We start from the raw sequence: 144,179 nt of genomic DNA, 5'->3' as shown, positions 1-144,179 counted from the left end.
ACCATCTTTGGAGAGCAGTATTCAGATGCAGATTGCCCTAAATCCCATCAACCCATTCAGGCATCTGTAGGAAAGTGTGTCTGCGGGCGTGTGTTTAGATGCATTTGTACACACACACAATTCTCACCATGCGCACACACACACACACCTTCCCTCCATCCTCTCATTCAGAGAGAAAGAGCTAAAATCGTCAAAGAATAAAAAAATGCCAATTTTTCCTGGCTACTTTGTCAGATGCTCATGTGTGCATCTTATAAATATTTCATACCAAATATTTAACATTATTCCTTCCCCAATCGGATCAGCTTTGAAATGCTCCTCAAAGTGAATTCTCCCCTAACAATGGCTTGACGCAAAAGCCTTTTTTCTCTCTTAAGAAGAGGAGGCTGCACATGGTCTGCTACCATAGCAGCATGAATAGTTCTTATTTAATGGAAAATAAAAGATACTTTACATTAATTCAGTGGGGGATGGAAAGCTGGGCACATGCGTACCTTGTGCTTCCAACATGGAGGAGCATCCTACCTTGACCTCCCCTCTCCTGGTCCCATGATTATTACCCAGCTTGCATTAGAACCATAATGGGAAGTGACAAGTTTATGTAAATGATCCACACAAGGATTTTGCTCTTGTAAAACAGAGCAGTTACTCTGGGCTTTCTAATTATTTCATGCCTTGTGGTTCTGAGATAGGGCAGAGATGACTATTACTTGAAAAGTATATTGTGATTGACAAGCCACTGTCCCCCTGGAACTCATTAAGGCCTGTGCTTTGCAAGAGGGGGTAGAAAACCCTACCAGGCACACCACACACACATACATACATCCTCACCCCAGTGCCAGTTGCTCTTTCAGATCGTTTGTTGGGATTTTCGCACTGGTAGAGAACAGAAACATCTGCATGTATCCCAAACAAGTACCACCTCCCAGCTACAAATGGACCACTTAACCTCTGCTTTCCCATTTTTGTTTTAAAATCTGTAACATCAGCAGCAACACACCTATCAAACACACAGTGGTCTTAAGATTTTAGAGCACTGGCTGGAAAAGTCACCTGTTTCACAGTACACTGTTCCACAGAACAGGGACCAGAGAGGGGCTGGGACAGGGCATTAGGGCCATCATAGAAGATGCCACTGGTACATTTCTGCTGCTACATGGTTTGTGCCAAGTACTTTCCACCACATACAGAAGGCCTTTTTGCTGCCACAGCATGACCTATTTGCCTGCCTTTCTTAATTGATTTTTTTTGGCCTTCAAAGTTGCAACCAAAATGACAATTTGTTTGGCCAAAGTAGAGCTCCTGTCTTTTGAAACATGCATCGCACTCCAACCACAGAGAGGGGAACAAAATTCTATTTAGGCAGCTGCATTAATGTTTCCCATTGTAGAAATGGTTTTGAATTCTGCTGCTGGTTTGGAATGTAACAGAGTTTAGCATAAAATCAATTCATTGTTAACTCCATTGTGGTTGGATCTTATGGGCATGCAGCATTTCTTACTTTTAGTTACATTTGATTTGTGATGGAAGTAAATCCTCTGGAGATGTTTATGAAAGGCACATGGCCCATTTCAATTCTTCCATTGAGAACATCAGCACTTTGGTTACTCCAAGCTGCCTCAAACTTTGCAAACAATTAAAAAACAACCCCAAACAACAATCTTTTGTTTTGGTTTTTTGTTTGTTTTTCAGTTTCAATTTGACTAGTAACTGGAAACTTAATTCACAACCTTTCCAGCAACCTATTTGACTATGTCTGCACAATTCAGAGCAGAGAGTTTGGTCCATTCCTGCTGACCTTGCTCATTGCCATCTCTTGGATTGCTCATTGGCCTGCGTAGACCAATGTCTGTCATACAGGTTTATTCAAAATACTAGCATGCCTTAATATTAATTTCTTTTTTTTAGCTGTGTAGATGATTTATGTACTATGGTGCTGAGGAACATGGTTTAGCACCAGTTAGTAGAGTTAGATAATGGTTGGACTTCATGATCTTAAAGCTCTTTCTCAACCAAAACAATTCTGTGATTTTATTATTATGTTCTGTAACAGCATTGCACTGAAATAACAGCAGCTCATCATCTCCAATACTTTTGTTGTGTCTAATTTATCAGTAGATTTCCCCCTGCCAAAAAAACCCAAATATCTAGGTCATGAATATCCAGTAAACAAATCAAATCCTCAATATCTGATTTGTCAAGTTTAGGTCAATTATATCACTAATAATTAGTCAGTATAAAGACAGAAATATAGGGAGAAGAATGATAAAAACAGTAAAAAGAAATGGAGGAAGACCTAGAAGCATCTGTGTCAGCTACATTTTGGAGCAGTGTAAAAGTGAATGCACCAGGGACTACGGGTGATTTTCAAGCCCACTAAGCATTGGCTGCATTTGTCTCTATTGAGGTGGCTCCTACGTTTTGAGTCTCATAAGCACAGACACAGGTTAAGGCAAGGATTGTCAAGCTCTGCCTTTTGAGTATGTGCAGTTTGAAAGCACCTCAAGTGTACTCTCAGGCTGAGGAAGAATCATATTACCAGGAACAAAGCTCAGCAACTCCTGTGCCAGTCCAAAATTGGAGCAACAGTGGGAAGTGAGCAGGTGGCACAGAGGCTGCTATTGCTAGGTCTCTGTCATGTGTCTCTATGTCCTCCATTCCTGCTTTAGGAGTGAGAGGCCACAATCACCTGCTGGTGAACTGCACCTGCTGCTTCCTCTCCTTGGCTCTCCAAGATACCAGACTGATGGCCCTCAGCCACTTGAGAAATCCAGCAGGTGGTTCATTTAGCATGTACCCTTATTCAAAGTGCTCACCTGGTGCCTGTGTCCATTGAGTCAGTCCTCTTGGGAGTGACAGGAGAAACCATATTTGACTTCTCATTTGATTTGGAGGCCAGTAGCTAGAAAATACATAGCTTGATGTGAAAGCTGAGCAAGTACAAACTCAGGGACTCATTTTGTGTAAAGCAGAACTGCCCACTAATCACTGTACTTTTCTACTGAGAAAATTTTATCTTACCTCTTCTCAACCCATTCAAGTCAACACTCCAGCAATAGTTCACTTTCTCCTTGAGTGTCCTTCAGAGGCAGCAATGAAGAGCTACCAGGGCTTTATCAGAACATTTGTACAGCAGCTGAGAATCTATTGCTTATGCATCTTCAACAGCAGAAAATACTTGGGCTGCAGGTAAGCCTTCTACTTTGATTCCCATCCACAATTGGATTACATGGCAGTTCTTAAATACCTGTTCTGAGACCCAAACTGAAAACAGAGAACTCCTAGAAACTGAACCTTTCGGGAGCTTGGACTCTCCTGGCTCCAGGAGGTAAAAAGGAACTTTTTCAATTTTATTAGCAACCTTTGGTCACTGCTGTCACCATTAACCTCTGACCAAGATGTAGAAAGAGTGGTAGGTACTTCCAATAGAAAATACTTAAACAGATGAGAATATCATAGTAACTTCTACAGAGAATGGTGAAAATTTAACTGATAGAAAAAACTTAATCTGAAGCAAGCTCAGCTGAATTCATCATGCAACTTAGAAGAACAGGCCATTTGCACTGGAAGGGCATTGAAACAGACCAGCTAAAAAAATCTATCAATTATGGTCATATTCAGCATGCCTTTACCAGCCCAACTGCTCTAACAAGCCTTCTTTTGAGGAGTACAAACTGAGATCACATACACAAAGACTGAGCTCTGGGAACTCTTGACCATGAACACATAGCACAAGCCCCAGCCAGTAAACTAGGTGAAAAATGGAACAGAGAAGAAACTAGCAGTTTATTCTAGGGCATCTTGCAGAGTTTGGTGGTAAAGAAAGATCCAAAGAGAGTGAAGAACCTTCTGAAAAAAAAAGGTTGTAGTAGGTGGGGGCTGGTCTCTTCTCCCTAGTGTCAAGTGACAGAATAAGACAAAATTGCACCAGGGAGGTTTAGACTGGATGTTAGGGAAATTTCTTTACTGAAAGGGTGGTCAGGCATTGGAAGAGGCTGCTCGGGGAAATGGTAGAGTTACTGTCCCTGGAGGTGTTCAAAGAACATGTAGACATGGCGCTTCAGGACACAGTTTAACAGACATGGTGGTGTTGGGTAGACAGTTGAACTTTGTGATCTCAGGGTCTTTTCCAAACCATTTTCTTCAGCGTTGGTGGTAATGGGCCCTATTATGTTACACAGGAGATGTGTTGTCAGTGAAAGTGCCTACAGCCTATTTCTCACTGACTCTGTACAATAATCTATAGGAATAGCCTAAGATGGCTCAGTTCATATAAGTACACTAATAAAATTATTTGTATAAACTGTGCCTTTAAAGTCATCTCAGTTAAAATTCAAGCTAGCATACTTCTGGCATGTTTATCTAGTGGCAGTGAAAAAGTCTGACTTCTATGTCACTTCATGTGGATAGTACAAACTGCTGTTAATGATACATTTTAAGTTAAATCCTGTTTATTCTGGAATGGGGCAAGTCATATTGTAGAACTCACATATTATAGTTCTCAGATTGGTCAAGCTCAAAAGCCTGCCTTTTACTAGAAAAAATAGTGCACTGTTTTTTTTAAGTGTATCTCTGTGTGCTTATGTAAATGTGTGTAGAGGTTTATATGATATAGCAATTTTGTATATTAACCTATACATTTCTAACTATACAGGTGTTTAAGGTCTTTAGACCTGGTTACTTCCAGTTATGCAACTCTGATGACCTTCCACAGATTGTAGAGCTGGGGGTTTGACTTCCTTTCTTGATAATTAAAGCAGACCAAAAGACTCATTACACAGGGAAAAACTCATTTTCCACACACACACGGGAAAGGGGGCAGAGTTGAGAGCCTCCTCAAAGCATTTCTACTTGTATTTTTTTTCCTCATGTACTTCTGGTTTCTGAATTCCAGAAACACCACAAAGTTTGATCTGCTCCCTTTAGATTTCAGCTCAGGAGGGCTGCCCACTCCAAAAAACGGAGAACATGGCAGAGCTGAGAGGTTGAGGTGATCAAAGCCTCTGCCCCTTGGAAGGAAAAGTTAAACTGCTTCAGAGAGCTCAAAGCATCCACACAGCAGCACCAGGGTACACAGCCAGAGGAAGTGTTGTCAACTTAAACTATCCACTTAATTTAAGTACATTATTAATAGCAGAGGCCACAGCTAAATGCATCAATAATCTAAACTCCACCTAGACATAGCAAGAGAAATTCTGTCAGCTTCATTTGCTGAAGGTTAGACGAATTCACTGTGAAACAACTGCATCCTGGGGGTGTCAGGGAAGACAACTCAAAACACCAGCTTTAAGAACTTGCAAGCACAACATCCCATTTCATTACAAAGTAAAGACCATACAAAGTTTCAAGCCTAGCTGCAACTAAATCATTTGGACCTAAAAACCTACAGCTGGTCTTTCCATACACATCCCTGCTCTTTACCTTGCCCTTATCCTGCTGTGAAATGTGCAAGTAACTGCACAGCAGATGACTTTTGTTTTCTAAGAATGTGACATGGCCATTATTAATACAGCCTGGTATAAGCCTGTTTTCCTTTTCATCTTTATCAGACATCTCTCTCTCTCTCTCTCTGAGGTCCTGTTTACATAAAACAGTACACTTGGATGCGTGGTGCTTAATGAGTTTCTGCACAACCAGACCAGAGTGAGTAAACTAAACTACTCTTTCTAATTATGAATCATTTGACCGGTTTAAGAGAAAGAACTTCAGCAAATGGTGCCAGAAAGCTTCTTTCCAAGTTTTTTTTTTTATTGCTATGAAGAACAGCCATAAATTATGGACTAGGACAATGTTGCTTTGGCTCCAAGCAGAAGCAGTAGGAAGAGAAAAACCCCCAGCTGTGCTCATATTTCACACTTCCCGATTAGCAAGTGACTCCTTCCTACAAGCAATGTCAAGGATGGTATAACAAAGCCTGGTCTCACTAGGTCTGACTACACTGGGGATCCTGCAAGCACTTTCCAGCTTCAGATTCACATTTTCCTTTGGATGCTCATGACCCTCAGGTACACGTAGCACATCCACACCTCCAGCTTTCTACCAAAACAGAAAGCAGAGTAGGGTCAGTGGTCAGTCACAGTGTGCTGGCACTCTAGCTTGCAGCCTACCAGAGCTTGCTGGTCACACAGGCTGAGGCAGCCTGGCCTCTGGGCATTTACTGCATTCTCCAAAAAACATATGAAAACAAAACATTCTCATTCCATCATCCACACACCTACCAGCATAGGGATAGATGCAGCACGGTTAACTGGCTCTAGGGCCTTAGCAAACTGGAGAGTTTCCACAAAAGCCTACAGCAGAGAGCAGGATTTAGCCCCCGTTTCTATACTTTACCAACCTCATCATAAAGGACTGAGTTCTTCCTACAAGCAAAGCAAACAATCAGTGTTTCAGGGCTGATTCCCTTGGGTGAGCACTGCATAGTACAACCACAAGCTGTCTTGTGCAAGCTCCCATGGAGTCCCAGCACAAAAGCACATCAGATGTTGGAGGACCAGAAACAAGGTCCCATAACACACATTCTTCAAGCCTACTCTGAGCCATGTCACTGCAACACAAAGCAGGAAAATAAACCATGAAGTTGCTTCAAGACCAACTTTATCTCCCTCCACCCTTCTTTCTCTTCCCCTACACTGGGCTGAATCCCCCAGGAGTGACAGCATGGGGTTCTATGGGATCTCTGAAGGAGTCCAGCACTACTAGGATGACCTGGGGCATACTTTTATTGCATATTTTGCAATACAGTAAAATGAATGTGTCAGATTAGCCAAAGCATCCTCAGCCCAGAAGTCCAAATTGGATTTAACAGTGAAGAACAGCAATATCATGCAGTAAATAATGGAAAGCCAACTTGCCTGAACCAGAAAATTATTTCAGAGTTTTATGCCAGTGCTTAACTTTGGGGTAATGGAAAACTCCCATTGCAAGTCTGCAATATACTTTGCTTTTGTCATCAAAATAAAAGTAGGAATACACTACCATTTTGAATGTTTACATGACTGTTAGGTAAGATATTCTTTCCTCCAGCAGAATTTCCTGTTAAAATCAAAACCTTAGCTAGGTATGACAACAAGATAGATAAAGCTATCTCACTTGACATTTAGCTTGTGGAGTGTTACGCAACTGTTAGGACTGTTTGGAATATCATAGGTCATATTGTGTAAGTTTTTCTGGAGTAAGAAATATATTATGAGATATCAAACCAAATAACAATCAATAACAACGAAAGAGTTAACCCAGTCACCTGCTAGAGAAATTAAGATCTCAGTGCTTTAGGAAATCACTTGAGATCTGCTTATAGGTGTAATTTGGCAAGGGCATTGTTGATCTCAAGCTAAAAAAGCCTTTTAATGATAATTATTTTGGTTTGTTTCTAAAACACATTGTCTTTTTCAGATTAAAAAGGTCATTTGAAAAATTAATCAATATCCAAGTTATTTCTCTGGCTAAAGACTGATATTTTGCAAGCATGCAGAATTACAAGGCATGGTACATGCTTCATAAAATAGAAACAGGCACAAAACCAATTCCAGATAGTTATAAAACAGCATTAAAACTGAACTGTGTGTGCAATTATAAGATTGATCTTGCCTTATAACTAAAAGTGTCAGCACCATGCAGTTAATTCTTGGTGTTCTAAGTGAGGAACATACAACTGTCAGTTTCCTCAAGGATATCAGTCCAAAAGCAAAGGACAAAAAAAAAAAAAAAACTTGTAATTGCTAAAGAAAACTGGGTTGATGTAGGGAATGTGGTAAAAGGATGTGAAGCAACTAAAAGTTCAAGGGGAAAAAAAAAAAAGACTTTCAAAAGTCAAAAGATTTTTTCAAAAATCCAAAGTAGAAAAGGGAGCACAATAAATAATAACAAATATAGTCATTCTTTTCTTAGCCTACAGAGAAACTTGAGTATGAGTTGATGCTTAGGGAGCAGGAGGAGGCAGAATCCTTAATTTTTTTAGCTTATGGTCAAATTCAAAAGCAACTAGAAAACAAAACCCAAGTGTATTGTGTGCTTTCCATGTTCATCTTGAATTCAAATTCTGCTGCACTGCTCCATTTCAGTGCAGAAAAAAATCCCAGGCTTTCTAGTCAAATAGGATATTTTTTTTTTCCTGCAACACACAGTCTGATTATTATGGATCTGCTCCAACAGGCTTCATGCAACCCCTTCTTTAAGGCTATTTCCTATAGCTCCATAATCCACAACGCTGTTCCACATAATAACAGGCTAATCACTGCCCTACTTTTTAAAAATGCAAAGTTTTTGACATGCTGCATAATGGTACTTCCCAAATAGCCCATAAACTTGTCCAACAGATTCCTCCTCCGTTTCCTTGCTTGATGTTATCTCCCTCAGCATCTTGCCTTGCAGAGTTCAATTGAGATTGCAATGTCTTTGGGCCAGAGGCTGTGTAAATCACCTATGGCTCCACATGAACACTGACTAACAGCAGGACCTAACTTGGGTTGTTAAAAGCTTTCCAGACTAAGTTCTAGAAGAAGTCTCAAACATTTAGGCATTCCTAGATGGACAATTGAAAGGTAGTACTCCACAGGCTAATAAGTGACAATAAAAGGTGAGGGAAGGAAGGAGGAGGTTTTTCAGAGCCTTGCTAAGCATTTTTGCTACATTGCACTATTAAGTCTTCATGCTATGAATTTAGGAACCTAATCCTATAGTTATATATCAGTAGCTTAGTTCCCAACTTCTTTTTGAAACTCTAACTGCTAACTCTGTTGAAGTAGATCATTTTATGCTGTCAGACTGAGGAGATTTTGCGTTCAAGTCCCACAGAGGGTTACCTCCATGAACTCTGATGTCAAAAATAATGTTCATGCACTGAACTTGTCACCTCTTTCACAGTTGCCTTCATTTTCATTATTAGGCTCTATAAGAAGCCCACATTCATCTGATAAAATTATGCATTACAAGAAGCGCCTTCAAAATGCTGTGGCAGAGGCAAAGGAGCCTAAACCAAGGAAAATGCAATTCAAGTATACAACAAAAGTGTTGAGATCCCAAAGAGGAAGGAAATGACTTACACTGCCACATCACCATGCAGTACCACAGTGTCCAATCATATGAAATTAGGCATAGGCAAACAGGAAGAGAAAAAAGGAGGTCATTCCATCTTGAGAGATTGTCCAGGTTTTGCTGGGATGGAATAGAAAACCCCCCCCCCCCAGTTTTCTCTTCAAGAAAGCTGCATTTTTGAGAAGACTGAAGCACCTAACATGATGAGAAAAAAGTTGATAGACACTTTGTTTTCATTCATGGCTAACCACAGTATGTAGGTCTCCATTGTGATCACGTTTTTCAGGACTTTTGATTTAGCCAGGTGCTAAAGCCAGAAGGAGTTAAAGCCAGGGCAGCTGACCCAAGCTGGAACATTCAGGCACCTCTTATCCATAAGGCAAAAGAAGCTTGCTCTAGGACCTCAAGCCATAAGAGCAATAAAAAATTATTGAAGCTAGTTTTCTCAGACAGTCTTGTGGACTATGTACAATAACTTTTCCCTTTGATCATCTTTATCCAGAAAAACATCCTTGACAAGAAACAAGGTGGCATTTAAGAATGTGCCTTACTGGTCCAGGTCAGTATGCAATGGTTGCCCACAAATGTGACCTGAACCAAAGCTCACTGATCTGTTGTATCAGCTTCATTGAATTTCTGATCAGGATTTTGCTACCTGTGACTGAAATGTTAGGAAGAGGTCCAGTCCTGCTGCTGGCTTTTTTCAGTTGTTTTGCTCTTCACAGTAAAAGCCCCATCAGCCCACACCCTGAGTCATGGACAACTGTTGTTTAAAGCTGTCCTAGGGCCTTAAATTATAAACTCCAGATCTGGCTCTGATTCCCCTCTCCCCACCCCAGCCACCCCCCCCTCCCCCCCCCTCGCAGAAAAATCAGCTGTTTAGATGTGGAGTTTAATTTGGTTTGAAGCCTATGTAAGGAATCAGTTCTGGTACGCCACAAAGGCATCATTTCTCCCTGGATAGAATCACACCCTTCAGACCATAACATGCAAGAAATGAGAAGAAAATGGAGACAAGCAAGGACAAATTCCCCTTATTTTGCCTTGTTGGGGGTGGGTCGTAAATGTGCAAACTCTTCATCCCTCACTGTATGCTGCACCATGTCAGTATGGGAGCAAAGCTGCCTACGACCTTTTGCTGGCATGCCAGACACAAGGACTGAAGGCTGACATAAGGAACTGAGAACATGGGTTGGGTAGCTTACATCCTTCTGCTAGAGCACAAACAACTTTGTAAATCACATCTTCAAGGTTGTTTCTCCAGGAGACTTCTGCTTTACACAGGCTGGCCCCATATGAGACACTTCTCATCAAAACACAGTTGGGTTTATCAGCACACACTGTATTGACACAAATCAAATAGTTGGACACTGTCATGCAAAGACTCCTGAATTCCTTGCTTTGAGATAGAAGTTACCTATTCACCCCAAACATCCAAGTATTCCAATACAAAAAGTGCTCTTATTACTGATGAAATAAGCAGCAGTACACCTCAGTAGCCTGTTACATGCTTGGGCCCCCCAGTTTGAGATAACTGGCAAATATTGTTGCATTTAGTATTTTTAGTCTTAGCATTTTGATGTTGCCGTGGATATCTGGTTCATATAACAACATTCCTTAAAGGCAAACAGCAGCCAGAGAACATATCTCTGATAGCAGGCACCTAGAAAGGGGTGCGTGTGAGTGGTGCTCAACAAAGTAAGCTCTGACATTCAGCTCCACAACTCCTGCAAGTAACTGCAATTTTGATCTGCTCTGAAGAGCTGATATGGGCCTGGCTGTCTCTTTGTTGTAAGAGTCTGGGAATTTCCTGAAAAGCATGTAATATGCTTGAGGCCTCAAGTATTTTTTTACTTTTATTTGCCAAAAAGAAAGGGTGTATTATTTGGCATTTTTCCACGGTGACTTAATTCAAGGGCTATGAAGAAAATGGAAACGGAAAACACCTTTCAGTTACAAAATGCCACTTACACACTCTGAATCTTGATAGTTTAAACCACAATAAGCACCGTAAAAACCCAGACAAAACCCCAAGGAGATTCATAGCAGTTAACTGTAAGCATCATTAAGCTAAGCACAGCAGAGCCCTTTAGTTCAGTAACCAATGCAATGGGGTCAGCATGAAGAATAATAGGGGTTGTCCTCATACTGTGATCTCAGGAGGAATAACATCACCCTGTCTTGTTTCATCTTCCCCATCACAGGCAGAGGAAACATACCTACCTGTGGTCAAAGATAAGGCAGAATATAATACATAGTGCTGCAAACATTGCATCTCAAGCCCTGTATTTAAATTGCTCATTGCCTTTTCTGAAGTTACAGCATTTTGAAAAGTCCACCTTTGCTTACAGTAAAAAGTTTATATCTTCCTTCATTGTGAAGTGTGATGCCATGATCTTTCAGTTTTCAGAAAAGCAACAAAGTTGCCCAAATTATCGATGAACTAGTTTGATTTAAGAGCTTGCCTTGCTTTGAGCAGAAAGATTGCAATACCTCATACAGGAAAAGTAGTTCTGAGATCCCTAAATGAAATTCTAGAACCAAATCTTTTAGTTATTTCTTCAGGTTGAACTTGAGACCTGAAAGCACTAGGAGAGGAAGCAACTGCATGTTTAGCTTAGATTTTTTTTTAGCTTTTTTTTTTTTAATCTTTTCAGGAAATAATTAGAATTTAGGTTGACTATTAGGAAAAATTTCTTCACTGAAAGAGTTGTTAAACACTGGAACAGGCTGCTCAGGGGACATGGTGGAGGCACCAACCCCAGAGATATTTAAAAGGGGTGTAGGTGTGATGCTTAATGATATGGCTTCATGCTGCTGGGTTAATGGTTGGACTTGATCTTACAAAAGTCTTTTCCAACCTAAACAATTCTATAATTCTAATTTCAAGAAAAGTTTTGGTCCCAGCCTCCAATCACTTTTTGACTAGCTTAATGCTAATCCAAAACTTACGCTACTAGGATAATCTCAAGAATGCTTCCAGTTTGATAGAGTCACCTTTCCACACTCAAACCAAACACAAAAGGCTCTGTCCTCAAAACCTTTCACAGCTCCATTTTCCTTTACCTTTTTTATTTTATAAGCTGGGGAAGTTCATTTGTCTCCTTTAGAAGGGCTACTTCACTAGGCCACAGAAAAATTTGCTTCTTTTTTTGTAGCATACTTAAGGCTGAATTGGAATATTTCACAGAAGAGTCTACAAATACACAAACAAGATAAAGCTGATTTGAATGCATCCAGGGATGAGACTGCACAGCCACTGGTGAAGTAAACCCAAAAGGCAGAGAAATTCTAAACTTGATGTATCCTAATGCTTTTTGGATCTGCTTGTGTGTTTTTAACCTCAGGCTTGTTCTTATGCTACTGGTCACTTCATAGTCAGAACCACTTACTGTGTTTACAAAAAGCAACATTAATTAGCCAACTTCTATTCAGAAGAGCTTTGGGCTTAGCATTGGTTTGGGGGTGGGAGGGTGGTATTTTGTTGGGTCTGTTTGCTGGTTTTAAACACACACACACACACCTCTTAGGGATTAGGGTGGTCCCATAACACTCCTTCCCTGTGAAGACCCTAAACCCTCTTCTCTTTCTTGTTTCTCTGATTGGGATTTCCTGCAAGGGATGGTGAACCCTGCTAGGCACTTGAATCAGCCATGTGGTCTAGTGAAACTTCCACAGACAAAATTCATATCTGAAACATCAAGCTATGGTCAACTGCTGCCTCATGAGATGGATGCAATGCCAGCAGGGCATTCAGAAGCAAACTAATCAGCTTTTTGAAAAGCCAGGATTTACCACATGGTTATTGCCAGAATTGAAGAGCAATTCTTCAGTGTAAATGGTGATCACCTTTCCTTGAGCTAATGCATTTGTCAGATTAAGAGTTCCCATGGCAATAGCTAGACCACTCAGATAGCAAACTAGGGAAGAGCACCCCCAGACTTTCTACAAAGTAATGCTCTTCCAGTTGCCATTTATGTTTAGATTCCAAGTCTTGATATAATAGTGCCCCTTCATACACACAAGCATTTCAAAGCCTAGATCACTACAGATTTGTAGCAAAGTGCCACAGATTTTTAAATAAACAAATTGCTGCTGTCATTGTCCTGACTTTCATTGTCTCGTTTTTCATACAGCCAGCTGATTTTCAAATGAGTTTTGTGATTTTAATCTTCTCCCTTAGGCTTACCCACAAAACTCTACCACATACTTATTCAGCAAATTACCTAAATTATTTCCTTCCCAAAGAAAAGCTTAGATCTTCATGGGGAAGGCTGATGGGTTTTGGCAGAAAAGTCTGGAATTATGGAGTCACTAACTGTAAAACAGCTACAACCATGGATCACAGAAGTGTGGATTCAAAGAAGAGCATAGAGAAACAAATCCTGCTTTTGTTTATAATCTGTAACTTCACTGACCTGAACTATGGTGAGACTCCTTCAAATTCACAGTACAGAGTTATGCATACACCACACAAAGGTTATCTCTACCACAGACAACCCAGTAGGCCAATTTCTTTCTACGTCTGTTGAAAGTACAGATTATAACTTACACTTTCAAGATACATAACATGTAATTTATTAATTTAATTGTAATTTATGACGTTTGTTACAAAAAAACCCCAACACCACAGACCAGGGAAAATTCTCAATGTGTCAGTTTTGAGATACTGTATTCAAGTGATAAGTAATCCTTCCTATAGCTGTAAGGTGCAGCATGAGAGACAGTCTTGGAAGACACACACTGATGGTCAGACATGGACATGCCAATTGGCTGCCTGCCTTCTGGAAAAAAGCTTTTCATCCTTTATTTCCTAGGCATGATCCTACTGCCAGTTCCAGTTCCACAACCTCAGTGGAATAACCTATTCTTGATCCTCTGGAAATAACATCAACCCATACTGCCCTGAAGTCACAGGTGCAGAGCCTCTCAAGCTAAGAAGCCCCATACCCTATAATCTCCCTTTTCCTGAGGCTGATAACAGCTCTGAGGGAGCCCTGCATGACTTGAAGATGCCAGCTGACCAAGTGGTGAAAATGCTTTTAGCAGTGGCAGGAGAGCTACCTTGCTGCCATCCATCCATCACACAGGCAAGGGAAGAAGAGGGATTAGGGTGCTGAAGGATGACAAAGCCCATATGATTCCCTGCAGTGCCCACCTCAGTGCTGTTTCAGGAGCTCTTGGCTGAAGGCTTTTTGCTTGGCCATAGCTTTGTGTCTGTCACTCTCCAAACCTACACAACCTCCGGGTGGTCTTTTAGGCAGATGCTGGAGACTGTCCACCACCACATATCCAGTGGAGAAAATGCTTCCCAGGACAGCCTGTCTGCAACAGTGCTGGGGATGATGATGGAGGGTCTCTGTTTCCTTCATTTGTAGTAGAGGGATTTGAGTGGGAGCTGAATCCTGTCAGGCACTTCCTGTCCTGCACACATCCTTGTCAAAGAGCTCTTTGGAGAATACACAAAGAGGATTAAATGCTAATAGCTATCTGCCTGTCATTTGAAAATCTCAAGCAGCACTTGCTGGATTTTCCTCATGAATCTCTAATGCACAGTACAGCAAGGGCACTTGAAAAGGAAACTTTGCAGTGAGCACACACAGCAAGCAACAGGGTGGGCAAATGACCCTGCAGGGTATGAGTGCAGATCATAGCCTACACACCCGATGTAGTGAATCCTTGGAGCAAGGGGGGGAAATAAAAAAATGGGCATTTGAAGCCACTTCGCCATCAAAGTATGTTTACCCAATTCATTCCTTTCAGTCATGTGCTGTAATTCATTCTGCTATGCATTTTAGAAACAGTCACCCTGGGACCACATCCACTTTGCATAGTGAGTAACATAACTACCCAGGCAACCTTCCTCACCCAGGTCTTAGATTTGCAATGGCATAACACACATCCCATTTCTTGGACCAGTATAACAGCTTCATCAGTCAAGCCCTAACGAAAGGTCCGATCTTAATCCCGAAGGAACCTTCAACAGGAGTGATTTCTGGCCTTCAGGAGTTCTGATTCTGTTTTACTTACATAAAATAACCAGGGCATTGGTATAGCCTTTGGAGATGCTGCATGTAATTCTTGGAACAAGGCAGCAGAGGAAAACACAAGGTGTGAAGAATTGATAAGATGACCAAGAGCTCACCAGCTGATCATACGCATTAGCAGTCGGCTTTCAGAGAATGAGGGCACCAACTGAAAAGCCCTGCGCATTGCTGACGTTATAGGAGGGAAGGACACCAGCCTGCAGTGCCCTGGATTTGTTTCTTTTGCTTCAGCAACAGGGAGGACTGCAAGGACATTCATGCTGACCTCTGAAGAACACCCTAACAACTCAGAATGACACTTTTGACTCAGATAATTCCTCTACAAACTGTACTCAGCTGAACTCTTGCCCACAACTTTCTTCCTTCCACTGTGCTCCTGCCTCAACTTCTGCACCTCCTCTCCCTATCCTAAAGAAGCAGCCTGGCAAAATTCTAAGGGAGGTGTGAAATTTGACTTCACAGTCTCAGATCATGTGCCCTCTACTGACCATTCATGTTAATCAAGCTGCCAAGTATCCAACACCTACTGTCCCACTACTGAGCTTCCACTCTGTTGAGGGCTAGCCTTGGAAGGCAGCTGAGCCCCACACAATGCTCAGCTCACAATCCCCACATCCTCCAAGCAGGATAGGAGGGAGAATCAGAAGGGTAAGCATGAAAACCACAGGTGAGAAGAAAGAGTTCAGTAAGTAAAGCAAAAGTTGCACAAACGCACAAAGAAAAAAGGAATTCATGCTACATTCCAGCAGCAGGCACGTCTCCAGGAAAGCAGAGCTCCATCACACAAGTTATTGATAATATGAACACTGTAACTGTGAACATCTCTCCTTCCTCCAGCTTTTATTGCTGAGCATGATGTCATATGGTGTGGAAATATCCCTTGGGTCAGCTGTGTCTATTCCCCACTTCTTGTGCACCCCAAGCCTACTCACTCGTGTGACATACAAGCATAAATGCCTTGACTGGGCAAGCTCTACTCAGCAATAATGAAAACATCCCTGTGTTATCAACACTATTTCCATCACAAATCCAAAACAACCCCATACCAGCTACTACAAAGAAAAATCAACTCTCTCTGCCAGGCCAAACCACAAAAGCAGCACTAGGATTTGTATTACACCAGCAGCAAACAATTTCACTTCATTTCATTAGAGGATAATTTGATGGAGTTTTTTTGGCTGGGATTTTTAACCTACAGAAATGCAAATATACTGCTTGGACTTTTTTTTTCCTCCTCTTTGTCCCTTTGGTGAAGTTGTTTGAAAGCAACACAAAGGCCTGCCATGATACATAGTGCAGAGTGTTAAGCAGAATGTTTTAAAACAGAGAAGCCATCAGGCCACTGAGGTTCAGTGCTGATTCTATGCAATTAAACATTTATATGGCTTTTGCAGATTATGCTTTACTTACTTGCATGACTTCTAACAAAAGTAATGCAAGAATTCTAACAAAATGAGCATTTCTACAAAGCTCAGCACCAGCCAGATGATTTGTTAGAAAAGACAGATGTACTTCTAAGAAACTGCTGAATGGAGACAATTGGGTAGTTGGGGGCACTGAGGGGGGAATGTTTGAGCCTTAACTGTGAAGAAAATAATCATGGGCCATTCCAGCTGTGCCTCTGTACAAATAAAACAGCAGAGGATAGAAACTGGCTGGGCTTGTAGCTGTGAAGGCCAGCATTCCCCACCAGCCCCAGGCCAGCAGGCTTTTCCTCTTTAATGGCTTCATGCCCTCCAATTAAGGTCTCCCAGTACAATCCCTTTGAACAAATGTTTACATTTGTCTTGCTAATTCCCATTGCTTAATAATCAGAGGCCCCTGCAGTTACCTCGACATGGGGAAGATGAGCTGAATCCATGATCATATCAGGGGTTTTGACATTTAAATACCTGATTTGCACAAAAGTGAACAGTTGCAGACATTAAAAAAATGAAGAAAACTGACCATGGACCTTTAAGTTCCAAGGGTGTCTGAAAACACCTCCTGTTTGTCCTTAAAGACAATGAGTTACCCAGACAAGAGGGAAAGTTGCCTTTTCTTTATGACAGATCAGACTCAATCATTTCCTGTCCATGTTGCTCTCCTTTGGCCAAGGCATTAAAAAACCTCATTTGGGCTATATATAGTCAAAGTGGGCAATAGCACTTTCTCATATCACCAGAGAGCTGTAGATGAGCAAGCCCCTCAACAGAAGTGATCCAATCAAAGCTACACTGAGGGAACTACAGAATCACCTGGACAGCCAAGATAGAGGCAGGAAAGTTAAGATGATTAGAAAAGCCAACCAGGGAAAGACTTTCTTGTTCTGAATGATTTTTTTTTTTTCTTCTCTTGACAGGGCACTGCAAGCTGTGCCTCCCAGGAGAACATTGAGCTATAGAAAAACGTAGGTGTGTGGGAATCAGTAACACTGGTTTGCTGAATGTTTCATTTGTGGGTTCCTGAGATGATGTGAGACAAAAAAAAAGATTTTTTTGCCTATTTTGAAAAAAACCTAAATCTAGAACCAAAAGATGAAAATAAAAGCAGAGGGGAAACAAAATAAACTAAAGGGGATGGAAAATGACTCATATTTCATGCAAGAATTGAGGGAATGGAAGTTTAGTAGACATGAAATTACGTGGTCAGAGGGCTGTATCACAGCAGTTGTGGCAACTACCCTATTCAGAGGGCTAGCAGAGCAAAGCATGCAGTACTACAGCCAAATGCCATCCCATCCAGGACATCTAATGCAAGCACCACACAACCACATCAGGTAGTCATCAGCAAGGTGACAGACTCTCAGCTACCCACTCAATCAGGAAGAGTGCCCCAGCTTTTCACCACAGCAGGCATTCCTTTTCTGCAGGTACAATCTTTGCTTCAAAATCATGATGCCCACGTACAGCTTAACTTGTAATTAGCATTCACATTTTCCCTCCCTCCTGTCTTATATATTACCTACCTGTCTAGAACAACATCTTACGGACAGATAAAATTTAGCTGACAAAGTTTTATTCTAAAAATGCTGGCACAGCTGTTGAACAGGACAAACTGGTGCCACTATAATTAAGTAGACATTTAAATGGACAGTTGCTTGTTCAATAAGATGATTATTCAGGTGCACAACATTTAAGCCATTTCTCAACACTTCCTGCTACTGCCTTACCCAGACAGCCAGCTTTGACAGATGAGTCCAGCAATTAGTTCTTTGCAGTAGCAAAAAGGCAATACTGGAATCATGTTCTCCTCACATGTTTCTTGCCAGGAGCCACATGGGTGTTTGTTGTCAAACGCTGGAATAGGCTCCCCAGGGAGGTGGTTGAACCCTCACCTGTGGAGGTGTATCAAAGATGTGATGCTGAGAGACATGGTTTAGCACTAGACTTGGTAGAGGTACATAATGGTTTGGACTCAATCCTAAAGGTCTTTTCCAACCAAAATCAGTCGGGTTCCTTGCTCCTCTTTGCCAGAAGCACACTGCAACTTAGTCAGTAAATTAGTCTTCTTAAAATCTGAAATGTTTTACTGACAGCTTTTAGTTGAAGAAGGTTTTAACATACTGAACCAACTCTAAACAGCTGTATGGATTGGTTTTCTAATTGTTTGCTGGAAGATCCAAAAGACACCTTGCTCTGCATGAATCTCCTCATAGTCTTCTTGCTGTAAAAAGCTGAGGCAGGAAAAAAATTAATTTACTGGCCTGAAAAAACATCTTGCTTGACTTGCAATTTCTTTAATCATTTCTTTAAAAAAAAGACACAAAGTCCTACAATAAACTCCTACAATAGTAATTATCCAAAACACTGAATTCTCACTTTAACAGAGACCATTCGCTTCATCCAGCTCTGCAAGTGGGAGTTTGTATATGCCTGCTCCCTCCAGACACTTACACAGGTAAGCTCTGTTTCCTCAGACACCAATATCCAGTCTTTTGTGAGGTGCTTTAAGGGCTTAAACAGCCAATCCTCCCTTTGTCTTAATACATCTTTTTGGTTTGGTTTTGTTGACATTTTCTCCCCTCAAGTGCCACCTCTCTGCTTGCTCTTGACAAATTCTTTATCTTTTTGGCATTGCCCCTTACTACCCAAACTTTGAGAAATAGTTTATATTGCACTTTTTTCTCTAACCTATTTATCTTCATCCCCCCCATATCAAACAATCCATTATGCAGTAAACAGCCCAATAACCCCAGTCAGTGTTGGTATTCATAGCTTATTATTGTGCAGCTCTACATCCACCATAGCCTCCACATAAACATCCTGAACTTTGTAAAGGTCTGAACCATGTAATAAAGATACAACTTCAACAAGAGTGGAAAACCTGTCCCATCAGCACTGAACAGTCATCCAACAGTCAAAGACTTCACACAGACAAACCATGAAGGGCATGTTTTACTGGAAAGTACTGAATCTATTCTGTGCATGTAAGTCAAATCATACTGTGCATATTCATGAGGTCTGCTCACACCACATAGAAGGTGGACACAAAGCACAATCTGCTTCTGCTGGTAGGTCCGTGGCCTCTAGCTTCCCTGGCCAGAACTTCTGGGTGCACCTGTTGCAAAGCACAAGACAAGCAGGACAGCAAGCAAGCTCTGCAACACAACCTGCTCACTGGGTAGCATAATTGTTGGAGAAATCCTTCTTTTTCTCTCCTTTGCTCATCAGCAATGAAGGAGGAGCATCAGCAGTCCTCACTGTAAGAATAACACAAAATATTTTGTTGTCATTAGATGAAGGACTCCTCTCTCTTTAATGTGGCCATTCAGCCTGACAGCTAATTTAATTGTATACACACAGAAAGCAGCAAAAAGAACAAGAAAAACAAGAAGGCACACTCCACTCCTGTGTTGTGCTTGGTGGTGCTGCACAGGTTACTCTGGGAGATGTATTAGCATATGACCTACATTTTTAAATTAATTTTTCTCAAGTTAGGTGTTCAGGGCTTTTTTTTTTTTAAAAAAAAAAAACACTTCTGCAGGCAATTGGTGCTATTGTATGTGTATTAATATATCAGCTCCACCATGTGTTTCCCCTCCCCTCCACTGTTTGTAAGGGAGGTTTTAAGTAGCTGGAGGAGGGTCTTCTCATAATCAAGGTCCAAGCACTGCTGACTCTCCTGTTCTGTACACTGTAACACTCATGTCAGCAAAGCAGCAGTAGCAACTGATGAGTGTTCACCAGGGACAACTCAAAGCTCTAAGGACAAAGAATAATCTGTATTAGAAATGGAGGAGGAGGAAAAAAATAAATGAGAAGGCAGAGCCAGTTAAGGCTTGCAAGGAAAAAAATAGCGAAAGGCTATTAAAAAAATCAAAGGAGAAAAGCAAAAAAGTTGATTTGAGCTGGAGGAGGATTAGCAGAATGAAAAGTTTCTGCAAGTATTTGAAGCAGGTGAAGCACAAATTGAAAGCTGATATAAATAAAGTCATTTACATAGATGCCTTTTGAAATTATCTAACAAGAGCAGAAATTTTTTTAAAAGCAGGAAGTAGTATTTGATTTCTGTTCAACTATGACACAGTAAGGTTACATATGGAAATGCTGCAGGCTGGGATGCCATTTATTTCAATGGGCTTGGGGAACTACGACAAGTAGATTATTAGAGAACTTCTGAGAAACACTGTAAGAGAGTCCTTGGGAAGTGGGAAAACACCAGGAAGAACACAGATAGATTACACTTGAAACAAAGAAGAATGAGTGATTATAGCAATTGTCACCCAGCAGAGCACTTAAAACTTACTTAGTAATTTAAGACACTGAGAAAAAGTTAGAGGAATTAATACTGGAGGCTAACTCTCAGACACACCATCCTAACCACTGGAGAGGACACCACCACAGCAAACAAACTGAAATAAGACACCCACAAAAATTATGTCTTTTAGGGAAGAGGGGGTCTCTTTGGTTACCTGGGAAATCTTGCTCCATCTACTACGTTTCATGGCACTTTGTAGCATTTTTATTACCTGTAACCAGGTTTAGAGAGCTCACAATCCTTGTATTGCTAGAATTAAAGAGATGTTAAAGCTTTCTTGTTTCTCTTTTTATTTACTAGTGGTTTTGACCAGAAATTGTCTGCTTATTTTGAGTAATTCAGTGAGTCCCAGACCAAGGCTAGTAACTTCTAGTTTTAAAGTAGCTCTTCAGCCCCTGGTGAGACATTTTTAGGCAGGTGAGGGTTGGCATCAGAGATGGCATTTTTAGGTGCTTGCCTGGAGGACGGTGTTTGCATGTGGAACTTGTGCAATACTTCATTATATCCCCAGATTGTTCTTTTTCTCCTTGTGAACTAGACAGATACATGAAGTTGCATGAATTAGGAACAGTCCCATCTATGAAAACAGAAGGGGTAACAATGTTATTTGCAGTCTGTTTCTTGCAAAATTAAGTAAATTTTTTTTAATCATACATTTTTAATCATTTACAAATTTACAATATGTTTTTATCTCTGTGGATGGGATATACAAAAACGTTAGCACTATTAGCACAAACCCTAAGTTTAGCAGCTAGCCTACATTCAAGGTGGGCAACTTGTTGAAATATACTGCCTCTGATAGCCACATTTATGATATTTACATCAGGACACCTTTCTCATCTTGTGGCCTGATGTGAATAGTTGCAATTATAGGTATTCATTGGGTCCCACCTCCATCACTCCCCATCCAGAGACTGGAAGGGCTGTGGAGCAATTCAGATCAGGCAGCCTAATGCAGATGCACATGCTCCATCATAGGGCACCACGTATGCTCTTCATGTGAGTGATGCTGTCATTTGGATCAAAAAGCCACAGCAGGTTCCCTTTGCTGGTGTGACAGGAAGGGATTTGCACAGTTCTAAGGTTGGTCATCAGGAAGTACATAAGCAGGAGCAGGGCACTGCTCACCAGGGAGCTGTGACAAGTTATACCTAGCCCACAGGCACTGGGATGCTGCCTTCAGTCTGCACAATATTCTCTGCAAGTTGAGAATGCCCTCTTGACCTACATGTTAGAATTGTTTATAGCTTTCTTTTTTTCCCTTTCCACCCTCCCCCCACTAAAGCTTGAATAATCTCCATGTTTTCCACACCTCTCAGGGGAGCTGTGGATATTCTTTCATTTTCTTTTCTCAGTTTGGAAAACTCCAAGATAAATTTAACAAGGAACCCCCTCCATAACACCCTCAGGATAAAAAGAAAAGTGAGGTTTAGAAGTAAATGAAAGATGACAGTTAAATCTTTTAAAATGAGAGTAACACCAATCTCTGTTAACTAGAGTATCTCCAAATCACATGAGTTCACTGATCAGAGCACACTATTTGTCCTTCTAGAGAGGTATGCTTTGAAAAGCTCCAGTGTGAGCCAGCGGTATTGTACTTTGTGAAAATAATTAAAATAATAACTGTAATCACTACCAAGAAATACTTACAATTTAATTAAAGGCAAGGATTCTTTGTCAGTATCTAACTAGAGCTCTCTATAGATGCGATTTTCCAGAAGCACTGAAATTTCAGAGGGAATAAAGTAATTTTGGTCTTTCTTTGCCAAGTTTGCAATTCATGAGAAGGCTGATGATATACAAGCATATCTAGTTCTCAGAGGGATTTTGAGGTCATTAAATCTAGTCCCTTGTTCCAGAAATCAAACACATCCTATAACCTTTTTAAAGATGAGTCCCAAAAGCAACACTGGCTACAGAGGCATCCTTCAATACTGGAGAAGTCTGCTAGCAGGTGATGATGCTAGGTCACAGTTGGTCAGCTGCTGTAAGCACCTAGTGCCATACAAGTGAGAAGGTGAAGCTCTGGAAGCCTGACTCAAAAGAAAAAAAAAAAAAAACAAACAAAAAACCCACAACTTTTTGGATAGGTTTGAAGTAAATGGCTCTCTGCTTTTTAAATGTCACATGCAGCAAAGCAAACCAAAAGTATTACCACTCCTGCTCTCACATCATCAACAGCGTTTGTCAAAGATGATCAGTATCATTCATATCCAGGAAGGCAAATGTGCATTAAACAAATTCAAGCTTTAGGGCTTTCTTTTTGTGAAAGATAACATCAGATATTAGCCACCATTTCTTGCCTCCTCACATGCTGATCTCCTCAGTAATCAGGATTTTAATTACACAAATGTCTCTGGGTATTTTCTTGCATAACTACTAAAAGGCACAAGCATACTGAAGCAGTGGCCATTGTAGGGATGTGATTTACAGAAAAATCCAAATCAGGATAAGGGTCTCAACGCTCTCCTAAGTCTGGCTGTGTTAAGATCTATGGGTTTATGGCTTTTTTTCCCCACTCTGACTCCAGAAGGAGTTTTACTAATTGGGGACACATCCGTATATCAGCATAGGCAGACATTTGCCAGCATCATCTGAAAGGAGATGTTTATGCTGTCAGCTTGCAAAGTGCTGGCTCTTGCCTTTGAAAGCTTGTTGCAAGAAAACCTGAGGAAGGATCTGACCTGTGACCTTCAACTCCTAACAGGGTAACTTCACACAGTTCAGAAGTCTAATAAACACTCTCCAATTTGATTGTTTAATAACCTCCATCTGGTGAGCTTTCAGTCTGAACCACACAACCCCTTGGGTTCAGCATTTTCTTATTCACTCCCCTGGTCTCAAACAGACCCAAAAAGGGCCTGACACTATAAAGATAAAAAATACAGATAACTCAGCTATGTTGCAGGGGGAGCAGAGGCAGAGGTGTAATCCTTGTCCAAGCATAAGGATTTTGCAAATCTCTCTACAAGACCTATATATCTATGTCTTCAAGGTAGACCAATTTTTACAGTGACACATGAACAGCTACTTTAGCAGAGTAACTAAAAATCAGCATTTGTGTTTGGTTAGCAAGAAATCCAACTCCTTACCTAATATTTTCTCATCCTACGTGAGGATGAGGAAAAACACCATCCATTTCACATAGTGGCTCTGTGAAAGCAGTACTGCTCCCATTGCCTTAGCAGCAGTTAAAATGATGCTGACAAAGTATCTGCTTTCTTCCTTTATTTGTAAGCCATAGGTGGGTGCTGTACTGACTCATTTCCTTTCACATTAACTGTCCTGTTAACTTATATAAATTTTTGCACAGGTTTATGGTACTCAGGGGGTGGAAGTAGCTTGCTAAAGCTGAAGCCAAAATGGTTTCAGTGCTCAAGAATCAGGAGGCACACTAGCATCCCATGTGAACAGGTTATAGTATCCTATGCTAGGAAAAGCTTGTACAAAAGCTGGTAGATGTAGTGCTTCAGAACATGGTTTAGTGGTGGTGGTGGGTTGACAGTTGGACTTCATGCTCTTGGAGGTCTTTTCCAACCTTAATGACTCAATGACTCAGTGCAGGAAAATGTGTGAAAACACAAACCTCAACCCCTTCCCACTGCAGAAAAATTAGTTCTGTTTATACCTTTTGTAAATAAGTTACTGGTGTTTGAAGATACCACTACCCAAGGTATTAAATTAGAAAATATATTAAAATATACATTTTTATTACAATTTACCTTTTGTTATTAGCCAGTTTTTATTCTGACTTAAATATATGGATTAAACTAAAATCTTTGACAAGACAGTAAATATTACCAGAACCTTGGAACTCAAGACTAAAAGATTGGTACAAGGGATGCAGGAAGACTGCAAACAATGCTCAGGTTAGAGAGGTGAATGTCCAGGGAGGCAACTGAAGAGGAGAGTTGGCCACTTTGTTATTGTGATACAGCTTGGTGAGTCTGGAAGGCAGCATGTTGTGACATAGGGAAGGCAGAGGTTTCCAAGCTACCTTTTCTTCGCTATTTGCAAATTTTTTTTACACTTCATTAAGTTCCCCAATTTTTCTCTTCCTCTCCATCTCTTTCAATAGTTCACAAACAAGGAATATTCAGGTCTTATTATCTTTGAGGGATATTACAGGTGCTGTAATTACAAAACTCAGAAAATTTTGAAAGAGGAAGGCTTCGAGTCTAGGTACTCCAAGTCTTTTCTCTGAGGAGCTTGTCTCTGCACTCACTACAGCTATGAAGCTCCTAATCAAAGCACTTCTGATGCCTGAAGCCAGATGATGCAAAGTCTCCCCCCACCAACACCACTCCTGTTCCCCTTAGCACATCCCACATGGAGTGTTCCACATGCCAGCCTGGAAGGTCATAAGGAAGACCTTCAGTTCACATCCAAAGACACAACTCACAGCAGTACTGAGCACTTGCCAACTTAAATCTCTGAAGGCAAGGCAGAGGAACTGCTGGAGGTGATTCAAAGACAAAATTATAGGAAAAATTCTTTCACAGTTGCACAGTGCTGATGCAATTGTATCTTTCCAAAGAAACTTCACAACACCTCCATTTCCACATTGCTGGACCTGAGCAGTGAGCAACGCAAAAAGTTCCCATCAAAGCCAACTCTTCTTGTACAAGCTCTGCTGCAGAGGACTATAGCCTTGGGTTGCTTTTAATTTGTATAATATACAGCTTGCCCTAATTTATACACACTGTAGCATTAGACAATTAGACATGCTGGAGTATCATTATTCGCCTGACTTGCAACCAAGCATCCCCTGTCTCCTCTCCTCTTCTCTCCCTTGAGTGTGGACCATTATCCTCATTTTTGCAACCTCACAGAACAGCTGCCCCACAACTACAATTAGTCCAGTTCTTGTTTTGATAGCTGTATTTTCTAAATCAAGTGTCATTCTTTTCTCAACAGCCTTGGTTTACAAATTTTGTGCCTCAGACATTTCTTTAAATCATTTTTCCCCATCTTATTTTCAGCTCTTTGTGAGGAAAAAAAAGAGTTTAACCGAAGTTAAGATTGCCAAACTTGGTTTCTGATCTTAGGTATATTATAGGATTATGGTGTTTTCATTTTCAAAAAAGGACTAATCTTTTTTGGGAAGTGTCAAAAAAGCAGAAGGAAAAAAGAAGTCTGGAGAAGAAGTATTTGCAGCTGTTCTTTTATAAAGCAGCTCTATTATGAGGTTTACAACTTTTTCCCAAGGCATAGAAACAATGCTTCCCCTGTGACCTTGAGTAAAATTAATATAATGGAACAATCTCCAACAGTAATATAGATACAGCCAGATCCTTGTAAGAAGTCTAACTCTTGATGAACTTTGCCAGAGACAGCACATACAAAATACACAATATATAGCAAAAAAATGCTGTGAAAATGCAGTACATATGGAATACTTGAGAATGGGTAAGGTAAAGATAGAATCTCATGCCAACAAATCATGTGAGCACATATTCCTGTTTATTTGCAATATCAGATAATACTGGAGAGACTTAAAATTGCTTGCTGGGACTACTTTTTTTTATCTAAATCTACACTGCATTAGTTACCATTAATCCTGCCATGTCACTCCCAAATGGCAAGAAAAATAGCCACTTATGTTGAAAAATGCCTAAAAATGACACTACTTTAACATCCATCATCTTGCTCTTTTATAGCCCTAAGGAGTTCTTGTGTAGTCCTTTGGGATGCTTAGAATAGCTATCACTAAGAGTAGAAACACACTATTTTTAGATCTATATACTTATGACACAGCTTCCTAAATCTAGTTTGTTTATCCTTGAATTTTTATGTTTTGAGGTTTTGGTTTTTTTCCCTTCTCCTCATCAGCCATCTGTGACATTTAGGGAGGCAGGTCAAAAAAAAAAAAAACAAACCAAAAAAACATTCAGGCTGTGATTTCTCAGCTAGCTATTTAAGCTATTTTCTGAAGATTTTCAAGTTCCAGGGACTTCATTAATGCAACAGCAAACACAAAGCAGGTAAAGAAAACAATTTATCACACGAAGCTTGCTGGGCCAAACACTGGAATCCACAGAGCTTTAAGACAGAAATATCTTACCCCAAAATTTAGTATCTTTTCCTACTCCTTGAATAATATGAACCAGCAAATCCCTTATGCTGGGGTGAATGCAATCTTTGTTGGGGTGAATGCAATCTTTGTACGTCTGTTCTGCAGTGTCCTGCGTAGTAAGATTCTAGCGCTTCTAAGAATCAGTAGTCCTGAAACTGGACTGACAGAACTGTCCAAAGTAGCTAAAAATAGAAAGAGTAAGGAGCAGTTCAGCATATCTAGTCCAGGCAACCTCAAGTTTTGCTCAGAATCCTTTCAAAGACTACAGGACTGGATTAAATTGTGGATTTATTTGGAGAGTCCAGAGCTTTCCTGTCTTAGGGGAGACTGAAGAGCTCATGCTTCCTGCAAGGTTCAAGTAGTATCTTCTCAGGCAAAAGCCAGTGAGCTTGCTGCAGCTGAGCTTAACAGTTCAGAGCTTCCTTATTTCTTCACCCCATACACCCAGGCAAGACACAGGAGTAATAGGAGTTTAAATCCATAATAATTTCTTCTCCAGGCTGACAAATTGTGTTGCTCTAAAGACCTGTTCAATTTTTATTAACACTTCCTCTGTGAAAGAATCACATTTAAGCAGGTGTATACACCATGGGTATATTTTTCTCCAAATAAAGTCATAAAGAAATTTTAAGCCATGGACTGAAACGGCCAACCTCAAAAATCTGTAATACTTTGTTAAAAGAAAAAAAAAAAAAAAAGAGCAGAGTAATCCCCAAAGAACAACTGAACCAGTCAACCCCAAACTCAACCAAGCATCAGGAAGTTACATGGCAATAAGTTCCTGGGAGTTCACCAACGTGCTGGCACTTGCACCTTCTCAAGAGTGGGGAGACAGCCCAGCATGCTCCCCTTGCATCTGTGCTCTTATGTCTCCTATGTGGACTTCCTGCAGCAGAAGGGAACAGGATGTTCATCCTTAGTCAGCAACCATCTGTAGCTCAAACATCAGATGGCCATGAAATAAGAGAGGGGAGTTACTATTCTCTTCCAAACCCTTCACCCTCCTCCACTCTCCCCCAACAAGATGAAGATGATATTCAAGACATGAGATAAAAGGAAAGAAGATTATCATGGCAGAATGAAATTTCAGTCTACAGATTCAAGTGGCAAAATGAGACCAAAGCTCACAGATGGACAGTCTCAGGGATGCTCTAGACCCTAGTCATGAATGCTCCTTAAGAACCAAAGGGCACAAAAGATATGTTTGTCTTCAACAGTGGTCATTGATTGAGGAAAAATACATTAGACATATCCCAGAAAGTAAATATGCAGGCAAGAAAAATATTATGCAGAAGAGAAAAACTAACAGCCCAAACTTCAACACTATTTCAAAGTCCCACATCACCAAAGATCATTAAAAAAAAACCCCACACAAAACCCAAACACTTTCTCTATCCCTCTAAGTTCATATTTTCAAATTTTCCCTTAATAATTTCAGTGGCCAGTGCATTAAACTGTTTAATTGCCATAGGAGGTTAATCAACACAATTTAATTTTGGGATTATTTCACACAGAAACTTGTTTCAAAAGACCCAGAGAGCAGAACAAGCCTAAAGAAAAGATACTCTGAACTCATGTATTATACCCACAGCCTTTTTAGCAGAAGCAATATGATCTCTGATTGAAACATGACTCAATGACTCATGTGAACATCCATCATTGTAAAGAAAACTCTTCAACTTCAAAATTACCCAGCTGGAATATAATCCAGTACCTTGAGCCCTGTATTCTTCCAAAGCTACACCAGTGCTCAAGGAATTCAGTCTGATTTGGGTGTATTCTTCTCAAGTCTCAATCTCTGCCTGTTGGATGATAGGCAAACCTTTTCTTTACTCAGGTTCACAGACCTCTGAATATTCATGCAGAATCACTCACCACCACTGGAGCAGAACACCCCTGCTGGCTTGTTTACCTGACATAACCTACTTCACAAAAATGGGTTGGCCCTAATTAGTACAAAGATAATAAAAGTAAATTTGGAGGAATAGTGTAAACTCCAGGCTTTTGCTGGACTGGACAACTCAGGAGTGCATTAGCACACCTAGAATTAGATAACCACTCGACTCTGATTTTAGAGCACTCAATTAGATGAGACATCAGGAAAAAAAAATGTTTGCTATGAGGGTGGTGGAACACTGGCACACTTTTCCCAGAGAGGTGGTGGAAGCACCATCCTGGGAGACATTTAAGGTCAGGCATGATGGGGCTTTGAGCAACCTGATCTAGTTGGATATATCCCTGCTTACTACAGGGGGTTTGGACTAGACAACCTTTAAAAGGTCACTTCCAACCCAATGCTTTCTATGATCTTAAAGATCTTTTCTAACCAAAACAATTCTATGATTCTGAGACGAGGGAGACCTTCTAAGTACCTAATTCATTTTTTCCACATCTTTCCTATCTTTAAGTGTCATTCTTAGGCCAATTTTAAATATCCCAGGCTATCTCTAGCACCAGTAGAACTTAATCCATCATACTAGGAGCCATCTCTAGCATGTTGGTCCCACATGGCAGTGTAAATGAACCTGGGGACAATGGGGCTTTTTCATATTCTTTGGAAGGTAGAAGCAACTTAGAATTCTTTTAGGAACCCTTTTGGGAAAATCATCCCATGAACTGATTAGACTACAAAAGGTCAACAGTATTGCTTTCAGTTGTGCCATTTGGCATAACTTCTATTTTTTCCATACTCTTCATAATTACTAGATGTTTATCAAGCATGAAAGGAATAATCATTACAATTCCAGTATATTAGAATTTTATGTGTATGCAAAACTACACATTCATGAAATAGTGAAATTAACCCTGAGCAGAGACCATATGTAACATCTAAAAATATTTTACAGCTGAATTGCAATGGAGATTAATAAAGATAGAGCTTTATACAGTATTTAGCTATGGATAAATAATGCAATTAACCATGTGCATGAGAGTCTGAAGAAGAGAGATATTATCCCTTTATGTTCTGTAACACTGGCAGCCTTAGGTTAAACAATTTCAAAGTATTTCTTGGCTGGATTGAGAATTCCGCTTATTTGAGGAAAGTTGTTGCATCCCTCCTAAAAGGTGAATAATCCTGCAAAGAGGAAGACCACATTACCACAAGGAACCAAGAAACCCTCCAACTATCAATCATTACACAACATTCACCTACAGACCTGGCACACTCCAAAACAAGTTAACTTTATCTTACAGCAATCGCAGGATATGCTGCTGTTTGAATCACACAAAGCACAAGAGATCAATTCCCAGCAAGCAGTCTCCTGGGTAGAAGCTCCCAAGTCTTCACTCTCCACAGTAAGGTATTTCATGGTCATGACATGTTTGTGTTATACCTGAAGCTGGGACTACAGGAATAACTAATTTGTCAAGTTGACAACACACTGGGAAAGACAGGGGAGGGTCCTGCCTGCAACCCTTCTGAAATTCCCACTTCTTTTCTCACAGTAGTGGAAACAAGCACAACTTGTCTTCAGGAGGAAACATTTCATTCGTGGGCATGTGGAGGATAATGAAAACAAAGGGCCAAATGCACAAACCAGAAGGCCACTGCATGTGACACATTTCAAAGCGGACAAAGCACTCACCCAGTGATAAATGAGGGCATGAATCCTCGTCAAGTACACAGGAGTATGATATACACATCTCCTGGCAATACAGGAGATGAGTACCCAGGAAGGTGCTGCTGGTGGGCACTGCACTGGCCAATATAAAACAGGAACCAATTCACAGATGCTGAGACCAGGACATTTACTGTGTCCTAACAGTTTCACAGCAGTGGCAGTGACCAATTCTGAAACATTTGTCCTGTTGTCTTCCCCAAATTGCATGTGGCATGTGTAAAATCCTTAGGTATCAGATGATAGTTCCCTCAGAGCTAGGATCTCTCTACTCTAAACTTCACTACAACCTCTTAGCATCAGGGAGGAGTGAGAGATGCCCTTGCTTATTTATCTTCTTTTTGCCTTCTGCCTGCATCTAGCAGGCTGCTGGAAAACAGCAGCTTTGGGTTCATATTTCCATGAACAGGAAGCCATTGGCTTCCAAAGCCCCATTACCTGCACCAAACAAGATGCAAGGTCAATGATTTCTGTGAGCAGTTCTTTACCACTTACCCACACTGCTGCCCCTACCACCACTCTCTCCATGCATCCTGTCTACCCCAAAAGTCCATTATAAGCTGAATAACAAGCTTTACCCAAGTTACTAAACACGTGTAACTTGGGGGAAATAACTGCCTGTCCTCTCCATTTCCTGCATTGAGCTTTTATTGCTCCCTTTTCTGAAGGGACAACTAATTTCGAAGCTGATTAAGGACAAGGGAACCTGCAGACCTGCTGTCAGAGGAGGTGATGCCCACACTTTCACAAACAAACTGTCTGGAGACTTGCCTGCTTGTGCAGTGATCCCAGCCTCCTGAGGGCTTTTACTTCTGTTCTCACAGGAGAGGAGGGACCAGCCCTCACTTTCTTCACTTGGGAGATTAAGCCTTAAGGATAGACTCTTGTGTTTTATTATTGAAAGTATCATCTTTCCAACTGTGTTGCTCATCACACTAACACGTTCTTGCTTTAGGCATTCCAGAAAGCCTTCTCACAGCCCCAGTCCTCTGCAGTCACCAGATAGCATTGATGTCCCCTAATGAAAACAAGCCCTTCCTTTCCCTGGCTGTGAGGCAGGCTCTGTGACTCAGCAGAAGCTGCTGTAGGAGTAAACCGGTGAGTTAGACCTTCCTTGACACAACAACCCTTTGGCATCCTTCTGGTGATGCCAGAGAGCTCTGATGTAATTGCAAGTGTACTTCATGCCCACTTCAAGGTATTTTTGCTATGCCAGCGACATGTGAAGCAGCCTCAGAATAACAAAATCGGGCCCAAGGAGGATATAAATGCTACAATGGCATTGCTGTGGGAACTTTCCCAAAAGTCATCTCCCACTGAAACTCTGCTCTAGGCTGCTGCTTGCTCCACCGGTCACATGTGGCTCCCAGACCTCTTTAGCTCCTCAGCCTCTCAACATATGTGATGGCGTCTCTGTGTGGTGGAAAAAAAAAATAGGGAGAAACAAAATAAAAAAGGTGGCTCTGCTTCCAGCTCCACAAAGGATATGAGCAAGCTGTGTATGCTTCTGCAGTCCATGTCAGTCAGTAAAATTAGATCCTTACAACCTTCCTCCTTGAAGACATGTAAGTAGTTGCACATCATCCTGCACAGAGCTATGGTAGAGGCACGAGTGGAACAGGAGATTGGCAAGAAGAATGTTGGCTTGGTTCTCTCATTGCCAAGGTCTTTCTGATAGCTGGCCCTCTCTAAGAGCACAGTGGTGAACAGGCTGTGAAGACTGTGGAGATCACAAGATGCTAGGGGTTAGAAGGGACCTCCAAAGACTGAGTCCAAGCCCCCTGCCAGAGCAGAACCATAGAATCTAGCACAGGTCACACAGCAATGCATCCAGATGGGTCTTGAAAGTCTCCAGAGAAGGAGATGCTGGAATCTCTCTGGGGACCCTATTCCAGTGCTCTGTGACCCTCACAGTGAAGAAGTTCCTCCTCATGCTGAGTTGGAACCTCCTGTGATGGGCACTTAAATTATTACAGTATAATTATATAGCATTTTCTTTTTATTATGACTTTCTGAGGAGCTTTTATAGGAATAAAATATCTCCACACTTGCAATTATTTTAAATTAGATTCATGACTTTGTTTTTCCTGCTTGCTTTTGTTCATGTTTTAAGATGAAAGCAAACAGTCCAAGGTTACCCTGAAGAGAATCTAGGTATGGGAAGCTCTTGTTAATTCTGCCTACAGGGAAAAAAATAGGCTGCTACCCTTCCAACCTGCAAAATCAGAGCTTGAACTGATTGAGAAAGGCAAAAGGGCCTAGTTTTCCAGAGATGGCCACTACTGTCTATGATGTCTATGCTGAAGATGATACTCACAAGCCTTTTACAGCACTGCTGCCACTCCATGAAAATTCTTTTGCTAACTGGATATTTTTAACCTCTCTAAGAGGGAAGCTGACTGTAAAATGCAGAGACCAACAAGCACTAAAATTTAAACTGGAAACATCAAAAAAAAAATGCTGACTTTTCCTTTAAATTAAGTCAAGAACTTTTAAAAAATTAGGAAAAAGAGCCTGCTGAAAGGGTTAATTTTTTTCCCCTACAGCTTCTCTAAGCGGAACTGATATTCTTAGTCTGACTTAAGGATATGGAATAGAAAGGCTGCCAACATCTGTTGTGGTCAGAGACAGATAAAAGAGACTAATTCAGAGCTGGAAGAACCCATGTACAGCATTCTGTGTTGCATTACCCCTTTCATAAAAGCTTGCAAAACAGCATTGATAGTATGGAAGATAGATGCTCACCTAAACTTCTTCACTGTAGAGACCTACAAGTTTCATATATATATAGAGGCATCCTCATCATTACCACCTATTGCACAACATTAAACATTTAACTTCTAACTGGGGAATTCCAGGAGAAGAATATTTCAGAAACCCTGAGTACATAATCACAATGCTTTATAACAGGAATGAAAAAGACACAGGTGATTTGTGAGCTTACAGGCATTGGGAGCAGTGCTGATTTAACCTGCTGTCCATGGAGAAAGTGAGAACAGAACAGATTAAGATGCTCATTAACTATGGATGTGGATTAGCCCAAACTCGATGAAGGCACTCAGAGCAAGAGCTTCCACACAGAGACATGAAGAAAAGCTAATGTGATTTCCATTCATACCCTAATTCAGTTATTAAACATGCTTCATGTAGACAAGCCTTCAAATTACTGCAATCAGCAACTATTCCCAAGGAAGCCAATTGCATTATGACAGTATGTAACAGGCACACAAGCAAAACCAGCTCAAAATCCACGGGTTGCAGAACTACTATGTCTGTCTATATTTACTTCTGCCAGGACTGACCTCCCTATGGGAAGGGAACTTCAGTACCTGAAGCAGATTTCAACAAACAGCTATTTTACTACAGGAAAGGAACAGTTTGCACAGAGGTGGTTTAATTATATTACAACTGTAATACAATAACACCCTTGAGGTGTTCAATAAACAAGCAGATGTGAGCACTTCAGGACACGGTCTAGTGGTCATGGAGGTGCTGAGCAGAAGGTTGGGCTTGATGATCTTTTCCAATCTTAATGATTCTGACTCTAAGCTAGACTGAAATGACACAAAACCTTTAGCGTCTGAATGTTCTTCTGGTGCACATTCTGCTATCTTTATTCCAAAGAAGCATCTGCCTCTTGTGTCATCAAGCAAGACTTGTACCTCATCTTTTATTTGCATCAGTAGGTAAGATGTAGACATGGGACCATGGCATGCACTGCTGCCAGGGGTAGAGAATAAAGTGGTCACACAGACCAGGGCCAGCTGCCCAGCATCTGTGAAGAATAGAGCTCTTGCCTTAATTTCTTCTCCTAGAAGATGACCCAGTCCTCACTCTAAAGGATGTCTGGGCATAGCAGTATTTCTCTCTACCTCTTCCACTTCGACATGCCCCTGAAAGCACATCCCTTAGCATTCTGCAGAGGTGAAGAGTATTGTTGGTGTATATATAGTAACCAGACAAAACCTCAACAGTTTAGAGAAGTTCTCCTGGAGCTACCTTCATCCACTTTAAATGTCACTTTATGCTTTGGTCTTAGCAGCCTGGAGAGCCTCACCAAACACATCTCACTTGATATAGAATAATCCAGTTGGAAAGGATCTACTACAATCATCTAGTACAATTGCCTGACCAAAAGTTAAAGCATGTTAAGAGCATTGTCCAAACACCCCTTAAACACTGTCAGGCTTAGGAAATCTGCTCCTGTGCATGACAGCCCTCTCCTTAAAAAAAGGCTCCCTAATGTGAACTCTGAAGTTTGCCAGCTTTATCAGATTCTGGGTCACTGGTTTGCACCTGTGCTGGATCAGTAATTCCAGATTCTTAAACACCAGCTTCTTATACACTTAAAATTCTGCATGTCTTTCACAAAACAGGTGTGAACTCATCCTTCCATTGACAAATTCAGTGAAATCTGATATTTTTCTACTCAAGCATGATTAGAAATTAAATTTACAAATAATTATTTCAACATATTTGTTGAGATTTTACCACTTAGAGACACGTTTTACAACATTAAAAGCTTCCAAATATGTTTTAAATTATTTGTATTTATTTTGTCATACTGGAGTGTTTTGGGTTTTTCTTTTTTTTTTTTTTTGGTAAATATGTTTTGAATAACTAATCTTTAGATGCATGGAAATCAATTCTTTAAAACATTCTGGGATTTAAGCAACTATACCATGTCTACCTCTTCTGTATGCTCAGGCTGCATATATATAAAATCAAAATGAATGCTGCCATTTAAAGACAACTTGATACAGCTACAGAAAGGATCTGATATAGCTCTTAGATCCTACTGCATGTCTCCCAGTTGTCAAACAATATGCCCAGGAGGCTGATAGCAGTCTTCATGCTAAATGTGATCCCATAGGATGTTGTTATCCAAAGCCTGCCAGCCTCTAGATGCCTACTTCCTATGACTGCAATGGCGTCTCCCTGCAAAGAGACAGGGTTTGGGCAAGAAAGAGGAAGCTTTAGTACACCACACAAGTTCTCCATGTTCCACAGTCCAAAATAGACTTATCTGGAGCCAATTTACTGAGCGTAATTCATACCAGGCCCTTGCTGGAATGACTTGCACTCTTGCAGCTCGTCAGATCTATATCCAACAGGGAGCTGTCACTCTGTCTGAGTTTTAATGCTGAGGTCCAAGTACAAAATCCAGTACCCAGAGACATCATGTGGCTTTGTAGCTCTCCTTGAGAGAAGCTGAGCCAACAGCTCAGCAGCTGGGCTACACACATCCAGGGAGTTCTCCTACTTGCAACAGATAATCTGGGTTATTTCCTTCTTAAGATTTGACAGTGTTCTTCAAGAAATAATGAGGTCAAATAGCTACGAGGGTTTCATCCTAAGTTTAGTTTTTTGGTTGGTTGGGTTGTTTTTGTTGGTTTTGGTTTTGTTTTGTTTTTAGTTTTGTTGGTTTAGTTTTCTTAAACTTGGCTATTATTTTAGAAAGACAAACCTCAACCTTCAAGATGCTGAGCATTGGCTGCAATTATTGGAAGAAATGCATAAGAGATACACAATTTTCTTATGAATCTGTAAGGCCCTGGTAGCTTTTCATAGGCTGTGGCCAAGGCTAATATCACCCAGGCAGCCAGTAAGGGAGCAGAGGGATGAATATAAACCTGCCATGTCCTAGACCATCACCTGAATTTCAGGGGCATCCCTTTAACATGAACAGAAGGAAAGAGCTCCCTTGCACCATGCAGCCAGCAGTTCCTGAGCTGCAAAGTAAGACACTGAACTTGCTGGGCAGCAAAAAAATTTCACTCAAATTAAAGTGAGAAGATTTTCATTAAATAAATATGCAAATGGCTTGTGCCAGCAATACAACAGGGTCTTCATCATTCATTTCAATAGGTCCACTCCCCTCACAGAAAGGATTAAAGATCTTCCCTGAATAATTTTCACTAAAGTAGATGAAATAGTTACAGTATCAGGAACAGTCTTAGTATTTAAGGCTCTCATATTGCGTAACCCTCAACCACACACAGTGGTCTCACCAGCTTTGACAATTACCAGTAATACAAAAGTTCTTTTAAATCTTCACAGCAGGCAAAACAGAGTACTGCCCTCAGCACCATGAAAACGTAGTCACCGACCACACAGGTGGTGGGGCCACCCAGACATGTCACCTGTGCCCCACCATAGCTGGGGGACCTACAGCAAAGAACAGCAATAGCAATACGTTGCCCATCACCTTGCCAGGACTGGTGTGGTGGCCCAAGCACAAGCAAAATGCAGGAAGCTAAGACAGGAAAGGGTAAGGAACAGTGTTTATGTAAATCCTCATTTAATTAGGTACTGAGGAAGAGAAAGACCCTAGCAAGCTTCTTGGCTTATGATGCATCTCTGCCTACTCCCTGTGCTGGCAGTCTGCCCCATGCAAGCCTGGGGTCACCAACCCTGGCCTGCCAGAATTTCCTACTAACAGCAGCAGCCATCCCACACCTCCATCAAAATGCAAACTGTTAGAGTCACTCAAGGGCTTATTTGCAAGTAAGCAGCACAAAAGCAGGGTTACCACCCCCATACTTCAACATCTCAGCGGTAAAGAGAGAACACATAGTTGTCCATGCTGCATCTTGATGGTGGTGGAAGGGGACAAAAGCCATGGGCAATGACATGCAAAGGTTTTAAGTACATTGAAATGCTATTATGAACCCAGAGGGCTTTAAGATTAAAATTGCCTAGTGCTCTACTGAATCAGACCAAAAAAAATTACACCAAAAGAACCACTAGAGAAAGTATGGAAGATGCCAAGGAGAAAGGACAAGGCTGAATTCATTACTATTTTAACTGCAGCCCACTCTTTCAAATTAGTTGATACTTCTGAAGGCTGTTTGAGTGGTAGAACTGTTTCTAGGCTATTAAGTTGGTGTAAGTATTTACTCTGAATAACATTTTGTGATTCAGCTGCCAGATCTCTTTTATCTGTAGCAATTTCAAGTTAGTAGGTGTCATTTACACATTTGCTTTACATATATTTAAGATTTTATGGATTAGCTGTGTGCTTTCCAGCCTTAAAACAGCTTTCCAAGCTTCTTTCATGAGCTAATTCAGCAATGGGGCATCATAGGCTACAATATCATCAAATACATCTTAGGCAACAGATACAGTGTGAGGGATAAGGCCAAAATTTTAATCAGAAGTGTGCAAACTAGGTAGGAATGTGAGCATTTAAAAAATAACAAATACTGTTGCTCTCATAAAACCACACATTAAAATAGGAGTTAGTAATGGAGAACATGCCTACAGCTTTCTGGACTGTCAACATTTCATACAACTAAAATAAAGGAATGTCTTTTCATTCTTCAGCCCTGGCATCCACAGATTTTAAAGTACTTTTTACAGGCAGTCTGTAACAACACTTCTGCACAGCACCAAGCAGTCACAAAAGACAAAAGGCTTACAGTGAAATGCAAAAGAAAAATTATCACCAAAAAAAAACAACAAAACAAAACCCCCTTGTGGAAACAATAAACGTTATGCTTTCGTTTCAGAGTTGGGTAGATCTTTCTGTGATATATTGGCTAGGCATACACAAGATCTGCAAAGTAAAACACTAAGACTAGGGATTAACATAAGTCAGAAAACACAGAGATCTTGCCTCAGTTCTTCAACCAAGCATTTCAGCAGCAACAACAAAAAACACTTCTAGTAAGGATAGACTTGGAGATCTCTTACCAACTCTTCTTTTAAAGCTTCAACTTTCTCATGGCACAACAAGAAGAGCAGCAATAACACAAAGCAGCCCCTACCCACAGCACAGTAGGGAAGCCAGAAGCCCACAGCTCCAACCCCTCAACCCTTTATAGTTTGTTTTGCCACCTGGTGTGAGGCACAGCTGGGATGAATCTTCCAGAGCTGCTCCACCCAAAACACCAGGCTGTGTAATTCATGCAAGCCTCATGGCTGTCAGAATGTGACCAGGAGTCGATCCATCTCCCAGTCCAGCAGCAATTCTGTCTACTGACCAGAGCTACAAGAATCCCTGCAAAAGACTCAGAATAAACATGTAGCAAACTTACTATAGAAATCTTGCCCATCTTTTGCAGGGAAAAAAAAATAAAATAAGAAGAATTAAAAACAACCCACACCACCACCACCCTACTCTTCCTCCTTGATTAGAAAGTGATGTTCTGCTCACAGCCAAAGTGACACTGATAACTTTGTTGTTGGTACAGGCTTTCCATGAACAAAGACCACAAAAATATTTGAGAGCTGTCAGGTAATGGGGAAGTGCCACCATTTCCCCATGGCAAGAGGAAAAAGCTCTCAGCAGCAGCCTAAAATCAAAAGGGTTGATTTTTTTTGTTGTTTATGATACATGAATGTGAGAGCAAACTGGGCCACCCATTTAGAGCTGGATCCTGACTGCACAGCTATTTTTACCTGCTTTGTTTCTATAACAAGTCTGGCTACAAACTTTGCTGCAGCTCCTGGTACAAGGAGAATTCACAGACTTTCTGCAAGACTGGTGTATTTTAGATTAGATAGCAATCATATTTGAAAAGCAACAAGGAGAAAAGATCTTGCCTGGCAGATCTGTGCCCTGTGTGTATTCAGTATAATTTATTAGTGCTGATGATAACATACATTCTCTTCATTTTCAATCTCATCCCCACAAAGCTGGTGGAGCTCAGAGGAAAAAGAGTATTCACATCTCAGGGCTTTCCAGAGTACATCTGTGTGAAAGAGTTTGTACTGAGGGTTTTTGGCTGGTTGGTTGGGCGGGTGGTGTTGGTGGTGTTTTGGTTTTGTTCAGGGGTTTTGTGTGTGTGGTGTGGGGTATTTTTACAAATTGGATGAAATTTCCATAAGTAGCAAGTACAGGTGGACCCCCCCTCTACAGCTGCCCAACCGAGCTGCTGTGTGTCCAGATTCTTGCACCATCCAGGATCTATTCACCTAGCAGTAGGTAAAACACCATGAGGTTCACCACAAAGTGGAATCTACGAGATTCTCACACAAATCTCTTGCCTCCAGTAGCTAGGGCTTTGAACAGAAGTTATGTGATTTATGATAAAAATCACCAGGCATATAAAAATGCCTCTCAAGTTAAGCAAAAACTGTACAAGAGATGAATCTGCAAGGGTGTGTGTCAGTAAGAGCACCACCTCTGTACTCTGGACCCACAGCCACAGCAGCCAGCTTCACTTCCTCTTGCCAGTGAAGCCCAGCGCAAGCAAAGTGGCACAGAAGTCATCACAGTGATGAGCTCCACATGCATGATGTGTTGCTTGTTAGAAAAACTGTAAGTGGTAAGTCCAGCCCCAACTTTCAGAAGTGTTCCTGCAAAAAGGTCCTCTCTGTCCAAGGGTGTGTGGGACAGCCTGGTATAGAGGACAAGCAACACCCCTACAAGATGTTATGTGACAGGGCAGGAGCTCAAGTTGTGCCAGGGGAGGTTGAGGTTGGCTATTAGGAAAAATGTCTTCACAGAAAGGGTTCTCAGGCATTGGAGCAGGCTGCCCAGGGGGTGGTGGGGGTCATCATCCCTGAAGGCATTGGAAAGGCACTGGGATGTGGTGCTGAGGGACATGGTTTAGTGGTAGTGGCTTAGCAGTAGTGTCAAGATGGTGAGCTCTAGGTGAGTGGTTGGACTTGATGATCTCAAGGTCTCTTCCAACTTCAACACTTCTATGATTCTATGATTTGTTTGGTGGCACATATGAGTGGTATTCCTCAAAGTCAGCCACCAGGTAATCAACATGAATAACACATTGCATCTGAAAAATTGATTCCCAGTGGCTCCCTCTAAAGCCTAGCTTTTGGCTTCCTGAACTTTAGGAGAAAGTTTTATTTGAAGGCAAATGGAGGTGTTGGTGATTTGTTGTTTGTTTGTTTGTTTGTTTCATTTCTACTTAATTTCAGTAGATTCTCTAAGATAGAAAGCTTTAGAAATCAAGTAGCCATATACATAAATAAAAGGAGAGAAAAAAGGGAAAAAAAATGATGTCACCCTCAAGCAGTTCCATCAAGGGATGACATTTTAAATCACATCATGTCTCACACCCATTTCTTAGTGCAAAATAAATCACTTGAACAGAGTGCAAGCCAATTTTTACTTTAAAAAATGTTGTGTCCTAAGGCTCTCTTCTTGAACTTCAAAAGCATACTTCATAATTACTCTACCTATCAAAGGAAACTCAATATTTCACCTCCAATCTCCCTCCACTTGTGTTATAATTTTTAATTGTTAATAAATTATATTAATTTAAAACTGGTTATTCTCTCCTGAAATTACATCTTTCAAACAAGTCTGCCAACATATTTGCAATTAACATATTTACCTTAAAACTATATTTCAGTAATTTGTTTATGATTTTTCTTCCCCGGTAATTCTTGTATTAGGATTTCAATCTTGGGTTACCCTGTTAAATTTTATTTGACTATTATTTTCTCAATTTAAGAGTCAAAACCTCTTTTTCAAAGAGCTTAAATTTCTGGCAAGCAAATACTTTGGGGTTTTTACCACACTTAGATATTTTTTACAGATGCCATTAAACACTGCATGGGCTTTTTTGACTGCAAGGTCAAGACATGGGAGAAAAAATTGGAGGTCTTATTTACCAGCTAAAATCTGCTCTTACAGGTGCATGGAGGCCCTCATAGGCAATATACCACATCAGTGTTTTGGGCAGGGCTACGTTTTATTTTGGCTAACAGGTATTCTACTTAATGCTCAGTTCTTGAAAATAGACTCCAGAAGGCCAAGCATGACTTCAGGTATGATTTCTGTGCATAGTCAGGTCTGCTACGACCTTCATAGAGTACAGCAGTCAACATTTACGAGCTCTCACTGGTTTTTCAAGCCTGGTCACATGCTTAAATGGATAAATATCCACTGCAAAATAGTTGGTCAGTACACCAACACCAGTACAACACCAATCAGTGCTCTGAAAAACTCCAGCGTTCAGAAATCACCCTCATGACAGGATGAATTGAAATAGGTTGCAAATCTTGCGCCTGAGAGCAACCTGAGATAGGAAACTCACAATCAAGCAACATGCAGTTGGCTTCTGAGTGGATGAAGGCACACTAGAGCACACTGCAAAGGAAAAAGCTAACTCAACTATGTGGCTGAACAAACAATTCCCCCATTGAAAGAAAAACCTTCCCAGAGATGCCTTTGGGTTTTCTGGGCAGCACACAGGAAAGGAAAACAAAGTGAAGATCGTCCCTGGAGAGTAGGTTGCAAATGTTACGTTAAGACCAGTGTCTTCAGGACACTATTCAGTGCCAGGTGGGTATTCACTCTGGTCTGCAGGGTGGGGGTTTTGTTGAAAAACAACCCCCCAAAAAAGGGCTGTCTTGCCATCCTGGTAAATTACACAGCCACACACAAAATTATCTTTTTCCAGAGTATCAGTAGACAACTGCAAATTGCCTATGTTAGGAGAATTCTGGCTATCAAAGGTGTGAGACAGATAGCCTGGATCTCAGATTGCTGCTCCCCAAACCTGCCACTTTTTGTCATCTTTCCCTCATTATTCTTTATGCACAACGGTCTTCCTGTACAGAAAAAAAAAAAAAAAAAAAAAAAGATTTTGCTCTTCCTCCACCCAAGCTTTTTGCTCACAATCAAACCCATAGTGTTAAAAACTTTTTGTGAGTCCTGATGACACCCTTGTAGGTCACAGGAGTATTGAATCACAGGAAAAGGGAAGTACAAGCACGCTAAAGGATAATTTCAGAGCAAGTTCAGAGTCTTGCATAAATCTCAAGACGTGCTCTTAAGTCCCAGCTCATCAAGATGAAAATATAGTTCCTAATTCTTCCCATGTGTATCAAACAAAATGTTATAAACAAAATATGGATCTTCTTTCTAGCTGTTCCCTTCCAGCACAACCCCTGCTATTCCAGACTAACTCGCTTTGCTCTAGCTCTGTCTCCTCTGTGTTGGTCAGAAGCAAAGCAGGGAGCTGTGGCAAGACACTGGACTTCTCATCACCAAAGGAACAGGTATAAGGCTGAAAAACTGATGTGAAAATACGTGGTTTTCTCTAGCAAAATGAGAGAGGAAGGGGTCACATGGAAGGAGGGCAGCATAGTTCCACTCTTTTATGTTGTGAGAGCTTCCAAGAGAGAAGTGTCATTCAGACAAAAGTGAGTGCAGGTAGCTTTCCAAAAGTTCTCATTTATTTCTGATAATTGTCTTCATGTAAGGAGCAATATGTTTTCTCTTGAGTCCAGCATAGCCACTGGCTGGAGCAACAGATGTACCACACTGATGATCCCAAAGAATGAAAACACATCTGTCTGCAGCAGCTCTTTTGGACTCTGAGATCTGAGTGTGTGACCCTGTGGGAACTTCACAGACACTTGAATTCCTAATTTATTCATTGCTGATTTATTTATATATCTTTATGCAAGAGCTTTTTGGTGGTAGGCAGTAGTGTTCCAGCATATGAGTGACATTTGTTCCCCATTTTAAAATATAAAGTAAAAATAAAAGAAGAGTTTGTAGGAGTCTGTGCAGTGACAGGTTGTGGTACGCTTGCATACCGAGGCAGGCATCGGACTCTTTATAGTGTACACAATAGGCACACCTGGGAAAATGCAAACACTGCCAGCTCAAAATGCCTAATCTCTTCTTTAGCACATTTGTGGTTTAATTACAAAAGCTAGTGAACAATTAAAATTCAGGTCAGCACACAGCAGCAATACCAGCCTTTGATGTGGGGTCAGCATTGGTCACAGTCCTGTACTCATTACATAGGTTAATCAACTTAGTGGAGTAAATATGACAGGACGGACCAAAAATCTATGTAATTACCATCTCTCTGAGAGCACTGGCAAGTGGGGCTGCTTTGTTTGTTTGATACATGAGCATTATTTCTTCAAAATAAAACACAGGTCTGGAGCTGTTAGTGAAAAGCAGATTTGTCTCTTCCATGAGCAGTCCCCCTCACTGCTGCTGGCTGGCTGTCTGTACACGGGGAACCTGTCTCTGGGCAGGGTGCATGTACACATGCACACACACCAAGCACACCCACCACCACACACCAAGCACACCCACCACCGCACACCAAGCACACTCACCACCACACACAATGGCCTCATCAGTGGGTTTGTACAAGTGACTATTTCTGCCACTGCAGCATCCCACTGATGGCAGCTGATGGTGTTCTGTGCTGACTTGCAAAGCTCCTGCACCAGCCTCATTGCAGGAATTCCCTATGGAATAATGCACACGTTGCTTTTGACTCGGAAAGAGAAAAGCATCCCTGTGACAATAGGACTGAAATGGGCTGGCAACAGATGTTTGTGGCTGCCTCAACCATCTTCACCCTGTAGTCCAGCTCGCAAAACCTACTTTTTGTCAGCGAAAATTTTTGGGCACCATTCAAACAGCATCTGCTTAACATAAATGGATTGCTAGAGCCAGATCAGATATTGCTTTCTCTTGCCCACTGTAGATTCTTCTTCATCTCGAAATACAGGAAACCCATCACAAGACTCAGACACGTCACACTCCATCCAGCTTGAGGGATGTAGCTAAGGCTGCTGCCCTGGAAAAAAAAAAAAAAAAGAGAGAGATTTTTGCTGGTTTTCAGGTAGGATGCACAGTCCTTGCTTCCCACCCCAAAAGCCAGGAGTTATCAGGCTGTTCAGCCTCGGATTTTTGCAATAGGCACCCAATTCCACCTGAAAAGAAACTGACAGCTAGGAGGTCTGAGCTGGGATTTTTGCAACACTCACCAAACTCCCAAGGAAATTCACTGAGAGCTGAGGAGTTTCGATCCCTCACATGAAAGCTGCTAGCAAATTAGTATGCATTTCAATGGAGGGTAGGAATAGGTCTCTGTGCCACACTCCCATAAGCTCTTTTGAAAATCCCAGCCTTAAACGGTAATATTCTGATATTCCAAATATGTGGGGCTAGGTAATTTTTTCTAAGTCTTAGAAATGTATTAGTCTTTTTTCTGCCTTTTAGTCCCTGTGAGATAAAAGGAGTCTGGCTTTACAAGCAGCAATACTTAGCAAAATAGTTCCAGAAAAGTTTTTAAACATTTTCTATAATATTCCCAAATTATTTCCTAGTTTTCCATTCTGTAAAATGTGTGCCATGCACGGTGCAGGACTGTGGACACTGTCCCTGCTCAGCATTTGCCTGGGCTGACCTGTGTTTTGTTGCAAGGGGTGTCACCTGAATCACAGTCATTTACATTGGGAAAGACCCTTAAGATCAAGTCCAACCATTAACCCAGCACTGCCAGGTCACCACTAAACCATGTCCCTCATCATTACCTTTGTGACATCCTTTCTAGGAGCTGTCAGACAGCCATAGGTGACAAAGAGTGTGCCCTGAAAAAGGCAAGGAAGCAGGTGAAGGGCCTAGAGAGCAGGTCTTGTGAGGAGTGGCATAGGGAACTGGGGCTGTTTGGAGAAAAGGAGTCTGAGGGGAGATCTCACTCTTTACAGCTACCTGAAAGGTATTAAGGTGGATGTTTATCTCTCCTGTCCCTAGGTATCAAGTGACAGAACGAAAGGACATGGCCTCAAATTGCACCAGATTGGATATTAGGAAAAATGTCTTGACTGAAAGAGTGGTCAGGCATTGGAACAGGCTGCCCAGGGAGGTGGTGGAGTCACCACCCCTGGAGGTGTTCCAAAAAACGTGTAGACATGGCACTTCAGGGTATGGTTTAATGGCCATGGTGGTGTTAGGTCAATGGTTGGAATCAGTGATCTTAGAGGTCTTTTTCAGTTGAAACTATTCAGTTGAATTCTATGATTCTATGATAATGAACCAAGGGAGGAGGCTGCAGAAACACGCTGGAGGGTACACACAGCCATGAAACACATGACAGGAGAGTACAGCATGCATTATAGTGGTGTGCTGTGCTTTCACTGTGGTGTGTGGAAATAATAAAACAGGAGATTAAAGAAGAAAATGTTTTTGTAGTAAACCATGGGTCATCCCTTTGTAAAACAAAAGCTTAATTGCTGTAGAGAAAAGGTCTGTGTCTTCCTGGGCTTCTTTTCTGGTGTCTGCCTCAACAGCCACTTTATATGCTCTTGGAAGAACAATAACAGGAGCCTTTAAGTGCTGCTACAGTGTTAATGCTTACTGCTAGTAATAGATGTTGATGAACAGATTTTTACTGCTCATTTTCTGTTTGAGTCCTACTCCCTACAACGCTCTGCTCTCTCATTCTCCACACCCACCGCATTTAAACGAACAAACCACGTTTTCTTTATGTCATCCCCATCCATCCAAAGAGCTTTGATCACCAAAGGAAGCCTGTCAGAGCTGGCAGTGTTCTCATTCTGGGGGAGATGTTGATATTCCTCCTTATTTTTCTTCAGCATCTGAATGACAACACGAATTTTCAATTGTTTTCATTTACCAAGGGAAAACACACGCTGGTCAGGACACCTTACTTAGCTTACCTTTATCATAGCATTTGTCGCTTGACTTCTTTTATTTTTAAAATGACTTTTTAATTGCTCCCTAAAGAAAAACAAAACAACAACAACAAAACCAAATCTTCAAGAAAAAAATTCCTTGGAAATGAAACACTGAAGCTGGTTGTTGTGGCAATAATCAAAAAGGATGTATTAATATCTTGCTTTAATATATTTAAATAAAATTAAATGAAACAGTCACAAATTCACTAGATGTTCCCTTTTTGAAATAAAAACAGCATTTTTGGTGGACAAACACTCAGAATTATTTTTTGTGGACCAGTTGAAGCTGCCAGGGACAAGCCCTACGCCTATCTTGCTGTCTCTCATCTCTCTGTTACCAAGTTTTACTGCCAGCTGTTCTGTGGAGTTCGTCTGGGTCACCAGGGAAATGTGGGGACAGGAAGTGTGTTATGACCCTCTTGAACTGAATTAGCAGAGCACCAATGCTCCATTAGGAACTGTATAAACATGTATCTGTAGCACACCAGCTAGTGTCAGTCCTTGGAGCTCTCCCTCTCCCCATTCACCACAGCAGAGCTGGTCCCACACTGATCATTTTTCTTCATCTCAAGAAACGTTGCTTGGCTTCCTTTTTTATTCCCAAGTCTGGAAAACAGGAGCAGTCCGAGGGCAGTGCAGTGCTGAGCCAGCAGGAGGTGCTCCTATAGCAAGAAAATCTGTCCAACAAAATAAAGCACAAACATTTAGCACCAAATTTCCCTTCTGCTATAATGTAATAAACATTTAGCATACTAAAAAAACGGATTTGGCAGAGTAAGGAAACCACTTTGAGCTCTCCTAGTACAGCAACAAAGATAGATGCAATATTCGCTTGTTTTTAAGTTACTGTAATCAAGCATATTGCAAAAGAGGGGAAAAAATAAATGAAAATATGTTATAGGTCCTGGTAGACTTGCAATTTCTGAATTTCTTTTACAAATGCCCATAGAGTATTCCATCTTTATCCTCCCAAGTCACTGAGAATAACACATCAAAGAGCATGTTTGCATTTCTATAATAGATAACAGCATTGACATAAGCTTCAGGGTTCATACAAACTATAAACTGAATTACCAATCTCCCATCTCACATATTTATAAACTGTAAGTTGAGCCTGGAGAAAAAATTCCAACTCCAGGTGAAATAATTATTCTTGGAGCTTTTAAAGAGTTGCTTCTGAGCTGAAATCTGAATTCCAGTGGATGTGAATTATCACTTTGGTTTGTACAAGCCTCATCTTGAGAAGCAAGAGTCAAATGGTAACTTAGGCCCTGCTGGTCACTGCAGTGGCAAGGTTGTCGTTGTCATTTGAACAAGAGATTTTGTAAAAGCCACTATCTCTCAGCATCCCCTGGTTGAGGGAAGGGAGTGACTGCCACACCCTTGCATTGCCTCCACAGCCCATGATCCTATGCAGGATAGCTCTCCTGTGATCCTCTGAAACACCAAAGCCTAAGCAGAGCAAGCCCTGATAGTCCAGAGCTTCTGCTTATGAACCCAAAAGCACTACAAAGGAAGAAACTTTTCTCTTCATGCCTTAAGGAGGAAGAATATAATCCCCCTATTTCAAAAAATCAGAAAGCTCACACAAAAAGTGTCGATTTTTGGAGAAACTGGGCATCTTCCAAGCTTCTTTGACACCAAAGCATCAATAAAGTCAGGGGACCCCACCTAAGAGGCAAAGAATGCTCTGACAGATGAGTGCTTCCACAAGACCACAGGTAGCCCAGCAGCATATTTACTGACAAAGGCCAAACTGGGAAAAGTCAATGGAAGCTGCCTTCCTCCTATTGCCAGGTGCTGGGTTGAGCATGACTCACCTAAACCACAGGGCTGAGACCATAGTTCTCAGATTAGGACGTGCATGGGTAAAATACAATGTCTGGAGGCACAGTGAGTCATTCACACAGCAGCCCTCTGCACAGCCAGGCTGAGGTTTTGTGTGCAATATTGTCATGGGGGGAGAAAAAAAAGTGAAAAGGAAAACATTGCTAAAAAAGGCTACTCTGCTACCTTGTGCCAATACATTAGAAGAGAAACCAAAAGCCTTAAGCCAGTAACACTTCTAGAACTCCAGTGCTGGTCTGGGCCATCAACTCCTTGCCATAACTCCCCAAAGTGTCTCTTCTAATTCTGCTACTGTTGAGCATGCCCCAAAAGAGAAGAAATAACAGGTACCAGAGGAAATAATGATGTGGGCTCTGAGGAATAACGTTCTTTTCCTTGGTAGTTTGGCAAAGACCAGCTGGAGTCTAAGGTGGACACATTTGTTTCCAGACTTCATGCAAAAGCAGCAGACCAAATATCTTATGTGAACTTCTCAGTAGTATTTGGTTCTGGAATCTGAAACAGTATGTAGGCATATATGGCATGAAAAATTAGAGGACTTTAATTATTATGGCTTTGTTTTGAAAATTCAGACCTCTTCTATTATGGTCTTCAGAAACTATTTTGTCAGAAATGGCTCCAATTTTTCACCTCAGAGACTTTTCCTTGCATCACCCCTACAGTCCCTCATCACAACACAGATAGGAACAATCCATTGAGTACTGTGTTCAGTTTTAGGTGCTGCAGTATAAGACATTGAGGTGCTGGAATGAGTCCAGGTAAGGGTAACAGAACTGGTGAGGGGCTGGAGAACAAGTCTTATGAGAAGCAGATGAGGAAACTGGGGTTGTTTAGGCTGCAGAAGAGGAGGCTGAGGGGAGACCTTCTCACTCTCTACCACTCTCTGAAAGGAGATGGTAGTGAGGTGGGTATTGGTCTCCTCTCCCAAGTAACTAGTGATAGGACAAGAGGAAATGGTATTAAGTTGCACGAGGGGAAGTTTAGGTTGGGTATTAGGAAAAATGTCTTTCCTGACAGAGTGGTCAGGCATTGGAACAGACTGCCCAGGGAGGTTGGTGAAGTCACCATCCCTGGAGGTGTTCAAAAACTGTGTAGACATGGCACTTCAGGACATGGTTTAGTGGTCATAGTAGTGTTGGGGTGACAGTTGGACTTGATGATCTTAGAGGTCTTTTCCAACCTTGATGATTCCATGATTCTATGACTTCCTTTCACCATCCCCTGTTGCATTATGCAGACACTGGAAATCCATTACACTCAACTGCTTTGGAACTGAAATCAGCTATTTTGATTTCAGCTATGGGACAAGAAGCTTTTCTCTAACATGTTGCCGATTTACAGAGCATTCGCCCATCTAGAAAGCTTTCCTGACAGAGAGGACTGATTCCAAACCAGAGCAGATACAACACAGAGGATGTTTTGCCTGGTGGTGACAAACCCAGCCTACAAAATGGATGGCTTTTTGGAGATTCTCTTGGCTTCGCCAGCGTGATCGATCCCTGTTCGCTAACTGCTGCACCAGAAAGCGCAGAGTTGGCGTGAGGGTTTGGGGCTGGATCAGCAAAAGGATTCTGGTGACAATAGCAGCATTCACAAGCTCTGTCAGCACGGCATGGTTTATTTAATTCAGCAAACACTTAGCTTTGGCGGCGGAGAAAGCAAAGCAGTGTAGACAGAAATATTAAGGTAGAAGTGCAGAGAAAAAAAAAAAAAAGTCTCCTGGCTAGACCATGTTTGGATTCAAAGGAAAAATGAGGGGGGAGCAAGGGAGTGGGATTTTCTTGTTGTTGTTGTTCCTGATTTTTATTTTTTTTCTGAAACAGTCCTGTTCTTGTGCTGCAAGTGGCAGAAACATGAAGTAAGGATCATTAAGTGATGAAGGCTCTGTGGCTGACAGATTATAGGACAGATTCAGCTCAGTCTCTTTCACCTTGCTTCATTGCAAATTCAAACACTCTCTTATTTTTCTCGTTGGAGACATTATCTAAGAGGATCAATACATGGGAATGAAGTGAGTTCAGCTTTCTGGGAAATGGAGACACAGCGCTGAAAAGACACTCAAAAAGGCCCTAAAGGTACTTGACTCTTGAATAGGTTAGTATTTTAAAAATTGGACTGTGTAAGTGAAAGATGAAAAACTGTTCCAGCAGAATATTCACCAACACTTTAAGATGGAAGTTTAAAAACAAGAGCCCCTTTGTTCAGTGGCGTCGTTTCATTTGGGGTTTGGAGTCTTTTTTTGTTCCTTTCTGGCTCTAGAATTGCATTTAAGAAACTAAAATTAAATCTTGATCCAAAATCTTGCTGAAAAAAACCCTTTTACATTAAAACACACCAAAAAAGCACATGGTGGGGTGGTACATTTGACCAGCTTTCATGTCAAACAATGTCAGAATTTGACAGCAATAGAGAATTGCTGTAGATCCTCCATACATCAGGAAAACAGCAAGCACCATCCCAAAACCAAGGTTGCTCAATAACATGCAGGTAGAATTATTATTGAGCATCCCTGTTACCCTTATGTGACATTTGACTGTCAAGACTTTTTTGTCTCCAAATAGTTTGCAGATTTCTGCATGCACTACTCCCTAACATCACAGCTGCCAGAGATGCTTGTGCCAGATGCTGTGAAGTTTGAAGGAGGAAGGGCTCCAGGGTATGGTATTTGCTGTGAGGCTCTCCCATCCTCTCCCAGGACAGCATCAGCAAAAGCTCTTCACAGGCTGCAAATAATCCATATCTAGGCTGCAGTCAGCAGAGGTGGGGTTCTGAGAGAGGAGCTGGGCTTGCAGAGTTGAGTGAGCAGTTTCACGTTCGTTTGGTTTAAGCCCTGCAGACTTAAAGAGCTATCCTTATAGTTTTTATGGAAATTAAATAAATCAGTATTCATCAAAAATTCCTTCCAATAAACTTCCCCATTCCACTGGTGTGTCTGAATGGCCAGACCAACTAATTTTTACTAAACAGATGGTGGACTGTTTGCAGAAACCCTGTTAGGTTAAGTAAGTAGTTAATGGTATGGCTCAGCACAATAGCTTGGTTTCATATACAGCAACTTGCACAGAAGAAAACCTTCCACTGGAAAGGAAAAATGTAGCCAACAAACAAGCCCAGCCAGGGTTACAGGCATGGTCCCACAGCTGCATGAATGAAAGTCAAACAGGACAAGGAGGCAACCACAAAAAAAACCCAACCCAAACCCTGCTTCAGCTGGCAGCCCAGACCCTCCAAGGTGTGCTTGCCTTGGCCACTGTCTTGACCACAGAGGTGGTCACACCAGGCTGTTCAGCCTAGACATATATGCTATATGTACATGCACATGGAGGTGTACATTCAGACTCTAGTTGGGATTGGAGTTTTGTTGTGATCCTCACAGTACAAGTACAGATGATACCACGGGCCTGCTCCAAAAAGCAGGGCTCTGAAACAACAAGCAAGGATTAATGTTAAGCAGCTGCTGCCAAAACTGCTGGAAGCATGTACCTGAAACCTCTTTCATTGTCCCTCACTCTGGAAGTCAAGAAATTAGGAATGAGCAACTGAATTCCTTCAAGCAACTTCTCACAGGACCTTAAACCCAGCAGCACAATGGTGGCTTCTCCTCTGCTTTTCCCATGAAGAATTTGTCTTTTCTTCTCTTTATCAAGGAACAATTGACATTAAATTCTTCTAGGTCTTGGCCAATGCTGTTTTCTTTTTCTTTGTTGGCCTCATGTCTAAGTGTCATAAAACTAAGACCAAGAGACAGCAAATTTCCTTGGGGCAGTTTTCAGACCATCCATCTGTTGCACATAACTTCATAGAAAAAAAAGGATTGTGCCCTTGATACATCCAAGCATGGAAGGAAAGGCTCCTGGAAGGGCAATTGCAAAGGTCCTGTCATGTCTTGTGGTCAGACCCAGGGCTGCTGTAAGTCTCTAGCAAGCTTTGCTTTCAGAACCGAACACCTAGCAAGCTTTGCTTTCAGAACCGAACACCTAGCAAGCTCTTCCAGCCCTGGGATAGCAATTTTCAAGAATTTTCACCCCATCTTTCATCCATCTTCTTTGACACCACTTGGTTTAGCCACCAGTTGTGCCTGAGCATTCCCATCAAAAGGAAAGATGCTGCCTCCTTGCCTCTCACAAGGATGCCCAGTTGGCATTGTGGCTCCCCCACTGCCTGCCCAACAGCCAGGCTCCTTTCCTGCCCCACTGTGCCATGCAGTCTTTGTCTTATCAACCAACCTGGTCCATCTTCCCTCAAAGCCACTTACAACAATCCTACTGGGGCATAGGCATTTTCCTCTGGGCCTGATGGTAGCTCACAACTCTCTCTCAGATCGTCAGCCATGCAGCGATCCTGAAGTAAGCTGAGGACCTTGGTCAATCTCCAAGCCATGCTTCTTCTGCATCACCCAAATAATGGCTGACATTTGGGGCCCTGGCAGAACAAAAGGGGCAGGGAGGTGAAATGTTAACCACTTCATAAATGCTTAATAAATTATATTAATTAATTAATAATATTAAATAATTGTATTGCTTAATATTAACGCATAATGCTTATTATGCATTGTGTTATATTAATCAGTGGTGCCCTGTGACAGGACAAGGGGCAACAGACACAAACTGGAACACACAAGAATTTCCACCTCAACGTGAGAAATAACTTCCTTACTACAAGGGTGCCAGAGTCCCGGAGCAGGCTACCCAGAGAGGTTGTGGAGTCTCCTTCTCTGGAGACTTTCAAAACCCATCTGGATGCATTCCTGTGTGGCCTGTGCTAGGTGATTCTGCTGTGGCATGAGAGTTGGACTAAATGATCTCTAGAGGTCCCCTCCAACTTCTACTATTCGATGATTCTATGAATCTCTCCATTATCAGAATTATCCATTTCAGAATCAGTGTGAAATCTGTTGCTGCTACTGTTTCCTCTTTGGGCATATGGCTTAGTGACGGACTTGGGTTACTGGCTGGACTCAGTGATCTTGAAGGTCTTTTCCAACCTAAATAATTCTATTATTCTATTTATCAACTGGGTATTTCACAGAGTAACAGAATGGCAGGGGTTGGAAGGGACCTCTGAAAATCATCTCATCCAACCTCCCTGGAGTCAATCACACAGGAACATGTCCTGGGCTGAGGAAGCCCTGTGCAGAGTGGTTCTTGCATTTAGGCAAAACTCTGCTGACCTAACCTGCAGATGTTGTCCCAAGCACAATAGTTGCAGGCATTGCTGCACATTGAGTTACATTTAATGCAGGGGCCTAAATGACACAGCAGATAAAACGAATTCCCTTTGAAAAGGCTTATGAAGGGCCACCTGTTTCCAAGGTCAGAGTCACGACTTTTGAAGGGGCATATGTTTTACAAGATCCAGATCAACTGAGCAAAGTAACATTAACAGGATCCCCTCCCCTACCTGGATGTTGGGCACAAGGCAGCCACCCTGGTGCCTGGCTTGAAATTAGCAGCAGCTCCCAGGAGATGCTGCAGGATTCCCCAGATGTGGGGAGACTTCACAAAGAGCAATAAAAAGGGGCACAAAAGTGTGGCTGAGGTGACAGGGAGCTTCTGAGAGATGAGGAGCCAAATGATAATTCATTTCCCTAGATGAAAATAATTCAAAGCAGTTCAAATATAGGAGCTTCATCCAAAGCAGAGGCTCCCCTGGGGCAAAGACTTGCTAATTCAGAGACCACCTTGCACACCCCATAATATGGGGAGGGGAGCAGCTAGGAAGACATTCCTGCCCAAATCAGACCTTCATTCAGACCCACAACATCAAATCCACCAGCACAGGTCAGGGTGCTGATGAAATAAAATCAGCTCAATGCAACCCTGCACAAGAGCTTGCATAAAGCAAGGGACCTGAACACCCCCAAAAGTTGCTCTGCACCCTTCCTCTGGATCTCCCTTTGGAGTCTACCACAGTCCTTCCTAAAGCACCACCATTTTAATATCTACACACAAAACTTCCTGCTGCCTTGGGTTTAGTGAACCACAAACTACCTTAAAAATGAAACATGAAATTCAAGAACTCGCTGTTCATAGCTCCAAGTAGGGAACTGGGTAATTAATATATAGCTTAATCTGCAGCTTCTGCTATCCTTATACAGCTCTGGTGCTTTGGCCTGCAGCCCCTTTGCTTTAATTGCTCTCGCTAAAGATAGCAGCACTCTTCTAATGCAAAATAATTTGGTGAATCCTACGCCTGCATCAGAGCTAAATTCAGGGTGTCTAAGAAGAAAAGAAGAGATCTCAACATAACAAGATGTTTTCTTGTCTTCAAGGTTCACTGGAAGTCAAAATAATATATCACAAATTAAATTAAATCCCATTCAAAATAAATTTTTCTAATTTTTCTTTTTTTTTTTTCCTTTGGTTATGCTGGTTATGCAGAGAAGGACTTGGGGGGTGCTGGTTGATGAGGCACTTGACATGGGCCAGCAATATGTGTTGGCAGCCCAAAAAGCCAACTGTGTCGTGGACTGCATCAAAAGACGCATGGGCAGCAGTTCAAGGGAAGTGACTCTGCCACTCTCCTCTGCTCTGGTGAGACCCCACCTGGAGTACTGTGTCCAGCTCTGGAGCCGACACAAGAAGGACACAGATCTGTTGGAGAGGGTCCAGAAGAGGGCCACAAAGAGGGTCAGAGGGCTGGAACATCTCACCTACAAGGACAGGCTGAGGGAGTTTGATCTGTTCAGCCTGGAGAGAAGAAAGCTCTGGGAAGATCTTATAACAGCCTTCCAGTACCTGAGCAGGGCCTACAAGAAAGATGGAGAGGGACTTTTTATCTGTGTGTTGATAGGACAAGGGGCAATGGTTTTAAACTAGAGCAGGGTAGATTTAGATTAGACGTTAAGAAGAAGTTCTTTACTGTGAACGTGGTGAGACACTAGAACAGGTTGCCTAGAGAATTTGTGGATGTGACCCCCTTGACTGAGATGTTAAGTCCCATTTTAAGTTAGATCAGACTGCAGACATTCCAGCTTTTCCGTCACAGCACACGTTTTGGGATGGTTTCTGCAGATTTTGATGTCCCACTTGGCACTTCTCTGCTGCATTACCTTCATGTGCCCAGCAGGACTGCCTCCAATTGGAGGTTCAGAGACTTTTTAAGCTGGAGGTTGTATCCAGCTGGTCATGTTCCATTGCCAAAATGAATTTGCCTAATCTTTTTCTGAATACACTCATCATTTCAGCCTGAGTCTTTTGGACCACTTGCAGTTCCTGCTGAGTTCAGCCAGAGCTGTGGGTGCTCAGCTCTCCTGGGAGTAAGCCCTGGTTAACAAGGAGCACGGCTTCCTGCCTTGCTAGAGAAGAGCAATGAGACACTAGGGATTGGAAGGGACCTTCCTCTGCAAAGCAGGACCATTCAGGGTAGGCCACTCAGGAACACATCCCAACACTTCATTCTCCTTGGCAGGGTTCTCATGAGCTACTGTGTCAAGGTTCTGGGAGACCAGGTGGTTTGGGCTTGCAATTCAGGACCTCAGAAAGGCTCTCTAAGGCTGAAGGAAGTAACGGGATACAAGCAAATGTGCTGCAGGTGGGGCTGGGCTGTCAAAGAGTGAACACCACACATGAAGAGAACATAGCTAATGGTGAAGCAGCCAGCTTCAACTTGCACTGACCTTACTCTTCATTAAAAGGTGTAACTAACTGCTGTACCCAAATGCCATGCCTCTCTGCCTTCCAATCACTCTGAAGATGTGCACTTTTGGATCATCACCAGACCCAAAAGCATAAAGCTGTCGTGCTGAGATGACAAGGCCCTGATCAATAGTTCAGAATCTGCAAACTCCTAATTGTCTTCTTCTGGCTCTTCCCTAGCAAACACTACTGCCTTTGACTAGCATTCAGCTGTTACTGCTCAATACCTCTGTCGGGCAAATTAATGGCAGTTAGTTCCCTGGCAAGAGAGAGATGGCACTTTAAAATACATCCAAATAACTTCCTTAGCAAGAAGGAAAATTTGCCACCTTGTTACTTGCTTCAAACGCTTCCCCCAGAGGAGTGCCGCACATTTCTGGGAGCGCATCAAGATCCCTGGAACAGCCCAGCTGCTGCTCCCCCTCCTCGTTCAGCTGCATCTGGGCAATGGACTTGGTCAGACAGAGGTCAGAGAATGAAAAGGGAGCACACATTCACTGCATTGCTGAACTGTCTTACTAACCCGGGAGAAGCCTCCCACACTCCCATGCCATTAGTGCACAGCTGCCGCTGGAAAGCTGCCCACGGTGCCTCCCTCCCCTCCCACCTTTTTCAAAGGACCTTGTCTGGAGCTAGCAGGATTCTGCCTGCAATATTTGTCAGGGCACAGAAGACTACTGTCACTTTAAAAAAAGCAAGGGATTACAAGATGCTTTGATTTGGTTGGAAGCACCAAAAGGGAATGGTCACCATTTCAAAAGCTGGAAGGAAAGGCTGGTGCACAGTCAGCTCTGCGTGTTCATTATGAATTTGGCAGAGTAAATCAATTGTTTTGTGCTGTATTCTAAAACAGGCCTGGCAACAGCCATGCCAAGGGCTTCTATATAAGGATGACTCCTCCACAAAGCACCTCACATACTTCTGGGGCTACAGATACTGATTTTGCACTGTACAAGCAAGTACCAATAGAAATAAATGTTTTTAGTGTAAGAATTCCAACAATGCTTGCACAAAACCCCTGGCAAAAGCCCCTCAGTGCCTTTTCCTGGGGCAAGAGGTATGAGATGCACCAGCACTTCTGAGTGCAGAGATAGAGAAGCAGAAGCAGGACTCGATCAGAAAGGCCTTTGAAAACCTGCTCAGAGACACTGCCCTGTGTGCAGCATCCTGGCTGTCAGGGATGGAGAAAATCTCATCCATTCAGGGTCACGTATAACATTTATATACTCAGAAGCAGAACTTCCCCCTCTCCTCTAAGAAAGTAGGAAATGTTGACATAAATGGGCAAAACTGCTAGTCTGCAATTAAAGCATGCTTCTTCAGCCAGAATGTCTCAGAAGTGTAGTGTCCAACAAAACTATAAAGTTAGGATTTTCAAAGGTCCCTCAGGGATGTAGTACTCTACTCCCTTTGAACATCTCCTCAGTCCTTTCAAAAATCCCAACCTAAAAATCCCTGCTGGGGGGCAGCATGTTGCTGTGCTCTTTTCAGGTTTTACCTTCAATACACTAACCTCATATTTTGCATTCTCCCATGCGTGGCTTTCTGGGTTTGGTTCTGACTCTGAGCCCTGCCTCCCCTTTTATCCACAGGCTGTGGATTATCTGATCTGATGAGTCATCAGAAATAATCCTGCAATGGCACCACTTCTTGATGTAAGGGTTAGTTTGTGAGATACTCTGTGTCAACATTTATTGAACAAACCATGCCACTTTCCCTGTATTTTATCTCATACTTGAAGAATGAAGAAGAAAGCAGCTCCTGAACTGCTAGCTATTTTAATCTCAAAATAAGATAATGTATTTGTGAGATCTGAGCCACCAAAGACTTCCTCTAAACAAAAGCTCTTACAGTGCAAACGTGCTAGTGAGATTTGCCCACTCAAATCTCATAAAGCCTGTGTTGTTGCAAGGGCTAAGAAAACCTAGCTCTTTAAACAGAGTAATTCTGGGCTAAGAACATTAATGGCATCCCAGAACTGGAAAGCTGGATGTGTAAATTAAAAAGCAAAAAAAAGCACATACACACTCTTAATATCCTAATACCTATTACATGTGATCTCCTTCAAAGTAGCTTTAAATGAAAAGTGCAGTTGCTCTTTGATATAACTGCTAGAAACACAGACAGGATGCCCTTTGTTAGAATTTTAAAAGATGAGTACTCATTTCATTGGCTGTTCAGCCTGAAGAGAAGGCTCTGGGGAGACCTAATAATGACCTTCCAGTACCTGAAGGGGGCCAACAAGAAGCATAGAGACAGACTGTTTACAAAAGCCTGTGGTGATAGGACAAGAGGCAATGGCTTCAAACTTAGAGAAGGGTAGATTTAGACTGCATGTTAGGAACAAGTTCTTTACCATGAGGGTAGTGGAACATTGGAATGGGTTGCCCAGAGAGGTGGTTGGAGCCCCATTCCTGGAGATATTCAAGGTGAGGCTTTACAGGGCTCTGGGCAATCTGGTCTAGTTGAGGATGCCCCTGCTTACTGCAGAGAGGGCTGGACTAGATGACCTTTGGAAGTCCTTTCCAACCCAGACCATTCTATGATTCCGTGATTCATAAAGACTCCTAATAACAGTTTTCAAAACCAGCACACATTATTCCCTTTGTTTTTTCCTTCATCCAGTGCACAAATATGCAGCAAATAGAGAGCTGTTCCCTTCACTCCATAACATCTTCTTGACTTGGCTCAACCATGGACCGTTAGAAGAAAGCCCTTTTGGCCACCATGAGGAAAATGATCATACACATGGCAAGAAATCCTCCCCACACCATCCTGGATCTGCCAGGGACTGGCATCACTGCTTCATCATCCGGGACCCAAGCTGTCCAGAGACTTTGTGGAGCCTCCATCTCTGGAGGCATTCCAAACCTGCCTGGACACATTCCTATATGATTTACTCTGGGTGATCCTGCTCTAAAGGGGGTTGGACTAGATGATCTTCAGAAGTCCCTTCCAACTCCAGATATTCTGTGATACTGTGTGACCCCAGAGACCCAGCAACATCTGGAGACCACCACAGACCAATGAGAAGCTGGATGTGTCATGGGGCTGTAGGCCACAGTGTCTGTAACCCAAACCTGGACCAAAATCCAAGCCACAACAGCTGTTTGGACCCTGTGCTTGTAGAAACACTGAGAATGGACTGCACTGCCAAAGGCACTGTCTGTCTGGTACAACACAAGCATGAGGGCACTTTGGGTTTTGCTCAAAACACATCCAGATCTGTCAATTACAGCTTTTCCTATGGCATTTGTCAGAGGGCAGCAAGCCTCTTACACACAACGTTGCATTTATTCTCAGAGGGTGAAAAAGAAACTTAGAAGTATTATCCTTGTTTTAGAGGTGAGGAACAGGCCCATATTTCTAAACACACTCACACCCCCCCGGACTGACTTCCTAGCAGCACTGTGTGCAGCAGCAGTGCTTGTAGGAGACATCAGTGATAACACTGCAGAGCGCAGGGTTAATAGTTGCACCCTGCTCACCCCTCGTCCTGATGGAAAAGGATTTATTTTCTTCAGAAGGAGTTTGGGAATTCAGCCTATATATTCAATCTGCACATAAATCAGGGATGTCATCTACATAGGGTGGCAAACACTCACCCAGGGAACGCGAATCATTTGGTCACATTGCCTTGAAAAGGTTCTGTACAAGCTTTGTTTGAGGGATTTGAAATCCTACATCCTCTTTTTGTGCTTTGCAGTCCTGGAGAAGCAGCAGGAGCCAAAAATGGGTGGCCATCCCCACGGACCTGGGGCTAGCAGGGTGTACAGGGATGTGATGTGCCCTCCCCCCTCACCCACCCACCACCGCGGGGCTCCCCTCCCGTACCCCAGCTCTGCCACCTGTGCACCTCACTGCTCAACAACTTTCGGGGTGCACCTCAGCAGCAGGCTGCAAGCCTGTCCCGTCGGGGAGCCGATGGACACAGTACGGGGTGCTGCACCCAACCCTCGAGGGGCCACGCTCGACATTTCCCCAAGGGGTTTGCCATGAAAGACTCCCTCCAAACTAGCAGTAGCCTCTCGTGTCGGGAGGAGGGGGGCCTTTTCCCTTCCAAAGGCGTTTCCCTGCCCCCGGGGGGCCGCTCAGCCCCGACCGGACCGGGCGTAGGGACAAGCCGTCGGGCGGCTCTCCCAGGCGGGGCTGCACAGGCCGGTGGTTTTAAACAAAAGGCGTTTGGTTTGTTGGTGAGTTTGTTTGTTTTGTTTTGGTTTGGTTTTTTTTCTCTCATAAAATATCTGCAATCCCCTTTCTTAACAATATATTTTAATTTTTTATTTCTAATTTATTTTTCTTCCCCTCACGGGAAAAAAAAATCTATCTCTTCCAGCCGGTCCGTGCCCCACCATGTGCACAGCGCTCCCCCCGTGCCTCTGGGCTGGCATGCGGCCAAGCCGGAGGAGGTGTTTTTTGGGTTTTGGTAGGTTTTTTTTCTTCTTGTTTTCTTTTTGCATTATTCTTTTATTTTTTTTCTTTAATTTTTATTTTATTTCCACTGCACATTCCGTCTCCAGCTCCCCAAACTCTTTGATCTCCCCCGCTGTCTCCTTACCCGGAAGAAAACCCTGGCCCGCTCAGCTGGGAGCTGGGCGCACACGTGGGCGCCCTGGCTCGCCTCCATCCTCCTGCCAAATTTAGTCACACAAAGGGCTCGGAGGGAGGATAAGGGGGGGCATGAAAGGAGCCGCCGGCGGGACATCAAAGCCACCGCCGCCCCGCCCCGCTCCCGCCCTCCCCGGTGCAGGGGGATGCCGGCGGCGGCCGGCGCTTCGCATGCGAGGGTGGCCCGGCGCGGCCCCCCATCCCCCTGCTTATTGCGCCCCGGGGGGGTGGTGGCTGTCGTCCTTGGGACCCCGGTGCTCCCCCTTCCCGGTCAGCTCCCCCTGTAAGTCTTCGGGGATCATCTGGCTGCCCTGACCGCGGGATGCTCGGCCAGCCACGGCCGATAGTGAGTTTCCCCTCCCAGTTTCCCCTCCCACCAGTGGACGAAAGAGCCCGGCTGACCGTCGGGGAGTGCTGGAGGTGTGGACCCCTTCAACCATGAAATGCAAGAAAGAAAAAAATAAAGAAAAAAATCCAACCCAAACCCCAAAACAAACAACAAAGGAAAAGAAAAAGAAATAGAAAGAGAAAAAGAAAAATAAAAGAAAGAAAAAGAAAAAAAGGAAAAAATTAAAAGGAAAATGAAAAACAGCAAAAGAAGGAAAGAAAGAAGGAAAGAAAGAAAAAAATTAAAAAAGAAAAAGAAAGAAAGAAAAAGAAAAAACAAAAGAAAGAAAGAGAAAAAAAGAAGAAAGAAAGAAAAAGAAAGAAAGAAAGAAAGAAAGAAAGAAAGAAAGAAAGAAAGAAAGAAAGAAAGAAAGAAAGAAAGAAAGAAAGAAAGAAAGAAAGAAAGAAAGAAAGAAAGAAAGAAAGAAAGAAAGAAAGAAAGAAAGAAAGAAAGAAAGAAAGAAAAGAAACTCCTCGAAATCCCCCAAACCCGTGCAAACGACCAAAAAAAACTAAAATGCAAACTCGAAAAAAAAAAAAAAACCACACAAAACCAAACCAAACCAGACACACATGCAACCCCCCCCCCCCAAAAAAAAATGAAACCCATAACAAAAAACAAAATAAACACGCGAAAATATAAGCCAACAGTACAATGAAAAGAAAAACCCCACCTAACTGCACAAATAGAGCCTACTAAAGCAGTACAGCGCACGGCAGCGGTGCAGAGCCCGGGTATCGGCAGCTAGCGGGCACGGCGGTGGGCGCGCTCCCGGCGCAGCGGGATCCTGCTGTGGACACCGCGCGGTTCTCCCCACCTCCGCCCCGGGCCATGCACCCCCTGTCCATACCCCCCTCCTCAGCCCCGCGAACTGCGAGTAAAAGCGACAGCTTTGTGTTGTCTCCAGTCAAATCTGGAGTTGGAGTTGAGGTTTCCTGAGTTTATCCTCATGTCATAAATCACTACGGTCTCCACCTCCCCCCCACACACACCGCCCCGCCGCCCCCACCCCGGCCCTTTCCACCAAAAAAAACTGATCCGAGAAAAACTCCAGCCCACATGAAGGGGGAGACCTCGGGACGGCGGAGATGGGGGGAGGCTGTTTTCCCAGAGGGAGCCGGTAACGGTACAGACGGGTGGCCGCGGCGCCGGCTCCTCCGGCAGCGATCCCCCCCCCCCCATTGCCTGCCCCGGTGCCCGTCGCTATAGGGTTGTTTTTTATCTCAAAGGTGACAGGCCCGGGGTTACCTTCCCTTGGCCCAGGTGCCCGGAGCCTCCGAGAGCCGGGAAGGAAAGAGGGGCGGGAGGGATGCGATGCATCTACGCTTGCAAAACATCCCGAGTTGCCGTTTTTCCCAAACGGCCGCTTCCCCACTCGCCGCTCCAGCCACCTTCGGGAGACTGGGGGGTGGGGGAGTGTGTGATCTCCGTTGGGGTATCGCTGCACAAGTAAACCTCTTCCCAGGGTTTACATGTTTGATTCTTTCTTTCTTTCTCGATTATTTCCCATACTTGTCTGACTTGGCAAGTCCATCTCCCGCTTCCCGCTCCCTTTCCGGAGCTTGGCGGGTCCCATTGCTCAGCTGGATTTTAATTACTCGTTGTCGAGCAACGATGCCGAGGCAGGAGCGGCGGTGCGGGCAGCCGGGCTCAGCGCTCATTCCCCCCTGCACCGCCGCACCGGGGCCAGCAGCTGCTGAAAACGGATTGAGCGTCCACATGGTCCCCTTTCTCTGTCTCCCGAAGCCTGAAGGTTTAGCGGACTCGCGGGGCATGAGCAAAGCATGAAGCGCACTTTTCCGATGCCAAAATCGTGGGAAGTTGTTTCTTGCGAAATGTGCGCACGCCGCGTCCGCCAAATACAAGAAGCTGCGGGTCCCGACGCTTTTGTTGGGATGGTTTGGTTTGTTTTTAACGTATTGGGCACCGTGGCGATGCCGTGTCACCCAAACGGGGCAGCGCAGCCGAGGAAGGCGTGGGACGGGGCAGTGGGGTGATCCTAGAGTACTGCTCCGTTCGCCGGCTTGAAATCGCGGCCAGCTCACGCACCCCGTCCGGTTTCTCCCCCTCGCATTTAATGACAATGTGTTAATTCTGCCCTTCGTCCAAATCCTCACACGCTCCCCGCGCTGCCCCTACGCTAGCCATGTGGCCGCAGCACACACCCCCTCCTGCCCCCCAAAGGGCTAACTATCAACAAAGTAGACCTAAAACATCAGGTCTGTCCGTCCGGGGATACGGCCAGTGCCTGTGCCCTGCTCCTGGCTGGGGAACAGCAGTGCCCTAGCGCAGACCCCCGGTGCGTCACACATGGACACGCATACAGAGGTACCTCACCGCAGCCTAAGCAAAGTTCGCCCTGGGGCAGCCCCATACCCGCTCCCCCACCCCCCTTCTATAGCCGCTCCTAGCCCCCTCTGCTCCCCCGCCGCCTCCGCCCCGGCCCCGGTGTCAGTCACAACGGCGGCTCCTTTCATCTCCAACGCCCCCGCCCCGCCCCGCCGACGGAAGGAGGGAGGATGGAAGGCGGGTGGGGGTGATGCTGAAGTTGCACCGCCGCCCCCCTCGGGGCTCCGCGCCCGCTGGCTGCGACAGAGCAGCCCCGCGCGGGGTGCTGAGAGCTAGGGCTGCCGCGGGCAAAGAGACGCCGCGGCCACAACTTTTTTTCTCTGCCCGCGGGCGCGGAGGGAATCAGAGGGGAGGCTCCATCCCTCCCGCCCTCCCCTCACGGGGTTGTTTCTGTCTCGGTCTCTTGCTCCCTGTTCCTCCCCCGCCGTGCCGCTGAGTCGAGCCCAGCCGTGCCAGGAGCGGCGGGCGAAGTGGCGGACAAAGGCCCGGTGGGTGCGTGCCACGGGCAGTGCCGTCCTCGCCCCCCGCCATCCTCGTCCCCCGGGGCATCTCCTCCCTGTATCCGCCTCCCACCGCTCCCTCCCCCCTCAAGCCATTTTAACTTGGGCCCGCCCGGGTGGCGGCAACTTCAGTCGCAGACGAAACTGGGGCGGGCTCCGCTCCCCTCCGCGTCCCCTCACCCCCAGGGTGAGCCCGGGCCCCGGGGGGTGGATGGGGAGGGGCTGGCCTCCTCAGGGGAGGGGCCGCAGCGCGGTCCCTGGAGGCAGGCGGAACACAAGCAGGGCTATTTCGACTCGTTGGGAACGTAGGGCGCGGCGGGGCCAGGTCGGGCTCCCCGCGGGGCCACTACCGTGAGGGACTGGGGGTACCTCGGCCCCGAGGGGGCGGGCGGGGGTCTCCAGCTGCCGAGAGGAACCCCGAGGACTTCACGGGATTTTTCCTTCTTCTCTCCTATTTCTCCTCCTTTCTCCTCCTCCTCCTCCTTCTTCTCCTCCTCCACCTCCTCCTCCTCCCCCCGCTGCTCCTCCCGCTCCCGCTCCCCTTCCCGCGGCGGGCCGGCGGCCGCAGCAGACGCCGCGCTGCCGTGAGGATGCCGCAGCTGCCGGGGGCCGGGGGTGGTGGGGGGGACCCGGAGCTCTGTGCCACCGACGAGATGATCCCCTTCAAGGACGAGGGGGACCCCCAGAAGGAGAAGATCTTCGCTGAGATCAGCCACCCCGAGGAGGAGGGCGACCTGGCCGATATCAAGTCGTCCCTCGTCAACGAGTCCGAGATCGCCCCCGGCGCCAACGGGCACGAGGTGCGCGGCCGCGGGGACTCCGCGGGGCAGCGTGGAGCCGCTGCGGGCTGCCGACGGGCTCCGGACGCTGCCGCCGGCTCCGGGAGGGATGGAGGGAGGGAGGGAGCGAACTTCGGCCGAGCACCGGGGAAACCCCTGGCTTACGAATTTCCCCTGTAAAAAAAAAAAATTATCATCCCAACCGAGCTCCCGTTTCCAGAGGGGCGGCGAGCAGCCCCTCGATGGGATGGGGATGGGGGTGGGGAGGCGGCTCCCTCCGCGCTTCAGTCCAGGACGAAAAAGTTCCTGGAGTCCCCCGACCGTGCGATGATATTAGACCTCAAGCAGCCGTGAAATTTCCTCCGTAAAATCAGCGGGGTCGGAGCATTAGCTCTAGACTCTTTAAGGGATTTGCATAAAACTGGGAAGAAATTCCCGACAGTACAACAACTTCAGGGCAAATGGGTAACCTGCCTTTTTTTTTTCTTTTTCTTTCCCCCTTCTCCACCCCCGATTATTTTTTCTTTTTTTTTTTTTTCCCCGGGGTTGTTTTTGCTCTTATTCCTAAAGATCTGCTAATGACGGCAACCTGATTTTCATTATTGTCTTTGGTATCTTTTTTACAAAGAATGTGTTGCCTGCCGAAGCTTCAAATATTTCCAGAATAATTTCAGAAATAAAACTATTTTGTTAATTGTAAGGCTTTTCTGCTCAAAATGCTTTGCAAAGCCAATCGTTATTAACGTTTTTATAAAACGGTGGTTTACACAAATGCTTCTGGTACAGCTGCCTTCCAGGACTTAAGAGGGAAAAGAAAGATGCTTATCTCTTGCCCTAACTTTTTGTTGTTGTTGTTCCTACGAGAAGCTGTAGGACTGTGGTCGATAAGTGAGCATCCTTACAATGACTTCTCTTCTTTCTCTTCTTGCCTGATTGTGGATTCCCTTCGCTCAGGTTTCCAGACCGACTCAAGCACAGGATTCCTACCATGATAAAGGCAGAGAGCACCCCGAGGAAGGTGAGAAGCACCACAGTCCTGGCTTGTGATGTTGTCCCACTGTGAGACTCCATATGGTTCTCAGTCCTCAAACTGGAGTTTGGTCTCTTTTAGGAAACACAAATTTAATACCTTTTGGGGAAGATGGGTCCCAGGGTGTTTTCAAAGCATATTTTAAAAGGAGATGAACGTGCAGCATGTCTATCTTGGGTGACCAAATGGTATTTCAGTTGTTTAGAAACTGATAAGTAGGCCAAATGGATCTACGCTGAAGAAATAACTATTTTTAGGATATCAGCTTAAATACATCTATCTCTTTACTGATACAGTGCAGCCAAATTGTGTGTGTGTGTGTGTGTGTGTGTGTGTGTGTTCAGAAACTCTTTGCTTTTGTACCCACAGCCAAAGTCTGTGGCTTAAATCTCTTCTTCCAAATCTAAGCATTAACAGACTGCTTGCTTTTTTTTTTTTAATATATCAGCTGATTAATTTTGATTGAGGAGAACAGAGGAAATAACAGAGTTTGTTGAATATCTCTTAGGAAGCTGGACACGCGTACAAAGAGCATGTGCTGTGAAGGATGGGAGATTATGTTTAAAATGAAATGCTTATCATCATGAACTAAAACAGATCATAAATTCCATATAAAGACAGGCACAGTTCAGTCCTGGTGCTTTCCAGGACTCTGTGGCCATCTTTCTCCAAACTGGTCATTAAACAGCCTAAAAGCAATAATGTCCATGTTCCTTGCATTTTGGCAGTAAGTAGGAGGAGGCCTGCTCTGTACAATTTTCAGCCTTGTAGCCTCCTAAAACCTCACCTTCAAGCAGTAACATTGTCAGTGGTGGAGACCTGTTCATCATCCTTTGCAGAACTTGCACTGAGATATTTTTTGTTTTCTACAAAATAACCTTCCTTACTTGGCTTCCCTTTTGACTGCAGTGCCATGTGTATTCAACAACCTCACCTCCAAATCGTTAGGGTCTCCTTCCAAGACAGCTCCTGCCCTCTAATCATTCCCAGTGAGCATGGCCAGAATGAATTGTTCACTAAAACACAGTGGTTCAATAAGAGAAGGAAATTCTTCTATATAGTTATTACTGCACTGTTCTCTTTTCTAACAATGATGTTGGAAAGCCACGCTGGCAATATTTCTGAATCCACAAATCCTTAGAGGTGTGTATAAAATGGGGGAAAACTACTACCTGAGAAATATGATGTCATTGCTGATGTTTCTGCCTTGCTCTGAACAGAGAATAGCAAAATAAATTGGTTATTCTGAGACTACTCCGTATTTTAAGGATAAGCACTTCACTGAGAGTACCTACTCCTTTAAGAATTAACTCTATTTGAAAAAAAAATGTTATCACAAATTGCTGTGGACCACTTTCTGTCAGAGGTAATTTCCATGAGCAGGGAAACGTTTGCATGCAGAACATTTTTATGAATGCACAGTACCTGTTTAAGTGCTCTAACTTACAAGAAATGAGTGTGTGGGGAATAATGTAATCATTGTTTCCTCTTCCATAGGAAAGCATCCAGACAGTGGCTTATACAGCAAGGGACCATCATACTCTGGTTATTCTGGGTATATCATGATGCCAAATATGAATAACGACCCGTACATGCCTAATGGATCTCTGTCACCACCCATCCCCAGAACAGTGAGTTATCTCTTCCAAAGATGGGTTTTGGCAAGCTGGGTTTCCTCCTGTTCAGTCTGCAGTGCATGTTTACATGGGGGCTTTTCTTATGCAGCTTGAGTTACCACAAAGGTTGAGTTTCTGCTGTTCAGAGCCTCCATCCAGTGGAGTTTGAGAGCTCTTAGAGGTGTTGGTCTCAATAGTGGTGGAAAAGCTGAGATGAATGTCTGCAGTGGCTGATGTCCTTTGAACAAGGCAGGGGAAGCCTTGGGTTACAACTGTAAGATAATGGCAGAATGATGTAAATGCACTCTTTGTAGTGACTGGGACAGATGTGAATTTTTTGACTTTTAACTCTTTGTCGAGGAAAATCAAGGGCTGGAAACAGAACTGATAAAATTGCTTGTCCTTAAGATGGAAAGATTGGATTCTTTTTATTATTATTATTGTTATTATATTGATTCAGATACGGCATTACTTTTTTGCTGACTTGATATTTGTTTCTGTCATCAGTTGCTCAACATGAAGGCTTTATGTATCTGGCAATATTTGCCTTGAAACATACTCTGTATCTTCAGCCACAAATTGTGAAATCATCTTTTAGGAATTAATATCAACTGTGATGCAGTAGTTACAGCTTTCCTTTACGTTGTGGTGGGCACTGATTCTTCCAGGTTGGTCCCTCTATTTCCACTAGTACAGATGTACTTTTAATGTGTTTTAAATTTTGGATTTCAATACTCATTTTTCTTTCTATACATACAGAGTGATGGGGAGGCAATGTTACAATGAACTGTGAAAATTGTATTAGTAGAACCAAAGTGGAGCAGGAAACAAGTATGCTTGTAGGTATGCTGCTGAAAAAATACTACTGCAGTTGTGTGTGCATGTGATAGGAGAAGTTGGATGCTGTTACTTTCCAGAGATAAAGCAGTTTTCCATCTTACCGGCTCTTAGATTTGTACTTGGTGGTCTTTGTTGACCATTGGCATTATTTTGCTTTTTGACAGTCTAGGTTTTTCTTCAGGGTTCTGGCTTTTGACTTCAAAAATAAAAGAGGGGGCCTAACTTGTATTGGTAATTTGACAGTAGTGAAGCATGTGAAATTAGTGGAATGACAGGGTGGTTTAGCACTGGGAAACATATGGATTTGCCCTTTTTGTATGTCACAGTGTTTGAAAGATGTAAAACCTTGTGCAATATATTGCTTTCTATAGCTCTCTTTTTGTGCGTAAATAAGAGTTCAGAAGCCTACCTCTGTTTAGAAGGAAGCACGATGACCACAGTTTTTTGTTTTAAGTGCTACTCTACAGAAAACTTCCATTTGGATATATTGTGGGGAAAAGGATATAGCTTCTTGAGAGGGCACTGAAACTCAAACTTGCCCGTTTGAGGACCAGGAAAATTTACACCATTTTTTACCTCCTTTTTTCCCTACATTACCTTCCTGAGAAGGCTCCTAATGCTGGTTCAAGGTTTTGAACAACAAAATCCAGTTTAATTATTCACTGAGGATTTTCGTCGCGTGCATGTGCCAGGGGGATGCTGCTCTTCACTGATCTGCCGCCAATGCCCCCAGAATGTCGGCTGACCTTCAACCCAGAGGTTTTCTGCCTGCTCAGGTTCTTGAGGAAGCCTGGTTAGGTTGGAGGGGAGAAGTGGGGGAAGCGCATCTACTTTCTCATTGCCAAGCTGCCTGCCCAACATCTGAGGGGCTGATTGTTCCGTGTTGCTCTTGCATGTTAGAGCAGCAGCACTATTTCGGTGACGCAGTGCTGGTGCAGGGCCGCAATGTTGACATAAGCCTGAAGTTCTTTCAGTTTAACCACAAGGCTACACGCTTGAGTTATTAAATAATTTTTTTGTTTAATTGAACTATAATCTTTGCTAGTCGCCTAGCTGACAGCTGGGTTTTAATGGGCGCGAGATCAAAACGCCGCGTCCAGGAGATGACACGCTGGCTTGCTTCATGGCTAACCACAGCTCCAGCGCTGCTGCCTCCTCACCTTTGAGGGGTCCCAAACGCCTCCCTGCAGGTTCGCTCTTGCTCCCCTTTCCGGGGGATTTGCCGTGGCTAGGGGGAAAGGAACAACTGAGATCAGCAAGCAAGCAAGTGGTGATCTCCCCCGGGGGTGTCAGTCCCCGGCCATTTGTGCGGTGTGTACCTGCGTCCTTCCATTTGCATGACAAAGCCACTTCTTGTTGATGCATCTGTTGCCTGGAGGTGTTAGGCAGGATTAAAAAGCTACCCTGGGGCGCTGAATCTTTTTTTCCACCTTGGAAGGACTTGGCTGCCTGCAAACTGCCAAAGGGATGTACCCCTGGGGAAACGTGGCCAGAGCCAGGGCAGGGACCAGCTCTAATGGAGATGGCCTCGGCTCACTGTTCCGGGGCAGGAAGAGCAAAGCTTCTTCGGAGTGGGAAAAAAAGAAGTTACTTTCACAGCATATGCGGGGTAAAAAAAAAAAAAAAAAAAAGCTTAAAAAAGAAAAGAAAAAAGACAAACTCTTGACGTTTTTGCTTTATAAAATTAAAACCACAAATCTACAGTCAGACAACATGTTTAATATGATTTTAAAGAAGGAAACTGAAGGGAAATTTCAGTGCAGCTTTTGAAGTGGAGAGGGTACATGAGGAAGATTTAAAATCTTCCAAAATCTGCTGTTGTTAGAGCAATCAACACTCATCTCCTTTTTTTTTTTTTTTAAAGTGTCTTAATCTTTTTGTTTTTCTGGCAACTGATTTGCCTTTTACAAGTTGTATTTGTAGGAGCAAGAGAGTGTTAATTACAGGTTCAGGTACAAGCTTCACACTGCGGTAAGGATTCTTATCAGGTAGCTGGGTAAGTGAAAAAGCAGAGCAGTGGGTTTGGGTGGCTGCAGAAGCAGCACGTGATGGTACTGAAACCACAGTAACACCTGGTGAATGTGCATCCTGTGTGCTTGAGATATCTTTTGATGGTTTCTCAGCATCGTGGGGGTACTGAAGATGGGAGATGGAGACAACTGTTTGTTACCTAACATGTGTGGGTTTTCTTACTTGTTCGTTACAAGGACTAGTTTTGGGTAGCAAACTTTTCTCATCTGTGTGATGGGAATGTAGGGACAAAGGAGATGACTCAAGAAGAATAACTTCTTTGTGTTCTGAAATTAATCCAGAAAATCATTTTGTCTTTGTTCTCCCACTCTCTTGATGAACTGAACTTTCTGTGGGAAGATTGAGGATTTCTGCAACCTTCCTTTTCGTTTGTTCTTATCTCTTCTTGGGGTCTGGGTTTATTTCTTCGTGGCTAAACTGTCTCTTTGTGGCAGCTGGAGGTGTTAAATAGTTTGGAGGATACAATCTGCGGCGACTTGTGAAACAAAGCATATCCATTTGAAAACAATGAGGAATTCTGCTCAGAGAATTTGAACACAAGAAATGTTTATACGCAGCCCCCTACTACCTTACTGAAGTTTAGGATATTCTTCGTGTTCTTCTGCATGGCAAGGAGTATGGGAATAGCGCCGGTCTTGAAGAGCTAACGCCTCAGGAGAAATTGTGTGGATAATACAGACAGGAAGAAGGATGAGGGTAGAAACAGCAGGAATGAGTGCTCACAGAGCCTCAGTAAAAGAGTTTTGTTTCCCTAGCTGCATCTTGCTGTCCCTCTGAAAGCAGGCTGGTTCACTCGTTTGTGGAGAATTTTTGGGACCCTAAGGGGAATGTGCAGGAGCTGCAGAAGGACACAAACTTGATTTTTAATAGTAATGTCTTTTCCTGAGAATTTGATTCTGGACAGTTGCAGGCACTTTACAGGGAGTCATGGTCATCTGAAAGCTCCCTGGCCCAGCATGAAATGCGCTTAGTAGCAAGCACACCTTCTGCTCTCATATCACCCATCCGAAATCTTTGCACTAATCCACAGCAGGATTCTCTGAGGGCTGTGGGCAGCTGTGGTCTTGTGGCATGTCCCTTTCTTCCCCCTGAATCCCCAGAACCATGGCTGAGGAAACAGGCTGCACAGGCAGCCAAGGGGCTTGAGGAGCTGTAGCTGCTCACCCAGGGCTGAGGCTGTGCTGCCTTACCCTGCGTGGCTTATGTCCTTTCAATGAAGTCCAGTGATGATGGTTAGCTCCTTAAATGACTTCAAAATCGGGTGCAAAGGAGCACAAAGCTTCCCGACTTGCTGGGGTTTACTTGGGTTTGCACGGGGAGGAATTTTAGCACTATTTGCTGAGGGGCTTGGTGAGCCGTGTCAAATGCCAGCACCCGGGGAGAGGGGAGCCTACTCAGTGCTAATAGAGGGACCTCACTGCTGCAAATGTGTCTGTCAGCTGCTCTGGCTCAAGCCTCACAGCTGATCAGTCTAAGATACAAGCCAGGTCTCTGTGAAACACAAATCCAAGCCACAAATGGCTGTGGGACAAGTTTTGGTAGTGCTTTCTTTCTGCCTCTCAGTGAAATGAATTCTCCATTTAGAAAAGGAGGCAGAAGTTACTGTGGTGCCTCTGGGTTGGCCTTTGAAGCTTGATCTTGTTGCTCGTGATACAATGGCATGATCCATGAAGAGTCTTGTGTATGTATGTCCATCAGTAGCATGGACTTTGGGCACATACTGGTGAAGAAAACAGCCTTCTGGTGCTTTTGCTACATTCTCTGTGTGAGGGTGATGCAATTAGCAAATCTATCTAATTGTGAATGGGCAAAGGCAAAAGAAAACATTCTCCTGGCTGCTCCAGAGGCAGCAGTTGTGTGTGTGTGGCTTCAGTGGAGGAGTAATCAAAAAACCTCACCCATTACAAATCATCAGAGTTGAAGCTTTTGTCTATCAACATGTGTGTTTACTTATGTCCTAAATCTCCTTTTTTTAAGTATCTATGAGCTAATTCAATATCAGCTGTAAATGGTGAAGCTTCCAGACGTCCCTTCCAACCCCTAACATCCTGTGATCCTGTGGTTTAAAAGCAAAATGTCATTCCTGTTGTTTTGGTGCTGTGCCACCCTTCTCCAACTTAATCCCAGCCCAGAAAAAATGTTAATAAGAATAGCTTGTTATGGGCTGCAAGTGCCAGGGAGGATATGGCTCAAGAAGAAAGCCTGAAGCTCCACAGGTTCAGGCATCAAAAGAGGAAAAGACTTTTTTCCAGATACTTGCAGCACTGCATAGCTGCAGGCATTGAAAAGCCCGGGTACTGCAGGCCTGGCTCCTCCCAAGCACTTCACTTCTGTTTATAGTTAGGGAAAACTCCTGATACGGGGAGGAAATAACCCACACTAAAGCATTCTACTGCTGCTGAAATATTCTGAAGTCTGATCAGGGGCATGTGGATTTTTTTGCTAGTGGTAAAAGACCCTGTCTCTCAGAAGCAAATGACATGCAAGAGCCTGAACACTGAACATTTTGAGATCTGTGCATCATGTGGTCTGTTGTGGTCTCCTACGTTGCTCTTGCACAGAGAGACACAGATCCAGCGTGTCGCTAGTCTGAGGGGAACGCTGCTGTGAGGCAGGTGGTCTATGGATTCTTGACCTGGGAGGGAGGCAGGCTGTTCTTGGTGTCTACCCTCCCTGCTGCCAGGGAGACATGTGCAGTGATGCTCCAGTTGTGTGTGAATAACTCCCATTTACCTGAAACTACCCCCATCCTGGCTAGCAGGATTTATCTTTAAGGAGGTTTAGACCATAAGACATGTTTGGTGTGAAGACCATTGCTGTCTGGCCATTGGGTTTGGTCCCTTTTTGCAGGACGCTGAGGGGAAGGCATGGCAGCTGCTCAGCGTGCTGCTCCTGCCCAGGCTGGTGGGGATTAGTGTCTCCGTCACTTGGGCCCTTCATAAGCATTAGCTTCACTTAAGAAAACTGCATTCAGAATAACTTAATCTAGCAGTCCAATTGCTTCTATTTTGAGACTTGGATCTCGTGGATATGTTTATTTAGTTTGGGTTTCCCACTTCAAAGGAATCTGTCCTCTCAGCAAGAAAGTGATTGAGCACTTAAGTAAAAATGTATTCATTGAATCTTTGGGATTGAGCTAAAAGTGCAGTAGGGAGTTAACGTGTGCACCAACTGTGCTAATCAGCCAGGGATTGCCTCTTCTCCTGAAGGGGAAGAGGAGTGGTCCAAACTGCCTGGGGAGAAGTGGCATGCCCTCCCTTGGCTTCTGCAGGTGGTGCTGCTCGTTGATGCTTCAGGTTGAGATGAAGGACCTAGACTATCTTTACATGTAATCTTCAAAGCTGCCAAATCCCTTGTGTAGAAGAGCGTTTTCATGGAGCTGAAAGGTCAACCTGACATTTGTTTATTTTCTTGAAGTGGCTGTGAGTACAGGTGAAGTTGAGGCATAAAGACAATAGGATGGGCTTAGTCAGCAAAAATTGCAAGTTTGAGGCTACAAGGTTTTGATTGACTACAAAATGACCAGCTTGACTTAAAAGCAAGCATACCATTGTCACCAGCACTAACACATAAACTGGAAAATCACTTTGGTTGGGATTTATTAGGCAAGCCAGAGAGCACTTGCTAATTCCCAAAGGTTTCAGTACTTTAGCTCTATAGTTCAAAAAGTGCTGCACAAGTCAGTGGGCAGGTCTGCTTCACCCAAGCTGGTGCACAGGGGAGAAGACCCTTGAGAACCTGTGATTTCATGCACATTTGCCACAAAGTACCTTCTGAACATGCTGGTGCTTCAAACTAAGCTGATGGCAGCTCAGCTACTTTCCTTGGCCAACTTGAACAGAGCTCTGGACAGAGGACAGCAGGGGGTGTCCAAAGAAAACCAGTCTGAGGATGGTGTTCATCAGGTATGTCCAGAAGGGAATGTGGGGCTTCTGCGAGGCAGTTTTGTAGATTTGGAGGTTGAGAGTTATGAGCTCTAAATAGCTATCCCTGCAGGACCTGTATTTCTGGGTTGGGGTCGTAGTGACACTGGCTGCTTAGAGCCAGCACTCTGTCTCAGTCATTGGTCACTTAGATATGCTATAAGCTCTATTTCGTTGATTTTTTTCCTCTTTCAGTATTTCAGAACTGCCTCAGAGATTTATCTTTGTGATCGTCTGTTGTCTCCCCACAATTTTTGGGTTATCTTCTTGCTTTGATCTTTCTTCATTCTCCCCAAATCCTGCATTGGCAAGCTTTGTCTAACATCAGAAAAAAGTAAGGTATGGAGGTGATGATTAAAGGTGTCTACACTTGTCAAATGCAGCCCGTGCTCGGAGAGCAGACCCTGTCCCTGGCCATGTGTTAAAATGCAGATAAATGCAGATAAACCCTGTCCAGTGTTGCAAACGTGTTTGCTTTGCTAAAACACCACAATCCAGTGATTTGTTTAGGGTCAGTTCTTTCTCCAGTTAAACTTCTGCTGTCTCAGGTTTACAAAGCTGCAGTTCTGACTGGTAATTGTAGTTTTGGTTATACTCTATCTCCCTGTCCCCACTAGTCCTATACTACCTTCACTACAGTTTTGTATGACTTCCATGTACCCCACAGTGACCGAGGCTCCTGCCACTGACTCATGTTACAACCCACACAACCATGCCACAGAAGAATTCTGCAACGCGTCTTCCAAAATCTGTCTTTACCAAGTGGCTTCCTTCTCGCACCAGAGCCCTCTCCTCAAGTTAGAGTTCATGGCATCTTGTTTCACTGTGTGGCACATCTTTCAGCCTGTTTTCTTAAACGGAAGAAGCGCATTGAATCATAGAATTGCCTGTTTGGAGAAAACCTTAAGACCAAGCACAACTGTAGCCTAACATCTCTGTGTACACAACTGTTAGATCACCTCCCTAAGCTCCTCATCCAAACGTCTTTTAAACACCTCCAGGAATGGTGACTCCACCAATTCCCTGAGCACCCTGTTCTGGTGCCCGATGACCCTTTTGGTGAAGAAATTCTTGCTAATATCCATTACAGAAAAGTTGAGGTGAAGCAGGAGAATAGCCGGGTTTGGCAAGTGCAGGGATCCTTCTGGACTGGGCAAGAGACTGATTTCTCCCTTCAATGTCTGTACGTGAATAAGCCCCTGTGAAGAGTAAAAATTGCCCTTAAGTTCTCTCAAATATAAGTGCACGTGCAGGCTCAGCCTCTTGAAGAGCTTCTAGGAGTGAGGTAGGAGCAAGCATGTGGGTGATGGTCAGGTATTGGAGCCGGAGCAGTGGGACAGGCCGCAGCGTGCCCAAATTCCCTCTGGTCTGCTGGGGATCAACACAGAGAAGAAAAGTGAAACTCACTGAGCTAGCACTGGGAGAGCTTTGGAGGCTACTGAGGAAATAAGCTGTATACTGAGCACACTAAAATGCATTTAGAAATGCATAAGTAATTAAAATAATTTACCCTGAAGAGTCCCCCTAAAGCTTTTTGTGTTGCTGCCCTACCACACAAGTGTGCTGGGTTGTATTTGTGTCTGTTGTGTGCTGCTGGATTTCCTCCTGCACACAAGTGAAATTCTGCTAGAAAAAAATAAGTTTGAACTGAGTATGTTGGATTTGGAAAATTTGCTACTTAAAACTTTCTGTCTCACATGTTATTTCATGCCTTAAGTAGCCCTGGTATAAAGAGAAAAGGAAGCTGTGCTGGATTTAAAAGAAGAAGAAAGAAATAAAACTTTGGAAAGCTTAACTTGTAAGCCTGTAGATTTTTCTGTGTTTGTTCAGAGTTTTTTGGGTTTTTTTCTCCTTTCTCAGTTATTTTAAGGATATTTTTATAATAACAGGGTGAGATCCTGTTTTAGATGTAAATCTTCAGAAGGAAACCTAGAATTGGAGAACAGCAAAAAAAATGCTAATTTATTAGGCAACTCCCCAGACAGTTTGACAGTACTATTGCAAACGTGTTTTATTTTAAAACTAGCAACTACTAATCTTCTTATCAGAGTGACCTGCAAAAGATGACTTCATACTTTTTAATAAAGAAATACTAGGAGACTCAAGAAGAGCTGGTAAAAATGCTGTTTCGCTTGAAACTTCTTTAACTCGAGGGCCCTCCTAAAACAACTTGTGTAGAAAGCTCTCTGTTTCTTTGAAACTTTAAATCCCTCCTTTTCATTCTTTTTCTATTCAGGGATGTGTGTGTAAATGAGAGTATCACAGGCTAATGGGGCAGAACAATAAACGTTCAGTTGGAACATGTGGTTTAATCAAAGCTAGTTCAGAATCTTCTGTTTGGTGCACAGGAGAAGGACATTTCTGAGGGGCTTTTGTGGAGTTTATCTTCCTCTGGCTCCAGGACTGCAAGCAAGTACAGTCGGTTAGTTAAGCAGTTGAGCTCCCTGCCCAAAAAAAAATGCTCTCCTCCATTAAATGAATCTTTCTGGCCAACATCTACTGGACAAAGTATATTTTCATGTTCAGTCAGTAGAAAAGCCTGTGAGTGGGTCTTGCTTTTCTCTTCTGGGGTGGTGTTTCACAGCCCAGGAGGCCATAGCTCACAAGTGGGCTGACACTTGCCTTTCATTCATTACCTGCATCCCTCCTTTGTGGGGCTTGGTGGGTTCTCCCAGGAAGGGCTGAGATTGGAGCCTGGGCAGGACTGGGACAGAGCTGCCTGTAATAAGGCAAGTGCCACTGGTAGGTTATAGCTGTTTCAGGGAGTGCAGCAAAAGTTTGTGCCTGTGCAATTAAGCATGAAATAGATAAATTCTGTGTATAATTACCCAATGTAGAGTCTAGCATGAAGACATGACCCGTGGAAATTGCAGTGCATCCATGGCTGCCAACAGATTCCCAGGAGGTATCCTTGGCTCCTACACTGGCATTAGGGGGGGTGGATCATGTCTTCTGCTTCCTCCAACCCTTCTCCCAAAAGGAGAGGCATGGTCTGGGAGGATGCTTCTATAAATGAGGACTTGAGAAAGCAGCATTTGTTTAGAGACTTAGAGGAAAGTGATGGCAAAGGTGGGAACAAAATCCACATTTACCAAGCTCGCTTCAGGAATACACCTGAAGGACAGCTCGTTTATGTTTCTTTGGTGATTGTTGGTTTGTTGTTCTTTTCATGAAAACAATTCAGAAAGTGAAAACTGGGATGTGAGTGGAGGGAAAGAATAAGAGGATTAAAACTAGAGCTGAGGAAGTTGGTGTCACTTCTGGCTGTGTGTCGTACTCAGCCTTTCAATGAAAAAACAAACCGTCCTACTGAAGTTTCTGAGTAAAGGCAAGGAGAGGCTTAAGAAAATCAATTTAAAAACTTGTCCAAAAAAGAAATAAAAAAAGCAAGGGGTGCAAGCTGATTGCCCTCAGTATCATGAATTGCAACCCCCCACACTTTTGTCTCTGTCCCTCTCAGAAATGCAGTGCAGAGGCAGTTAGATAACCTAACCAGCATGGTCAGGTCCCTTCCCCAGCAAGCTGCCACTGACTTGTGACTCTTGCACACAAAGCATTGGAGAAGGCTGACTTATGCTTCTTAGCCAGGTCCGCTGGACCTCAGTGTCATTTTGTCATTTACCATGGGGCTGGGAAGATCTTGCTCAGCTGCTTCTCAGAGCAGCTTTTTGGGACAGCATCTCAGCAGCAAAGGCATCTGTCTTCGTCTTCCAGCTGCAAAGAGCACCCGTTGTGGCCGTGCCTTGTGCCTCAGCAGCCTTTGATGGGAAGAGTTGTTTTCAAGGAGATGCCAGCTGGTTTGAAGCTTTTAACTTCTTCCTGTGCATCCTGAAATGCCTGCTACTTTAATGTGTGCCAAGGCTGTGCTTGTTCAGCTTCCTACCTGTGTTTCTTGAGTAGTGTGCCCTGATGGCATAGTCTATCTGGCATTGCCCAGGTTATTTCTTTTTTTCTTCACAGCTCTTCACAGCTGCAGCAAATACTTGGCAGCCACTGCTGGTGGCTGCACATCCTCCAGCACCACAGCCAAACCTAAGTGCAGGTTGTCACTTTGCAAGGATCAGGATTTAAGGAACTGGTGAGGTTTGTTGTCAGGTCCCCCTGCTCTCCCCAAAAGGGGTGACCAAAAAATTCCTGCATGAGGAGAAGTTGTGCCTCAGCTTGGATGTGGAGAGCTGCCTGTGCAGGATGTGTGGTGGGCTGCGCAGGGTGAAAAGCTGTCTGACAGCCTTGGCGTGCCTCTTTCAGGCTAAACGGTGTCTCTTACGTTTCAGTGAATAACTGCAAAAAAGTAGCAGGTTTTCAAGCAAAAGTATCAAGTGAGTCCTCTGCAGAAGTACACAAAAGTCCCTGGAAGGGAAAATAAGCAGTAATTACAGTAAAACATATTTTTTCATCACAGTAGTAGTTTGATGCTGAAAGGCAGGGTTGCAGCATCATATAAAAGTGGCTTTGCTGCCACTGTTTCTTTGCAGTGGTGAGTGTTTTGGAGACTTTTGCAGTGCTACACATGTAGCTTGCTCAGTTTCTGGAAGCTGGCATTCGTTTCCAGATACTTGAGACTCCTTGTGGGATAGGCAGAAGTCGAATTAGCTGTCCTACCAACATAGCAGCAGATACCTCTATTAACAGTGACTGCTCCAGCTCTCTGTATCTTGCCACTCTTTCCTCAGCACTGCTCTATGAGCATCCCTCTGGTTATCAGAGCAGACACCAGAGCCACGAAGAATTAGTCCTGATTTAAGAAAGCAGGCTTTGAGAGGAAGCTGTAAATTTGCTGGGGATGGCAGGGGAATAGAAGTGGGGGAAGAATACCCCAAACCCTTGGATTAATAGAGAAAATACTTCTGTTCTAACACTACTAAAAACACTATAAGCTTTTTCATCTTACTAAAGAGGCTGCTCCATTTGTCTCCAGTTTCAGCCTCAGTGTGGTTTGTGTGTGTCAAGGAGCAGTCAAAGTAAAAACGAGACAATTTCCCAGCCTTGAAATGACAGATGTAAGCTCTGTGTCCACAGCAAGGGAGGGCAGATCCCTTTTCTGTTGTCTTTTAGTCAGGGGTTTAATGAATACAGGGAAGAAAGGAGTGCTGCAGCAATAGAAGAAAAATTATACAGATAAGAGGAAATTATTTTTATTGCGAATACATGGGGGCTCATAATGTTTAATTCTTTACAGCTTATAATGTTTAATTCTTCACAGCTTATGCTTTATTTGCACATTCTTCCTTCCTCACCACTCTGCACACTGTAGTGGCAGCTACCACATTTCAAAATTACTGCTTTTTAAAGCTCCTAGTCAGTGGTTGTAGCATGAATAAATATATTTGTGGAAGTAGCAGCGGTGCTCAAACTGGTCAGCGAACAGACATGGAGTGGTTCAGCTGCTTGCACCTTTCTGAGCTCTTGCTTTTTACATCCTCCTTATCTCCCTTCCTTTGCACTGATAAGTTTTCAGAGTTCCCTGGAAATATTTTTTTTCAGGGCAGTGTAGATGTACATTTAATCAAAGTTCAAGACAGTCTTTCTCAGTAGAGATTTACTTTTGTTTTCACTAGTGAAGCCAGATGAGGAGAGAGGAGGAGCGTGGGAGCATTTGATGCCCCTGCAAACAGTGTTGTGGCAAGACTAGTTTTAAGGCAGCCTAAGAGTTGTTTATATGACTGGAAGAGAGGGAGTCTTAGAAGAAGCTTTGTGGTATTTTACACATTTAGGTCATTCTTTATCTTTTTAGATAACTAATGGGGATTTAGTGTTCGTTTTCCATGTGCTGTGTGTCTGGTTTAGGGTAAGTACACGGCTGTCAGCTGGCCACAGGGAGCTGCAGAGGGGAGGTGGCAGCCTGGGCATCTGCATTATTTTGCCATGCATCAGGTGCTAAAAGTCACTAAATGTACCATGAGTCACAATATTTTTTCTCAATTTGACTCGCTTGCCCAGTCATATTTTTACTTCAGCCTTTAGGCTTGAAAAAGCATGTGCATAATCAGTTCATTTTGTGTGGTCTAGGCTATAAAAATGCCCCCTCTGTTCTTTCCATATGAAAAACGTGTTTTTAATTTTGGAGAACTTATATAATTTTCTGTGCTTTCTTTTGTATCTCAGATTAAAAACAAATGCTCCCTTCCCCTAACTTTGCATGTTCCAATTATGGAGTTGTGAAAATAAGTCATCCTTCAGCTTTTGTTACTTTAAAACAGCTATCGGTGATGTCAGAGTCAATACTAAAAGCATTAAGAATGCTGGCAGAATGTAATGCAGCTGCAATCCAACATGATGTTGGAAATGGGGTTGAGAGCATAAAGGCTTTCCATATTCCCAGGGCGCACAACTGCTCGCGGCCTTGGCTTTGATCTCTTCAAAGGCTGCTGCCTCCTCCTAGATGGAGAGACTTGGCTGCCACTCGCTCGCATTGAAAAAAGGCAGAGGTCTCTATTCAGGCAGAAATCAATCACTGTGCAGAAACAATTATGTGTAATTCAACCATCATGAAAACACGGCGAGATTATGGGTTTGTTACCTGAGTGACTGCTTGGAGATGGGGTGCAGCGGACGCGGGAGTCCTGCTGACATGCCACATCTTGATGACAATTATAGACACATGAATGATGTGGCGGGCGGGGGCGGCGAGATGACAAATGCTGGTCACGCTGTCCAGCAGAGCAGAAAATGAGGTTACAATTGGGAGATAATGTTTGCATATGTAACCATATTTCAGCAAGCTGGGCAACTTCGGGGAATAGCGGGGACGGGCGGTTGTAAACAAAGTCGGTGTGTGCCATGGCTATCAGCTTTCCGCGGCACAGAGCCGCCTGTGTGCAGTGACAAACCTGGCTGCTGCGTCCGCGAGAGCTGCTTGTTTAAAACAGCCCAGAGGCGTTTTCCTGTCGGGGAGGGAGGAATTGCCTGGAAAAAGGAGAAATCTCCTGAGTGCAGTCCTCAGAAGGCAGAGGAAGCAAACAAAAATCCTCCTTCATCCTTCTGTCTCGGGACAGGCTGGTATTAGCATGGCAATGAGAGATGGCTGTTTACGAACGGCAGTGCCGAGCACGTCTCACGACTCCTGCCTTCCCCTCCCAGCGGGGATTCAGGCCAGCCTGATGGCAGCGCATCTCCGAGAGAGCATTTTTAGATTTGCATGGTAACATTTTGGCTGCAGTAGGCTGTCGGTAGTGTGACGTGATGCTCAAAATATCTTCTGATGTATAATGGCCTCCTTTAATTAGGAACTTTTTTTTCTTCTTCTTTTCTTTCCCTGAGTGGTGAGCAATAGCTGACTGTCTTTAAAAAGTACTGGCATGTTGTAGTATCTGCCATGAGAATATTTATTTAAAGTGTTATTGCCTGTAAAGTCTTAAAATAGTTTTTCCCCCAAAAAGGCAAAATAAAACACAGATGACTGATTATAAAATGGTATTCCCGCTCAGTTTGGTACACAGGATGAGCTTTACCTTTTATACTGCTCAGGCTTAGACATCAGAGGCGCAAGAAGCTGCTTTGAGTTACAGATCTTCAAACAATAAGTCAAAACAAAAAAATCAATCCCTCCAGTCCCTGGGTGCAGTTAGCTAAAGATAAAAGAGAAAAATAAAGTTATGCTAAAGCAGATAGAGGAAAGGAACAGATATGCCAAGGAAACACAGAGGACAAGTGCAGAGTTGAAATGGGCCTAGTGTGAGCCAACATCAATGAATTTTTAGCTTATCAAAAAGTTTTAGAGTTGCCAATTCTTTTCAAACTGGATCCACTCTGCTCCGGGGTTGCCTGAAGCGTCGTCTTCAATAAAAGTTGCTTCTCCCCACCCTCTGCATACCTCCCTCTCACTCCTAAATGTAATCACACACACAGGGATTAGGCTGCACCTCACTCAAGGTACTTCTCTGCAGGCTTTTAGCAGTAAATTAAGGACTAATAATCTCTTGTTCCTATTACAAATAGGAACTGAGATATCAAAAAATGTATAATCTCAAAGCAAGTAAAACCATTTCCTTCTGGGAATATTTCATCTCCCCCCTCCCTGCTTTGCCTCCCAATCAATTTAAATTGCAAATTAATTTTTAAGATTTTTTTTTTTTAAAAAGATGTTTTTAAACTCTCTTTCACAGTTGATTGATGACATTTTTAATGCTAGTTAACAATCTCGATTGAATCAAGTATGTGGTTTAAGCCTTAACCTGCGAATCAGAGATCATTGCACTCCAAAGTTGTGATACACAAACTAAACCTCTCTGTGTGCCCTCCAGGACTGGAATCTTAGGGTGCAGTCAAACCAAGAAAGCCTTCTTAGGAAAGAGGTCTGTTGGCTTTGAGCTGCTTCTGTTTCTGTTGCATCTTGAAAAGTGTTTATATTAGGGGCCAGCACACATGGCCGAGTCCCACTGGGAGGATCTCCAGGTGTTTCTTCATGTGTCTGGCTCGGGATAGCTGGTGGTGCTACCTGCCCATGGGCATGTGAAACAGAAGCAGGTAATATTTCAGGTCATAGCGACTCCAACAGCAGAAAGCACACTTATCCAACCAAAAGTTGGACATGGATTGTGCGGTTTGTGCAAAAATATCTGAAATTGCACTAATTTTAAAAGGATTTGGGAAAGTCTAGTTGATGCAGAACTTCAGTCCAATAGCTGATTTCTCAGGGCTTTTTCCTCATCTCCAGTGCAGCATAATATCCATTTCACAGATGGGACAATGGAGCAGAAGAGGAAGAATAAAGGGTTCAGGATATGCAGACACAAGTAAGCTGAGGCAAGAGTATTGGTGTTAGAACTTGCTCTTCACTAAGAATTTAAGGAGGCGATTTCAGACAGCTGCCTGATTACCTGGGGCTGGCTCTTCTCTCTTCAGGCTGGCAAACTGCTGCCTTTGCTGTTTTGAGGAAAACTTAAATCACACTTTCCTATGTAAACAATTGCAGAGTTGTTTATGGGATTACAAACTGAATGGGAAAAGGGTTAGAGAGTATAGATTTTATTACAAGATACAGAAGATGTGGCTCACAATGTGCAAAAAAGTGACATCTCCAGTCTCTCATTTCAATAAGGTAGAAGTTACTGTAGGTAACTCTACTCAGAAGAAATGTTCAGCCAGTTATTGCTTTAAAATAACCATAAAAACCTGCAGCTGGATAATTATTCCCATTCATCTCTGGGTAGATTGCATCTTCAAGATAATATTTTTTTAATTGCTTTAATAGTTCTCCTTACAGTTGTCTTTGAAGTGAAGAGCAGCATGGCATGATACCTCTCATCAGAAGCGGCTGCACAAGGGGCCGAGCTCTGGCTGGAGGCTGCCCAGCCACAGCTGGGTGTTACCAGAACCACATCTGTCCTTTACTAGTTTGAGTTTCCTCCAGTCTAAGCTGCAGGTGAAATTGTTGTCAGCAGTAACTGTCTCTAGAAAGAAACATTTCATATTTTGCAGAGGCAAAAGGAGATCCAGGGCTTGATACTCAAAAATCCTGTGTATGGGATGTGCTGCTTACTGGCTGGTGTGGCTTTGCAAATGTCAGTGGGAAGAAGACCAGTAGCTCTTAGGACAACTGTTGCAGGGCAAAGATTACTGTGAAACAGAGGGGCATGTGAGGCTTTTGGCGCTTTGAGGATTTTGGCGCATTGTGATCTTTACTGTGTCCTTCCTGAAGGATGCTAAGCACAAGCTGCAAAATATGTTGGTCTGAATCAGGATGAACTACAAGACTTACAGGGCTTAAACAATCCATTCTGAAATGGAAAGTGCCTTAACTGAACTTAGAGATTGCGGTGGTTTTAGGCTGTACCTGTTTTGCTTTCTGTTTGTTTGAAGAATGTATTATTGAATGGAAACAGAGGAGGGAGCAGAGGTGAAGGGCAGCTGCAGTGCTCTGCCTGGCCTCTCTGCCCCTCCTGCCCCAGGAAAGCAAGCCTGCACCTAGTTGCCTTGGGAAGCATCAGCCATCTCCCTTTCCCGTTTCAAATATGTTGATTAAAGTACTGGAGATAAATGTGTTGAATGGGCCTGGTTCCTCTCAGCATGGGGCTTTTCTTTCTTTTTCTTTTTTTTGATCTGGCCTAGCTGAGCATCCCAGCAATAGCAGCTAATTGATTTAGCCTATGTCAGCTCGCTGCAGTACAAGACTCAGTTATTTCAGCTCTCCCAGTACAGCATGCAGGGAACAAAATCAGACTCTGCATCAGGCTGGGACTAAATGCAGAGAAAGGGAACAGCATGAAGGTGTGTGATGAGGAGCTGGTGCATCCATCCTGTGGACTCCAGGGAGCCCCCAGAGAGCTGGAGCTTGTGGGTTGGCAGGGAAGGGGCCATTTCTTGAAGCTGGCCTGCTTAGCCTCTAAAATAAACACCCATTTGTGGTCACTTAGTAGGGAGGGACCAGTCTAGCAATGCCAGGATAAGTTTCTTGCCAGCAACGTTTGTTTGTCGTTTGGGGCAGCATTTAACTCTAATTGGGGCACTCAGGTTTCAGACTTCAGCTTGCAAAACCAGCAGACAACCTGAGGGTGCCAAATGGTTTGTTAGGTGCCCATGATACACAACCAGTGTCTCTGCAGGACAGGCACTCATCTGGGTCCTCCTGCAGGCTTTGGGGGCTACTCATTGGCATGAGCAGATGCTTCTGGTTGTGAGGGGGAGCAGAGCCCCCCTGTGATGGGAGTGGGAGCATCCAGCAGTGCATGAGGAAAGGCTCAGGAATTGAAGTCAGTTGCGGCCACAGGGGTGAGGAGTGACCACCCTGACCTCCTGATAGGCCTGTGTCTGCCCGGAGTTCGCTCTGGCAGCAAAGAGTCCACTATGGACGCTCTGGCTCAAAGGTCTGCCCTGTTCAACTTCTGTCCCACTGGAGAGGAGCCTTAAATAACAGGCAGATGTTTGCAGAGCCTGCACTACGGAAATCAGACCAGTCAGAACTTGACTGCTCGGCAGTAATGCGCATCTCTGCAGAAGAGTGGCTGCTTCGGTTTTTTTGGCTGGAGGCACAGACAAATTTGTGTGTGCAAGGCAGTGGCCTTTGTGGGGTGACGGGGGCCAAGCTGTGCCATACCCACCCCTTGGGGCACATGGGCTGTCCCACAGGGCAGCACCACCCCGGTGGTACATCCCCTGCTCCTGTGAAAGGGGTTGGCTCCTTCCCTCGTCTCTGGGCCTCGCCCCACGGCTCCTGCCCCTAGAGAGTGGGGGGTGTTGTGGCAATTAGGAGGTTGCCTTTGCAGCAATTAGGAGGTTGCTGGTGGGGCTGTGCAGCTGCTGATTTGCATGTCTGCCTACATCGGGCAACTTTCATGTCACTCAGCTTTCTTCCCCGGGGCCACCAGCACACAGCCGTCTCCCACTAGCTCCTTCCCACGCCCCGGCGGGCGCTACCCAGCATGCATGTGATGTGACTTCTGCCTCCGGTGCCCTGAATTGGTGGGTCTGGCTCGGTGGGTTGGCTCAGTAGCACACGATGGGTTGGAAACCTGTGGCTGCCTTGCAGGGTTTTGCTTTTCTTTGTCCTGGCAGGTAGTCATGGGGAGCGTTGCTTCGTTGTCAGTGCTTGCACAGGGTCACCTGCAAGAGCGCTTCAATGTCAAAAGTAAGCCTTAGGTCTCGTTGTTGGAAATTTCCTTTATTTTCGCTTTTCCTGTCTTTCTAACTAACCTGACCCCCCCAGCTGTTCATGTTGCCCTCTCTTCCAGAGGAGGTGTCAGCATGTCAGGGGGAAGGCTCTCTTCTGCTCTCCTGTGGCAGCCTCATCAGCTCGACCTGGAGAAGTATTGAATTAGCTTTATTATGCTGCTGATTTGAAGTCATTACTGGTGTAAGCCGATGCAGTTCCATTATTGTTGATGGGATTGGGGCTCTTCATGTCACAGGTGAATTGGACTCAATTAACCAAAGCCATGGTCTTAATTAGAAGCTCGGCTTTCAGTGGCTCCTCTTGGGCGTTGGAGGTGGGACATCCCCCACCTTGCCTTGCTGCCCCACAAGGCTCTGTGAGTCATGGGGAAGGTGCTACTCCATCCCATGCAGCATGCACAGGGACTGCGTGGTATCCTCTTCTCATGATGTGCATCCCCTCAGCTTTGCTCTGGGGGAGAGGAAACCCAGCACGAGATGTAGAAAGGGCAAACCTACCCCTCTGGTCTTGCTGGTGTGCAGCCTGTGTCTCATCAGCTCTGGATCTGTCCCCATAGACAGGGCTGTGGGTCAGTGGGCTGACCGGTGGATGGGTGTTTTACTTGGGAGATGGTTAGTCAAGGGTTTGGACTCATGCTTGGCTTGACAAGCTAAGCGGGACATTTTGTGTTTTCACTAGCTGACAAATTTTCAGTGTCTCTTATGAGATATTTCCTCTTGCAAGCACCTAGATAAAGCCACGTTCTGTGCTTTACAAAGAACACAATGCTGCTTATCACACTTAGATAGAAAAATGGTGGCACAGGGAAGGTGAGTGTCCAGTTGTGGGTCAGGCCAGCAGTACAGCTCTCAGGACCAAACTCCTGCCTCCCATTTGGCTGCACTGGAGCAGAGACCACTACCCTGTGGACTTGCAAACAGTCTCCTGCAGCCTGCCTTCATCTTTCCCTAGGAAAATGCAGCTCTCCAGAGGGAAGCTGGTGTTGGCTGCCAATATGTATCACTGCAGCAGGGCTGGCGTGCGGGAGCGTCCTGAGGGCATGCCTGGCCACACTGCCCCTGCTGCTGGAGGGGAGAACGTCCCTTCCGAAAGTTGCACCCTCCTGCTAAATACAGCATCAGTGCAGGCTCTATTTTTGGTGTGCATTTGAAGCGCGCTTTTCAGCAGGAGCCCTGCAGGATTTCAGCAGCAGAGCCTGCAGCTGGGTTTCCCCGGGGATTGTGTCCTTTCCTGGTGAGGAAGGATGTGCCAGGGCTGGAGAGCTCACATGGCACTTGCTGGTGGCCCCATGTGCCATGTGCTTGCCCAGCCGGCTGCTATAAAACAGGCAGTGTGGCAGCTGATTGTTGCCTCCTGCTAGTTAAGAGCTCCTTCTTCTACCTGGCTCGTGGGGGGTTTTTTTGTCCTTCCATTTCAAAAGCTGGTAGGAGCATACACTCTTGGAGATTCCTCCCTGCTGCTCAGGTGTTTGGCCAGTGTGCTCTGAAGTTATAAGCTATTAAGCTGTAAGCATGGATGAAGGTTGGTTTAACTGGCAACCTAAAATAAATCCCTTTCTGTTCACACGCCTCCTTCAAGTTAGGATTTGGTGCCATTGCTGTTGCACCTCATTGCGAGTCTAAGCTGCAGACTGGCACTCACTCTGGACTGTGAGAAGGGAGCGAGAAGATGAAGACCTGTGCATCAGTGGAAGGCTCAGTGTGCTATGATTTTGGCTTGTTGTGTGGGACTGAGCTGTTCTGAGCTGTTGCTGTAGCTGCTTACTCACCTGGTTGTACCGCAGGCCCCAGCCTTCCTTGTGCCAAGTTGGAGTTTGCACCCACCAGCAGCCTGGGGACAACCATCCCTCCGTGATCCATGGCTATTTGGGAAGAGCTGGTCTTTCTGATATCCATTCAGAAAGGACTCTCTGGTTCCCAGATATGTCTGAGTGCAAGATAATGACAGGAGACTTGTGCTTAGTGCCTCTGAGTTTGTGATCTGCAAAATATACTTGTAGCTGCACATGTTGGCAGTATCATCCTGCATATGGCCCATGCCTGAGGGAGCAGGGCAAAGAAAGGTGCTGCTATTTTTGTTTCAGCAGTGGTTTGTGATGGTTGTTTCTTTGCCTAGATAGCTTAAGGTGGGTGGCATTCACATCAGACGCTACCCCACACCCGAAAAACAGAAAACAAACAAAAGCTGAGATAAGCAGTACTTTAAGGAAGATCAAAAACTTGTCTGCACGTTTCTTCTTCTTGGGGGAACCTAGGGTCCTACTGACAGATCAAATACAGCTTTATGTATGTATACACAGGGCTCTCCATGGGTCCCCTTGTTCCTCTCTAGAAGTAGCAAATGAGGAGTATTAGTGAGAGGATGTGGCAGGTTTGGTATGAATCACCCCATCAACACACAAAAACCCTTATTCTCTGCAAAAGTTATTTTTGTCCCGATGTAGATGGTCAGCCATTGCCTCACGGTGTTGCTGGGACAGTGTGGTGTATGGTGGGGGACAGTAAAATGACTGCTTTTCAGGTGATAATCACACAAAACACACTTGTTACTTTATCTCCCTAGCAAACTTGCAGCAGCATGCATTGTTACTTTCTATGCTGGCTTTATTCTCATTTCAGCTCAGCTTTACCTGAGCAAGCCTTGCTTGTGCTCAGCATACCACGTACCTATCTGTGTATTTCCAGTCCTGTTACCTCAGATGGGTTGAAACCTGAGGGCCAAATGAAAAGTGTTTTCCTGCTGGAGGTTTACATGCATCTTCATTTCACTTGCATAACTTGCATATGTAGGGGCTACTCTCTGCTGCTGTTGCTATGCTAGAAGTCAGCCTCTAAACTTAGCTCTGAACTGAGCCACCTTCCCCGGAAGATGCGTAGCACTTCTTTTCACCATCATTTCTGACAGGCTGGTTGTATTTAATTCACATCTTCAGTGCCTGTGGTAGAGTTTTACCCTCTTTGTCCCTTGCACCGTGGTTGTTCTGCCATAGCAACATGAGTGGTGCCAGGCTGTGCCCAGTGCAGGCAGCAGGGCTGGTGGATGGCTGGTGGAAACTGGTGTTTGGAAGGGCACAGAGCTGACTCTCCTCCGATCTAAGCAAAATCTCATGCCAGCTGGTTAATGGGGAGAGATTAATGACTGCCTTGGAAGCCAGTTTTCCAACATACTGGCCGGAGGGCAAGCATCATGATAGTTGTAGCAGCTGGTTTGGAGAGGAGGGAAATGAGGGGAAGATAAAATTGCACGCCCAGAATGCCAGGGTAGCCTGTGTCCATGCTTTGATGTCTTCTCCCTCCACACCCTCCTGTGGGTTAAAAATGAAACTAGACTGCATTTATAATGGGTGTGTGAATATCTGTATTTAGCTCCAGCGAGCAAGCTCCTGGACTGGGTCCTTGTATGTGGAGAGATACAGTTCAGCCAAATGCAGGAATGGGTATTTTCTGTGCCCTCATTGTGGGGACAGATGGGGACACACACATATCATCTCAGCAATTCAGGCATCGTGGCCTGACAAATTCTGACATATGTTGTACATGCTGGGTTCTGAAAGGGAATAAAAGGAAATTAAACATCCTGGAGTGTGTAGGTCAGAGCACAGGTTCCCCCTGCCCCCACTGTTTTGAGGTGGGGGCTATGGGGAGAGGGCCCTGTTTGGATCTGTGGTCAGGACCTGTGGACACTGCAATAAACAAACGTAGCTGCATATTAGCCTTGAAATCTCTAGAATCAGTTTGCACAACTGGAGAAGCAAGGGTGAGCTTCCTCCCTGCAACGCCTGTCAGAGAGGGCAGGAACTGTCCCAGCACCCTCCGGAAGGCCAAGGTGAAAGATGGGGACAGGGTTCCTCCAAAGTGGCAGGTGGGGTGCCTGTGTGAAGGCAAGCAGAGCAATTCAGTTTCCCTCCTATTACTGTGCAACACTTCTGCATCCACTTCTGCACCCCCTTCTGCACAGCACGCTTTAATCAGCAGCCCTCCCCTTTTGGCCCCCAGGCCTCGAAATTCCACAAAACCCAATTAACAGAGATGAGAGAGCTCTAGCATGTATACATATGAAATTTCAGAAGGCTGAAAAAGAGACTCTTAATACCATAAAGCCTGCCCTAAAGTAAAATTTGCATCTGAAATCTACATAGTTAACCCCGTGAGGAAGGCAGCATAGCTGAGCACAACTTTTTTCCCCCCAGAGGGGTAACTTATTCAGGTCTGCTCAGTTTGGCATCAGCCTGATTGCAGCTGAGTGCTGCACAGCGAGCCCCACGCCTCGTGTACAGCCTGCAGAGAGCACTGAGGAATCGTGGCTCCAACTTGAGAGACTGGACTGCAGTGGCCTGAACAAAACAAAACAAAAAGCAACCCCAGCCTGAGAATCTCAGATGAACTTCTCTAGGTTGGTGAACAAAAAAGCAGGCTGGGTGGACACAGCGCTTTCATAGCCTCATTGAAGGAAGTATTCAAGTCTGATCTCATTATCACTTACAGATTCAGTATCTTCAACTCAGGGTTCCAGGTGCTTTGCACTTGAGTAACTTCGTACTATACTGACTTGCTTAAATTGCTCGTGATGTACTGCCCTGAGAAAGGCAAACCCCAACTCCATACTGCTACACTCCTTAAAATAAATACAAACAGACAAAAAGTACCCCAGCAAATCCACTCCTTTCCCTACAACTTTGGTATTCAGAAGGGAACTGAAAACAAAGCTTTATTCCCCTTCTGTGCTTTATCTCTTTTGCTATCTTGTTTGTGTAAGGTAGAAAATTTCTCCTTCTATTACCCTACTTGCAGCTTAATGATGTACTAATTGGAGATCATACTTCTGTCCTCCTGCTCTTTTTTTCAATCTCTGTAGATGCATCTTCTCTAAGAGTGGTGGCACACAAGTACCCTCTTCAATGAAGAGAAATTGAACAAGAGCTAAAAACTCACCTGAATGCTTTATGTTCCCTATTTGACAGTGATGGATTTGGCTTTAAAAGTGGCTGGTATCTAGGCAGGGTGGTAGTAGGGACTGGGCAGTGTGCTGGGAACACAGGTAAGTATTTCCCTGCAAAAACAGGAGGCCTCAAAGCTGCTTTTTTTATTACCTCCGGATTCTGCAAAGGGCTCGTTATCTCACGCTGCGAGCCAGCATGATCAAAGCCCCAGGAAAGGTCAGGCATTCCTCCAGGAGTGACACTTGGCTGCCGGCAGCACTCCTCCAGCCCACAGCTCTCACAGCCCAGGCTGCCGCACCGCGCTGAAATCCTTTATCTCCTTAAGGAGTGAACCTAAAGATTAGCCAGCCTGGCCTTAGCTTGGTGTCCAGAGCATCTAACACCTGGACTGGGTTTTATAAAGAGGAAAGATACTTTGTTTTTCTGAGTTTTGGGTGTTTGGTTTGTTTTTTGGTTTTTTTCACAAAAAGTAGTTTTGTGGGGGAGGCATTTCCTTCCTCAGACTTAGTGTGCGAGAGCTTGGTGCTGAGAAAAGCTGTGCTGTGTCTCTGTGCTATGCTGAAGGAGCTCCTTTCCTCATGTTCTCAGCTCCTAATTTTGTGCAAGTGATACAAACGGTGAGTTCCAACACATTGGGTGTATGAGACGTTATCCATGGTCTCTTCCAACAAGAGGGTATTATTTTCTCACTGTTTTTATAAGTCTGGCAATTTGAGGTGGTTTTCCGCTACATTTGTGTGTGGACTGGGAGGATTGGGGAGGACAAGCAGGAGGAAGAGGTGGCTGAGGTGAGCAAATTCATCTCCACATTCATACATTAGATGCCATATTTTCACATCTCTGTTGGTTTGGTATTGTGATGGGTTGCACCTCTTGAGTCATGGTGATGGGGGTTCACCCTGTGGCTCAGAGTCCTGTCTCTGACTGTGGCTGGAGTCTGACTGTCCTGAGCCTAGTTGTTTGGTGTGATGTTTCTGCCAGCTTTGTCTTCAGGCACAGGTGCTGAAATTACATGAAAGGCAGGGAGAACTTCTGTCTGCCTTTCGTGATGTGACAGTGTCTTGGCTGTGACCCAGCACCTGTGAGATGGCGAAATCATGTTAACAGCCTGAAATTTAGGGTAATTTTTATTTTTAAATGAGGTTGCAGTGTCCTTCTCCTGTAGGATAGGAGTAAGAGAGAACTAAATGTGCATTCTCTCCATACATAGCAAGGGTACTTACTGACACAAAAGGGGAAAATATTTGTTTTGTTTTGTTTTTTTGGAACAGAGCACTTGATTCCTTGTTTAAATATCTAAAAGAGATGTCCCATAATCTATCTCCCAACCTGTTTCTCTAATACAGCAGCAGTAAAAATTGACCTCATCCACAAATAAATGCAGCAAACGGTGCAACTGGCTGTGGACATGCAGCCTCTCAAGCAAACTGAAAATGTGTCTGTGTGTAGGATCTTCAAGGTCTGCAGCAGGAGTGCCTGTCTCTGCTGCCCGACCTCCAGATGGTTCTCAGATCCTAGAACATTGAACTAAAAAGCATGCTCCTTATGGAGGAGAGAGTGAAGGGTCTGGTCGTGACTTCTGAAATACCACACTGGGGATGAGGAAGGAGTTTGCTGGTTCTGCTGGGAGCAGGGGGAAAGAGAGAGTGGTAAGGAACAGGAGGAAAAAATCACAAGCGTTCTCCAGTGTGTGGCTGCAGACCTTGACTGTGTTCCTGGTGCATGCTGGCAGCTGAAGAGGTTGCAGGGTTGAGTGTGGTCTACTGAGTTTGGACAGCCCCAGCTCTGCCTCCTGCCAGGTGCTACATTAGTTTTGGGGCTCACTGCCCTGCAGCAAGTTGTGTGCAACAGGCAGTTCTCATGTAGATACCTCATGTGTCCACCCAAAGAAAAAGAAAGGGGTTATCAGGCACTCTTGACCTGTCAGCAGTGGAGGGAAGAGAGGGGCTGGATGCTTCCCTAAGTTCTCCTGGCATGAGATAGTTTTTTTACCTGGTAAATTGTTGGGTAGTGTTTTGCAGAGCCTAACACAGCTGTATTTCTTCCCAGCACAGCCTTTATTGCAAAGAAAAGTATTAAGGAGGGACACAGCAATGATAAGAAGTTGTCCAGCTCTTCCTCTGCCCTGCTTTGGCAGGGGGTGGGGGGAGTTAGTTGAACAGGGGAGCACTAATTGCATGAAAAATCAAACTGCTGACAATGCTGGGGTGATGGCAAACTTCAGAAGTGCCTCTCTAGTGAAATGGAGCATAACTTTGCTATAATGTTTGTTGAGTTTAGTAGGATTGAAATCTAATTGCAGTGACTCGTTGCTACTAGCAGGGCTCTATGTACAGCCATAAGCCCATCTGGAAGGGTGATTTACTGGAGGCTTGGGCAATCTGGCAATTTAGGCTCTTTTTTTACGATGTTTAGACTTCAACCCATGTTATAAAGCACAGCCCAGGGGTTTTATGAGGATGTAGGTGCCTGCTGCACAAAACTTAGGTTGTGTGCTGGGTGGGGGGTGTTTTTTGGGTTTTTTTTTTTTGGGGGGGGGGTGTTGAGTGATTTCTAAATTTGTACAGGCAACTCTTGAATAATAATAATAATCATCATCATCTTCAAGTCTAGCAGCAGGCAGAAATATCCTATGCAGGATTCAAACGGCATCATGTGCATTGTGCATACCAGCAACCTTTTTTTAAGCCCTGTGGCCAACTTGGGAAAGGAGCTTAGTAGTAATAGACCAGATCAAGTGGGATGGGAAGGGGAGAACGTGAGCCCCATGTATCTCCCTGTTGCCCCCCATCTTACAGGCTGCCCAAGCGTGGGAGAGCCTTTGGGTCAGTGCCCAGGAGAGCCATGTGCCTGCATGGGTAGAGCCTTGAAAAATGAAAGAAATGCCAGATTTTGGGAAGCCTGGAGGTACTGTGCAGTAAAATGAGCCAAGCAGGGCCAGAAGGGTGCAGGCAAACTTCCCAAGGCTGAGCAGAGGGTGGTGGGGCAGAGGCAAGGGTGTGTGGTGAATGTGTCTATAGCAATGCCAGAGAAGAGCCAATGCCACCAAGACTGGGAAAAACACATCTTGCGCCCTGAGAACTTCCTGGGTTGTGAGGGTGCATTTCAGCATCAACAGGCAGCTCTCAGAGGCTGACCTAGCCCCAGAGCAAATGTAGGAGAATTCCTCCAGGGCTCCTTCATTGGTTCCTCTCTGCAGCTGGAGGCAAGGCTTGCTGGGATATTGCTGTGTCCACTTTTGGGGGAAAGAAGAAGAAATATTCTCTCAGTTGCCCTAGGAGACAACAGGTACCAAGGTGGGGTGCTCCATATTTTCTAGACACCCCTTGTCCTTTCCTTTTCCCACTTCTCTTGCAAACCGTCTGACAGCTTGTACAGGTCTGCTGTAGTTACAGAACTCCTCTGACCTGATCCATCTCTCACCGGCAGCCCATGGCTGGGAGCCATCGGTCGCTTTTGGTATCTTCTGAGATGCTGTTTGGCAAACGAGTCTAAAACCACTCAGCATTTAGATCGTGCATCGGTAGCTCAGTGCCAGCAGCGTTGTGCTGTGCAGTACTTTATTGATACTGTTTAAACCAAGAGTCCAACGAAAACAGTCGGCATCGGTGGTTCGGGCCAAAAAAAGTGTTTGCAGCCCTGCTCCTTTGTGCTCATGCCTTGTTCAAGTCATTCTCTGCTCATCTGTGTGCTGTGATTTTTATATTTTTAGCTACATGTAAATGTAATTTTAGAGAGGCTTTGTTCCTCATTGACCCGACGAACCCTTGTGGGACTGATCTATAAAAATGAAGTTTGTAGCTTTTCAACACTTTTGTTTGTAATGAAATCATCTTGCACAATGTGGTGGAGAAATAATTCCTGTTGTGACCTTCTACTGATGGTTCAAATAACCTGTCTAAGAGACATCCTGTTTCTGGAGGGCCCTGTTGCTTTAATTCCTGTTAAAATTGGTTTTGCCTTCTGTGGAACAGTGCTGCAGAAATTAAGTACTTGCAAATGCGTTTTACCTCCAGATAAACGTTGCAGTTTGCATTTTCAATCCTAGTGAAGCTTTAGCAGACTGCTGCTTTTGGTCTAATCATTTGTACGTTTTCAGGGATTTTTAATTTTTTAACTTTCTTTTTTTTTTTAACTTTAAAAATGAATATTTTATTTTAAGCCTTTGGACCATCTTGCCCACATCCAATGATGGATGTCTAATGAGATGACTTTTTACCTCCACTAAATGGTTATATTGTTTGCACTGATGTATGCTAAGACTTGATGCATTAAATCTTTGGTCATTAGCAGATGCCATTAGCAGAAAAGTCCAAATCACTTAGAGCTTGGACTTAAAGACTTTTCATTAAAACCTGAATTTGCATGTTATTGGATAAATCTGCTAATACGGTTTAGCTGGACTCAGGGAAGTTACTTGAAAACTTTTTCCAGTGTGTACGCAGGTGCCTGGGAGCCTTGAATTTGGGGAAAGTGGCCCCTCTGGTGCTTCCTTCATACCCCATCATATGCTGAGCAACTCCTTCCTTGTTCCCACCTGGCACTTCTTGCTCCCACCACACTTAATGCCAGGCACACAGCCCTGGCTGTTGACACTGGATTTTGAGCTGGGTACGGGTCTGCTCACTTCTGCAGGACAATCTCCCTGAAATGGATAAAATCCCAGTGGTGGGGGCTCCTCACATCCTGGCCAAGCATGGGCAGCATTTCCTGCCACTCTGGAGCTGGAAGGGGTCAGTCTCAGTGGCAATTTCCCCACAGGAGCCTTTCAGCACCAATGGCATGGTGGGGAGCAGAGCTTGCCAGGAATAAGGAAAGGTTGAGGAGTCATCGATGTCATCAAATTCATTCCTCCTCCATCTTCAAGTCCATTTCTACATCTTATGTTTTTTCCCAAGCCCCTGTTTTTGAGAAACCAGATGAGGCAGGAATACTTTGAATAATGTCAGCTACATTCAATAGCATGGCCAACAGAGTCTGATGTCTGTTTTGCTAGAAGTAAGCAGTTGCTGCCTAACTGACCTCTAAGTTGAAAATTTGGATACGGTGAACAGAGGTTTTGGATATGTCAGGTGCTTGCACAGGTGCTTGAACCTTTGTCTTTATCTTCTACAAGACAGAGCTAAGATGCCTTTCGAATGCATGTTGTGCTCTCACATTTTCTTAATTGAGAACACTTCTATTCAAGTACATCTTAAAATCTGCTACTGCAATAGGAACCACTCAGTTTCTCACTCTTCCGGGCCTCTGACGGTCTTTGTTATGGCATGTGGTATTGAATAGGCTATAACATAGAAATAATGTATCTACGTTTATAGGAGGTCCTGTTTCAAACACTTTTGATCCCCTGTGTGTGTGCAGTGCTGAAAGATATCTTCCTGTCACCAGGGTGCAGGACAGGTTTTTTTCTTGGTTCCCCCCAGGAGCCTGGGCCTGTATCCTGTGGGACATGAGAAGGCCAATGAGGAAAAGTCGTCCCATCCTGTGACGCACATCGTCTGCCAGAACAGGAGGCTGCAGTTGCACCGCCTGCTTTCACACAAAACTTGTGTGTTTATGTAGTAGATGGTGTTTCACTTGCCTGAGCCGTTCCCATGCTGGATTTAAGTGGGTGCTCAAGCATGCAGAGCAGTCCCCAGTGTGAGTATTGGACAGAAGTGCATCCCTTTGCCTGGAAGAGGCACATCAGCTAACGGGTCTGAGTACCCTGGAGAAAATGCCAGTGTTGTTGTGAGCAGGGATCCTGATAACCTCGAGGCAAGCAAAACAAGCTTGTCTCTTTGTCTTAACTCAGCAGACAGCTCTGGTGACATAAACCAGAGCAGCTTTGTCCCCAGGGAACAGCTGTGGGCGGCACGAGAGGCGATGCTGGGACTGGCTCCAGCATCTCCTCCCACCCAAAACCCCTGGAGCTCCCTGGCGCATAACGCCCCTACTGATCTCGCCCTGACAAGCTGCTGGGTGGTGGGCACCAGTTCCTCTGATGTGCCATGGGCTTCATCTGATGGTTTAGGCCAGTGGCTCTTACCATTAAAGCAGTTAATAAACCAGAACCCGCAACTGACTCAGAGGCTTGAGTCTGGGCTTGTTAAAACATTGTGGTGCCTCCATTCCCCTTGGTCAATAAAGAGCAGAAAGAACTGTGGGTAGATCAGGAAATACCTTTCTTGCTTGATGCTACTGGCTTGTGTGTGGTGAGGGTGAATGAGGCAGAAGCAGGGGTGCTGCGGCCCATGTGCCAGTGCTCCCATTTACCCGGTTTTGAGAATGCTTATTGACCCTTGATGTTGAGTGTTTGATTTGATGCTGCAGGCTGCCACTTGTTGAGTACAGGCTTCCTGGTGCATATATTTACATCAGGAAAAAAAAATTAAATGTTCAGGGCAACGTTAAACAGATCATCGCATGGGAACTGGAGCTTAAAATGAGCATCGGCTGGCAAATTGTGGGATGTTTAGTGGCAATTAATTGGCATCAGAGAGGACTCGCTGCTGAGTTTGGAAAACAAAATCAAACATTGCAAAATATTGTAATGGGGAAAGCTTTTCCTGTGAGCCTGTGGCTTTGCTAGCAATTTTAATGCCCTGTCAGTTGTTAGTAGATAGTTCTAAAAGTAATGGGCTGTGCAAAAGGAAATGCAATCTGTGTATCTGTGAATTTGCAGCACAGAAAGAGAAATGGGCTTGTCCTCTCCCTGTTGGAGCCTCACAAGCCCTGCCTGGCTCCCTGTGTGGTTCACCAGCACTCTAGGTCTCCCATCAGCCTTCCTGAGCAGACAAGAACAAACAAATTAAGAAGTCACGGGAGAGAAGAAAATGGAGATAGCAGGGGGATTTCTAATGAAGCTATTTTAATACTGGGTGTGTTTTAATCGCTTCATGGTAGCACTTAATGAATACCTGAAATAAAGCCTGTTTCTGTCAGAGATTCAACACCCCTGTTTTTAAAGCTGTCTTGAGGGAGCTCAAATGTTTATTACAAATCTTCATCAAAAAACACAGTCACAGTTGTGTTCTATACTAATTTCCAAGACTGAAGAGGCTGTGGGTGGGAGGGAAGTTGGAAAAAGACAAGAATGTAGACAAGCCATTAGCACAGTGGTTTCTCACTAGCACTGCAATTAACCTGAATCCGGTTACTGATTGTAATCCGTCTAGATAGACGCTTATCCCAGGCTTTATCAAATCGCATTTGCTCTTTTCTTTGCAGTTCTCCCCTGGCTGTTGTACTGAAGTTTTTAGTGTGTGCTGTCTCTTTAGTCTTCGGCAGAGTGGTTTGCCTATCCTTATAGGCTGCCTGCATTTCCAGCCCAGACACCCTTTTCACTTCAAGTGCTGATCTTTGTGGCCACATCGTAGTGTGGTACAGCACTGTCGGTTGTGAAGCTGCCTTTCCCCATGCATTGTAGCCACAGCTGCTTGCTGTTGGGCTTCCCAAAGAGGAAGGTGGTCTGGGCAGCCTCCTTTGCCTGCTGATACTGTGGTGGCTGCTTATCCCCATCTCCTGCAGAGGCTCTCCTGGGATGCTGTGGCTCTGCAGTTGCCTGAGTAAAGGAAGCTTTAAATGACTGAATTAAAGTAACTTTCTTGTTCTCTCTTTCTCTGGTTCCCAGCATTAAATAGAACTGAGTATGCTATGTTGGGAAGAGAGACATGAGGAGGACTTTTTGTGATCTCATCAGGCCATCAGTTTATCCCCTTCAATGTGCAATTTTGATTCTAGTTTTGTTCTGAATAAGTGTTAGCAGTTCCAAAGCCATAAATCCTTGCATTGGAGTGGAAGCAGCATTTCACTTTGCCTCCCAGCTGTGGTGAATCCATGGGGTGCCATCCCCACTGTTTGTGAGCACGAAAGTTCAGGGAGACAAGTGGCCTCTGGTTGCTAAGTTGTGAAGCAGGTTAAAAAGACTCTGCCTTTTTAAATTTGGCTTTCATAGATCATAATATTCCTAAGCCCCTGTTTCCTCTAAACTGAATATTCCTATGAGCATGTTTTCCCACCCTTGCTCCTTTTAGTTTCAGGTGAGACTAAAAGTAAGGTTTCAAATCCACCACCTCCATACCTACTATGTCATTTTCCCAATGGAACTGTCTAATGATTGAAAAGGGTTTTGAAAATTAAGCGTAAAGTGATCTGTCTGCCAAGAGCCTACAAGGAGACCAGCTTTGGACATAAAACTATTTGCTCTAAATAAATGGTTTGGGGACAGAGGGAGTGACCTGAGTTCCCTCTATACTGAGCTTGCTGCATCTCTGCAAAGTTGTCTGTGGAAAGGGAGGTGGCAAATTGTAATTGAAATTATTGCTGGTGTTGATGAGCTTGTTTCATCTATTGGTAATGAGCTCTGGCCCAGATACTCTTAGCACCTCTTCTTCCATCTCTGGTTCCCTGTAAAGCTTGTCCACGGTGAACCTGGATATGGGCCTGGTTTTGACAGTGCACCAAAACTACTTATGCTTAGCCTTGCATTTTTATTGCAATAGCTGGTCAGCAAAGGTGTAAATGCAGAGTTAACTTAGCCATTAAAATGCTATTACTATTTTGAGAGGGCAACTGAAACTTCAGGGCTTGCTAAAACATTCTGCCTAAGGATAGTTTCAGGGCTCTAGAAACTAGAAGTTAAACAGGCTAAAAAAGGGATGGATTTTCCTTTGTCTCTCCAGGTCAAGGTATACTCAAACCTTCCTGCAAATCATTGTTCCTTTTGCTTTGAGGTGATGCTACAGCAATAGTGGAAGGGTTTGGGTCATTCATTTGTTGGGTTTTTTTGAGGAGCTTTTGTTACTGTGTTTTCCCCCCTGTTTTGGCATATGCTGTTAAAAACCTGAAGCCATGTTTTAGCAAAATGACCCTTTCTTTCAGGAGTGGAAGAGAATGCATGCATTTCTCCATCCTTAAGGTTTTTTTCTTTGGCTTATTTTAGTTTGAATTGAGAAGACCATCTGCTTGTGCCTATACCAAACGCACAACTTGTTGACAGGAGATGAAAAGTAGACAGGCTGGGACCCTTTTTGGCTTTTTAGAAGCAGCTTTGTGTTTAAATAACAGAGGAAAAACAAATCAAAACCCAACCCAGCACCTGTTTGGATGTTGACTCAGGGATGCTTGGGCCTTGGGTGCATTGGCTCTCTTGCTCATGGTGCCCTGCTAGCCTCCCTGCTTGTCTGTGACCTCCTTTGTAGATGTGAGTCTTTTGAAGGGTCGTTAATTTAGTATCTTTCTCTGTGCAGCAGCTGGAACAAATGGTCCTTGCAGCTCCAGCAGGAGCTGCCAGCCGCCCGCTTCGCCTGGCGCTGACCTACAGGCATTTTTGCCATGGCTGTCTCAGGCTTTTTATAGTTTTTGCACACTTGTTGCACACAGGATACCTTACAGGTGCAGGCCTTCGCTGAAGCAGTAGCTAGCTGTTTGGAAAGGCCTTGGGTTTTATCTTTTCCTTGTTTTGGGTTTTATCTTTTCATCTTGTTTTTCTTCAGAAGCATTTCAAGAGCAGTGGAAGATTTCCTGGATTCAGACTGAATCCAAGAGGCAGTGTTTCGCCATCAACTCACTAGGGATTACTTTAAACTGTCTCAAAGTGTACTCCTCGGAGGAAAGGACAGGCACTGGTTCAAAACGGAGTAATTCTGTGAATCTGGGTATGGCATCACCACCTGGCAAGAGCTGTGCCAGTGCCATGGACAGGGAATTTCTTCCCCCCATCTTTGCTCTGCCCAAAATGCCTGAGCATGGGTCAAGCTGTACCACCTGCATATTGTGACTGTTTGCAAGGGAAACATTTGCTCTTGTGATGATATGGGCAGTTGTTCCTGCATTACTTTAACACAGCAATAGTTTTAAACTAGTGTGCAGCACACAGCAAAGCTCCTGCTGGGATAATGCCTACTGCTGGGTCAGAATCTTCTTCCCTCTGAGCACTTACCCTTTGCCCACCAACATTTTATGAGCGATTTTGTTTTTTTTCAGGTCAGTTGTAAAACCAAGTAGTAGTTTCATCCAAGCCTTAACTGGCCAAATAATTCAGCTCCTGCTGTTTCCAGTATATGTATATTCTCCTAGCCCTGCCTGTTTGCGCTGTTGGTGTCCCTTCAGGGAACTGGCCCCTGCCTGCACTGCCTCACTTCACCTGAGCACATGCTTGGGAGGAATCAAAGATACTGATTGTGAAGACCAAGTTGATGAGCAAACGTCCAAGCAGCAGAAGTGCCCATGGGAGGGCCAGGGAGAGAGAGGTGCCTTGAGTGCAAGGAAAATTGCTAAAGGATATGGCTGTGCTGCAAGACTGTGCAGCTTTGGTGGGCCACTGACCTCTGTGAAAGAGACCACCAAAGTTTAGACAAACAGGAGTGAGTGTCCATTTGAGCTGGGTCCTGTGGGGCACAGCTGGGTGTCTTCAGGCCAGTGAGCATGGGTGATCCCCTTGCCATTAAACTTTAACCTTTGTAACAGGTTATGACACAAGCGTGGAAGGCCTTCAGGTTTGTAAACCACAGGTCCTCATTTTTAGTTGTTTGAGGCTTTTTTTCTTTCTTTCCAAATTGCAGATCTTGGCCTAGGCTGTACATTCAATTTCCTTTACTTTCCAGGTTGTGTAAAGAAACTTAGGCTCACAGTTTAATGAAGAGAACCAAACTGATGTGGCGTGGTAGTACACCACATGCATACATCAGAGCTGTGCTAGGAACCATTTCAACAAACATCCAACTTCTTGAGATTGTCTTGGAAATGAGATTCGCATCCTCATCTGCCTCCTGTGTTTCTAGAAGCTGCTTAAATACCAACTTGCACCAAAATACTATGTTTTGGTGGGTGGATCAGGTGTAATTTCTGTAGTGAAATATTGAAGAACCTCATGCAGGGCAATGAGCAATTATGTAACAGTCTCATGGAAAGTATGTGGACTGATAAGGTTTTGCAGAAGATTTTAAGGTTGTGTTGAGGAGAAAAGGTGCTCCTTGAACCATGTCTGTATTAGATGTAAATGTCACCAGTGTGCTGGGCAGAGCTGTGGTGATCGCTGGCTTGGTTAGCAGGTGCTGAAGGAAGCATGAGGGGCCAAGTTCCCCCTTCATGCCTTGACCCATATCAGTGGTCCCTGGGTTCAGGTCTCTGTCAGGTGTTTCTGCAGCTGCATGCACCATCTTCATAGGATTTGGGGAGATAAACGTAGTAGGGATGGCATGCTTGTGGAAGAAGGAGGAAGCCTGTGGGCAAAGGCACTGTGTAATCAGCACTGTCTTGAACCTCAGCATGAGGTAGGATTTGGCCATGTCACACAGCCCTGAGAAGCCTTTTGGCTACTAATGCCCACTGGAGCAGCAGCCAGTGGAAGATGCTTCTGCATCATCCCCAATCCAGATAACCTGAGGGCAAAGGATGCAGACCAGCATCTGACATCTGTAGGTCTATCCCTGGGACTCATGGGGCCAATATGCTTCTCCCTTTACCCCAGGGTAGAGTTGAGAGGGCAGTGAGAGGGTCATCCATGTCTGCATAGGAGACCTTGGTCTCCTGCCTGGATGCTGAGTGGGAGGAGGCCCCAGATAACCCATCTGGGTTGCCTTGTGGAGCAGAATCTGTAGCAGAACAGATTGAGTCTGTAGGGCTTTTGGAAAATGTGTCATCAGCCCTTCTCATCTTGGGTTTGTTCTGCACATGTCGTTGTGTGTTTTCTCCCTGCCACTCGCTGAGGTTGTCTTGGTGAGACCACAGGGAATGGGCCTGTGCCCACCAAGCCCCCGTCTGGTGACAAGCCTGGGTTGCCCAGGAGGATTCAGCTCCCTAGGTCCAAACCGGTGTGGGCCAGGTGGGCTGGAGAGCTTTTTATTACTGTTGCTATTTATTTATTTTCCCCAGTTTCTGGCTCTGAAGACCCCTAAATGCTCTTAATGGAGATAGAGCCTGTTTATATGTTAATTTTAAGTCCGCTGACAAGCGGTTTGCTTTTCTCCTGACTTCTCACGGTTCCTTTGCCCATTGAAAGCCGCTGCCGTGGGCTTAGGGGATAAGGTGCCGAGAATTAGAAAATAAAATAAAATCTGCAGGATGCTGGAGAGAGAGGCAGTACAGGGATTGGCTTGCTTAAAGTACAAACGGGTGATTTCTGAAAGCAAGGAATCCTGATACCAGGGGCGTGCATGACAATTACATCCAGCATAATACAAAATGTTAATTACTAAATTTGCAGAAATTAATGCTGATTAGCAGCTGCGTGCGTGTGTGACCTAAATACATCTATTGCTTGATCTTTGTTCACAATACGCAGTTTGTTGTTGATAAAGTAATTGTTGAATGGGGGGCTGGCCTGCAAGTCTCATAGCTAAAGACTGAGGGCTGATTTGTAAATTGCCTGAAATTTGTTGGCATTTGGGTTTTGCTGAATTTATACAAACAAGGGAGAGGAATAAGCTATTCCCTTTACAGCTCAACTCATCAGTATTACTGAGAATTCGTACTGCTTTTATTATTTGGTCACAAAAATGGACCTAATGCTTGTTGTCTTTCAAACACCTACTAGCGCTGCTCTCTCCATCTTGCGAAATATAAGACAAGGCCGAAGCTTAAATTAAAATCCTCAGGTTCTTATCTCTTTCCCACAGGAAAGCAAATCTGTGTTGAAAACCGTAAAATTAAGAGGAGAGCAAGGATAGCATAATTTAGCAAAAATTCATGGCACCAGATTCTGAGCTATATGACTGGAGGGATAGGTCAGACATTAAGAAGATACTGCCTACTAATGCAAGTTCCTTAAGGTGGTGCTCTGGAAACAAGACAAGCACAAAACGCTGTACTGGTTCCCATTTGCTCCCTTTCCTCTACTCCTACCGGCCTTAACAATAAATTCAGTTGTCCATTTAACAACCCTTCTGCTTCCAGAAAAGCAAAGAAATCCTGGCTTTGTACTTGGAGTATTGTCCTAACCTCTATTTGTGCTGGGATTTCAGTAGTGAACTCAAAGAGAATTAACTGGACTCTTGAATTATCTTTTGTTTACAATTCCCTATGTTTGACAGGCTACCCTTAGTGAGTTTTATCAGCATTTCTGTCTGAAGGACAGGGGGTTTTTTGGCCTCTTTTAAAAAAAATTTATTGAAAACCTGTTTGTGCCATAGATATTTTTCTAAGTGGCAGGGTGAAGTGATGAGCTAGAAAGAAGAAGCTCCTATTATGTGCTGGCATCGTTGCTGCAGCTCATCCTGCCATGGGAAGGGCAGCTCTGTGTTTCAAGCAGCTTTAATATGGCAGCGTTTCATTGGGATGAATAAGTCCTGTTGTCTTGCAGCCTTGATGCAGGAGTGTGATTTTGGGTGATGTCCCTCCATCACACCAAGTGTCCCCTCCCCTGCACCTCTGTGGGGAGTGCAGATGGGAACCGCATGGGCATTCCCTCACAACATCCATTTCAGGACCCTCTCAGGCACTTGTAGCACTCCGATGGCTTGATGTGGTGAGAGGCTTCCCAGCTGTCCCTGAGCAAAGTCTCCTCCCTAAATGACCCCTCTGAGAGGCCACTGCCAACCTCTTATATATGAAATTAGACTTTTAAGGGTAGGTTTTCAGTTATCTGCTACACAGACTGAGAGATTTCAAACAGTCTGTAAAATTGCAAGGGCAAAAATCTGACGTACCCTCTGGCAATGGCCTGGGCTTGTCCTCACTGTGCTGTGCCACAGCTGTGCAGGAGAACAATGGAAGAGTGAAGTTGATGAAGCTTGTGTTGCTCTTATGGCTGGAGATGTGGCAAACCTACACTTTAATCCCTTTTTTAATGCTTATATTGTAACCAAAATGTTTTCTCAGCTCTTCTGCTGGGTCTGCCATGCTTCAGTGGCAGTCCTTGGTCCACAGTGCATGCCTGCTTGGCATGATGCTCCTTTTGCCCTGCAGGTCTCCAGCTGCCACGTCCCTGACTCTTGTCTCCATGTCCCCAAATGCCTTTCCTCCTGCTCCCAGTCCCCATCCATTTCATAGAATCATAGAATCATAGAATCAAGAAGGCTGGAAGAGACCTCAAAGATCATCGAGTCCAACCTGTCACCCTAAACCTCATGACTATCTAAACCATGGCACCAAGTGCCACGTCCAATCCCCTCTTGAACACCTCCAGGGATGGTGACTCCACCACCTCCCTGGGCAGCACATTCCAATGGCCAACCACTCTCTCTGTGAAGAACTTTCTCCTCACCTCCAGCCTAAACCTCCCCTGGCGCAGCTTGAGACTGTGTCCTCTTGTTCTGGTGCTGGTTGCCTGGGAGAAGAGACCAACCCCCACCTGGCTACAACCTCCCTTCAGGTAGTTGTAGACAGCAATGAGGTCACCCCTGAGCCTCCTCTTCTCCAGGCTAAACAGTCCCAGCTCCCTCAGCCTCTCCTCACAGGGCTGTGCTCCAGACCCCTCCCCAGCTTTGTTGCCCTTCTCTGGACACATTCCAGCATCTCAACATCTCTCTTAAACTGAAGAGCCCAGAACTGGACACAGCACTCAAGGTGTGGTCTAACCAGTGCTGAGCACAGGGCAGGATGACTTCCCTGCATTTCCTCACCAACCACATCACTCCTCAGGCAACAGTGGTTCAAGGATGCTGATTCAGGCAACAGACCATCCCCAGTAACATTCTGTCCATTCATCCCCTCCTTGCAGTAATACAAGCATGTAAAAGTTGCATTTTGGAAGTGTCTTTTTATAATTTATTTAATTTTATTTATTTATTTATTTATTTATTTATTATTTTTCATGCAGAAGCCCCACCTCACTGACAACTGACTTAATTTTTTTTTTTCTTCTCTTGCAGTCAAACAAGGTGCCAGTGGTACAGCCTTCGCATGCAGTTCACCCCCTCACCCCTCTTATCACCTACAGCGATGAGCACTTTTCCCCAGGGTCACACCCATCTCACATCCCCTCTGACGTCAGCTCCAAACAAGGTAAGCCAGGCACCTCCCAGCACAGTGTGGGGATGTAGAGTGGTCCCAGTGCCCCCCTGCTGCTGACAGAGCTTTATTTGTCATATTTTTGGAGAGAGGGCTCCAGATGTGCATGCCTGCTTTCAGAGACAGTAATTCTGCCATGATGCTGATATTTAACTTGGCTGTTTAAATCTTCATGCTCTTTCTAATGTGATAATTCAGGCTTGCCTAGCTCGTCAGAATCTTTTAAAATCTCAGTAAGCAGCAGCCAGTCCTCACCATCCCCTCTGGTGCCTGAGGCTTGCAGCATGCAGATGCAGAAGCAGAAATCATCCCTCACCTTCCCAAAAACAAGGGAAGATTACTTCATCAGTGCTGTTATCAAAACCTTCCTCTTTTCTCTCTGTACTCAAAATTGTATTTTATGTCCCTGTATTCTGGCTGTCCAAAATCTTCCCTATGTCAATTGGCACAACTGAGGCGTAGCCCATAAAATACAGTGTGAGCCTGTGCAAGTTAAGGCTTTGCAAACATGACATTTCTTAACCTTCTCGTGCCTGCTGCCTTCTGCAGAAAGCATTAGTTTAGATATCCAAATCATGGGTGTCAGTTTTCTCTGTGCCCCTAGGGCTTCTTAAAACAAACCAGAAAAAGCCCCCCCAGATCCTCATCTGGGAGAGCGTCAGCCCAGCTCCGCTCCGGGTCAGTCTGTGGGCCCCTGGGGGAGCACCGACGTCCTCTACGGTTTTAAGCCCAGCCTGCACCAAGAGCTCCCACCCAGTGCACCCACGGGTTCCTGGAGGGAGTGTACTTCCTTTCACTGCAGTGCAGAAGCTGTGGGGGACATCATGGTTGTCGGGGAGCTGCAAGGGGAGGACTGTCCTTGGCTGGCACAAGTCTGAGCTGGGTTTTGGGAAAATGCCTAAAGAGGAGAAGCCTGTACAGGAGAACCGGTGGTGAGGAAGGAGCAGAGGGTTTGTGAAGACATTGGTTGTAGTCAGGTTTTCTGTGCGTGGGTGTGAAGTCTGTCAGTGCTGGGACTGGTCCTGGAGGGTGCTTCCCCCTGCCTTTTCCTGCACTCACGTGTCTCACCACATGGCGTGACATGTAGCTAATAAGATCCTGAAGCTTTCCTTGCGCACACATCCATGTGCACAGTTGTCCCAGTTATCTGCAGAGATGTCTAGCCACCATTGTTCAGGAAACCCAAGACTTTTTATTTCTGATTTTCCCTGATTGCCTGATTTTTATTTTGGCCTTGCTACACAGGTAATAGCATGGGCTACATCCAGAAAACACCATAGCCCTGTGGCTCCACATGGTTTTTGTTGTTGGTTTTTAGCTGATGGTTGGTTGTTGTTTTTTTAAGGGAGGGGGAATACAAAAAGCACTCTCTCTGGAAAGCTTGTCTTATAAATACGTGTTCAATATCTTTGTCAGAGTTGGAAGAAGCAGATGGAGACCTCTTATGCTTATGCTTATTTGTCTTCCTCCTTTGCATCTGTGTTCACGAGAAGGATATTCATGCTTGTTCCTTGAAATCCCAGGGGTGCTGCTGGTTAGAAAATGGAATTTACACCTCTTGCCTAATCTGGCTGCAAGGGCTGGGGCACACTCCACTGCTGCAGTTCATGAGCTCAAGAGGTTTTCACATACTGCATGATGGGCTTGCCTTCTTGCACCCCAATTCTTTGCATTTACCCCTGCTTTATTTCTGTACTCCTATCCTGCAAAACCAAAGTGAACATCTGTTTTGCTGTTTCTGCTGCCCGACTTCCCTTTTGACTTTTCTCACCCTCTCCCCTGTCCAGCCCTGTTGCAACCCACCACTCATGTCCTTATCCCCAAGCAGAGGCCTAGCAAGGGGCTCTGCATGGGGGTGGCCAGAGGCATCACTGGCACAGAGCTCGTGCCCCTCCAGTCTTCTTGAACAGGCTGGATAGCACAGGCTGGAGACTTCTGCTTTTGGCTGTGACAGTCTCCTTGATGTGTGTGGTCTTTCCATACTCCCCGTTTCAGCGCCACAGGCGTGTGGGAGCAGCCCCAGTGAAGTGGCCCATGCAGTTGCTGCAGCAAAGAGAGGATTTTTTTTCCCCCCCTCAGGTCCTCTGCCAAACGCCTCCGACCATTGTTTCTGTCCTCGCCTCCCACTGTGGGTCTGGAATGAGGCACTGCCCTAACGCCCCAGCCCTGATGTTAGGGTGCCCTCCTCCTGCCAGATTCTCCCACCGAGGGAGTCCACAGCTGTGGGTCCACAGCACTGCCTCTTGCACCCCAGGCACTATGGAATGGACATATAACCGCCACCTTGTTAAAGGCAGTCACTTCTTCCTTCCCTTTTATGTTCTTAGCCCTCTTGTGAGCAAAAACTTCCTTTGATGAGCACTGGCCGCACAGTACCTGTGCATGTTCCTGCTGGGCATTAGGTAGCTGACAGCCTTCCTGTAAGGGATCAAAAGTTTTGGACTGCTGACGATCACTGTGTGTTAGTGCAGAGAGATCAGTGTCATCTCCGTGGATCAGAAGCATGGATTTTGGGAAGGAGTAGCTCCCGGAGCCGAACCTGATAAGGCAGAGGCAGTGTGCCGTCACTCCCAGATGCGTCATCTGTCACCAGAGATGAGAGAGATGAGATGCTGGGCTTATTTTTTCACTTTAGTTTTTTGTTTTAACTGCTCTGAAAGAGCATTTCCTCTCATGTGAAAACCCTGGGATGCATGAAGTGTTCCCTCCCTTTTCAGCCAGCAGCTGATTTACACTTGTGGAAAGACTACTGGCCAGAAATTTGTTCTTCACTCAGATTATCATCCCAAGTCTGGAAATTTAGGCTTTTTGAGAGAGTAACACCATCAGCATTGTTTTCCATTCTTTCCTGTACATAATCCTGAAATACATTCCTCAAATCTTGTAATTAAATTCCCAAGATTTACATACAAACTGGGGGGAGCGGGGAATAAATCAGTAGCATCAATCTATAAACCAAGTCTCAAGGTACCACACATTCAGTCTTGGACCTTTGGAGTGCCACCACATAAATATTTAATACCTTTTTAAAGCAGCTGATTTAACATGTGAAGTAGACTTAACAATTCCTTCTGCTTCAGCCCCCTCTTCCCCAAACACATTTAAATAAACCAATGTCTTTGTGGCCTCTGCAACCATAATTCCATGTCTCCTGGGGGCACAAGGTTTAGGTGAAGAATGGAGACCACAGACCCTTTTGGGACAAGGATTAGCTTTAATCTTGAGGTGATTCTTGCAGTCATAGGACTCTGTGTTCTGGGGAATGTGAGCTGATGGATCATTCCTGATGGGACTCTTATTTTTTCCATGAAATACTACCAATGCAAAACAGATTGACCTTGGAGCCCACAGGAGTCAACTTGATGAAGAGCTTAGTTGGAGCTGGAGTGACAATTGGAAGCCAAATGAATCATATCAAGTGTGACCATTACAGGCCTGAAAATGATTCTTAATTAACCACTGATCCTCTGTGGTAGCAAGTTTCCAAATTCTGTGAATCCATAAGGGAACCCGCCAAAATGTACGAGTAGCAATTTACCTAATCTAATAGCTCTGCTGTGCAGCCTCTTTGACAATGCTTTATTTTCCTCTTGTTTCATACTGTGTTAGAATAGGTCCTTGGGATCTGACTGGGTTTGGTGAAACCACTGGGAGGACAGCACTGCCTAACTCGCTTTACAGGAGACCTGAGCTTGCACAGGTCCTTTCTCCTACATTTATATCCTCCTCCCACTTTGTTTTTTCCACTATTTGCCTTTGAATTGCAATGCTGTGTGCAAGTTACTTGTTGTTTCAAAGGTGGTGTGGGTAGCCTTTTGCTTTTAACCCTAACAAAGAAGGTGATTATTTCTTATCCAGAGCACTAATTCCATTGTAGCCTTGGCCGTGTTAGCTGTGAACTGTAGCTCACGTGTAATATTTTGAGGGGAAAGTCATTCATTCTTCTGTGCTCTTTAACAGGCATGTCCAGGCATCCTCCAGCTCCTGATCTCCCTACCTTCTATCCCTTGTCTCCAGGGGGGGTTGGACAGATAACACCACCTCTTGGCTGGTAAGATCTTTCAGCTTCTTTTCAGACAAAGGTGCATGTTCACACCGTTTGCTGTTACTGAGTCAGTCACAGCATTTACAAAATAAGAATACAGCTGCAGTAAGAAATCGCTACGTTATTTTAGTTGAAAAGATCAAAAAATGTTGATCTTTGAAATGAATTGAATCTGGTTTTTGAACACGTGCAGAAATTGAAGTGTGTAGCTTTCACTTTGAAGTCCATGTATTTCTTATGGCTCACATTTGTGGCTCTTGGCATTTGGAAAGGCAGCAGAAAACAGTTCTCAAGGAATTAAATGTAAATTTTTAATAAACAAAATTGCAATTACTGAGAGGAGAGGAGGTAAGAAGGAACTTTGAAGTGTGTATGTGGGGGGAAATCTTGAAACTGCACCCAAACAGAGAACAAACTTGGGTCGTCTGCTGCATTTTACAGTTTGTGTGTGGAGAGAAGCCTCTGTTGTTGGGAGATTTTCCTGCTCTTGCTGATACTAGCGCTCTCAGGCTCTCTCTCTGCCACTCAGGGGATCATTTTCCTTTTGGAGGAAACACGTGGTATTTCCAGTCAATTTGGCAGGATGCTTCATGTCTGCTCAGAGTAGAGAGGTACTTGCCCTCAGTTCCGTTGGAGCAGGGAATAAGGAAGCTCAGCAGCAATTTCAGAGCTTTAGAATCTCTGTCTTGACTAGTCTGTGCCCATGCAAGGAGTGATGCAGGTTTTGTTGTTTTTTTTTTTTTTTTTGTTTTTTTTTTTTTTGTTTTTTTTTGTTTTGTTTTTTTGTTTTTTTTTTTTTTTTACTATGTCTATGGAAGGGAAACATGATCCAGATGACAACAGGGACAGGAAGTAGAGCAGAAAATGGTGAAATGCTGTATTGCTGGCAAATCCTTCAGGAAGTGCCTCATGCCTTCTTGGAACAAATTATTATCAGATAACAAACTAAAATACGGAAGAATCTGTCTCTTTTTTAATTTTTTTTAATCATTATTCCCATCATTCCCCTCATTTGTTGCTGCTTGGCTGACTTCCCACCTCTACCACCAGACAGGTCCTGGCATGGGTGTTCCAGATGTGGTCAATCATTTCTTCTGAATTGCTTCTCAGTGAGGAAGCTGGGGGGAGGGAAGAGAAAAAAGGGAAAGGAAAGACAAGATATGACCTTGCAAGGCTTGGGGATGTGTTCAGCAGCACTCAATGACAGCGGGACGTATCCGTCCGTCCCTTCTGCCGTATGGTGTCCAGCTGTCTGCTGTGTGGTAGCACTGCTGAGACTTCTCCACCTTTTTTTTTTTTTTCCCTTTCCCTTTGAGCACCGCTCATTTCCAGTACCATACTCTAACTGGCATATGTGTATCCTGAACATTAAAAAGGCCAATATCTCCTTTTTTCCCCTCTGAAAGCTGATCTGCCAGTCAATAAGTGACTGTTTGAATAGGACTGAAGTGTGCAATGGTCTTCTGGACTGGTTCAGGTATTTGGGTTGAAGTGGTGCTTGCATTACCATAGCATGCCACTTGAGAGTGTTAATTGTGGTCATGGCTCAAACCATTGCTACCTGAAAGTAACCAAAATGTAGTAATGATGTTAAAAACTGGAGAGTCCTAATGACAAGATGGTGACAAAATATTCTGTATGTGTGGGAGTGTAAAGGAGGTAAGAATTTCACACATGCTTCTCCTGCTGTTTTGCATAGATTGAACTTTGAAGTAGTTAAGATGGACTTGTGTTGCTGTGGGCTTTTAGGTGGTTGTGGGGTTTCTATCAAGTAAAGGTATACTTAGAAAAGCTGCCCACTTGTACCTCACTACAGAAGGTACAGCTGGAAAGAGCCCTAAGTTTGCAAAGACTTAATAAAACTGTTCGAAAGGTTTTCTAGCATGAAAATTCACACTCTGATGTCCTTATGCTGATGTAGAGATTGGAATAAAAACTCCTAAGAGGGAGTTAACCAAATCTGATTCCAGTGCTTTTAAAACTAGGTGAGAGAGGGCTAGAGATGAGGAGAGTGTGTGTGTGTGTGTATGTGTGTGTGTGTGTATGTGTGTGTGTGTGCCTGTGTGTGCGCGCTTTGGTGGAGGAAGGCTGGTTGGTCTGCTTTCCTCTCCGGGGGAAACAGATTAGGAATCTTTCAATAGCAAGGGAGAAAGTCTGAAGCATTTAAGTATTCATTAGCTTTGAATACAGCAGAACTCTTGAAAGTTTTACCTTTTACTATTTATTTGTGACTAGTACTGAGTCCCATCAAGTGCTTGTAACTCTAGAGTAACTATTGAATACCGTATCGTATGATTGATGGGTTCCTTTCTTCTGTGACCTCAGGCAAGGTCAGCCTGTATATCCCATCTCGAGTGGATTCAGGCAGCCCTATCCATCCTCACTCTCAGTCGACCCTTCCATGTCCAGGTAGGTGTAGGAGGTGAATGACTGACTGGGGAGTAACTGCTGGCATTAGAGGGCAAGTTGCTCTTCTGCTTGCGTCTTGGTCTGCCTTTGCTTGCTTTTCAGTCAGCTAAAGCCTTACACGTACATTTTTCTTTAACATCTTCGTGTACATACAGTTTGCCTGGATCCCACACTGGTCTCATTCAGCATTTTCTTGGAAGTCTCTGAAGTATTGCAATTAGGAGCACTGTCAACAATTGTGAATTGTCAACAATTAATCGAGCTGTTTCATCTGAAATGAGTCGTCAGTTCATTTTTAGATGCAACGTACAGTGTGCATCCTTGGGTTTCGCTCATGCAAATATGCAACCAGGTGGATTGTCACTCTAGGCTGCGTTCTCTAGTTCTAATTTCAAAGCTGTTGGTAATTAGTCTTGAATCATTTAGGTATTACTCCCTGTGGAAACTTGCTCACAAGTAGGTATTTCATAGCCCAAAGCCACTAATGGCAGGGGATGCCAGCACAGCGTATTCGTACTGGTGTGTGAATCAGGCACTGTCTTTTTGTCTAAGTGCAAGCAAGCAATGCTCATTGAGACCTGGCCATGACACACTCTGGACCTCCTCTCCTCTGCTTTTGCAATCTGCAGACAGCTTCTGCATCCTGTGCTTGGGGTACACTAGGTTGAAATATACCATTCTTGGGCTTTCTGTGTGTGGCTGTAGAAGACACATCCTCTCACACGGGGACTTATGACAGGCCATTTGTTAAATGGTGGGTCCTCTTGCCTCTGTTTATGTGGGCTCATTTGGATTATCACTGTCCCTTCACTTCTGTACAAGGGAATGACAAGCATGTGCTTGTCAGGGTGATTGGGAAGAAAACTTATTGTTTCTCCATAGTAAAATGACCTGGTTTGGTTGTAGGGCTTTGTGATTGCTTTATTTCTATGGCAAGAAGGAAAAGAGCAGGGAGACTAGGGAACGGAGAAAGGAGAAAGGAGGTTCCTTAACCAGCACTCACTTAGCAAACCTTTGGACCACAGCTTGCTTTTGATGTTAATGCTACTGTCCACCAGTACAAAATAAAAAGCACAGGTTTTCTGCTGCCCTTGAGCTTGCAATGCTCAGCATCTTCAAGATCCATCTCAGCTATCCTTGAGGATGAGCTGGGTTAGTAGAGTGGGATGATTGAGCTAGTGGCACTTTGGTTTTCTTTTCTATTTTCCTTCTTCTACAAATGGAAGTTTATTTAGGACTAAAGTCCTCCTGCCCCCTTTATTTTTCCTCTTCCACGATGAAGATTTTTTAAATTCATTTTTATTGTAAGCATTTGAGGGAAGGATAGTGAGTTTAGGTGAAGTGATGTTAAAACCTTTTAGCTTAAGCACCTTGAAAAGTACGAGATCCTTTAGAGAGTCATCAGGGACCTCTTGAAAAGACTCTTATTTTGTTTCTGCATGGCAGTTCCCTACTTTGCACTGGCTGGTGGTGGATATATTAAGAGTGTTTCTATCTGTGTGGAAATACAGTTTTCGGATAAGAAATGTGTGCTTTTATTGCTAGTCAGCGCAACAGTACGAGCATTAAATGTTCCATGTGTGCATTGCTGTTTGCCTGAAAGGTAATAAAATAAGTTCTTTACAAGCAAACTGTTGGCTGATTTTGTCTGTTTATTTTTCTCGGATAGATGGGCTACAATGCACAAACTTCAGCCAAACATTTTTCATGCGCTGTTAAGGAACTGTCTTCTGTTGCAAGCTCCATGGCATTTGCATTCTTGGGGCATCCTGCTGCTGTCATATATGTTTGGTGCCTGTCTTCAGTAGAATTATAGACCTGCATTTGTTTTCTCTTTTAGGTTTTCACATCACATGATTCCTGGTCCTCCAGGCCCTCACACAACTGGAATCCCTCACCCAGCTATTGTAACACCTCAAGTAAAACAAGAACACCCGCACAACGACAGTGAGCTAATGCATGTGTGAGTCTGCCTTTCTGCACTAGCCCTTAACCTAGAAAAGTTTGAGAACCAACTCTGTCAGGAAAAGAGTTAAGGAGGTTAAAAAAAAAAATCACACTTGCCTTTCATAACCTCTTTTGAATTTTAACCCTTCTCCTATAACTGAAACAGGAGATGTAGGCTGCTGTTTGGGAAGATCAGTGAGACATGAAGTGATTTTTTTTCCTTCCAGTCTAGCATTTTTTAGCTATCAGCAACAGTCATCTTGATTCAGACATAGTCATGGAACTGTCTGCCTGTGAATGTTGAGTGTGAACTCACAAACTTCTGCTGTAAAAGGTCTTAATTGCAAAATTTACTAGTGAAAAGCAGCCTTTCTGCTTAGTACCCAAAGGCAAAGGCCCTAAGAAAGAAGTGGATGAGGAGCTGTCCTCCTGCCTGTAGCAGTGGTCTTCTAAGGTACTACAGACAGCCTTTCCAAAAGAGGATTGAAACAAGTGATGAATTTGAAGTAGATTCACAGAACAAATGCTATTTGCCAGAGAATGTCAATCTGATATCCTCCCTGAGTATTAAATTAAGTCAGTTCTCTGAAAAGATATGAAAGTGGATGGGACATGACCGCTGAAATTCACGTTCTTATTACTTAAATATTCCTGTAACCACAGGCTGGTAATTTTCCATTGGGCTTTTTTTTAGGCTGAAGGTAAATGGCTGCTTTTTTTTCCCCTTCCTTTTCCTTTCCCCCACCACGTTTTAGGAAGCCTCAGCACGAACAGAGAAAAGAACAAGAGCCAAAAAGACCTCATATTAAGAAACCTCTGAATGCTTTCATGTTGTACATGAAAGAAATGAGAGCGAACGTTGTAGCAGAGTGTACTCTGAAAGAAAGCGCAGCTATCAACCAGATCCTTGGCAGAAGGGTATGTACAGCAGGGCTGTGTGCTCACGTGTGCTGCTAATTTCTCTGTGTTTCCCTTTAGCTGGGTATAATGGCTCACTTTCCGCTTGAGGTGCTAACTAATGTGCAACTATCAAATTAGCTATAGAAGAGAGAAACCACACAACTAAAAATAAAAGCACTATCCTGATTTTCTTTTTTCACCATTAGTCACATCATCAAATTGGTGTCTGTTCCATTCATGTTGTGGTGGCAGCTCCTCAGGCTCCTCCTCATTCACACGTTGGAAGGAGCATTCCAATCACCTTCTGCTTCTCACTTAGGCTGCTGTCCATCAGAACGGGAGGGCATCATTCAAAGATGAACAGTGGTTACCAGTGGAGATGGAACTTTAAAGTGAATATAACATGGTCTAAGTGTAAAGTTAAACAGGTTGGGGCGGACCTGTGGAGGACATTTTGTCCAACACTGCTCAAAGCAGGTCCAGGTACATCAGGTGGCTTAGGGACTTCTCCAGTCAGGTTTTGAATGTCTCTAAAGTCACCAGCCAAGGACTTATGATCCCAGCACACATCTCGAAGCCTTGCTGAGAGCCATTTGCTTCTGTAGCATTATAGGCATATTTTGTTCTTTCCATGCTCTGAAGAAAAAAACCCTACAGGCCAACCCACAATGACAAAGTTCAGTTTCACTGGCAGTGTTCTTCCAGGTGAAAGCAGCAGAGGTAAATGCCCTTTTTCCCCTTGTCTGCCCCAGAAATGAGAAAAGGGGCAACTTTTGTACCAGTCTGAGTAGAGATTATTCAAATCCCTTGGCTCCATGAACCACTCATCTTAATCGCTACCAAGGCAGCATTGAGGGGTGTAACAACTCTCTGAAACCCCTTGTGCTTTTAAATGGGAAGTCAGTACATGACCTTAACTGCTATTTCTCTGTTACTCTGAAGACATCCCCACTCTGCCAACCAGATCAGAAATCTATTGGTACTTGTCCTGGTTCCTGCAGCCTTCTGCCTTCTCTCGGATGTCCTTTCAAAGGACATCTCATTGTTTGCCTCTTCCATTCTTTTATGCAAGTCTCCAGGATCATGTTTTCATTCTGACTCTCAGGAACTGATCCTAGTTGTTTAGTGTGTCAGCCTTGATTTCTTGGCCTGAAAGAGGGAAGTGGCTTATTTATCTCTATTTTGATAATGAATGAAGCCTCAGTGCTTCACTGCTTGCTTTTTACACAGCTTGTCCTCCTCTTTTCAAGGTATAGTTGTCCATGATAATACTTCAAATTCCACTTTCACTATGGTACAACCAGTATATGAGTTGTCCAATATAATTGCTTGGAGATTAATTATTATTAAATGTTTTGTGTTCAGTTATCCTGGTCATTATTTACTGTACCCTGTGCCACTCCAGAACAGGAATCACCTCTGTTCTCAAGAGCTGACATTTTGCATGCTGCTACCTTCCAGTTTTGGAGTGCATGTGTGGAGTTTGAAAGTTCCAAACAGTGTGAGCTGCTGTACTCTTCAGTAACACATTGAACTTGCCAAGTCAAGACAAACAAGCTCTTTAGTTCACATCTTCCAATGTGTAATAAAATGAGATGTTAAATCATGCAAATCTGATCTGATCTGAAATCCTACTGCTGTAAATTATTCTTGTATCAATGTCTTAATAATTTCCTCTTTCCCATTTTGTTTGTTGGGGTTTTTTTAATATCTTCTTACCCCACCCCTCCCATGCACATTGTCAAAGCCCAACAAAACATGTCTGATGCTGCAGCAGTAGAACGTGATTGTAAATAAAAGGAACTAAAAGGCCTTTACTGTCTTTGGTTCAGGACTGTAATAGGTGTTTCAAAGAGAACAAAATAATTAGGTGCTGATGTAGCTGATGCCTTTTCAGTTGTGCAGGTTGTGAGGGGGACTGGGTGTTTTTGTTTGTTTGTTTTAAGGAAAATTCTCTCTACTTGGATACAGGGGTCAGCTCATGTAATTTGTGGTGTCTGTATCTTAGAAACTTTTTGCAGTTGCTATTTACTTTTCTTCTATTACAATAAAAATCAGGAAGCAAATACCTAGAAGCCCAATACTTAAGAGATTGATCTTGGAACAGAAGCCTGCTGCTGCCCCGAAAGCTCTCGTGTTGGCATTGAAAACCCCTGTGTAGTTGCTGCTTAAAACCAAGACAGCAAACCCTTCTGTGGTGAGGAGTTTGCTGCCCTTTGAAAGCACCACAAAACCCTACTGTTTTGTCAGGAGCTAAAGGGTGAGGGGTTGTTGTTGTTTTATAGAATCATAGGACTATTTTGGTCTCAAAAGACTTCTAAGATCATCACATCCACCCATTGCCCTAACGCCACCAGTATCAGTTTTTTGGAGGTGTTTTTACTTTTTTAAACTCCTGTTGGGAGAGCATCCTTCTGTGAGCAGATTATTTGCTGAGCTCTATTTCCTTAAATGATTTTTCTCTTGCTCTAGGCACTTGGCAGTTGCAGAGCTGACAAATGCCTGAAAGTTGGTTATTAAGCACAGGTGCTTGTAATTACTAATGGATTTCAATTTTTGCAGCAGGGAAGGACTGAATCAAAGTCACAAAAACACTTGCTCACGTCACCTGTTGCCTAGGCATGAGTTATTTCCTCTTCTAATGCTGTGTTTGTTTTGTTTGCAGTGGCATGCTCTCTCCCGTGAAGAACAAGCGAAATATTATGAACTAGCTCGTAAAGAAAGGCAGCTACACATGCAGCTTTATCCAGGCTGGTCTGCAAGAGACAACTATGTAAGTCATCCACTTGAATGCTTTCTCTTAATTTAACTTCCTTTTTCTCTTTAACTTCTGGAAAGTTCTGGATGGAAGGATGGTGAGCAAACTTAGAATATAGGCTTTGTATTTGTTTGCATTTCAGGCACCCAGAAAGCTTGGGATTTTCTTGTTGTTGAGATGCTTCTCATGAAGGTTGAAGTTTTTGAAAGGAAAAAAAATAACATGGAGAGTTGTTTTGCTAGGACTTCTTTCTTCATGTCTGAAAACTTATGTTTTGCCATACAGCTGTGAATTTTCCATAATTTTCTCTCCAATCACTCACTATGCAGAAGTGTTCTTTAGAGCTGAGCTAAAGAGGGGTGCCTCTCTTTCCAGAGAACTGCAAGTTTTAATGCAGAGTGAACTTTAGCTGAAAGTAATTCAGAATGGTCCACCTCTGCAATAAAGCCTGCAATTTGTATAAGTAAACTTCATGATAGATCCTGCTTTTTTACCATTTGGTGAAGCTGAGAAGTTTTCTCACCATTATAATTAAATATCAAACAAGCACTAATAGCAGGTTGTACAGCTTGCACTGCACAATTACATTGTTGTGCTTACAATGAGCTGTCGGTGTAGTCATACCTTACGTTATGAAACTCACAACCTGCAGTCCTAGGAGACTGATCCCAGCCTGAGATCTGGGCTCCTTTCCACTCCTCCATCATGTGTGGCATTACTTACTATGATAGGAAGTGTACATGCTGTGTCTGGCTCATTTTCCATCTGTATCAGGTGGACAGTAGTATTTCTCTACTTTACTAATGTCTTGTGGACATTAAAGTACCTGAATAGAGTGTTAAAACAGAAGTTTTGGAAATATCCCACAATTCCAATCCAGCACAGCCACTGTTCAGCTTAAACAAAATTTTCATTGTAAGCTAGAATCTCTTAGGGAGATCTTTGGCATAGACACAGAAACTATGCGATCATCCCTGAAGTAAGTGCCTTGGTCTTGCTGACGTCCATGCCCAGTTGTGTAAGCACAGACAGCAGCGTAAGCCTCAGCAGCTTGTTCCTGCCTGTCCTATACAGTCATCTTTCCTAGCAGATGAGCTGTCCTGACCTTATGCAGGTAGGGTTTATTTCCAGTAACCAGGCCATGCCAGCAGAGCTGTCTTGCAATACACCTGGGAACATTTAGGGCCTTGGTGCTACACTCCCTGAAAACAAAGGGATTTCAATTGCCCTCAGCTTACTGGCTGGAAAATCAAACCTCTTGGGAGCTTTGTTAGCTCACACTTAATGGGCATCAGCCTTCAAGACTGTCCTGTGGTGCTTGGTCATGTTGACTTTGAGAACCTGACGTGTTCTGCCACAGCTTACTACCATACAGCACAAGCAACGGACCTGGATTTTCTTAAATGCCTTGATAGACATTTGGAGTGTGTAAGGTGGCACGTATGAATTCTCTCTTTGATGTGCTTCCAACCTACATCCTGTGTGGAAGTACAGCTCTGACATACTCCAGGCCTGTATGTTACAATGCTCTGCTAGCTTCCTCTTTCAATCCTCTCTCTCTCCAGGAATGCAGGTGTTTGTTACAGTGGTAGTAAGGTAATCATAGTAGAGCCCAGGTCACCACTGAAACCTTTTCAGTTATATGCCAGCTTTTTTTTTCCTCTTTCTCCTCATTTTTTCTAACTTCAACAGACAAAAAAGAAGTATTCATTTAGCACAGATATTACTGCAGAACTTTGCAGATGGAAGTGCCATAGGGATGACTTTCCTGGTTCATGTGGCTGAATTTTCAGTACAATTATAATATATGGACTACTTGGCTTGAATTTTCTATTTTGATTTGCCTGATTATTCACAATTTCAGAAATTTCAAGAAAATATCACTCATTGCTATTTCACTGTTGAGAGCATCTGTGAGGGGTTTATTACGTGTTTATTACTGACACCCGAAGTAGTCCTGCTAAGTTGTATGGTAGGAGAAACACAATGGTTTTATAACGTGATGCTGTCTGTGTGTGCTGAAATTGTAGGAATCTACCTCATTTGGGAATGCTGACAACTAGTTCTCAGCCCAGCCTTTTCCTGCTGTTCGTCCACCTCTGGTATCTCATAAATGGATCTCAGCTTCCAGTATGCTTTAGCACTTGAAGCCAGGCTGCCATAGGCAATAAAACAAATTTCCTCCCATGACTTTTCCATGTTAACATCTGCACTAATGCACTTCCCTCTGTAAAGAAGCAGTGCCTTGGTGCCTCAGTGATGAAACATATTGCTCTTGAGTTTCCCAGAGCCCTGGAAATTTGCTTTCCAGCTTCTGATCTTGGACCCGTCTTTGGGAGCTCACTCAAAAGGCCTTGTCCAGCTCTGTTGCCAGCCTCAGGATAAATAAGGACAGGAGCTTAAGAGTCAGGCAGTCAGAGCAGACAGAGCCTGCTTAAATTCATCTGCCACAGCTTCGCCATAATCTGTATTTGGAGCCCTCACTTGCTGTCCATCAGTGAGCACTGTTAGACCCTGTCCTGGCAGCTTGAAGGCTTCTTTAAAATATAAATGGATATGACTTTTTTCTAAAAAAAAGGAAAAAAAAACCCAGACTGACAATGCAGGACAATAAAAAGAAGTCATATGTAAGAATACCAAGGTGGTAATTAGGGTGATGCAAGATGACTGAGGTTAAAATTGTGGGTCTAAGCTGACCTTTCATTTCCTGACTGACTGTGTGAACCAGGAGCTCTGGCCTTTTCCATAGATGGGGGTGCAGGAGAGGGCCGAGGCTGTGGGTTGGCATGATGAGCCTGTGCTGGCACACTGGTGCCAGCGTGGTGTCCAAGAAAGACAGCTGCCAGACCTCCATTTCTGTCCTGCACCTTAGTCATGTTGAGGGTGCTGTGCTGCACAGCAGTCTGCATTTGGATGGTTGCACAGCATGTGCTCTGGGCACAGCCACGTGGGACTTGGCTTTGTACAAGTGTTATCAGAACAGTTTCAGTTGGCTGGTTTGTACCCTGGGGACAAGTCATGGTTGTCCTAGGTACTTTCAACACCCTGTCTGCTGTTGCCATGTACGACGGAATGTGTGAAGAGTTCCTGTAAGAGCCATAAATTATGATATCAACATATGTGTCATCAGATTATTAAGCGTGAGAAGGCTTTTAGATGCTTGCGGCTGCCAGTGTTGAAAAACTGCCAGAAATGGTAATTCCATATGGATATATGAACTTGTATTGCTCATGTGCTTATTTCTCCATGGATGCTGAAAGCAAACCTTGTTACCGTTGGAAGAGTTGGAAGTAGGTTAGAAAAGGTTTTAGGTAAGTCTGAGAACAATTGGGCTTTTTTTCCAAACCACTTTCTTAGCGTCCAGATGGTTTTAATTTCTGCGTTGGGAGGTTGGAAAGTGACAAAAAAAGTTCTACGTATGGTATAATCTATCTAATGATATGGTGAACTTGCCTCTTTTTCAGGGGAAGAAAAAGAAGAGGAAGAGAGAAAAGTTGCAGGAATCAGCATCAGGTAGGCCATGACCAACCCTTGCCATCTACCCCAGGTGTATTTCAGAAAGCAGGGCCTGCTCTATCTAATTTTTACGTGCTTTCCTCTTAACACTCGCTTCTGATAGATGTTGTAAGATGCTTCACTTTCAATGCAAGCAATACATTTGAATGCAATACATTTCTTTTCCCTTTGCACCTTTCAGAACAGCAGTCCTGACTGCATCAGGAGCTCTGGCTGAACTTACACATTGCTGTAATCACTGTCCTGCTTTACCTTGGCTCTCCTCCCGAATTGATGTTGCATCATCCTTAGACTATGACTCAAATACTGTGTGGGATTATTTGACACTGGAAACTTTACACTGATCTTTTTTTTTTTTTTTTTTTTGTAACCACCATATTTTTTATCACTGTGTTTTACATCTCTGTGTACACTAACAGCTGTCTGGTAGGTTGGCTAAAAGCATCAGTGAGGCCTCCTCTTTGCCTGTCAAAGATATGCAAAAGTGATACCCTGTTTTCCCCAACAAAAAATGGCTGGTATAAGAACCATAAAAAAACCCCAAAGAACAAAACCACACCAAAAATTCCATGTAATACTGTAGCAGACAAACTTATTTGGAATGTGCAAAAAACACTGTGAGAGAAATTTGTTAAAGGAAAACAATCTTCTACAGGTACAGGCCCCAGAATGACAGCTGCCTACATCTGAAGCATGGTAAGAACATCTCTAAAGCTTTCCTGATGATAAAACTGAATTGTGAAGTAAGCTTTCTTATAAATTTTATGCAATTATATGAATTTAGAAAAAATTGCAGAAGTACCACATCCCAAAGCTAATGTTACTTTGACTACTGATGGTTTTTATACCGGCTATCTATTAGGTGTCCACCATTTCCCTACTTAACCTTAATATTTTCAAAGCCTCACTGACTCGCTGCAAGTCTGCCTGTGAAGCACAAGGATGGGTTTATTAAGCAGTGCAAACCCTTCCATCCAGCAGGCTGTCACAGTTCATTAGAGCAGGTTAGAAGCTGGCTTTGGAGTAGATTTTATGTGCTGACATCTACAAGATGCTGTTTGGGAACACTTCTTTGGAATTTATGCACCTGCATACTAACAAAACATCCACTAAGAAAATGGGCCTGTAGTGCAGCTAAACCAAAAACTCCTCCTCTGGCTGTACAGTGGTGTGGACTGGGTGTTTTTGTTGTTCTTGTATTTCCAGTGTGTGTTTTCTCTCTTCATATCCTATCTGTAGAGAAGGTGGGGTGCCTGGTGATTACACATAGCCAGTAACACCATCTAGTCTGCCTTTGAGTGCACACAGAGGGAGCTGCTCATTTCTCGCAGTGTTTGTTTTGGAAGGCTGGTCCTCTGTGTGATATGTTTTCCAGTAGGAATGCCATTCATCTGACATAACCCTTGCGTCTATACTGTCTGAAAAATAACACTTCCTAAACTCACCTGTGCATTATAACAGAAATGGGCTGTTTATCCCCTCTGCCTCGTTTTGAGGCCACATGAGCCCCTCAGAGTGGTCAGGAAAGCAGCCTTCTGTTGGTCCTCCACTCTGCTGGGACTTTCGGCCAGAGAAAGCCCAGTTAAGTTTGCACTGTGCAGTGTGTCAGTCATCAGTCAGCACAATTCAAGCCTCTTCTGTGGTTGTGCCATTGTGCTGGTTACTCTAAACGTGGTTGGGCTTAAGACTTTGGGGTAGGGGTTTTTAAAGCTGAAGGAAAGTGGAAAGGTAAAATGAATGCTCACTCTTTTCTTCCTGCTAAGCAAAAGTTCTTCAGTAAAACAGTCTTGGCCTTGGCAGGATGCCTGAGTCATGATGATTTGAGATGTGGCTTGCAGCACTGGAGGTCTGTAGCCTACACAACAAATGTAGCTGGAAAGCAGCATTGGTTATAGTGACTGCCATAACTATTACACCTATTAAAAAAAAAAAAAAAAAAGGCAAGTGCTTTAACCTTCAGTTTTACAACTGATATTTCAGCTTGGTTGCCCAGGTTTGTGACTGTCGTATTTTTTCCCATTGATGTTAACACAGGACCAGTATGCAAACCACACAGTTTTACCTGAATTGATGCAGAGCACTCAACAGGGATCGGAGTGAAACTAAGGCTCCAGTGACAGTTAAAAACCAAGGGGTAGTTGGTTTCTTGGAGGCTTTGCAGTCTAAGGCTGACTGCATAGGTTGAACTACTTTTGTTGGCATTTCTGTGTTTGCATTTTCTATAGAAGAGGGTGAATGTTCAGAGTATGTGAGGTTTCTCTCTTTCTCTTTTACTCTACGCCACTTCCTTCTTTCCTTCCCTGTAAGCTCTGTAACAGCATGGACACTGTTGGTAATACTTGTCTCTGTATCCCGATGCATCTTGTAGCACAGAGGATAAGAACAGTAAGGTATCTTCTTCCACTGGAGGAGGAGTGTGCTGTTGACTCCATATATGCACATGAAGGCAGACTCACTAAACATTGTGTGCCAAGTGAATGCTCTCCACTGGAGATGTACAGATGTGCTCTAGCTGGAAGTAAATGCACAGAATGATTTAGGGAACCTGAATCAGCCTGACTTCAAAGCAAACTTCTGAAGGTTAAGAGTCTTGCCCTTTCCAAGCCTAATCCAAAGAATGTTTTGCCCACAAGCGTAATATCTTAGCAGGCCCACAGCAGAGCTGTTGTAGTCTTTACTGGATGGAGATAATAAGTTTGGGAATGCCTCTCAGTCAGTGCCACAAAGAGCTCTTGAAGACAGGAAAACACCAGCCTTCTTACTTGTACGGATGGTGCAAGGAAGGGGGGGAAGGAGGGTGGGAGGTCTGGGAAGGAGACAAGCGTTCTGTTATCTGAGAAGAATCAGAAATGAGTAGGTGGCAAGACCAAAGAAAGAATCTCAAGATCAGCACAAAGGAGATGAGGCAGGGTGCAATTACAGTGATGTAAGTGAGAAGGATGAAATGGTGGGAGGCTTGCATGGTGGGATGTTCTGAGGAAAGTAACGGAAGAGACATGCAAACAGAAATGATTTAATATACTGTGAAAGTTTTAGGTGTGTTTTTTGGTGGGTTTTGTTTGTGGGGGTTTTTTGGGGTTTTGTTTTTTGGTCCATGAACAATTCAGCACAGAACTGATTGTTAAGGTGGATCTCTAACTTACTTTTTGGCCTGGACGTCACTTGGGCAGCGAAGTCAAGGTGGTAGCATTAAGTCGCTTTTCTTCCCAGGATTGTACGCAGCAGCAGGCTTCCTAAGGCTTCACTGCTTCGGATTTGGCTGAGTTCCATGATCTCCTCCAGCCTGCTGAATGGCCAGTTTGTAGAACACTGGAATATTAGAATGCGTTAGGAATACTGTGACTTGATACTGCTAAATAACTTGCCAAGTTATCCTGGGGTACTCCAAAGCATGTCACCAGACAGTTAAGTAACTGTCCTTAAGCAGGACTTTGTTTTCAGCTGACACAGCCCAACACAATGTTTGAAATAACTTTTTATGTGTTGAGGAAATAACTTGTTTTTATTCTTGCCTTTTGAAATCAAGAGAGTGGCATAAGACCTGATAATGCCAAAAATTTGGGAGTTTGGGAGAGGCCAGCAGGGAAGGGGAAAAGAGGAAAGCTAAGATTAAGGATAATGTAGAGATTCTCTGTTAAGCAACTTTCAGAAAGGTAGATATTTTCTTACTTTAAGCACAGCCTTCTAGAAGACTTGTAAATGGAAGCAATTCTGTGTCCGAAGTGGGGATTTCTGATTCCTACACAACTTGACTTTTGGAGAAAAAAAAAAAAAAAGAAAAAAAAAAAAGCTGTTCTTTAGCATCTCACGAGTATTTTTAGATCAGGAAGGAAACAGAAGGGTACTGACAAAAATTCCTGCCGATTGTTCCACAACATGGCAATAGTTAACTTCTCATGGCTTGCTATGTACAAAAGGCACATCATTTGACATATGGCAGGATGCAACCGGGAAGTCTTCACAGGCTACATAATTTAACATTGTGTTTTGGCATAAATTCAAGAGCTAGAAAGGGTGATAGAGAAGCTTAATAGGCATTTGGAAAACCTGTGAGAAGTGCATTTGGGGCTTGCAAAATTCCATGACAATTTGCATTTAGATTAACAAAGATTTCAAAAATGAGAAAACTTGACTAATACTGATTTACAATCAGAAGCACTTAAAAGCATCAGATTAACACTGTTTAAACAATGAATTATCAATAACCTTTCACACTTCCTACGTGAAAATCAGAGCCAAATTTTGGTGCAGAAGTGGTTTTTGCATAGTGTTGTAAAAAATAATCTGTGGCTGGGTTATGTTTTCCTTACTACTTAGAAATAAAATGGGGTACAGTGAAAGCAGACTAAAAAGTGGACCAGGTGAAAACAGACTAAACAGTGGACCACTCTACAGCCAGAGTACTGTGGAAAAGAACTGTCTGATGACTGTGGTCATGGTCAGGGGTTTCTAGCCAGTATGCTAGAAAGGAGATGCCAAGAGGATATGGTGCTTTGCTTTCTCAGGCACATTTTCTAACCTGTCTGGCCCAGTGCTCTGGAAATTGCTGCTGGAGTAGTTGAAAATGAAGCAACTGCTCCATCCTTTTCCATTCCCATTGACTGCACAGAAATGTTAAACAGAACTTGGAGTATTTGCACAGCAGTTGGCCTGTGTGAGTATTTGTGTGATGATGGTAGTGCAGAGACTTGTCCTGATTTGCTTTTAAGGTTGTGTTTCCTGTGTAACCCATTTCCTTATTTTGCCTGTGAATGGTGGACTTCAGCATAGAAAGAGACACAGAATGAGCAGAAGAGAATTTGCTGGATTTAAACATTTATTTTATTGAATACTTTTGCTAACTTCAGCCTTTTTCAGACAGGCACAGAAATTTCCAAAGTTAAGACACATTCCTTCCTGCAACTTAATTCTGACCTGGCACTGATCTTGCCAGGGTGAAAGATGGCAAACCTCCTCTCTTTCAGGCTCTCTAACATCAAGAGAAACGTCAAAAGAGCAAACCTGAAGAAAAGCTGCCTCCTGTTTAGGTGGCAGGTACAGAAGGGCACTGACACCTGCTGGGAGAGATGCAGCAGAGCACACCGAGTTCCCCAGTTCCCTTTAGCAGCCTGGCGAGGAGCCTTGTGAAATGCAGGAGGGAAGGAAGGAAGGAAGGAAGGAAGGGTATAGGAAGCTATTTTGGGTGCAATCAGAGACTCTGTGAGGGATAAGGGTAAGTGAGGGTAGGGCCAAGCATAGGTTTTCTAAATAAAAGTAGACAATCAGCACAGATATGGGAGTAGGGAAGCAAAGACATTTCGTCAGTATTTACAAAATATTTGGTTTTGCAACCAAAGGGTGTAGCAGGGTCAGCTATAAAGCTGACCTTCAGCATTTCATGTTATAAACCGACACTGACGAAGGGCAACAGCAGATAATGCCGCAGGTGAGTGTCTAGAACCCGTTTTATCAGAGATGCTCAGGTTGCAGATGCTGCTGTGAAGTTGGAGATGCCTGCTGAAGTTTGAACTCAGCCACATTTACAAGTGATTAAGCAACCCAGACCATATCGTCTCACCTATGAGGTGTCAGCAGTAGGCAGCTTGGGCTAGGATGAAGGAACAGTGGGAACAACTATTGTTCTAACACTTCCTGTGGGATAGGGTGGGAACAGGGAGTTGACCACCATTCTTCTCTGGATGAAAATGGTGTATTTTAGCAGATTTATAAACTTGCCACCAGACAGAGAATTCTAGGGTCATGAGAAAACCTCTGTAGAAACAAAGTGTTTCATAAAGAAAACCTAAGGTTTTGAAATGTGGTTTCATTCCCAGCTGGAAGGAAACCTCAGCGTCGTAGTGTTTGTCTCAGTTCTGTATTGCTGTTCCATCTTTTAGTATTGCATTTTCACTTTACAAGAAAATTTTCTGAAGGAGAAACTGATTCTGTATTCCTGAACAGCTAGAGAGCATGTAGCTGTGACATTGTCAAGGCCTTCCCCATTTGTTTCTGGAGACTATGCTGGGTGAAATCTGTGCTCTAATTTCAACAGAACCATATTCAAATGCTGTTCAGTCAAAGCTTAGCAGAATCTTACCACTTTGTTTCTGCCTGCCTCTGACTTTAGAGGTTACATTTGGATTGAAGACGTCTTCTGATGTATGTGAATGCAAACCCAGACATCCTGAAGACAAAAAGCAAACGGAAGCCTAAATCTGATGTTGCCAAAGTCACTGCTAATAGAACCAACCTTCTCATACCTCTCAGTTCCTCACTCCTCTACTTCTAGACCTTATGCAAGCCACCTTTTAAATTTCTATCCTGTAAGGACATAAATCCTTGCAGGGTAGAAATGCTTATCCAGGTTAAGACTGTGCCATATAAACAGCTTTCAAAGTGTGCAGATCAGAAAGCTGTACAAGGAAGGAAGCTCGCAGCAGGGCCAGCTGAAGCGACACAGTCTAGCCAGCTGAACATGTGACTGGCAACTAGTTAGTATAGGTTTTAGTGTCACCTTTTGGGATATTAGTGTTCTGCCACTAGTTCCAGCAGCGAGAGCAAGGGTTGGAAGCATTTGTGCGGTGAAAGTGCTGCTGGGGTATAGTGTCTGATTAGGTGCAAAGGGGGAAACGGTGCCAGGCACCAATCTCTCTGAATTGGTGTTTTGATACAGGCAGCAGTAGAGTGGGATCAGGGATTAAGAGAACTCAGGGGGCTTAACTGAGCAGAGGCATAATTTCTGAACTGTTTCCTCTCTGCAAAAGTAAGATACATATTTCCTCATGAATATTAAGTTGAATAACAGTACTCAAATAATAATTATTAAATTCAGGAGTTCTGAGAGCCCTCTGTCCATCATCTCTGGGATACCTGAAATTGCATAAAGTAAAATGTTATTTGTTTACCAAAATAACTACATGTAATTAGTTTTATGGTATGTGTCCTTGCCTCGACAGTAGGTGAGACTGTGTTTTGATGAGTACTGTGATTTAGTCCTGTATGTGTGTCTTTTGAGATACACAAACCTCCTGTTGTGTATTTCAGACCAGGAGAGATTTTCTGCTGAGGTGACTTAAATGCATCAAAGTGAAGTTTGTGTGTTTTGAGTTCTGAGGTGGTTTCTATGTACTGCTGTCCTCCACTGGTACTGTTGCTCTGGGGATGCATGTGTGTAGAAAAGTTGGTGAAGCTCAAAAAGATACTCAGGTTACATGTGACTTGCCTTGGGTTGCATGAAAGCAACTCTTTTAAATTATTCCATGTGCCAGAAGATTGAAATGTTGGGATCGTTTTTCAAAGTACAGTATAAATTCTGTGTTAAATTGTGACAGAAAAGGTGATATACAAAGGAAAGGTTACCTCTCTTATTTCTTTCTTTTGAAAGATTTTTCACTTATCACTTTACCAGTTCCTCATGTCTTTTTTGCTACAGCAGGTGAAAACTAGGGGCACTGGAATTGCTACTTCAAAACAGATACATCTTCCTTCCCAGCTGTTAGGCTATAAAATAATTTTTAAAACAGTGTTCTGAATATTTATTATATGCCATAAAGATACAAAAAAAGGGGACAAGACCATTTCTTCCTCCTTTGTACATGCCTTTTACTGTATTACTCTTCTTTAAGAAGCTGCTGGAGATGGCTGCCTAGAGGTAACCTGTTTTTTATTATACACATAAAACCACTCTCCTCCCACCCTCAACAGGAAAAACACGTTGTGGGTCTTCCAGTACAATCATTTTGAAGATTGTAGCACAGTGATAGAGCTTCTAGTTTCATGCTGCCCACACCAGGGGCCTTTGATAAGAGCCACACCTGCTTTGGCATCGCTGACTTCAGCTGCACAGAGTGGGAGCCCTAAAATACCTGAGCGCTTCCCGTGCTGACACTAACTGCTCTGGAAGAGGTGTCTCATGGAAGGGAGGCTATTTCTGCTCTTTACCTAATGCCTCTAGCTTAAGCCAAACTGAGAGGACAGAAGTTAGGACATCAGACCCCACCTATAGTCAGTGGAGAGGCATTTTCAGGGGTAGCTGCTTCAGGGCATCTAAAAACATCAGTGGGTACTTTGCTGCTGAAGACTTGGCTCGCAGTTCCCAGCAATGCACTGAGGCTTACAGCAGCAATGCAGGGGGTGTGCGGAAATAAGAAAATTACCCTTGACATAGTTTCAGCAGGGCAGTATCTGTTACAGTTTTAGGATACAATTTTATGTAGTTTCTTTGGCAAAAAAAAGGCAGCTTGAAAGGTTTCCTCTGCTGCCTGCTAGTATCCAGCTCTTGCAGAGGGCTTTTTCATGTCTCCTGTAGGTCCCCCCATCCATGTGCTGTAACAGCTTGTGAGACCCTGCAGCAAATTGGATTACTAAAATGACTGGGGTTTTGTTGGGAGGTGGGGCTTTTTGTTTAGAATCAACAAAGGTTGTGGAGTGTTTGTTTTTGTTTGCCATGAACATTTCAAGGATCTGGTTTAGGCTAACCCCACAAACCATGGCACAGCTGGGCAGGAAGAGGAGCAGACTGCAGTGCTGGCATCATATCTGCTTGCGCCTGAAACTTTCCCCAGCTCTACTGCTAAAGAAAATACCAAGGGGCTTCACAACCATCATGAACCTTTCAGATAAATAAGGACCTGGTTTTGCATACCCAAGTTCTGGAGTATTGGATAAACCCTGGCAGTAAATTGAACATGTTCGCTTGGGACTTCAAACGCAAATGACAGCTCGAGCTGCCAGGTCTCTTGAGTTTGCCACGTTGTTTGAAGTACTGGATTAAAAGCCAGGACTGGAGACTGACTTTTTAAAAATACATGTAACTGCCATTATATGTTGTATGAAAACAGCCTATGGTGGGGAAAGGTGTAAAAAAAAAAAAAAAAAGGCGCCCAGTTTAAATTTTTTACTTTCTATTGCTTTCTGTGAAGGGTAGGCTCTCTCTTCTGCTCTGTGCTTACTCCTGTACTGATCCAGACACTCTGGACTTTTGTCCATAACCTCTTCCAATTAGCCTCACCTGGATAAAGCTGCATAATCCTCTCCTTTGTTCCAGCAAAATGGAGATGAGTTAAAAACTAGAGGAGGAGTACAAGAATCCACCCTTCAATCCATTCCCAAGCGTGGGGAGGACTTCCACTCTCCCTCTGAGGCTTTTGGCCGCAGCTGTTGAGCTCAGACTTACTGAAAAGCTGTAGTGATTCCTGAAATACAGTTTTATCACTTCAGTAGTAAGGCTTTTCTTTATACACTGAACTGCTGCTGAATTTTATGTCTGTTTCACTTGAGATGGGGTTTTTTATTTCCTTTCCTCCTGCACTCAGATGTACACTGCAAATGGCACAGACAGTGCCTCCTATTGTGGCTGGGGCTCAAGACTTCACATATGTAAAATGTGACTTGCAGCACTTTCTTTGAAGCCTAACCACAGCCAGGGAGCTGTAATTGCAGCCTTTGATTGTGCCGACTTCACTTGTGGATTGGGCTTTGCTAGGGCATGCCTTGCTTGGCTAGACTTCAGCTACAGCCCCCCAGTGAAGCCTTAGATGTGGGAAGTCTTCAGTCTCCTTAGCACATGCCTGTGGTTTCTTGAAAAGAATCCTGATTTGACCTGTTTTGTGTCTGTAAGGCAGCACCATCGTCACTCCTAGGTTTTAGGTATTGGTTTATCAGCAGCAGGAGCAGTTTCCAGCATGGAGCCGTCAAGTGCAGCTGGGGAAAGGCTGGGTTCTAGGTGCTGTTCTCAGCACAGCTGTTGCAGCATTCACTTAGGAATAAAAAATATTGGAGGCTTCCCTGTGGCTGTCCCCTTGCAGAATTGCAGTTGTTATCTGCAGCCTCTCTACTGGGTATAATGAGGTGCTGAGAGTTTGTGGAGAGGAGACAGGTCCCGCCTTTGGATTGAGAAAGAAGTGGTGGCCACTGTTTGGAAAAGCTGAGGGCCAGAGCAAGGCCGCAGTCGTTATTTTAACCTCCTGACTTCAAAGACAGCTTGCTGGTAAGGGAAGGGGGGAGGAGGCAGGGAACCATCTCAACAGAAGAGCATTTCATTTCCTTTGGAGAAGTAGACATTCCTGGCTGGTAATGGGGAGTAGCTCTGAATCACAGTGCTTGTATCAGACTGCTGTGAACTACTGGCCTGGCGCCTCAGGGCCATTCCTCAACAGGAAGCTGAATGTTTTCATGTAAGACTGAGAGGAAAACCTTCCCAGGAAGAGCAACCTGGACCAAACCTTTGAAAATCCGGGATGAAAAGGCACAAAATAAATATAAAGCTGCAGGGTGCTCTCCCCAGTGTTCCTCTGCTGTTTGCTTGGCCTCTCTTCCGTGCTCCTTGGAAAGGTAGAGCCCTTCGCAGCGCTTTGATCCGCATGTGTTATGGAGCACTGTGCTACTTTATAACACAAAAAAAAAAGGAGCAGGAAGCTCAATAGCCTTTTTTTTAGTTGGGACTTGGGCTGGTTTTATGAGGAAATAGGAACTGAATTAGTCAATACAGACCACCTCTGTTGAAACCACTGCTTTGCCAGTGGACTTTCAGACGTGCCTTTTAAGAGACCATAGTGGCTTTAAATCTCCTTTTGTGGCTACCAGCAGCAGGTGAAAATTCTTCATTATGTATCAGGGATGGTGATATTTAAGGGAAGGGAGAGCACCCTTCAAATTAAAAGCTATACAGGACAGTTTGGTAGAAATTTATGCTTCTCTCTGCCTTACTGGGCCTCTGCAGCTAAACTTCATCAATATCCTCCGCTTTCCACACAAACAGTATCACGTGGGTGGCCTCTGACGAGGAGTCAACTCGTTTAGTAAGATTTTTGGGGCCTCAGCTTGCACTCACTAAAAGCAAAGGATACAAAAATCAGTTTTTCTGCCCTGGAGTACATTATCCTGTATAATTCCTTTTTTGGGAGCTGTGCTCAACCAGTACAGGCAGAAGCCTTGCACTGCAATGGCTCGCAGGTAAGCTGCAGCAGATGGGCCTATGGCCCAATTACAAACAGCCCTGGTTTAAATGCTGCTGCTGGTGGTGCAATGTTTGCTGATTAACTCTGTGTGTGGCTCTTACAGGCTCAAGCAGTCTATCTATTAGCATTAGTGTAATACAAGTTTGACTTGTGGTTTAAAGCATTCCCTCATAAACTTGTGCTGTCTTGCCATGCATGATTCAAGGTGCCGGCAGTGTATTTTCTTTGTGTGACTAAGCATTTTGTGTTTCTTCTGGTGCAAATTTACTCACCTTCTCTACCAAACCACATTCCTGTGCTAATTTTGGTCATTCTCAAAAGCTCTGCTCATCGAGCACTCTGCTTGTTTGGCAGCTGAGCAGTGCCTGGAGACCTAAAGGTGAATGTAGATTTTTTTAAGATACCAACAGTTCCAACAGACCATTACTGGAGAGCATGTGTCTGTCTGTGGAGAAATGCCTGATTCATTAGACAGTCTTTGGGTGGAGTCCCTGTTATAACCCAGTTGTCTCCATCAGAAGGGCAGGGGTGATACTTGAGTTAGTAAGGGTATAAGTCAGATGATGGAACCCAAAAACCTAATGATCAATTACTCTCTGGATGAGCAATACCTGTAAGCCTTGCACTGTTGGCCTTTTCACATGCTGTAAGAACATAAATCCCTCCAAGATCCTGGTGAACTTTACTGCAAGGTAAGAGGCCTATGGGTCTTACACAACTGGAAGATGTTCCTTTCCTGCTGAAGAGCAGAAAGAATCCTCACCAGTCACATGGATGCATGGTAGAGTCATTGCCCACACAAGCCTCATTCACCACAGTCTTCTGCCCAGCAGCTTACAAAAGGCAGCATTTCTTCATTTCTCCTGAGCAGATGTTTAATTGACCTGTAATACCAAAGCCTGCGGATGTCTGGGTTTGGAACAGATGCCTTAGTCAAAGGGAGATAAATGAAATCCGCTGCAAAAGGGCGTACGTTACTTCTGTAGTATGGTGTATGTCAAAATAGCTAAACCCCACCTTTGTAGTTGGTGTAGACGTCTATTTACAATCCAAAGTACTCTCCCTAGGTACTCTTACAAACTTCAAGCAGCAGCAAGTAGCAGTTAACTTTGACTTTGCAAACACATATCCCACTAATTCAGTTGTGTCACAGTTAGTGACACATCACCAGCTGCTTTAAAGGATTTAAAACAAACACACAAAAACAAAACAGAAAAGGCCTTCATATAGTCTTTATCTTTCTCTCTCTCTCTCTCTCTCTCTCCCCTCCCTGTAGGTGGGAAAAGAAATGCTTTCTCAACTTGCAAAGCAAAGGCGGCGACACCAGGACCCCTTCTGGAGATGGAAGCTTGTTAAACCCTAGGTGTGTCCTTCATCCACACAGACCACCCCCAAGGAGTCTGTCTAGGATGTCACTCACTGATGTCACTGCTAGAGACACTGAATCATAAAGACAATCACTGCCAAAATCGTTCCCTATCACGAGGTCCAGCCCTGACATAAGTAGAGCAAACGAGCTCCTGGGTCAGCAGGCAGCTTTTTTGTCTTCACCTCTGTCTTGCACTCTTAAGCCCCCATCTCATCTGTGTCCATATCAAGTCAGCAAACAAAGTAGTGTGGCCGTCTCTGCCTGCTTCAGCCACCAGGACAACCTAGCACACAGCTGCCCCATACAGCACACCGAGGAAGGGGATTTGCTTGGGCCAGGATGCCACACTCCACCTTCTTGTTATTTAATGGTGCGACAGGATCAATTTTTGGTTTAGCTTTTTTAAGAAACTTGAATGCTTTTATATTTTAACTTTTAGTTTGTAATTTCTTTGGTGTATATTTTACTAGGTATGAGCTTTTAAACAAGTGTCAGAAATCTGAAATACTTTTTAAATAAAAGGGGTTATTCTTTTTTGTTTCTTTTTTTTCTTTCTTTGTTTTTGTTTTCTGCCAGAGGAAAAACCTGTATGGAAAAAAAGGTGGCTTTTCTGTTAAACTATTTGTAACAAATAGTGGCCTCTCAGTCTATATAATACAGTGTCCTATAGAACTAAATAAATGTAACAACAATCAGCTGGTCAGTAGACACATCAGTCTTGCATCATCTACTCTGTGAACACAAGCAATACATCCAGTAAATCAGACTGCAGTGAGTTCTCCTTCTCACCCATTGCCCTTCTCCTTGTAAAAAGCCCAGCACTTGAATTATTACTTCAATTGTTCTGTATTTGTATCTGTTTTTGTTAGCCTGTTAGTGGGATTTTATGCCAGTTGTTGAAATGAGCATTGATGTACCCATTTTTTAAAATAGCAAGGCACAGCCTTCGCCAAAAATACTGTCAACCTTTTTTTTTTTTGTTTTGGTTTTTTTTGTTTGTTTGTTTTTTTGGTTTCTCATTCCAGTTTGAGTTAATGTGCTGAGCATTTGTTTTTTTAATAAAAGCTTTGTAATAAAACTCAGGTTGATTGTCTGACTTAAAAGAACGTCTTCTACCAGAATCCCTCAAAGGTAAAAGCCCCTCTAGTCACTACTAGGAACTTCTCTGACATCTTTCCTCTTTGGTTCAGGGACTGAAATTTCACAGCTCTGAAAAACAGACTCAGCAGCCCAACTTCTACTGAAAGGCTTCAGAAGGAAAAAGCCAACACCCTGGTAGCCATAGATGAACCATTCTGGTTTGTGAGCACCACTTCAAAACAAGGGCTGTGAACAGAATCAGCATACCTGGTGCACTCTACCTCCTGAGCCTTGTCTGGTGTGACAGGGCCCAGCTAAGCTTGAGCTGCAGATGACGACACAGGCAAGTTACTGCTAGGGAAGCTTTGTGATCAGATAGTTTATAACAGATTCTTAAACTCTGTTGTGTAAAAAATTTAATAATTAAAAATGTTCTCAGACAGCTTCCTTTGAACCAGCTGCCCTGCACACAGACCCAGCTGTAAGCATGCCACCAGCATATCAGCTGTTGAAATGTTTATTTCTAGCAGCAAGTGATGAAGGTTGACCCTGGTTGCATGTCAGGTGCCCAACAAAGCTGCTCCATCACTGGCCCTCCTCAGCTGGACAGGGGAGAGGAAAGACAGCAAAAGGCCCATGGGTCAAGATAAGAACAGACAGATCACCCACCAGCTACCATCCTGGCAAAACAGAACGGACTTGGGGAAACGGTTTAATTTATTGCCAACCAAATCAGAGTACAATAGAGAAAAAACCCAGATCTTACAAACACCTCCTCCCACCCTTCCTAGGCTCAACTTCACTCCAGATTTTCTCTTCTGCATCCTCCCTACCCTGAGCAGCAAAGGGTGAGACAGGGAATGGGGGCTGCAGCCAGTTCCTCATATTATTTCTGATTCCTTCCTCCTCAGAAGGAGGACTCCTTCCACTCTTGCCCAGCTCCAGCATGGACACTCTCCCACAGGAGAATCCTCCACAAACTTCTCCAACCTGAGTCCTTCCACGGGCTGCAACTCTTTACAAACTGCTCCAGTGTGGGTGCAGTCCTTCAGGAACAGACAGTTACAGTGTGGGTCCCCTGTGGGGTCACAAGTCCTGCCAGTAAACCTGCTCTAGCATGGGTTCCTCTCTCCACAGGTCCTGCCAGTAGCCTGCTCCAGCATGGGCTTCCCACAAGGTCGCAACCTCCTTTGGGTGTCTACCTGCTCTGGTGTGGGGGTATTCCACAGGGTGCAGGTGGATATCTGCTCTACCATTGACTTCCATGGGCTGCAGTGGAACAGCCAGCCTGCCTCATTATGGTCTTCACCATAGACTGCAAGGGAATCTCTGCTCCAGCACCTGAAGCATCTGCTTCCACTCATTCTCCATTGACCCTGGTGTCTGAAGAGCTGTTTCTCTCTCATATTCTCACTCCTCTCTCTGGCTTCAATTTCTGTTGTGCGGCAACTTTTCCCTCTTCTTAAATACGTTATCGCAGAGGCGCTACCACTGCTCCTAATGCGTTTGGCCTTGGCTAGTGGTGGGTCCATCTTGGAGCTGGCTGGTATTGGCTCTATCAGTTATGTGAGAAACTTCTAGCAGCTTCCCACAGAAGCCACCCCTGTAGCCCCACCACTACCAAAACATTGCCAAATAAACCCAGTACAGTTTAAGAAAAGCAGAACAAGTGATGAGACAAGGGAATGCTCCCAGATGGCAGGAGAAAAGACCTCTGAGAGCACAGCAACTGCACACTGGAGTTTGCAAGGCTTGGCTACATTTCCATTCTAGTCAGTCATATCCCAGCCTTTACTGGAAACCTGTCTGCTTTTTGGGTTGGGGTTTGGCTTTGATTTTAAAAAGAAAAAAGCAAGTACTTTAGTAATTGTTCTAAATCAAGGATTACTGCAGTGAGTTCTGTAAATGACACATTCCAAAGAGAACAGTTCTTTTGAAAATATGGTGACTGCATTTAGATTTTTAATGGCTACATAAAAAGCCACTTACCAATCTTTGCAAAAAAAAAAAATTGTTTGCAACAGAGGCATTAGCCCCATGGTAGCAAGGTGTCTCAAATACACTGTCCATCGAGCAGTTGCCTCTCTTAAGGACAAAAGGTCTTTCAGCTCTAGTAGAGGAGGAGAAAAATTCAGGAGCTAAAAATAACATCTTTGCTGTTAACATACAGTGGACAAGCACCATGTGTTGGGCTCATTCACAGATCAAAGAACTTTCACATATAGCAACTGTGGGAAAGGCTGACCAATATGCAAAGCTTGGGATGCTCCTGTGAGAGTACCTGGAACACAGTCATGGTGCTATCCTGGAATACCCCCTGTGACCTGGGTCAGGGTCTGCTCCTGCCCCCCACTGCTAACCAGCATTTGTTCCTATAGGACTGGAAGACCAAACTGACCTCTCTCAAGCAGTGTGTCAGCTTGTCAGTGGAGACAGATGAGCTGGTAGAAATGACCTAGTGATGATGGTGCTACCCTGGCAGTAAGACCAGGTTTAAATCCTTCTGATACCAAGTAAATTATTCTGGGTGAGACTCAAAAAAAGATACCTGAATTTCTGATGTGCAATTTAGGCAGAACTCAGCACCTAACCACATTTCTCCTGCAAGCCTGAGGAGATGATTACCCTGTTCTTCCCACAGAAAATGTCTTTAAGGATTTAAATGCTCCTACCTAGCGGCTGAGTTAATTATCCAGACGCTTCTGTACAAGCATTCATAAACCCCCTCTCTCCCTCCATACCTCATTCCATGCATGCACCAAATGCTGTTCTGCAAAGACCACAGGACAGGTAGTCCCATTCATAAGCACAGGAGCTATCCTAGTAGCTGGGAAACACCCATCCTTCTGCCTCCCCTCCCCAAAAACACAGCAAAGGGCAAAGACACACAACAGGGCAGCTGAGCCAGGATTATTTACAGCTAATCAGATCAACATCACAGGATGGTCTGGCTCCTCAGGCTTCTGGATCACCCGGACCAGAGCCATTTCCCCTCTGTTACATAAAAGAACAATGCTCCAGGCTAACTGGCTTCTTACACAGCGAGTGAGGATAGATTCACTAGTTGTGCTTACAGGGACTCACCAGCTCTAGAGAATTATCTTCTGCTGTAGTTTCCTCTTTGGATTACCTAACAGAAGAGGCAGTATGTTAGCTGTACAAATGATACCTCCAATGGTTAGGTCAATTTGCAGCAAATGTGAGACCTTAAGGACTCGCTCCTTGCTCCAGGCTGTGGGACAGCAGAATCCAGAGCATCAGTCATCTGCCCTCATTTGAAACCACTACAGAATTCAAGGCTTTGAAACAACCATTCACTGTTTCTTGATGGCCTCCTGCTCTGATCTGCATGGTGGCTCATTAGGCTAAAGCAAGAAAGGCAGAAAATGAAGGACTCTGCAGAGACTAAGAAATGCCCACTAACCTCTCCAGTAAAATTTTGCTCCCTGTCCTCCCAGGTAAATACCTTCAGGCTATGGGTTTTACATGACAACATCTCTCCAGCTGGCACACTCCTGCAACAACCATAACTTCCCCACCAAAGCAGCATCTGCTTGGCATCCACCTGGATGAGTTCCTGTGTGACCTGGTATAGGTGATCCTGTTTGGCAAGAGGGCTGGACTAGATGATCTCTCAAGGTCCTTTCCAGCCCCTAACATTCTGTGATTCTGTGATCACTGCCTGCCTAATCTGGGATAATAATGTTTCTTTTCTGTAAATGATGTTCTACAAAACACAATTTGATCGACTCACCCATTCCACCTCCCAGAAACCCAACACATACAAATAGGTGACAGGTTTGTTCATCCCTCTGAGGTATGGAAAACCACCATGAACAAGCAGAGCTAAGAGAAAAGTTTCCATTTGCCTCAGAGCACAAGAGCAACTCACCCAGTAACTTGGTCTTTTCTGTTCACTAATTTCCTACAGCTAAGAAAACTGGCTAAGGCTGAGGTAGGACCATCTCTGTATTTTTGAAGACAGAGAGAACAAGCCCCAGAATCAAGGACTCAGACCCTGACAATCAAAATGCCATGTTAAGGGTTAGTTTTTCTCAGCACTTGCCTGTGAAAGCGATGTGCTGGGTAACAAAAGAGACAGTGCACACCAGAACACAGCAGTGGCTACACCCCTTGACTGAGACAGTTTCAAAGGCCAAGATGAACAAGATCCTTAAAATCTAGATGCTGCTTTTGCTGCCTTGGAATGTTTCCTTCTTACTCTTCTCCCGTGAAATGTGTTTGTCATAGCTAAGATCATCAGTAACAACTTCCTCCTCTCCACTCAATTGTAAACTAGATAAGCAGCAATCATGTTTGCCAACAAACCATGTGGCACAACAGCCACTGCTTTTTTCCTGTAAAAACACGCTTCACCTCTACACAGCTTTTTATGTCTTGTTTTTATGTCTGTTTTCAATGTCTTGAAAGAGTTCACACTCAAAACACCTTAATCTAAGGCCTCTCAACAAACTATCAACGACAGTCTTTAGTCACAGTTTGAAAATTTAGATTTTCTAAGAAAGATTTTGATACATGGTCCAGAAGTTTCCCTTTATGTGGGCCTGGTTTAACTACATGACTCAGAAATAAAGCCACTCACAGCACTCAGCCAGCCACTGCACAGTCTAGTTCTACCTATACCTGCTGTGCTGAAGCAACTACTCCTCACCTGTGGAGTTTTTTCACTTTGGGCTTGTTTGTTTGTGGGTCTGGTTTCCTTTTTTTTTCCCCCCCTATGTGTGCCAGTTTACTGAAATTATTGAAACAGAAGAGCAAGCAACTTCTCAGTATCAAAGCAGTTTATTCCCTCCTTCCTCTGGTCCGCTCCACTTCACTCCTGCTCTAGGGTTTTTCTGTTCTCCCACTTCTCTCTTGTGTTTGACTGCTCTGCTTGCTCTTGCCCTGCCTTCATGGGCAGCTGGGGCTTCTCTAATGGTGGAACAGCAGTGCTAAGTGCTCTTGTGCTTAGGAAACAGTCTCCCCATTCCAGTGACCTGATGCTGGAATCCCTATGAACATAAACCAATGCACAGGTCTAACACCTGTACTGTATCTTCAACCAGTACAGTTTGGAAATGCCATTTGAAGATAGAATGAGAGAAGAGACTCTTCAAGGCAAATTAAGGAAGGATTTCCCTGTATATTGATTTCCCAAATGCATTTCAAGGATGGTGCTTCTTCAGCTCATGGATTAGTTGTGAGGATCAGATGCAATCACAACTAACTAGTGTAAACCAGACAGCAAAATTAAGGGATATCTTAAACAAGATGCATACCACTACACTGCGGGTATAGTTACTGTAACTACTACTACACAATTACAGAACCGTGGAGTATTTATCAGCCAACATCTGAAGAATTCTTCAGATGACCTTAGCTCAACAGCTGTATCACCATTGTCATTTTTGTTTGGGAGTTATCTCACTTCCAGAGGCAATAGTAACAACTCAGGGAACAGTAAGAGAGCAGCATAAATTTATGAGTGTGGATTTGAGTATTTCACCTGAACTATTTTCTGTTGTGCACTTTTGTAACATCACCTTTCCATGATCCCAAGAGACACTTAGGCCAAGGACTGTAACAAAGCAGAATTAACAGCTCACAGAAAAGGCAAAATGAAAAAGCATTAACACTAGTCCCAGCTACCCACCACTACAGTGACTGCTGAACACTGAACACCAGGCAGCACTCTATCACTCGTCCCATTACAAGATTTCATCCAGTCAATACTTACTTAAATTAAGTAATTTGTAGATAGGACCACTCCTAAAAAGGACAGAAAAGTCTGTAAAGTTCTTTGGAGCATACACTGGTTGGGGTTGAAGGATGTCCTTGCCAATTCACATCTTCAAAGGTATCTAAAATCCTTCAACACATGCTGGATTTCCAGCTACCATTTCAAGTACCAAATTGTATTACTTCTCTATTCCTCAGCAGATTCAGCAGTTCTCCAAAAGAACTTCCTTCCACACAGAAGGCAGAGACAATGGCTCTCCTTCCCTGCCAGGAGCCAAAAATTCACATGCAGTATTAGTTAATACAAGGTTTGTGGGCAAGAAGCCTTTGCAAACTGCTATGCATAAATCAAGATAACTTGCTGCATGGGCACTGCTTTTGTTTACACTGATTCAATTTAATTATTTTGATTTTTAGATTTTAATTCTCAATTTCAATGTCTATCAGTTGTAAGTTGAGCTAGGTGACTGCAGGTTTGCTCTACTCTCATAGCATGAATTAAAATTAATTCTAAGTCAAACTGACACCAGCCATAGCTAAGCCCAATCTTATCTGTAACTGAAACAGCTGGCTTTCTAAAAGCATAATGAGAGTGAATTTAAAAAAAATCACAGTCCTCACTGGAAACCTCCCTCCTTATGATGTTAGCTCACACTGTAGAAAAGCTATGCCCTTTGCCAAAAAAGCAGCAAGCCTTTGGGTGAAGATTGTGCCTATTGTATGACCATTGACATATTCATCACGTTTGCCATTATTTCTTCATCAGAAGCAATGTTTTCAGCAGTGAGCCTGTGTAAATAATCTTTAGAGTATAACCCTGCCCCTGCAGTAAACTATATGCTCAACTTTCATTCTAAGACAACCAAATGTCCTTACAGATTTAGATCCAAGTAACAATACTGGCTTCAGTTCATAGATCTGCCAGTGTAGCGAAAGCTGAGGCAACAATAGCTTTCAGTCTTAGCCAAACATAAAATGCCAAGTCTCTAAGAAAGAGAAAGACTTCTTCCTCAGTTCAAGTTAATGCTTTTGTTTAAAGACATAAAAAAGATGGTATCAGGAAAATCACTTACGTGAAATTAACAGCATCTTTCCCCCTCTCCATGCTCTCTCCCTTTTGAAAGAAGAACTGGCCACTTTAAAAACTTCATCTCTCTAGTACTGAATAAATTAAATTCTCCAAGTATATTCTGCCTCCTACTCTACAGTAAGCTATTTAAATGTTTATCATCGACCTCACTCTTCACAGACATTTTTTTTCCCTAAAAGCACCCTGCTTGTGTTTTAGAATCCACAGCATCATTCAAATCTGTTCTCTCTCAGTGAGGTACTTCTCCATAGCCAAATTTCATCCATGCTCCTTCCTCAAAGGATTCACACCAGGTTTTTTAGGCACTTAAACATTATTTGGGTGCCAATCCTTCACCACTCGCTCTTGGGCAGTAATGCCCTATACCAAGAAATCCATCCATAAGCAGTTGTGATAAGCCTCTGGCTCAAAATAAAGTGAAGCAGGAGGGTGAAGAAACCAGGAGGAGTTATTTTTTTCTTACTGTCAGATTGCTATTGTCTGAAATAATTATCAGCAAAGGCAGAATTTTTGTTATGTTCAAGAAAGGAACTAGGTAGCAAACAGAGGAGGAAAAGGCTGAAAACTGCTGTTTTCTTACACATTCTCTTAAGAACTGAAGAGGGGTAGGAGAACTTGCCATGAAAATCCACACTAGTTCTCTTTTAATATTCCTCGTTACGTTCAAGATTTAACTAAAACAGGGACCCTCAAAACCAGGCTATTTCATAAACACTTCTCCTTTACGTTCTCAGAGGCATTTCAGTGTTGAAAAGAAATCACTGGAATCTAGATGCCTCACCTGCTTAGACATTCTGAAAAACATCTCTAGACTTCCAACTGAAAGAAGCTTTTAGAAACCTCACCCTAAATTGCAAAGAAGAACGAACTGCAACATCAGCTGTAGGGAGCACATTGGCCCTCTTATCATCTTCAGAGAAGTAGGAACTCAAAGCAGTGGTCAGAAACATTTCACCTTTTACAGCCTCTTTGGAGAAAAACGACAGCTCAAGTGCTTGTGAAACAGAAGTGCAGGACATCTTACACGTGCTTCTACTTGCAGCATTCTAGGAATCCAAACAGCAGCTCTCAAACAGAGGTGAGATTCAGAGCTCAAGCAAGGACTTCCAGTGGCTGCAGTCCTTCAGTCCAGCTCAGGGTATCATGGCATGCTGATGAGTCAGGGCCCAGAGTCACAGGATCATAGACCATTAAGTTACCTACAAAGGCCCTGCCACCAGCAGAGCAGACAAATCTGACTGTGCACAATCAAAACCCACTTATCGTAACTGTGTGGTTTTACTGGTTTCTACTACACAAACTTTTAATACATCTATTTTAGTATGCAAGGAGAATTAATAAAAAAAAAGGAGGGGTGGAGCTAAGGGGGGGATTTTATTTGGTGCTAATTCACCACATGCAAATTACAGCTGTTTACTGCAGACCTCCACCAAGCATATACTTCTTCACACAGCTCATCAGAAAGCCTCTTACTGGTCAAAGTGGTTAATCCACAAGATTTTTCTTGTTGAAGCCAAAACTCCAAATGGGGGGTTAGGTTACTAAGGACAAAAATTTTGCATTCTTTAACTAGAGAATACTGTAAGGGTTTGTCCATTTATAGCAAACCATGCCAGAAGTGGTTGCTGGCAGAAGAACATGACAAGAATAGAAGAAGTTGTTACCAGGCAGGACAGAGATGCATCAAGCAAAGCAGCAGCAAACAACAGGCTAGGAAAAAATCCTGTTATCTGGCAGCATGAAACAGCCAAGAAAGCCACAAGTTCCCCAGTGCCCACCAAGCAGAGGCCTTGTGCTAAAATATCCTCCTGTGCTCTGGCCAACTTGCAGCATCTGACCCAAGACTGGAAACAGAATCTGGCCTTATGCCTCATGCCACCACATGACAAAAGAAATGGCTCTTTCAATAAGTAGATTTGATGGTTTGTATTATTCCCACCCCAGAAGCAATCAAAACATCCAGCCAGGGTCAGAGCTTTATGGTGCTAGTTTCTCTGCAAAGAACGCACTGCTGCAGCTTGTCTGCGATTTATAGAAAATCAAACCAAAAAGCTCCAAGAGAATAAAGGAGAAGAGTGAACTGAACAAGTGCAAAGCTGCTTTATGGGCATACAAACCGAAATCTGATTAACGTAACACCAGTAGCAACCCCAGACCTGTTCTGCCATCATATACATTTAAGATTCTGCACAGCACTGCATTTATAAATGGGAAAGTGTACTGGGTAGCAAATGGAACATAAAAAAGGATTTCAGCTTTAACATGAACTTTTGAGAAGATCATAAAATTCAAAATAGATCATTCTACAAATCACCTTTACAGTTACCAGATTGTGGCTCTACTTAATCCTTCTCTAACAGAATTCAGCAGAAGCACTTCCCTCTGGCTGTGAACAACAGGTAAAGCTACTGCAGGAACACATCACATGAAAAGATGTAGTTCTGAAGAGAATCACAGTATCTGCTTTTGCTCCTGTCTCAGCTCTTCCAAAAAGCACAGGGAAACAGGCACCATCAGGTCAGTTTCACAATTGCTCACATGGTTGCAAACTGCAGTGAATAGTGGGATCACTGCTGTGGTACTAGTTAGAAAAGTAAGAACAGAGCACTGTAGCTACAGGTGCAAGAAGACTACTGTATCTCCTGAAAAAATGAAGTCCCAAACTGTCAGGAGGACATTTTTAGTGAAAGTTGGTCACTGCCTTTAAAAACACTCAGTATTGTAAAGTGGCTTTCTCTAGATATAAGAATAATAAGCATCTATTAAACTGTGGCAACTATGTCTTGATAGCATAGATATAAAAATTATTAATATAATTATTTATAATAGTATACAACACATATTTCATATGTGCTTAGTAGCTGCCAAGGGAGGTGGTTGGGTCTCCATCCCTGGAGATATTCAAGGTGAGGCTCGACAGGGCTCTGGGCAATTTGATCTAGTTGGCAATGTCCTTGCTTACTGTAGAGGGGGTTGGACTAGATGACCTTTGGAGGTCCCTTCCAACCCAGACCATTCTATTATATATTAGTATATATAACCTATATATCATATAATATATAATAAAAATATTGATATAAGATGTATCTATCAAAACAAAAACAGACTTGAAGAGACATGGAAAACATTTCGTATCTCATGATGCAACACAGTGGAAGCTTACACAGAGAATTCACTAGAGAACAGCAAGGATCCATGGCTTCTCTAATCCCTCTGGCAAGGAGAATTTTTCATGAAATAGTCAGAAGTGCCTTCCCAAAGCAGCAGCAGAAACAGCTGGTACTTTCTCATGGCTGATCATGCCCTTTTTTCCCCCCCTATGGAACAATATGATCCCATCACCTTCATGTTACTACAACCATCCTTAAGGATCTCATGCCTCAATAGTGCACTGCAATTGAAGTACGAAGCG

At 43.8% G+C, this 144,179-nt stretch overlaps 1 protein-coding gene across 5 annotated transcripts; it reads left to right on the top strand.

Annotated features, from left to right (window-relative positions):
* Positions 1-63,867: 63,867 nt before the first annotated feature.
* On the top strand, positions 63,868-132,845 carry LEF1 (lymphoid enhancer binding factor 1). Of its 5 annotated transcripts, none has more exons than XM_054383226.1 (11): positions 63,868-64,077; positions 65,011-65,074; positions 66,584-66,717; positions 104,839-104,971; positions 108,938-109,028; positions 111,348-111,431; positions 113,272-113,394; positions 114,134-114,296; positions 116,944-117,051; positions 120,501-120,549; positions 132,766-132,845. In XM_054383226.1, exons 1-11 carry the CDS (start codon positions 63,868-63,870, stop codon positions 132,843-132,845), a joined length of 1,239 nt encoding a protein of 412 aa, XP_054239201.1. The 5 variants fall into 5 exon arrangements, with proteins under 5 accessions (XP_054239201.1, XP_054239203.1, XP_054239202.1 ...); XM_054383228.1 differs by lacking the exon at positions 132,766-132,845 and adding an exon at positions 121,208-121,242; XM_054383227.1 differs by lacking the exon at positions 132,766-132,845 and adding an exon at positions 121,208-121,242 and having other exon boundaries at positions 63,868-64,108; positions 65,030-65,074.
* Positions 132,846-144,179: the final 11,334 nt, after the last annotated feature.

Source organism: Indicator indicator, chromosome 8 (genome assembly GCF_027791375.1).
Source record: "Indicator indicator isolate 239-I01 chromosome 8, UM_Iind_1.1, whole genome shotgun sequence".
Taxonomy (NCBI): Eukaryota; Metazoa; Chordata; class Aves; order Piciformes; family Indicatoridae; genus Indicator; species Indicator indicator.
Note: the sequence above shows the minus strand (reverse complement) of the source record. Positions and strands in the feature narration are given on the sequence as shown.

Bases quoted from the DNA above. Each gene is read 5' to 3' on its own strand.
- LEF1 (XM_054383226.1), top strand. From the start codon at position 63,868: ATGCCGCAGCTGCCGGGGGCCGGGGGTGGTGGGGGGGACCCGGAGCTC. The intron at 65,075-66,583 runs GTGAGAAGCACC...CCTCTTCCATAG, and splicing joins CAGAGAGCACCCCGAGGAAG to GAAAGCATCCAGACAGTGGC. The intron at 111,432-113,271 runs GTAGGTGTAGGA...TTTCTCTTTTAG, and splicing joins GTCGACCCTTCCATGTCCAG to GTTTTCACATCACATGATTC.